The 117,356-nt window shown below is 42.5% G+C and overlaps 1 protein-coding gene and 1 long non-coding RNA gene across 3 annotated transcripts; both read left to right on the top strand.

The window, feature by feature from the left end:
• The first annotated feature begins 19,012 nt into the window (after nt 1-19,012).
• On the top strand, nt 19,013-30,969 carry LOC140471180 (uncharacterized). The gene is made up of 3 exons (XR_011956880.1): nt 19,013-19,523; nt 20,814-20,956; nt 30,348-30,969. It is a non-coding gene; the product is annotated as an uncharacterized lncRNA (long non-coding RNA).
• A 992-nt stretch (nt 30,970-31,961) lies between these two features.
• Nucleotides 31,962-113,885, top strand: LOC140471179 (uncharacterized). Of its 2 annotated transcripts, XM_072567067.1 has the most exons (54): nt 31,962-32,228; nt 35,552-35,764; nt 37,268-37,284; nt 44,402-44,434; nt 45,045-45,077; nt 45,181-45,234; nt 45,521-45,622; nt 48,288-48,365; nt 51,969-52,013; nt 52,185-52,238; nt 52,714-52,767; nt 52,883-52,936; nt 53,802-53,855; nt 54,034-54,087; nt 55,867-55,911; nt 56,136-56,189; nt 56,950-56,994; nt 57,490-57,543; nt 64,881-64,979; nt 65,459-65,503; nt 66,853-66,951; nt 68,383-68,436; nt 70,027-70,134; nt 70,441-70,494; nt 71,989-72,087; nt 75,184-75,237; nt 75,878-75,976; nt 76,187-76,240; nt 78,217-78,270; nt 78,643-78,696; nt 79,407-79,460; nt 80,448-80,492; nt 83,492-83,590; nt 83,683-83,790; nt 84,671-84,724; nt 86,433-86,486; nt 86,734-86,787; nt 88,849-88,902; nt 90,534-90,641; nt 90,751-90,804; nt 93,081-93,134; nt 94,062-94,223; nt 94,535-94,642; nt 102,390-102,497; nt 102,590-102,643; nt 104,630-104,737; nt 104,970-105,023; nt 105,643-105,750; nt 108,854-108,907; nt 109,347-109,454; nt 109,610-109,898; nt 110,309-110,496; nt 111,499-111,741; nt 112,316-113,885. In XM_072567067.1, the coding sequence occupies exons 1-54, from the start codon at nt 32,135-32,137 to the stop codon at nt 112,460-112,462; spliced, it is 4,479 nt and encodes a 1,492-aa protein (XP_072423168.1). In that variant the 5' UTR covers nt 31,962-32,134; the 3' UTR covers nt 112,463-113,885. The 2 variants fall into 2 exon arrangements, with proteins under 2 accessions (XP_072423168.1, XP_072423169.1); XM_072567068.1 differs by lacking the exon at nt 35,552-35,764.
• Nucleotides 113,886-117,356: the final 3,471 nt, after the last annotated feature.

The following is a 117,356-nucleotide window of genomic DNA, read 5'->3' on the forward strand; positions in this document are numbered from 1 at the left end:
GTCCATTATAAAAGATTTAGTAGTGGAGCACTTGGAAGATAATGATAAGATAGGACAGACTCAGTATTGATGTATGATGAGGAAGTTGAGCTTGACAAATCTGCTGGAATATTTTCAGGATGTAATTAGGAGAGTGGATAAAGGGAAGTCAGTGGATATGGTTTCCTTGGATTTTCAGAAAGTTTTCATATAATGTCTTATATAAAAGATTAGCGTGTGAAATTAAAGCACCTGGGGTCGGAGTTCATGTACTGACATGGATACAGAACTGGCTGGCAGACAGGAAACACACAGTAATAATAAGCAGGTAAAAACCCAGAGAACTGAGGATGCTGTAAATCAGAAAGAAAAATAGAGATCGCTGAAAAAGCTCAGTAGGTCTGACAGCACCTGTGAAGAAAAATCATAGTTAACATTTTGGGTTGAATAACCCTTCCTTAGAACTCACAGGTTTTTATCTGAGTGGCAGATAAAGTGGGATACTGCAGGAATCAATGCTTGGGCCCCAGCTAGTCACAATATTTGTTAATGATTTCGATGAAGGAACTAAATATAATATCTCCAGGTCTGCAGATGTCACAAAGATGGGTGAGAGGATGAACTGAGAGGATGATGCAGAGAAGCTTCAGTATGATTTGGGCAAGTTAAGGAAGAGGGCAAATACATGGCAGATGCAGTGCAGTTTGGATAAATTTGAGGTTGTCCACTTTTGTAGCAAAGACAAAGCAGGCAGATTGTTATCTGAATGGTGATAGATTGGGAAACATGGAGGTTCAATGAGATGTTGGTGTCCTTGTACATCAGTCACTGAAAGTAAGCCTGCAGGTGCAGCAGGCGAGAAAGGCAGATGGTATGTTAGCCATCATAGTACAGGAGCAGGGATATCTTCCTGCAGTTGTACAGGGCACTGATAAGACCACACCTGAAGTATTGTATGCAGTTTTGGTTTCATTAGCAGAGGAAAGATGTTTGGGTTATTGAGGAAGTGTAAAGAAAGTCTACCAGACTGATTCCTGGGATGGTGAGGCTGACATATGAAGAGAGACTGGATCAGTTAAGACTAGATTCACTTGAGTTTCGAAGAATCTCATAGAAAACTATAAAATTCTAACAGGAGTGGACAAAGTAAATGCAGGAAGGACGTTCTCGATTACCTGAGAGTCCAGAACCAGAGCTGGCAGTCTTAGGATAAGAGTTCAGCCTTTTAGGACAGAGATGAGAATAAATTTCTTCAGTGGTACACCTGTGGATGTCTTTGCCACAGAAAGTGATTGAGGCCAAAAGACTGAATGTTTTCAAGAAGGAAGGAGGTCTATTTAGAGTCAGAGGGTCATTATACGTTAGGGCTAAAGGGACCAAATGATGTGGGGAGGAAGCAAGAACAGTGGATTGAGTTGGATGATCATATTGAATGGAGGAGCAAGCTCAAAGGGCCAAATGGCCTACTCCTGCTCCTATATTTTATGTCTCTTATTGCCATTCAAATTTTGATGCTGTTCTGGCCCATTGTTACTGTGGAACAAATTTCCTCCATGTGTTACTGTGGCCTTGTTCCTGTAGGGTCCTCATTGGCTTCCTCTCTTCATTATTACTGTGGGACCTTGACAATGTTGCTGCCCATTGTTTCTTCAGAGCACTAGCACTTAACCTGCAACATGTTACTGTGGCGCCTTGGCACTGTTCATGCCCAGTGTTGCCGTGAAGTGTTGGCACTACTCCTGCCCATTTTTACTGTGGAACTTTGAGATTCCATCTGCCCATTGTTACTGTGGGATTTTGTCACTTTTGCTCCTCAGTGTTACTGTGCAGTGTTGGCATTTTTCCTGCCCATTGTTTCTGCAGAGTGCTTGCAGTACTTCTCCACATTATTACCAAGCACCATTGGCACCGTTCCAGCCCAGTATCACTGTGGAATTATGATACTGTTCTGGCCTGCGGTTACTGAGAGCAGTGTCACTTTTCCTCCTCCAGTGCAGTGTTGGCACTGTTGCTGCCCACTGTTACATGGGATGTTTGCAAATGTTCCTGCGCACTGTCACTGCAGAATTTCTACTCAGTTCTGGCCCTGTGTTGCTGGTACTTCACTTGCCCAGTGTTACTGTGGAGTGTTGGCACTATTCCTCCAGTTGTTACTGTGAGACACTTGCACTGTTCCTGCCCAGTGTTTCTGCAGAGTGATCGAAGGATTCCCCCACATTATTAGCGGGGAATGTTGGCACAGTACTTGCCAAAAATATGTGGGATGTTCACAATGTTTCTGACCATTGTCAATAAAGAATTATTCTGGCCCATTGTTTCTGTGGAGCACTCAGACTGATCCTGTCTGCTGTTATAGTTAGGCAATACCATTTTTTGTGCCAGTATTGATTTGATTTGATTAGATTGATTTATTGTGACATGTACCCACGTACAATGAAAAGCTTTGTTTACGAGCAGTACAGGTGGATGATAGTGAGCAAGGATGTACAGTGGCATACAGGTTACACTACACAGGGCAGCACTAGGCAAGATCCACATTAACAAGATCAGCATTATTTGAAGTTAGAGAGTTCATTCATCAGTCTAACAACAGCAGGGAAGAAGCTGTTCCTGAACCTGCTGGTCCGTGTGTTCAAGCTTCTGTATCTTCAGCCTGATAGAAGAGGTTGGAGGAGAGCATTACTGGGTTGGATGGGTGCTTGATGATGTTGGCAGCCTTTCCGTGGCTCCAAGCCGTGTATATGGAGTCCATGGATGGAAGGTTGGCTTCCGTGATGGTCTGGACTGTGCACCCAACCTTCTGTAGTTTCTTCCAGTCCTGGGCAGAACAGTTACTATACCAGGTCGTTATGCACCGGGACAGTATGTTTTCAATGGTACATCTGTAAAAGTTGATGAGGGACTTTGTGGGCATGCTGAATTTCCTGAACCACCTGAGGAAGAAGAGGCATTGTTGTATCTCCTTGACTGTCACACCTACGTGGGAAGTCCAGGACAGGTTGTCGTTTATCATCCCTCCTAGGAACTTGACACTGTCCACCCTCTCAATCTCAGCTTCGTATGTCCTCCTCCGCTCTTTCTGACATCAGTGAGCAGTTCTTTAGTTTTGCCGAGATTGAGAAAGAGATTGTTCTCATTGTACCAGGTCACCAAGCCCTCTCTCTCCTTCCTGTATTCTGACTCATCGTTGTTTAATATCCAGCCTACCACGGTGGTGTTATCAGCAAACTTGGAGATGGCGTTCATTCTGAATTTGACAACACAGTTGTGGGTGTAGAGGGAGTACAGAAGGGGGCTGAGAACACATCCTTGGGGGGGAGGGGAGCTCCAGTATTGAGTGTTATCATGGAGGAGATGCTGTTATCAATCCTCACTGATTTTGGTCTGTGGGTCAGGAAGCTGAGGATCCAGTTACAGAGGGTGGAGCTGAGACCTAGGTCTGAGTTTTAAGGTCAGTCTCGAGGGGATCATGGTGTTGAAGACGGAGCTGTAGTCAATGAACAGGAGTCTGATGTAGGTGTCCTTCTTTTCCAGGTGTTCCAGGAATGAGTATAGGGCAAGGAAAATGGTGTCTGCTGAGGATCTGTTACGTCAGTAGGCAAATTATAGGGGATCGAGGCAGGCTGGGAGACTAGAACTGATGTGGGCCATGACCAGCCTCTCGAAGCACTTCATGATTTTTGGTGGTCAGAGTCACTGGACAGTAGTCAGGAAGGCATGTTGCATGTGCTTTCTTAGGTACTGGGATGATGATGGCCTTCTTGAAGCAGGTGGGGACTTCAGCTTGCAGAGGGAGAGGTTGAAGATGTCAGTGACTACCTCTGCCAGTTGGGCTGTAGAGGATCTAAGTGCACAGCCGGGGACTGTGTCCAGGCCAGTCACTTTCCCTGGGTTGACTCTAGGATGACCAAACTGACGTCAACAGCAATGAGTGTGGGCACAGGTATGTCTGAGGCTGTTGGGGCAGGTGACACCATGCCACTGGCATTCTACTTGAACCGGGTATAAAAAGTGTTGAGTGCGTTAGGGAGGGATGTGTCTTTGTCTGCTATCTTTCTCTGCTTCATTTTGTATCCCGTTATGTTAGTTAGGCCTTGCCACAGGCAATGGGTTTCTGTTTGGTTGGTTTGGGCCTCTAACTCGGTCCAGTACTGCCTCTTGGCATCCCTGATGGCTTTGTGGAGGTCACCTCAGGATTTTCTGTCTCGGTCTGGGTCGTCCGACTTTGAATGCTGCGTGTCTGGTCTTCAGTAAGGTGTGGATTTCCCGGTTCATCCAAGATTTCTGATTGGGGAACACCCGGATTGACCTCTTTGGTACACAGACCTCCATGCATTTGCTAATAAAGTCTGTAATGGTAGTGTCATACTCATCTAGGTTTTCCGCTGACTACTTGAACATGGTCCAGTCCACTGATTCCAAGCAGTCCCAGAGACAGTTTTCCACTGCTTCGGACCATCCATCTTTGTGTGAAGGATCCTCCCGTTTCAGCTTCTGCTTGTAAGGTGGGAGGAGGAACACAGCGCCATAATCTAACTTTCTGACTTCTAAATTAGAAAGCAAATAAGAGTTGTAGTGGGTCATCGTTCCAATGATGACTACCAGGTCTTCATGGAATCCTTAAATGGTGAGTTGTATTCCAAGCACATGGGATTGTATCTTGTTTGAATTCCAAAGTCACCAGTCAATGCAAATAACATCCAGCAAACTCCAAGGAATATGCACTTATTTTTAAAAATCTGGGATTCTTTTCTCAGAACATTGAACAATTCTTTTATTGGATATAAAACTGGAGAGAGTACAACTCAAAAACACTGCTTTCCTGTCCAGCTGCTTCCAAGTGCACAACCTTCTGCCCAGAAACCATGGTCAAAACCAGTTCAGTCTATGGTTTCTGTTTCTTTGTCAACATTACCAGTGGTTGGCTGGCCTGCACCACCCTCCCCTCAATTGGCTTAGTGCTTCCTCACTGCTCGATTGGCACTGCTTCCTCACAGAGCCAGGGACCCGGGCTTGATTCTAGCCTTAGGTGATTGTGTGGAGTTTGCACGTTCTCCCTGTGTCTGCATGAGTTCCTGCCGGGTGCTCCAGTTTCCTCCCACAGTCACAAGATGTGCAGGTTAGGTGAGTTGTCGGAGCTAAATTGCCTCTAGTGTTCAGGGATGTGCAGGCTAGGTGGATTAGCCATGGGAAATATGGGGATAGGGTCTGGGTGAGATGCTTTTCGCAGGGTCACTGTGGTCTTGGGCCAAATAGCCTTTTTCTGCCCTGTAGGGATTCTATGATTCTGTAATTGATGAATGCAGCATTCAACCAGCTGCCAGTCTTTGACCGTAACACATCCTGGTGCCATTCAAAGTGTTCTTGGAATAATAATTAACCTGCGATTATCTTTCCAGACCAGTTCCCACATGTAAACATCAGTTTGTTCGTTCTTGTTTGAAAAAAACATTGCTGTGCAAAGTTTAGTTCTCAACTTAAGCTCTCAGTTCCAAACCAAAAATGAGAAAAATAAAGCAAAAACAGTGATAGATGGTCTTGACACTCCCCCCCCCCCCCCCCAACCCCTCAAGAAAAGATAAATTTCCAGGGTTGTTGAAGCTGGCAACATGCCAACTTTGTACCACCTCCTCAGGCACAGCTGAATACCTAACAGGGTGTGGGGTCAGCTCATCTCCAGCAGTTTGTCCCTTTAAAGGGGAACTGCACTGACTGACAGGAAGCTAGTGAGTCTTCATACAGCAGTTTAGGACAGAGAAAATTGAGCAGCCAAGCGTATACAGGTCAGCATGGTTCACAAGATCTTGCTGGAGGCCATCGTTACATAAGTAGGCAGGGAGAGAGAAGCTATGAATCTCCATTGAGGAAAGGGCAAGGCTATTAAAGAAGATTTGTTGCTATGTTCCTGCTTTATAACTCCCACCTCACCATCTTACTGCAGTATGGCACAAGGTCCAAGCCATAGATCTTGTTACTATATATTTCTTGGTATACATCTTCCCCATTCTTTGCCCTTCCCTTCTGATTTTTCTCCTGAAGGAGTCTAGCCTCCACATGGCACAGAGCATGGTGCCAGCTTTGGCAGCCACTATTTCCAGTGTGGAAGCGGTGGGACACCTCCACAGAAACACTGTGCCAGCATGGAGTGTCTGTGTCAGCTTCTAATGCAGCGCTGATGAGGACCTGCTGTGCCGTGGTCTGAGACCCATGCTTTGCATTCCAACTTAGACGACTGCTCTCATAGATGTGGATCTCAATGACCAAAAGCAGCTTGTGGGTTCTCTCAGCAGATTGAAGATTATGGATTGGTTGCAGCTCCTTGGAGCACATGCTCTATCTCAAAATGGTGGTATTCTGGCCCCCACCACTACCACTCTGCTAGCAGGTCAGCCCACTGTGCTGGCACCCATGCTAAGATGGTTAAAGCCTGACCTCTTTTATTGTATAGTTTGATGCCTCAGTAAGAGTTTAGATTTAAGACAGACTGGTAGAGAAGACAAAGTCAACGACTGTCTTCAGGCACTTCAATAGGTCCATTATACATTGATACTAAATATTGCTGAACACAGTCATCATAGATACCAGGCTCTGATCTTATAGCTTACCTCTTGCCTCTGGTAGCTATCTCCTTCATGTGTTCATATCCATTTGCTCTGAAGACTCTCACTCCAGAATGTAGTGTAGCATGTTCTAAGTCCACCCACACTCTGTTATTTATGCTCAGTGCTGTGCAGATGTGTGACATTATCGCAAGGTTGCTCTGGGGTCCTGAAGCCCTCACACAACATAGCCTTCTGGGCCCTGTGTTGTCTGATGGTGGCCTGCAAGGTGTTTTGCAGTCTACCCCATCAACACCCCAACTGCCTCCACTCTAAGACAAGCTGGGAAGCATAATTCAAAAAATGAGATTTATTCAGCTGGGAGAGCATTAGGACACTGATTCACCCACGCAGTTCCTGAAATGGAACCTTACAATTGAACCGAAGTTCAAGTGAATTATTTGAATATCCTTTTAATTGGCTCTTTTCACTCCTTTATTAGAGTAACTAAACTTCTGCACTAAACATATTAAAATACTTAACCTGCAACCCTTTGCAAACTGGTAGGTGAAGAATGTCGAATATGCCCACATTTTGGCATCTCACACCATGTTCCACTGAACCTGTCAGGCACACTGGGCCAACATGCAATGGTTGACATGGTCCTCAGATGGCTGTCTCATTGCAAAGCTAATGACAACTCATCGATACGAAAAAGCACAATCAGCATCTATTTAGAAACCATTTAACACTAGGGGTTTTGACGAATGTTAGTCCTTTCAGGCAAACAAAGACCATTCATCAAGGAGCTCTTTCTGCTGTTGGTTATATTCTTGTTAGCTGAGCAACACAGCTACCCCTGGTGGCCAAATAATACAATATATGGTATTCACACTAAAAGCGAGTTTACTGTTGCACAGAGGTTGAGATGATTCTACTCTCTCTCATAGCAATTTTTCAAAATACAGGAAAATCAAAGGAGCCGTTCAGAAGCCCTGAATGGAGCCTCTCCAATTCCCCGTTTTAAATGGACTGAAAGTCAAATTAGCTCCGAATGAACTCCCTTAAGGGTATGCACTCCTCCTGGCCCAATGTTCATAGAATCATGGGGATATATAACACAGAAACGACCCTATGGTCCAACCCGTCTGCACCGACCAGATATCCTAAACTGATCTAATCCCATTTGCCAGCATTTCGCTCATATCCCCCTAAACCCTTCCTATTCAAATACCCATGCAGATGCCTTTTAAATGTTGTAGTTGTACTAGCCTCCTTCACTTCCTCTAGTGACTTGTTCCATACACGCACCACCCTCTGCGTGAAAATGTTGCCCCTTAGATCCTTTTTAAATCTTTCCCCAGTAACCTTAAGCCTATGCCCTCTAGTTTTGGACTTCCTTACCCTGAGGTTATTCACCTGATCCATGCTCCTGTGTTGATTTTATAAACTTCTATAAGCCTGTGTCCAGATAGTTGTTTGGTAATACAGAACCCGAGTATTGCTGAAAAAGGATACATTCTGTCAAAGTTCTTCATCTTGCACTCATCAGGATTTTTCACAAGAATACTAAGATGATCTTGTACCTCAAACATTTGAGCAATGGGAGAAGCTAGTTGTTTCACACAGCTACTATGCTGGAGCAATAAGTTTTCCACTACCAGGCTGGCTATCATCAACCAAAAGCAAATCCTGCCCGTTAACACAAATGAGTAATGTGATACCTGAATTTCAGTGCTGATGTGATGCCAGATATGTAGACTATATGTCCCAAAGATTCATGATATATCCTTTTGGCTGTTCGCAACAAGTAAGCTACTGACCGTACCCAATGAGCCAGCACTCCCAAAACTCTCAACACTATATCCAACATTACATGTGATTCAGCAAGTGGGAAACATTTGCTGGATAACTTTGAATGTGTGAGGAATTATGCTGAGGCGTCATTGCCTTAATTACTCAGACCTTTGAGTATAGGAGTTAGGACGTCATGTTAAGGTTGTACATGATGTTGGCAAGGCCTGTTCTGAAATACTGTATATCATTCTGGTCGCCCAGTTATAGGAAGGATATTATTAAATTTGAGAAGGTTCAGAAAAGATTTACCAGGATGTTGCTGGGAATGGAGGGTTCGAAATATAAAAATAGACTGGAAAGGCTGGGATTTGTTTTACTGGAGCGTAGGAGGTTGAGGAGTGAACTTATTGAGGTTTATGAAGCCATGAGGGGCATAGATAAGGTGAATAACAAGGATCCTTTCCCAAGTGGGGGGCAATTCAAAACTAGGGGGTATATTTTTAAGATGAGAAGAGAAAGATTTAAAAAGGACATGAGGGGCAATAGTTTTATGCAGTGAGTAGTTAGTGTGCAGAATGAACTGTCGGAGGAAGTGGTGGATGCAGGTACAATTACAGCGTTGAAAAGACATTTGGATAAGTTCACGAAGAGGCAAGGTTTGGAGGGACGTGGCCCAGGAGCAGGCAGGCCGGAACAGTTTATTTTGGGAGCATGGTCGGCATGGACTGGTTGGACCAAAGGGTCTGTTTCCATTGTCTATGATTCTATGACAATGACAGCTCACAGTTTGTCAAACTGCATGTATTGGAATCTACATGCATTAATAAACAGGCCCAAGTTCTTCACAGAAAAAACATGCACATGCACTGAGTCGGTTTCAATTAAGCTTCGCAGTTAACAGTCAATCATCACTAACTGCTGTTTTCTCCGTGGCAATGCCTTGCCAATCAGAATTCTCTTGCCAAACAATCCGTACTTTCTTCTTATGCAGTATAAATGTTTCCTCCTCGACTTGGTATTCGTGTGAAATGTCCTGATGAGTGCAAGACAGAAAGCTTCAATCAAATGTTTTATTTCAGCACAACTTAAAAGTTCCTGTGTCCATTGTACCCAGGCAATTCGAACTGGGAGATCTATCCCATGGACACGAAAGCCACTGGTTTAAAAAAGAGTCCTGAAGCTAATTAGTCAAAATTTTAAAATTACCTGTACAATCCACAAAGTGAGATTCTTATCACAAAGTGAATTGCTGATGCAGAGAGCCAGTGCAGATACAATGGGCTAAATAGTCTCCTTCAACCATGTTCCAATTCTGTGATTTAATTATTTTCAAGTAATTCCAGACGAGCCCAAACTAAAATGTTGAACTAAGAATGAATTTTGTTAAATATTATATTCCATTCAAATTAGATCTACTGCCATTTTCCATTCACTGACTTGAATTAGACTGGGTGTTTCCATCCCAGTCTAAAATGCTCAAATTTGAGAGTTCGCAGTTACCATAGCTTATTGCAGTTTAATAGTTTTATTTCATTTAGGCTTCAATCATTATTTCTGTAATTGGCACTTTGATTTTGTTTCATCCTTTGTGTTGGGGCAATTCTTTACTTTTTTGCTTTGTCTAGCAATTTTCCCAGGGCTTCTCTCCCCACTCTATCAGCAAAATATTTGGCAAACATTCAGTGAAAGCTTCCATCATAACAAGTCGACAAAATTGGCACGTTCTCACTGCCAAAATTATGATGGTAGAGCAGGAGGAGCAATTCCGAGTGATCTTATTTCAGTGAGGGTCTCCCTCATGAGCTGCGTCTGCAGGTGTCTGGCAACTGGTGAGACCACATCTGGAATACTGTGCACAGTATCAGTCTCCTTTTTTAAAGGATGTTGGAGGCAGTTCAGTGAAGCAATACCAGACTAATACCTGGAATGGGTGGGTTGTCTTATAAGGAAAGGTCGGACAGCCTAGGCTTGTATCCTTTGGAGTTCATATGATTACGGGGCAACTTGATTGAAACATATAAGACCCTGAGGGGACTTAATCAGGTGGATGTGGCTCTTCTGGGAAAATCTAGAATCAGGGGATGCCTATTTTTAGCAGAGATGAGGTGAAATTTCACTTCACAGGGTTGTGAATCTTTGAAATACTTGTCCTGAAAAGCTGGTAGAAGCAGAGTACTTGAATATTTTTAAGGTAGAGGTGTGGTCAGTCTCCATCTCAATTGAAAGATTAAAATTGGAAGTGTTTAAACGACCTGCTTTTTGATTGTGCATTTTGATTCTGTTAAAGTTTCAAAACTACTCTTTGTGTGTGTTTTTATAGCACTGACAGTGTTCGACAGTTTGTCTTTTGCTTTTACAAGAAAGATGTGACGTAAACTGTACATTTTTATTATGTGCATACCATCTGACTCACTGTAATCTGATTCCTTTGTCGTTTTTCTCCTATGAAAGTGTGAAGTTGCAGATTTGTAGAACTCCACCAATTCCTACGCTCTCCCCTTGAAATACTCTGAGGAGGGACAGCATGGATTAGATAAATCTCCCTTGACATTGTCTTCCTGAAACACTTCCAAGACAAGCACAGCACAAGGTTAGACACAATGAAGCTCTCTCTACTCTTCTAAACTGAAAGTAAAGATCTCTGTACTCTTTCAAACTGAAATAAAGCTCCACTTATTCTTTTAAAATGAAAGTAAAGTAGTTAAGGTTCATTGACACAGTACCCATCAAAGATACCAGGACTGGTACAGCACAGACTTAGACACAGAGTAAAGCTCTCTCTCCACTGTCCCTGCAAAACACTCACAGGACAGGTATAGCACGGATTAGATACAAAGTAAAGATCCCTCTACACAGTTCTTATAAAACACTCTGAGGACATGGACAGCACATTGATAGACACAGAGTAAAGCTCCCCCTACACTCTAGGAGAAAGTGAGGACTGCAGATGCTGGAGATCAGAGCTGAAAAATGTGTTGCTGGAAAAGCGCAGCAGGTCAGGCAGCATCAAAGGAACAGGAAAATCAACGTTTCGGGCATAAGCCTGAAGAAGAGCTTATGCCCGAAACGTCGAACCCCTACACTCTCCCCATCAAACGCTTCTCCACCCAACTCCCAAGGCAGGTACAGTGCAGGGTTAGATAAAGAGTTAGATAAACACTTTCAGGACACCACTGGGTTACAACAGAGTAAAGCTACCACTACACTGTCCCCACCAAACACTACCAGAACAATTACAAAACCAAACTAAGCAGAGAGTAAAGCTCTTTCTACACTGTCCCCACCAAACGCTACCAGAACAATTACAACACCAAGCTAAGCACAGAGTAAAGTTCCTTTTATATTGTCCTTATCAAACACTCCGAGTGCAGGTAAAGTGCAGAGCATGATAGAGTAAAGAACCCCTGCAGTCTCCTCAACAAACATTCACAGGACAGGTAAAATATGGGGCTGGAATTGAGTAAACATGTAAATTGAGTAAATTGAGTACCAGCTCGGGGTTTTGTGAACTATCAGGTTCAAACACACTTTGTCGCCCAGAATCCACTTCTGTCTAGTGAAGGTTAACAGGTTCCTGACAGTGTTCCTATGTTTTGGGAGGGGAATGATTCAGGGCTGTTCCCTGTCCAGCCAGCTGTATTCTCTCTGTGTGGAGCTGTTCCTGCGCCTCTTGTGTAAGCAGCTGTCAGGTTTGGCTTTGTGTGGGCTGGGGCTGGACGTGGTCCTTTCGGCATATGCTGACAACATGCCCCTCACGTTCACAGACCCAGCTGCCTTGCAGAGGTTGCACGCATGTCAGGAGGTCGATTCAATCATCAAATCCCTACAATGTGGAAGCAGGCCATTCAGCCTATCAAGTCCAAAATGATCCTCCGAAGAGTATCCCACCCAGACCCACCTATCCCATAGCTAATCCACCTAGCCTGCACATCCCTGGATACTATGGGCACTTTAGCATGGCTCATGCACCTGACCTGCACATCTTTGGATTGTGGGAGGAAACCCACAGAGACATGGGGAGAGTTTGCCAACTCCATACAGGCAGTCGCCCACGGTGGAATCGAACTCAGGTCCCTGACAATGTGAGGCAGTAGTGCTAACCCCTGAACCACCGTGCTGCCTCTGTGGCCTCCCCCATGAGAACCCCTTGCCTAAGGAGCTCTAGTGCTTCTGTGGAGTACCACTGGCCTCCTCTACCTGGGAGTCCATCTTCAGCTAACTGAGGAACCCTGGCCAGCTCATTAGCATGAGTTGGAAATCAAGGTGACCACTCAACTAGCGCACTGGACAGAACTATTCCAAGTGTTGGGCATGAATCAGCTGGCAGATGCCATGTTGTGGTACTGGCTGGTCACTTTGGTTCCTCCCCCAGGATTTATCATGACTATCCAGTAAAAACTTGTCAGGTTTTCTGGGACAAAAGGCAGCCCTGGGTCACTGCTGCTGTTCTGAAACTCTGGCTTGAGGAGGGTGGTCAGGCACTGGTGTGCCTTCACACCCAGAGAGAGACTTTCTGCTTTCAGACCCTGCAGTGATACCGTTATATCGAGCCTCCTCCAAGTGGGGTGCAAGGGCACACCCTGATAGCGTATATCTTCCGTCAGGTGTGCAGTCTCCGATATGACAAGCACTTCCCGTTCACGGACTTGCCCAATCCTCGGCGCTTCTTCCAGGAATCGCTCGTCTTTTACTTGGACCTGATCACAGTCTGGGACACGGTCAGCTCATGCTGGAGCTCTCCCACGACAGGAATGACAGCTCGCCTAAGGGAGCCACTGCTCAGGAATGGGTTCCTCTGTCAACACAGTCTCTGTTGGCTGCTCTGAGGGCTGAGGACCCAGGATGCTGGACGGCGGAGAAGTGGGCTGGGTGACGCTGGCGCAGCTCTGACACTTGGCCCTGACGCCTCATGTCAAATTGAGGTCGCCATTGCATGCAGTGGGCTTCTGGACAAACTGACTCCTGTGACACAGTGTCCCACAAACTGGACCTTCTCGGGGAAATCCTCCCCATGCCCTTTATAAAGGCACAGAAGCGTTTTCTGTGCAGGCTGTTGCGACAAACTTTTCACCTTCACCCACTGCTCAGATATGCCATAGCATGCTGTTTTGCCCTCTGCTGGTGGAGATTCCCAGTGGGAATCTGGGTGGAGACCACAGGGAGACCACAGGGTGGTCCCATGCAATCATAGGTTCAGGAAGTTTACTGGGTGCCAGGCCACGTTTCGTTTTTGTGGCCTGAAGGAAATGTTTTTTCTACATACATAGAATGTTTCCATTTGTAACCTCTTTTAAGTTTTTGGGAAGGGGCTGCCTCTCGAATTTTGGTTGCATTTCAGCCCCACACTCCTGATCTACAGGCACTTGGTGTGGGAAGGGCGGACAAGTCTATGGTCCTTCGCATGACTCTGGACCTGGACTTGGCCAAGATGGCCGTCAATAGGTCCAGCTCATCGATCCTGACTATTTGCCCCACTTTCATGGTTACATCCGCACTCGGGAGTCCTTGGACAGGGAGCACATGGTGCTCATTGGCATGGTCAAGGCCTTTCAAAACTAATGGGCACCACAGGAGCTGGGGTGCATCCTCACCACAAAACTGAGTGAGTTTATGTTTCTTTCTGCAAGGTTCCATTCAACTGTTACTTTGTGTTTTGATACAGTGTCCCAGCAAGGGGTGTTCCACTATTTTTTTGACTTTCCATTTAAAAAGGTAGGAGCACCTTTACTCTGTATCTAACCCTGTGCTGTCCCTGTCCCTGGGAGTGTTTGATGGGGGGACAGTGTAAAGGGACCTTTACTATGTATCTAACCCTGTGCTGTCCCTGTCCCTGGGAGTGTTTGATGGGGGGGGGGGGGGGGGTCAGTGTAGAGAGAGCTTTACTCTGTATCTATCCCTGTGCTGTCCCTGTCCCTGGGAGTGTTTGATAGGGGACAGTGTAAAGGGACCTTTACTATGTATCTAACCCTGTGCTGTCCCTGTCCCTGGGAGTGTTTGATGGGGGGGGGGGGGTCAGTGTAGAGAGAGCTTTACTCTGTATCTAACCCCGTGCTGTCCCTGTCCTGGGAGTGTTTGATGGGGAGACAGTGTAGAGGAAGCTTTACTCTGTATCTAACCCTGTGCTGTCCCTGTCCCTGGGAGTGTTTGATGGGGGACCGTGTAGAGAGAGCTTTACTCTGTATCTAACCCCGTGCCGTCCCTGTCTTGGGAGTGTTTGATGGGGGACAGTGTAGATGGAGCTTTACTCTGTATCTAACCCCGTGCTGTCCCTGTCCCTGTCCCTGGGAGTATTTGATGGGGGACAGTGTAGAAAGAGCTTTACTTTGTATCCAACCCTGTGCCGTCCCTATCCTGGGAGTGTTTGAATGGGACAGTGTAGAGGAGCTTTACTCTGTATCTAACCCTGTGCTGTCCCTGTCCTGGGAGTGTTTGATGAAGGGGACTGTGTAGGAGGGGCTTTACTCTGTATCTAATCCTGTGCTGTCCCTGTCCTGGGAATGTTTGATGGGGACAGTGTAGAGGGAGCTTTACTCTGTATCTAACCCTGTGCTGTCCCTGTCCTGGGAGTGTTTGATGGGGACAGTGTAGAGAGAGCTTTACTCTGTATCTAACCCTGTGCCATCCCTGTCCTGCGAGTGTTTGATGGGGACAGTGTAGAGGGAGCTTTACTCTGCATCTAACCCTGTGCTGTCCCTGTCCTGGGAGTGTTTGATGGGGGAGAGTGTAGAGAGAGCTTTACTCTGTATCTAACCCCATGCTGTCCCTGTCCTGGGAGTGTTTGATGGGGGAGAGTGTAGAGAGAGCTTTACTCTGTATCTAACCCCCTGCTGTCCCTGTCCTGGGAGTGTTTGATGGGGACAGTGTGGAAGGAGCTTTACTCTGTATCTAACCCCATGCTGTCCCTGTCCTGGGAATGTTTGATGGGGGAGAGTGTAGAGAGAGCTTTACTCTGTATCTAACCCCATGCTGTCCCTGTCCTGGGAGTGTTTGATGGGGGACAGTGTGGAAGGAGCTTTACTCTGTATCTATCCCTGTGCCGTTCCTGTCCTGGGAATGTTTGATGGGGACAATGTGGAAGGAGCTTTACTCTGTAAGGGTTTAGAGGGATATGGGCCAAATAAAAGAGTTGCTGTTTTTCGTAATCTGGGGACCTTCTACCTCAATTACTCACACACGAGCTGTCAACCTGCCCAGGGGCCAATCAGAGAGTTGTTGCCCCATCTTGACTTTGAGATCACCTTTCTTCATCTTTTATGTTTTTCTCAAGTGGTGTGGCAAGATTCATGCTAGCCCAGCTGCAGGATTCCAGTTGTCAGGGATTAACCCTTGTTAAATGCCTTATTAACACCATAACTCTTGAAAACAAGCCATGCATCAGGAAAACTCAACAAGGAAACCAAAACAGGTATCTGACCAAATTAGCTTGCTGTTTGCTCTGAACAATCTCTGGTCCCTGCAAACAAACTGCAGCCCAGGGCACAATCAATGGGCATCAGGCAAATGTACCACTCATCCATGGATGTTGGCATCATGACCTTCCTGGTATTTCTCTGATGGACCGGCAGTGCACTCTTGAATCATAGACTTGCACTTTAGGTTGCAACTAGCATTGAAAGGCTCCAATGGGGACAGTTTGCACCCAAGGGCAGGCACCCAGCTCACAAATCGGACCAGGAAGTGGGTCACATTCAGTCCTGTGGTTCCATTGCAGCCAACCCAGGGAATAGGGTTAAAATAGTCAGGGAGATGTAGAGCCTTCAGTCAGGGGTCTGGGCACTTCTTGTCCAGGGCTGTCAGGCCATGTCAGTCAAGGTCATTGGTTCACCCACAGAAACTAAGGGGAATGTTGGAGTGAGGAGCAAATACAACCACCATCATGGGACTGAACCTCAGCAGGTTCCCCTTCAGGAGTAGGGGAAGGAGAATGTGGGCAGAGACACAGTACAGTTGTGAAGGGGACAGCAGGGGCAGCAGGATTTGTAAGAGGGTCATACTGTGAAGCATGACTGGGAAGGTTGTAATGTGGGAGGAGGGGTCATTCACAGTCAGTAGTATTCTGGCTTCAAGGAGGTGACCAGTAAGTGGCCTCACTTGGTTCTTATCACCTCCTATGCTAGGGGCTGGGTGAGCAAATGTAGATGCACGTAGACAGGTTGGGTGCTGACTTGGGGAGATCTAAAGCCTTTGGGGCATCACCAGAAGGGTAATTAGGAAGGCAGTGTGAATGTTCAAGCGCTCATCGACACGTAGAGACAGAGACTCTGCGCCACTAGCTGTGGAGCATTCACTGTCTCCTTCCATCATGCTGGAACTCCAAAATGTACAATGGTGAAGAAAATAGCTGGCACCACACTCAGAAAAGGTGGGGTAAGCAACTCAACCTGTGAGGCAGGAGGCTGCAGCAAACATCAATCATAGGACTTTTAAAGAGAAAGAACATTGGTCACAGACCCATGCAACACACAGCACACAGGCTGCCTAATCCCTGGCCATTCTACACAACTGACCATTTCTGTTTGTTGCATCTGTTTGGCACAGCCACTGCTGAACAAGTCTTTGACAGTGACACCTAACAAAAGTGTCATTGTGACCCAAATCCAAGGGAACCAGTTACATTAATGTTCCTTCAGAACAGCAGGGAAAAGTGTGCAATCTTTCCTTCTGTGGAAGGTGACTTATCCGAAAATACCTGGATGTAACCTACCTGGGTAGGACTCACACCTATTGACTTAGTTTCCCAATCAAACTGTGGAACATTTTCCTTATCTACACTTTCCCAGGATTTGGGCAGGGCTTGCTCACTTCTTTCAGAGGGCAGCTAAGAATCAACCACATTGTTGAGGGCCTTGAGTCACATGGATGTCAGACCAGGTAAGGGCAGCAGATTGTCTTCCCTAGTGGTAGGTTCTCAGTCACTGTTACTGGGATTTGCTCTCAATTCCAGATCTTTATGAATCAAGTTTAAATTCCACCAGATACCACAGTGGGATTTGAATCCAGAGCATCATCCTGGGCCTCTGGGTTAGATTTTGACATTACTACAATGCTGTGAGAATTGGGCTGGGTAGTCATAGAGGAGAGGTAAAACACTTTGCATTGTAACCAGGCCTTAGAGAAATGTGCTGTAGAAATGTTATCTTGCCTACTTTTCATCAGAGTGACCAAGTCTAGATGAAGAAGGTAAGGGGCACTTCACTGTGAAGGGTTCAACGTGAGACTGGGGGCAGGGGAGGGCATAAATGCTGGTGAGCCCTTGAAAGGGTTACCTTGATTATGGTGTGGCCAGTTTGGACCCTACCCCCTGAGCACACCCACAGGAAGCCCCAAAAATGAAAAACCACCCATTGCAACAAGGCCTGAAGAGACAGAAGAAATTCAGCACAAAACTCATTCCAGTGAGGCAGGAGCTGTGATCAAAGAGTCAATTATGGGATGATCCCAGAAAATCTGGGATAGTCGGTGCTCCTGTGAGATGAAAACATGAATTGGAAACACTGACCTTTCTATTCACAAGGCTTGAAATAAACAAGAAATAGAAAATGCAATTGGTCATTCTCAGGAACATCACTAGATATTCAGCTAACTTGGACCAATGGTCTGCTGGATGAAATGGATGACTGGATGCAGCATAAGCGCCAGCACCACATTACAGAGCCAACAGCAAAGGTCTTTGGTTTCAACCTCCCTTCAAGACAGTGAACAAAACTCATCCAAATCCACACAACAGCATGGGCAATGTGGCTACCTGCTCCACAGTGGAAGCTGAGGGATGATCCAAAATGCAATTATGGCAATAATTTCTTCCCCTTGAAATATATCATGTCAACTTTCACTGAGATCTGTTGAGGGAGATACCTCACTGCCCATCTTAATATCTCCTTAAATGAATAGCCACACTACAATAAACTTGTCATCTGAGAATATTTGAGGTATTCTTTCATGACTTTTGGGATTTGCCAGCAAGACCAGTATTTGTTGCCCATTCCTAATCGCCTATCATCTAAGGATTATGAGAGAGTCTGTTGACACCAAATACCCGATGATAAATTTCAACTACACATGCTCACCTCTGATTTTTCTTTCTATATGCACACGTGCAATATAAAGCCAACTTTATTTAAAAAATTAAAAACAAAATCCTATTTTACTTAATTTTTTTTCTTATCTTTTTTTTCATATTTTTAAGAGTTTGTTAAGGCTTCTATCTTTTTTATTTCAATTTATTTCACTGCTACTATGTATACTTCTGTCCACAGAACAGTAGGCTGGGTCTCTGGGTTCCTAGTCCTTCTAGGGAAGGTCCAAGGAGCATAGAGTGCATGCAATAGATATATATCCACTAGGAGTTGGCTTCAACCTGTTTCAGCTTATTTCATGTGGGGAACAGCGCAAGAGTGAGTTAAAATCAGAGCGAGAGAGTCTTTGAAATGATTTATGGCATCATCTATCCTGTATTCATTTTCAAGTGTCTGGTCAGTGCGATAAAATCTCGCAGGCTGCAATAAATTTTCGTCTTTTATTTCTGCTGAAAACATTCCTTGATGGAATTGTTTCTGGGTTGCTTCTGGGCTTGCAGCTGGAATCCTGAATGAAATCTGAGATCACAGTGGAATTTCGGACATTGGAATCCTCATGTTTTAAATTAAACCTACATTACTGCACGTCCAAACTTATTTAAGGTTTTCTTTTAAGTGTGCTAAGATGCCACATCACAGCCGAGAGATACAAACCAACCTGAATAATTCCTCAGCCTGAGTCCTCAAGTCCGGCACTGCGGGGCCGAGGAGTCCATTAGGTGCTACCACAGAGAAAGGAATATGGATTGTGATCAGTGGCCTGCAGTTGATGAAAAAGCGACATCAGTAATGTCCATGGAGTACGCTGCCAACTTTGTGCTGCCAGCTAGCACTCACTGTCAGTGTTTAACAACTGGTACGAAGAGTACCCATAAAAGGAGAAGCATAAATTAAAATGTGAAAAGTTTCTCTGAAAGGAATAATGGAGCAAACTTACAATGTGAAACAGATTATACATGTTTAGTGAAACCAGATATCATTTTAAAAATTATTTTAACAAAGGTGTGTTATGCAGGGCACATGTTTCCTGTGTATTCTTGGCATTTGAGTGATTCCTCAGATGATTCCTTTCTCCTGTGTGACAGTGCACAGTCCAGTAAAGCAGCAGACTTGTGGAGCTCCTGAAACTACAGTAAGTTAACATTTTTTTTAACAGCAGAGCAAAATAGCACACTATAATGTTGACTTTTTAAGAAAGTCTGAACATATGATGGCAGGGATGGTTGTGATTGTTTAAAATGACTTTTGCGATTTTGGTGACACAACTGAAGCATGAACACTATGGCATCAAGACATGCTCGAGATCACTATTAGCTCTCAAAATCCACAATAACAAATGCTGCAGAAAAATGGCAGCAGTTCAAGCAAGCCTGGGAAAATGGCTCTCTTGTGATGGAGCTGAACCAAATTGTGGAACAAATTCTTTACTGTTACTATGATCCCTTTGTAACAAAAGCATAATTCCATTTGCTTTCTATTTGCTTGCTGTATTTGTATGTTAACTTTCTGTGATTCATATACAGGGACACTCAGGTTCCTCTGTGTGTAAACATTTCTCAGTCTTTCATTATTCAAAAATACTTTGTTTTTTTAAAGTTTATTGTGCTTAAATGGATAACTGCAGTCTTTGCCACATTATTATCCAATGGCCATGTACCCAACCTGCCTATATGCAGCCTCTTTGCATCTTCCTCACTGGTTTAGAGTGATTTCTGGGATGACAGGATTGTTATATGAGGAAAGGTTGGCCATATATTCACTGAAGTTTGGAAATCTGGAGTAAGTGGTCATAGTCTCAAGATATGGGGTGGGCCATTTCAAAATGAGATAAGGAGAAAATATTTTCATTCAGAGGGTGGTGTATCTGTGGAACTCTCTAATACATAAGGCGCTAGAGGCCAGGTCATCAAATATACTTAAGAAAGGAGTGGATAGATTTCGAAAGGCTAAAGGTGCTGAGGGTATGGGAAGACAGAGCAGGAGTATAGCGTAGAGATAGAGAATCAGCCATGACTGTTCTGAATGGTGGAACAGGCTTGATGGGTCAAATGGCCTATACCTATTTTCTATATTTCTATTTTTCTGCTTTCCCACACAACTTAGTTTCATCAGCAGACTCAAATATGTTACACTTGGTTTCTTCGTCTAATTTATGAATATAGATCCCAAATGGCTAAGGCCCCTAAGCACTGATCCTTCTGATATTACACTAGTTTCAGCTGGTCAACCTGAAAATGTCCCATTTATTCCGATACAAACCTGAAAAGGAGAATACCTTTTGTCTAGCTGGATTGCATCTACATATTTTAATACAATCTAGGGAAAAGAAAGCAGAGATCTTACTAATCATATTTAATACATTGTTCAAAAATGAAGTGCTAACAGGGGAGTTACAGATAGTTAATTTTGTTTCCATATTTAGGAAGGGCAACAAAATCCAGGAAATTATAGGCCAGTTTAATGCCATTGGCAGGAAAATCATTGAATTCTTACAAAAGGAGACAACAGAGGAACATCTTGATCTGAAGAATATTAGAATGAATTGTCAAGGTGGATTTCAAAAAGGTAAGCCTTCCTTCACTAACCTTACTGAATTTTTTGAGGAACTAACAGAACAGACAATCATGCCACAAGAATTCAATGAGTTCCTTCTGTCTCTGCTTTCTCTGTGTGTGTCTGTGTGCTGATTGCCTTCATCCTCCAGCTCGCTGATCTACTTAAAAACAGTAACTTTGTTTTATCTGTGTTTAATGACACAGTCTATGTATCCTAACTCCCTTCCTGTTGGTATTGCTTCCAGATCAAGGGTAACCAGTTCATATGGATCTTCATTTCTTCTTAACCAAGAAAATTAGAATTAATCCTTCCACAATTGATTCTATTATGGACCAGGCCAGACCCCCTCAAAACATTTTAAGAAGGTAACCCAGACCCTAACTTTTTTTGTTGTTTTAGGCAGAGGTAAGGTGGATATCCCAGGAGTGATGCAACTGCTCAAACCACTCAGTTTTAAACAAAACTGAATTTATTTACAGACTACCAAATAAGACATGAACAAAAGAGAACAGAATACAGAATAACTTAACCTATCTGAAAACCCAACCGACTGTGTCGTAACTTAATGATGCTGTTCCAATTTCCTGCAACATCTCCATAAACACACCCCTTGGCAAAAAAGATAAAATCAAACACAGGTTCCTACAGGAGAGATGTCAGAGAGTGAGAGGGAGAAAGGATCAGCCAGGGATCATTTGTTGAAGCATGGACCTTCTTTCCACTGAGCTGCTTCTCTGTCCCCAGCAGTTTCTAACCCAAACTAGGAAAGTCCCTGAACTGGGAGAACTGACCACTCCTCTTTCATTGTACAACTCTTTTAAAGTAAAATCTAAACACCTTTTCCCTGATTGTTGCCTTGGACAGTATCTGTTAGATCGCTCACCCAGACCTATCGGAACCTCTGCCTTTTACAAGCCCACTTGAAAAAACCAAGGACAACATAACCTTGTGAAAGGAGCAGCATCATCACAATGCAAACACGTAAAAGCCATTTCAAACAATTTAAAACAATGATGTGTTCTACATACAGGTCGTTCTGCTATAACATGCATTTCATTAACACAAATTCACTATAACACGATTGACAAATTGGGAACACCTTCTAAAGCGCAAAGTTTCAAAGCATGTATTAGCTATAACACGATTCCGGCCCCAATAGTTCAAATGGTGCTGCTATTACACAATTTTCTTATAACATGGGGTTGCATGAGAAAGGAACTACCACGTTATAGCAGAATTGACTGTACTTCTTTTTCTTATTGTAATGCTTCTGAATCAACAGTCGCTGCAGGTTAGTTTTAGGATTAATACATAATAGTCAGATAACTTCCTTAAAGTCTGGTGCAAGAACCTTCTTTTTAACTATATATAGCGAAATTGAATCTTGGAATTCAGTGTAAAACTTGAAAATTTGCCAGTGAAACCAAACATGGGTGGGTGGCAAAAAAAGGGGATACAAATTGCCAGCAGCTATCCAGTAGGAGAAAGTGAGGACTGCAGATGCTGGAGATCAGAGTTGAAGAGTGTGGTGTTGGAAAAGCGCAGCCAGTCAGGTAGCATCCAAGGAGCAGGAGAATCGATGTTGCGAGCATAAACCCTTCATTGGAAGGGCTAATGTTCGAAACGTCGATTCTCCTGCTCCTCGGATGCTGCCTGACTAGCTGTGCTTTTCCAACACCACACTCTTCAACTCTGCAGCTATCCAGTGGTAGGCTAGCAGAATGGGCAGATGAGGTTTAATAAGAGAAGTGTGAGCTGATGCATTTTGTTAGAAGGATGGGGAGAGGCAATATAGCTTTAAGGCACCGTTCTAAAGAGTGTGCAGGGACAGCCCATATTGAGGGTGTGGTTAGCAAATCATGTGGGCTTTATAAATAGAGGCATTGAATACAGAAGGAAGTGTTGCTGAACCTTTATCGAACTCTGGTTAGACTCTGGTTAGACTCCCCCCGCCCCAACGAGAGAACTATATCCAGTTCTGGTCACCTCACTTTAGGAAGGAGGTGAGGGTCCTCGAGACAGTGCAGAGAAAATTTACCAGAATGGTTCCAAAATTGGTGTGTTTTTGCTACAAGATTAGGTTAGAGAAACTGGGTGTTGTTTATGCCTTTAGACTAAAGACATTGAGAGGAGACAGATTGACAGGTGTACAAACTGATGACAGGTTTTGATTCATTAGACAAGGAAAAGCTGTTCTCACTTGCTGATGGCAGGAGGACGAGAGCAGATTCTCTGGGAATTGGGCTGAGCAACCCCAGAATAAGTGCAGAGGTGGGCTGGCTGGAATACCTGCCTCAAAACTCTAGCAATGTGGTGAAGTTCTAAACAAAACAAAATAAATCATCCACACATTCCTCATTGTTACACCCCACCAAACATGGTCCACGTTCCCTATCCTGTTTGTTCTTTTGGAAGAATGATTGAACTAACTGCTCAACATTGTATTTCCTCAGCATTCTTGATCTGAATGATGCCAGAATCAACGGTGTATAATTTGTGACTTAGCATCCTGGAAAACATGAGCAACAGGGTTCAGAATATTCCACCCTTTATCTTTTTGTCTTCAAGTATAACCCATTGGTCAAAATGATTTTTCAGAAAGCTAATCTTTGCAGACAAGTCATTTTTAAAAATCTTCTCCTGAAGTGTGTCATAGAGTCTAGAGATGTACAGCATGGAAACAGACCCTTCGGTCCAACCCGTCCATGCCGACCTGATATCCCAACCCAATCTAGTCCCACCTATCAGCACCCAGCCCATATCCCTCCAAACCCTTCCTATTCATATACCCATCCAAATCCCTCTTAAATGTTGCAATTGTACCAGCCTCCACCACTTCCTCTGGCAGCTCATTCCATACACGTACCACCCTCTGTGTGAAAAAGTTGCCCCTTAGGTCTCTTATATCTTTCCCCTCTCACCCTAAACCTATGCCCTCTAGTTCTGGACTCCCCGACCCCAAGGAAAAGACTTTGTCTATTTACCCTATTCATGCCCCTCATGATTTTGTAAACCTCTATAAGGTCACCCCTCAGCCTCCGACGCTCCAGGGAAAACAGCCCCAGCCTGTTCAGCCTCTCCCTATAGCTCAAATCCTCCAACCCTGGCAACATCCTTGTAAATCTTTTCTGAACCCTTTCGGGTTTCACAACATCCTTCCGATAGGAAGGAGACCAGAATTGCCCACAATATTCCAACAGCCGCAACTTGACCTCCCAACTCCTGTACTCAATACTCTGGCCAATAAAGGAAAGCATAACAAATGCCTTTTCACTATCCTATCTACCTGCAACTCCACTTTCAAGGAGCTATGAACCTGCGCTCCAAGGTCTCTTTGTTCAGCAACGCTCCCTAGGACCTTACCATTAAGTGTATAAGTCCTGCTAAGATTTGCTTTCCCAAAATGCAGCACCTTGCATTTATCTAAATTAAACTCCATCTGCCACTTCTCAGCCCATTGGCCCATCTGGTCCAGATCCTGTTGTAATCTGAGGTAACCCTCTTCGCTGTCCACTACACCTCCAATTTTGGTGTCATCTGCAAACTTACTAACTGTACCTCTTAAGCTCACATCCAAATCATTTATGTAAATGACAAAAAGTAGAGGACCCAGCACTGATCCTTGTGGCACTCCACTGGTCACAGGCCTCCAGTCTGGAAAACAACCCTCCACCACCACCCTCTGTCTTCTACCTTTGAGCCAGTTCTGTATCCAAATGGCTAGTTCTCCCTGTATTCCGTGAGATCTAACCTTGCTAATCAGTCTCCCATGGGGAACCTTGCTGAAGTGCATATAGATCACATCTACCGCTCTGCCCTCATCAATCCTCTTTGTTACTTCTTCAAAAACTCAATCAAGTTTGTGGGACATGATTTCCCACACACAAAGCCATGTTGACTATCCCTAATCAGTCCTTGCCTTTCCAAATACATGGATTAGCACTTTTTGTTTTGGACAACCAGAGTACTCCTTTGGAGAGCTGTGATACCCTTGCAGATAGGTTTCCAAGATACCTTAAGGTTGGCTTTTAGGGATCCTTTGGGAAGGTATCCTGTATCCTCTTGGGATGGGATCAAGGATCCTTTTGTGGGGGTGGGATCAGGTCAGGCACCTTTGGGAACAGGTAAAGCCACATCCAGTTCTGAATGGTGGTGGACAATTAAACAACTCACTGGAGGAGGAGGCTCCACAAATAATGGAAGAGCCCAAAATTTCAGCGCAAAAGATAAGGATGAAGCATTCGCAACAACAATCTTCAACAAGAACTGCTGAGTGGATGATCCAACTTGGCTTCCTCCAGTGGTCTCCAACATCACAGATGCCAGTCTTTGCCCAATTTGATTCACTCCATGTGATATCAAGAAATGGTTGGAGATACTGAATACTACAAAGGCTATGGGCCCTGACAACATTCCAGCAATAGTACTGAAGACTTGTGCTCCAGAACTTGCTGCTTCCCTAGCCAATCTGTTCCAGCGCAGTTACAACACTGGTATCTATCCAACAAAATTGAAACTGGTCTGGGCATGTCATGTACATGAAAAGCAGGTCAATTCCAACCCGGCCAATTACTGCCCCATCGGTCTACTCTCAATCATCAGTAAACTGTTCGAAGGTGTCACCAACAGTGCTATCAAGCAGCACCTGCTCAGCAATAACCTGCTCAGTGACGCCCAGTTTGGGTTCCACCAGGGTCACTCAGCTCCTGACCTCATTACAGCCTTGGTTCAAACATGGACAAAAGAGCTGAACTCCAGAGAGGAGGGGAGAGGGACAGCCCTTGACAAAAAGGCTAGATTTGATGGAGTGCAGCATCAAGGAACAGGGGGATTCAGGGGGCAAACTCTCCAGTGGTCAGAGTCATACCTGGTACATAGGAAGATGGTCATAGTTGTTGGACGTCAGTCATCTCAGCTCCAGGACATCTCTGCAGGAGTTCCTCAAGGTAGTGTCCTCGGCCCAAGCTGCTTCATCAATGACTTGCCCTCCAGCACAACGTCAGAAGTTGGGAAGTTCACTGACAATGTTTCCACTAGCGGAAGAATCTCAAACTAGGGATATAATTTCAGGACAAAGGGACACTCATTTAAGACAAAGATGCAAATGAATTTCTTCTCTCTGAGGATAGTAAATGAATGCAAATCTCTACCTCAGAGAGTTGTGGCGACTAGATCACTGAAAGTACTGAAAGATGAGTTTGAGTTTTGAACTATTGGAGTGGATACCTACATGCCTGGAGAATATGAAAAGCTGGCCCCAAAGAAGAGTTGAGGCCTGTGGCAGATCAGCCATGATCTTGCTGGACGGCCTTCTCCTGTTCCAATTTCTTAAGTTCTTATATACTAGAGAGAACAGGTTTTCACTGTTTACCGCATCAAACATCATCTTGAAAAGCTCAATTTCGTCAGCTCTTCCCTTTTTCTGTGCCAAGGAGAGCAGGCCAGATTTTTCTAACCACCTGTCATAATGCTGAGGTCCCTTAGCACTGATTTTTGAGCAAACCTAGTCAAGACTTTCATCATCTTAATTTGCCTCCTGTCAAATGCCTCCCAAAAGTGCAGATTTGCAACATCTACTGCACTACCTTGAGTAACCTTCTGTGTTGCCCCAACAAAGAATTCAATTAAGTGTGACATAATTTTTGTTGAACAAATCCATGCTGATTATGCTCAATTAAGTCATTATTTTCTGAATGAAAGTTTATTTTGTTCCAAATAATGATTTCCAATGACTTTCCTCCCACTGATGTGATGCTTACTGGCATGACATTACCTGGTTTATTCTGCTTGCTTCAATGGTGATATAACATTAGCAATCCTCCTCTCTTCCAGCGTTGCTCTTGATTCCAATGAGGCCTGAAAGGTTGTGACCAGTGCCTCTGTGCTGTCTACCTTTGCTTCTTTACGGAGCCTGGGAAGCATTCCATTCAGACCAGGTGGCATTCCAACGTTCAGTAATAGGCATTTTAGTACACCTTCTGTCTCTATTATTATCTTGTCCAAAACTTGCCCCCCTCTTTTCATGTAAACGTTTTATCATCCACTTCCTTTGTGAAAACTTATGCAAAACATTAATTTAATACCTTTACCACAGCCTCTACCTGAGATTCTAAATAGGTCCAACATTCTCTCCAGTTAACTGCTTGCATTTTCATGTTTGGAAAATGTCAGTGTTATAGAAATGTACAGCACGAAAACAGACCTCTCAGTCCAACATATCCATGCTGACCAAATATCCTAAATTAATCTAGCCCCATTTGCCAGCATTTGGCCCATATCCCTCTAAACCCTTCCAATTCATGTACCCATCCAGATGCCTTTGAAATGTTGTAATTGTAAAGGGCAAAATTTGTTAGGTATTATTGAAAGAAAGAGGTACACGTGAAGCTTTCTATCTTTGACTCAACAGGGCAGAATCACAAGAATGCCAAATCTCAGGGAACAACAATTTGTAGTACCTGAGAAGAAAGTATTGATTGGTTAGCAAGTGGCAAATGTTTTAGGGTTCAGTTTAATGTTGTCTGCTAATCTTTTCTCATACTCTCTCTGCTTCCTCTATTAACTTCTTCAATTCCATCTAACATGTTCAAAATGTTGCTGGTTAGTAACTGAATCTTGCTGCTGGCAAACATCATCAGCCTTCTTTTTCAGTTTTACTTTAAACTTTGTTGCCTGTCTTGCAACAGAAAAATTCTGAACCAATCAAAAAATGTTGCCATGACAATGAACTTATTATAAATCAACAGTATTATGACAAGAAGGGTTACTTTTTGTGACAGTGACAATCATGTTTGCTATATGTGATGAGTTGGTTAAATCATATGGTTGGATGGTCATATGCACAAAATCTCTTCAGGAGCTTTTGCAGGTGGATCGGAAAATCTATTTAATTTTCCACCTTGCTGTCATGTTGGCCCCTCTATCCTCAGTTTGTGTGTTTCAATGAAGTTCAACACAAGCTTAAGGGACAACATCTCATCTTGGACTTAGACTCTACAGCCTTCCAGTCTCAGCACTGAGTTCAAACATTTTGCTGCCTTTTCCTTTCCAGGTTTTACTCATGTTCTCCTTTTGCTTTCAGATGGCAGCCTCCTGGAGAGACATCATTTGTTTCTTGTCCCTTTACCACTCCGTTGGGCTTGGCACCTTCTGTCATTTAATCTCTCCTGCCCTCCATCACAGACCTTCCTTTTGTTTATTTTACCTTCATTTTGAAGTGACTGCATCTTTCACTTTTCACAATTCTAAGCAAGAGTCATATTAGACTCGAGATGTTAATTCTTCCTCTCACGACAAATGGTACCAGATCTTCTGAGCTTCTCCAGCATTTTCGGTTTTGTTTAAAATGTGGGGGCTGAGTTCTAGTAGATGAAATTCAGTCTTTCTGTGATTACAATATCCATTGTATCTCCTTTTGTTTTGAATCTTCCTAAAGGGCCCTGTTTATCAATCAACATTAATTTCTCATAAAGGGTTGTTATTGTCAAAACATTTAAATATATTTTTTCTCATTGCAGGTGTGTTGTGTTGCTTTTTTGTTGCAGTTTCAATCTTTATTATGAACTCGATTAATTATTTGTCAATTCCTCCATTCTAAACTGTAAAGCTTGACCCTAAAAATGTGAGAATTTCTCTCACCCTCACAAACTTTCTCTCACCCTGTCAGTATCTCTGCCTCTCTCTCTCACACAAATTGTCTCTCTATTCCTCTACCTGTCTCTCCTCCCACTCTGCCTTTCTGTATCTGTCACTCTCTCTTCCCTTTATGTCTCTCTCCATCCCTCTGTATCTGTCACTCTCTCTTCCCCTTTATGTCTCTCTCCATCCCTCTGTCTCTGTCACTCTCTCTTCCCCTTTATGTCTCTCCCCATCTCTCTGTCTCTGTCACTCTCTCTTCCATTTTATGTCTCTCTCCATCCCTCTGTCTCTGTCACTCTCTCTTTCCCTTTATCTCTCTCTCCATCTCTCTGTCTCTGTCACTCTCTCTTCCCCTTTATGTCTCTCTCCATCTCTCTGTCTCTGTCACTCTCTCTTTCCCTTTATCTCTCTCTCCATCCCTCTGTCTCTGTCACTCTCTCTTTCCCTTTATCTCTCTCTCCATCTCTCTGTCTCTGTCACTCTCTCTTCCCCTTTATGTCTCTCTCCATCTCTCTGTCTCTGTCACTCTCTCTTTCCCTTTATCTCTCTCTCCATCCCTCTGTATCTGTCACTCTCTCTTTCCCTTTATGTCTCTCCCCATCTCTCTGTCTCTGTCACTCTCTCTTTCCCTTTATGTCTCTCTCCATCCCTCTGTCTCTGTCACTCTCTCTCTTTCCCTTTATGTCTCTCCCCATCTCTCTGTCTCTGTCACTCTCTCTCTTTCCCTTTATGTCTCTCTCCATCCCTCTGTCTCTGTCACTCTCTCTCTTTCCCTTTATGTCTCTCCCCATCTCTCTGTCTCTGTCACTCTCTCTCTTTCCCTTTATGTCTCTCTCCATCCCTCTGTCTCTGTCACTCTCTCTCTTTCCCTTTATGTCTCTCCCCATCTCTCTGTCTCTGTCACTCTCTCTCTTTCCCTTTATCTCTCTCTCCATCTCTCTGTCTCTGTCACTCTCTCTCTTTCCCTTTATGTCTCTCTCCATCCCTCTGTCTCTGTCACTCTCTCTCTTTCCCTTTATGTCTCTCCCCATCTCTCTGTCTCTGTCACTCTCTCTCTTTCCCTTTATGTCTCTCTCCATCCCTCTGTCTCTGTCACTCTCTCTCTTTCCCTTTATGTCTCTCCCCATCTCTCTGTCTCTGTCACTCTCTCTCTTTCCCTTTATCTCTCTCTCCATCTCTCTGTCTCTGTCACTCTCTCTCTTTCCCTTTATGTCTCTCTCCATCCCTCTGTCTCTGTCACTCTCTCTCTTTCCCTTTATGTCTCTCCCCATCTCTCTGTCTCTGTCACTCTCTCTCTTTCCCTTTATCTCTCTCTCCATCTCTCTGTCTCTGTCACTCTCTCTCTTTCCCTTTATCTCTCTCTCCATCTCTCTGTCTCTGTCACTCTCTCTCTTTCCCTTTATGTCTCTCTCCATCCCTCTGTCTCTGTCACTCTCTCTCTTTCCCTTTATGTCTCTCCCCATCTCTCTGTCTCTGTCACTCTCTCTCTTTCCCTTTATCTCTCTCTCCATCTCTCTGTCTCTGTCACTCTCTCTCTTTCCCTTTATGTCTCTCCCCATCTCTCTGTCCCTGTGAATCTTCGTTTTCTTTTTCCTCATTCTGTCTCTATCTCCTTTCCTCATTCTATGTCTGTCTCTCCCCCCCCCCCCCCCCGCCGCTCTCTCATTGTTTTTCGCATCTGTTATTTTCCTTCAATCTCTTTCTCTAGGTCTCCCACTTTCGCTCTGGCCGTTGCATGTAACAACTGCCTCTATTTTGTCAGTGGGACCAATCACGTCAGGACACTGGAACCCTCGGGCGCCCATTGGTTGAAATGCCACCGGCACTGTCCCATCAAGAGGTTGCTTTTCCTGTCTGACTGACAGCTGTCAATCATCCCCACCCAACGGGACAAAACTCCCCAGCATGGAGATAACTGGGGACAGGCTCATGCTCCGGGGGTAAAAAAGACATCCCATTCTCACAGAACCAAACACCCCCACGACATCGGTACCGAGCGAGGGAAAGCTGCCACTCACTCAGACAAAAGCTTGCGGCTAGCATGCGCCTGGCCGGAATAAATTGCAGAGGGCTCCGTTACCCTGAGATTGTGATGGAGTTGAGAAGGGGATTGATTGGCAGGGCCCACGCACTCCACTGCCTTCTGGAGAGAGAAACATGCAGAGGTGAAAAGACCCACAATCTCCATCGAGCAGCGAGTACTTTCTCTCCACAGATGCTGGCAGACCTGCTGAGGTTTCAATGTGTGTGTGAGTGAGTGTGTGACCCCGAGCAGCCCAGGACAGGCTGGTGCTACGGAGCGCCCTGAGCAAGCGGCGGGCAACGCGGAGCTGTCTCCCCCAGGAGACCATGCATCTCCGCGGCTGGCCCGGAGCTGAACAGCACCCCCCCCCCCCCCCCCCTCTCCCAGCACAACCTCTGGAAATGACCCCCCCCCCCCACCTCATCATACCTAGAAAAAAAAGCACACACTGCGCCGGGCGAATGAAGCAGTAAACCCGAACTCTGTCCTGGGGAGGGTTCCTCCAAGTTGGAGCAAGGGAGTCCTTCACACTCAGAGAGCACACTTCCAAGAAATGTCTTTGAATAGCCCCGATTCAGAAACTGGGGCTTTGTGTATGTGGGGGGGGGGGGGTGCACAAAAAGTAATTCTGGCTGTTAAAACCAACTAAAAAAAATAAAGCCGGACATCGTTTAGCTTTTGAACGCGACAAACTTCACAATTTCCGAAGAAACTGCCCCAAGTGTCGCGTTTGCAATCGATTCTGTGAAAGAGGGAGAGAGAGAGAGAACCCCGAGCTGCAACATTAACTCACCACGACAGAATAGAGACATGCAACTTATGAAGCTGAGTGGGACTACTGAATTAATGGTTTGGGTTTGACTCGGACTGTAGTCGCTTGAGAAGACATTCCTGTTCAATATGACAAAGACTTGTGCAGAGAGCCTAGGGAATCGAACCACTTCAGGCGAGAATTCCCCCCCTCCACCAACCCCATCCACGGAAGGTGCAGCATCTCGTTACTTGTGCTAAACTGATACCCTTTTCACGGGGTGCTGGTGGAAGGTCAAACTGACTCCGCAACGTGGCTATCTCGAGGCATTCATATAAACTTGCCCCCTTAACCGCAAGGTGTCTATATTCAAAAGAAAATAAGCACAATCGCAACCTTCAGGCTGAATTTTCTTTCACCGAACTTTGTGAAGAAAAGGGACAGTATTTGGGAAGAGGGTGGGGGGTTGGAGATCTGGCTGGCCAGGAAGGAGGGGCTCTGGTGAATGGGGAGAGCTAGCTGGGGAGGGAGAGGAGGGCGGGTTCCCAGCTTGGCTGGGGGGTGGGCAAAGGGGGTGGAGATCTCCTGGCGGTGGGGATATACGCAGTCACTGTAGGGAGAGCGGACTTAAAACCTGCGGTGCCAGGGCCAGAGAACAGAGCGTTGCTGGATACCTGATTGCCCTTCGCCCGGTCCGAGCTTGACTTTATGACGGCGCCGTAACTGCGGGACTCCTTCTCCACATTAACACATTCTGCATGTCTAATATTTAGACATGTTCAGGCTTCTGGATTCGCGGACATTATTACTGCTTGTTGCAGTGCAAGCACTCCTCGTTGCTGTTGGCAGATGTCAAGACAGAGATATCCGTAAGTCTGATTTTTCTGTTATCATTCTTTCAGAACCTCCACACACACACACAGATACCAACACACCCCCCCCCCTCCCAAAACAGCTGAGTTTGTGAGGTGAACGCTTGCACAGTAACTCCGGGTGCAAACCGAGCCTGGACTTGAGTAGGACTGGAGGCGAGAGGGAGAGAGATTTGCACTGTCTCTGAAATCATCTTCAGGTCAAATTCTTCATGCTCAGTGTTTGCGGGAGTGAAAGTCATGTGTGTGTGTGTGGGAGGGAGGGGGGAATCTGTGTTGGTTTGAAGGCTTCTGAAAGTTTAGAAATTCAATCCACCCCCCCCTCCCTTTGATGGGATGCTGGGGTTTAAGTGGAGAGAAGGGGAGGACTTCTGAAGGAGTAGGATTTACCCAGTTCGATGTCGGGGGGGGGGGGGGCAGGCATATGCAGATTAGTAAATGAGCCTCCCCGACCTAGTAAGGATTTCACCGTCCACATTTTTCCAAATTCACCTCAGGCCATGGAAAGGTTGGGCTTGACCCCAAATTGGTATTCTTGCGAAGCGTCCTGATGGGCTGGGAAGACCAAACCCGTTGGTAAAATATGCTTTTTCAGCAAATTCACTTGGAGCGAATTTCTTCAGCTTCACTACTGGGGGTAAAGGGAGCAGGACGGTACTGCTGTAACCTGAGCAGAAAAAGATACAGGCATTTGGATCTTTGCACGTTCAAGTGTATCAGAGGGAGCTGGGAAAGTAGTTCCTATTGCCCGGGAAGGGGGGGGGGGAGCCTTTGGAGTCAAGCAATTGCTCCTCGCTTGGCACCCATCCTGGTAAGAGCTAGAAAAGCAAGGGGGGGGGGCGGGTGGAGGGAGAGCCTAAACTTTCCCACTGGGATGGCGAGTGAGCAGAGAGAGCATTTGCAAAGGGAGATTGATGGCTGGCTGGAATGGAGGGGACGGGGGGAGGGGATGGTGGCGAGGCACCTCCTCTAGAGAGGCCCAGACGAGGGATCAAACACTCCTGGCTGGCACGGTGCAGAGGGAAGCCGAGACAATCCGAGTCCGCCACTAGGCGCTTGTCAACATTACGCCTGAAGAGCATGGGCGCAAGTTGAATGTTATTGTAAAATTCCGTAGGGTTTACGGTGAAATGTTACGGCTTTATTTTATAGAGAAGTTAGAGTTTTGAAGGGAAGAAACAACCTGAGATAGAGAGAGAGAGAGAATATTCAATCGACTGGTCACAAATTCCACTGGTAAATTGTGCGGTTTCTCTGATGAGTTTCTCTTTTTACCGCATAATTATCCCTGTTAGTCCGATTGGGATATTTAGACTAATCCACCACTTATTATTCATCTTGAAATGTGCTCTGAAACAGTCCCAGCCGAGAGCAACAATACAGAGCCCGCTAACAAGAAAGGACAAGTTTCAGTGTCACTCGATATTGTTTGGTCTCTCTCTCTCTCTCTCTCCTGATTGTCTTTGGTCTTCAAGGGGAGTCTTATCACTCTCTCTTCGATCATCTTACAACCAGTCCACACTCACTAGGCTCCAGACACCAATGTTCCAGCCGCCCCCACCCCCTCACTTGAGGAAGTTTGAAAGCCCTCTCACCAGCACTGAACCGAGTGCAGTGTCTGATTGTGAGATCAAAGACTTGAAATTGGGAGCGTAAATGAAACTGAATTCAAAGAGAAGTGTGTGTATGTTTGGGATTAGCGGGGGGAGGGGGACTTGTTTGTAAATTTGAGCCTGATAGTTCTCTGCAAAACTGCAATTCAGGTGGGTTTGAAAATACATTAAAGTGCCGTTCCACTTTATAAAACCCGTTTGGTTGTGTTGGAAGTACGGTTAGAAAACACTAGCGTCCTGATCAGACCTTTCTCTGCTGAGTCCCACCACACAAAGGAGGACTTCAGTTGGGAAACTGCGAGAGGAAAAGACTTCAAAGCGGTCCCACTGTCAGAATTAGTGTCCACCCCCTTCAAACCGTTCCAAACTGGGACCCAGAGATTCTGACACTGTGAGCTGGTCTTTTACCCCAAGTCAGCATGGATATTCAGAACAAATAAACCTCTCACTGCCTTTCCAGACACGGTGAAAGGGACTTCCAGTTACAGAGAGATAGTTGAAAAATGGTATAGAAATGTCAACAGTTGGAAATAGAGGTTCATTGAAGGTGTCTTCAGAACGCCAGGTTAACTGTGAGTCCTGTCTTTCTGAAATGTTGGAATGCAAGCAGGAGCTAGATGGAAGCAGGTTCTGAATGATGCTTTTGTGTCCTTGCTGTTTGCCCGGAGAGACTGTGTGTGTATGTGGATTGATTGCAATCCCCTTATTATTTGCTTAACCTGGTTCCGACAGTGGGCTGTGAATCAGCCGCTGTGTGTGTGTGTCAATTGAGAATGAGATCTATTCATTCAATCTGAGGGTCTACCGGGCTCACACAGGGCAGGGAGGCTGATCCCAAATCAGCAACTGGGTCCACTCCAGAAGCCAGACAGCCTCTTCCATACTTGTCATTGCAATTCATTACCAAAGACTGGCATGTCTTAAAAATTGTAAGATACGCTTTCGGAAAGGGTCCTCCGTTTAAAACATTTTGCACTGTCAATCCACTTTTAATATTCTTTAACAAACCACTTCTCCAGTTCTGATCACAGCACCGTTTATTAGATTTTTAAGTTTCTACTTTGTAGTCAGGTTTAGTAAATGTAATCCAGTAGTTTTAACAATGGAATTGCAAAGTCTGATTTTTATGGTTGTGATTTTATTGGGTTTTTTTATACGTGGAGTTTCAATGTAATTGGAGTAATACAATAGTGCCATCTGCTGGCAATTGTGTGCGTATACTCCTATTTTATACATTTTTGATTGAAAGTTACAGAATAGCTAATCCAGGGCAAAGAAGTACCTAATAGGCTCATGGATTTTAAATCAGTTGTTCTAGCCATTGATAATCTATTGTGTCTGTTTTCATTTAGAAATTATGAACTTAACATATGAACATTTGGATATTGAATATTATGCATCAGTAAGATAATCGATTGCGAACTATTTGTGTTAAAATGCGTGTAGTAATGTTTTATATATGTGTAAACACATCAATATTTAATCATATTTATAAATTCCTGTGGTGCAACCATATTGTTTTATTGCAATGTGACTAGCCTGAAAAGTGTGGACAAAGAATACATGGTTTTTACATTGAAATCTTTAAATCCAATAGAGATGCAGAGAAACTCGTGAATGTTCTGTCCTGTGTATCAATCTGTTATTCATGACTAAAAGATTTCTTGCCCTCTCTTTCTCTCCTCTCCGCCCGCCCTTCGCTTACAGAGGACCTGAAAGTGAACTGTTTACAAGATGGGCACATGTACAGTGACAAAGATGTGTGGAAACCCGAGCCTTGTAGAATCTGTGTCTGTGATTCTGGGATTATCCTTTGTGACGAGATAATCTGCGAAGATCTTAAAGATTGCCCTAATCCCGAGATTCCTTCTGGAGAATGCTGCCCTGTCTGTCTGAAAGACCATCCTGCTCTCAGCGATCGTAATTTATTTATTTTTTTCCCTATATAAATAAATTACTATATAAAAGGTCCCATTCATGGGCACAACCACAGTGGTCCCCCCGGGAAGGTTTGCCCATCAATGGTTGCTGTGTTTTCAAAGCGAAAGGTGAAATCTGTATTTTTCTTGCACTTTCTCTATTGCTGTCATTTTATTCATTGCTGCAGTCAATTCAAAGATATCCAGATCAGCTTTCGCAAGCTTGCCCTGCTCATTTTAATCCAGTCAGAAATTGACATGCTTGCAATTCATTGGGAATTTTCCTACTCTGTGCATCACATCTGCCGATTATCTAATAAGCAGCAGATCACAAGTGGGTTGCAGGTACCAGCTGAGTTACCACTTTGCAATCCCTGTCTTCATGTCAGAAAGCCGATTGAGGCAAATTTCAAGTGATCACTACTTTGGGTCAGGTTATAAACTCTTTGTTCCACAACTTCTGATCCATCCATTTAAAGCTTCCACCACCAAAAATATAAGTTATTTAGTAACTGACTTCAGCGGATGCATAGTACATTTCTCCTGCTGATCTTGTTTCATTTGACAGGCAAGTTCAATGTAATCTGGTGATTCAGAACATTGAAACAAAAATCTCCAGATATTTCCATTCTCTTGGGAACAGATTGGACTGTAAACACAGTAACATCTGTACATCAACGCTACTTGCAAACGATTGGCCAAATTCCACACAGCCAAACATTTCCATGATACTCTGCTAATTGGGTATCAAGGTAAAAATTTGGAATTTATTTCCCCTCTTTTTCCAATGTGTGCAAATCGGAAAGTTTTGCAGCATTGAGTTCTGCTGCTGCTAGTTGGAATTTCGCACCAGTGAACTGCACTTTTTTGATTTCATGGGCAAACATCTTTGAATCTTTCTTACTGCTGGTGCCAGTGAATAAAAGAGTTAAAAGAGGAGTGTGGGATTTTCTGAAATCGGATTATGCCTTTTTAAAAGAAGTATTCGCTGCAAATGTGTAATGTTTCATATTCAATTCTGCTTATTATCCAGCCAAACCTTAATACCGACTGAGCTATTTTATTTATTTTGCCAAAACAAACGCTGATTTAAGAAGCTTTTCTCAGAAAAGAAAGACACTCTGCTGGAGGAATAATGATTCCTGAATAATTTGCTTTTAACAGGTTGTCATGCTCGCAGTTTTTTGTTTTCATTCCAACATGTGCTTGCTGGTTTTATTGTACTAAATTGTGAGCACTTGACAGATGATTCCCTGCTGATTACAGAGTTATTTGGACCCACATTGCAGCCATAGTTTAGTGCCAGTGCAGGCACATGCCAGGCTCTCTGTGATTGGCATTGCCCCAGTCTGGTGCTGGAAACAAAGGCTGGGATTTTAATTGAGTACCTCAACCCCAATAGGTAGCCCTGTTAGCCTGTGAAAGATGTATCTTAAAATGTTGATAGAGCCCTGATGAAAATCACTGTGTAAACTTTATTCCTTTTTCTTCCCCTCACATACAGGGCAGAGAGGTCCGAAGGTAAGATCTCATTTTCAATGACTTCTGTGTTGACATGTACTGAAATGTAAAGCAGAATCATAGAATCCCTATAGTATGGGAGCAGACCATTCAGCCCATCGAGTCCACACTGACTCTCCTGAGAGCAGCCCACCCAGACCCATCCCCCTACCCTATCCCTGTAAGCCTGCATTTCCCATGACTAACCCACCTAGCCTGCACATCCCTGGATGCTGGGCAATTTAGCACAGCCAATCCACCTAACCTGCATCTCTTTGGACTGCAGGAGGAAACTGGAGCACCTGGAGGAACCCACACAGAGAACGTGCAAACCCCACACAGACAGTCGCCTGAATTGATCCCGGGTCCCTGGCGCTGTGAGGCAGCAGTGCTAACCACTTAACCCCAAAGTGTTCAAGTTATGGAGAGTTAAGGATGGCAGAAGCCCCACTAGATAGAATAACAGCCCCTTTCCTTGGGTCAGGCCTTTGAAAATGTGTAAAGCTGATGATTAAGTCTGTATGATCTTATGAAGAAAGTTCCTATTAGCCACTCCACCATGAAACTTTAGAGATGAAATGATTTTCATATCTTGGTTGTTATGATCCAGATTGATGCCAATTCATTCTCATTATTGGTGATCATACCCAATTCATATTTTCCAGAAGGTTTACAATTTGCAAACAGGAGTTGAGGAACAGGTTTATTCTATCCAGCTGAATGGAGAGATGTGTAGTCAGAATGAATTAAATGTTCAGGTGACTAATGAAATGTTAGCCTGAGGGACTTTGCAGTGCAAAAGACAGACTGTAACATTATCCACAGTCAGTGCACCTGGAACAATCCCAATGTACACCACGTGAAGATTACCTTCGTTCAGTATTGTTCATTTTCAACATTTTCTGAAATCATGAGAAATTTCCGGTTCATGCACAATATAATTCCAAGAAAAATGTCCTAAACTGAGGTGAGACACGGCTTTGAGCAAAGTCCCTGAAAACACCCCAAGGACAATCACTGCCCCTGACTTCAGCACAAAGCACAAAGGTTAAATGCTGGCTAGACAGAGTTCCGTCATATACTTTTCTAGTTGGAGTATTCTTTCTAGCTGACACACCACAAATTCGAATACCATTGATTTACTTGCTCCTCATACCTATCCACACAGTTTTTACTCCATTAAACCTTATTTAATATATCTCCCTCTCCCCTAATCTCCAGTGTATTTAGGCATCCCTTCAGACCCTAATAGAGAACAACAGATTCCCTCTTTTAAATAAATCAATACATACACATTTAAAAAGAACTAAACTTGAATTTCTTTGCACATTGAAATTCCAAGCATTTCAAAACACAATGCTCCCTTTTTAAAATGTTTTCAATAGTTTCTTCACTTAGATAATATCTTCCACCATGGGGTGGACTTACGTTCCCAACCAGTTGTTCCTTACGAAGCCAAGAAAATCTTCAAACTTGCCTTTTCTGCTATTGGTGAATCTGCCCTTCTATCTTGGCCCACTTTTTTTTTCAAAATGTTTACGCCATGAGCCTGGCTTTGGCCTGAGACGTTCCTTCAGGTGACACCTTTTCTGATCCTATCATTGCTGTGGTGGAACTGACTGCCTCCTATCTAGCACCCCTGTGTACACCCTGACTTCTCTCCAGCTTGTTCATTCTTACTGTTTGGCAGGTTTTATGAATTTGTCTTATAGTATGTTCTTGGCCACCACGATTTCCTGATTGCATGGGTTTCTACTCCTGATGGTATTCCTGGTTTCTACTATATGCCATGACCTTGTTAAGTCACCTCTTTACCTTGCCTTCTCTCAAGCTCTGGACTGCTAGTGTTTGACCTCCCCTCCCCCTATTATTATGATTCCTTTCAACGGTTTGTGGTCTCTTTCCAGGAGCGTTTCCAAACTCCGGGCCTAATGTCCTGCCCCTCATCTTGTCCACTCATCCAGCATTTATACTCACAAATGCCTTCCCTGATCTACTTAAAATAGTCACATTTCTCCATTGACTGACTCCTTCTGGGAAATGGTTGACTTCTGTCCTTTGGAACCTGATGGCCTTATATTGACTGTCCAATCTGATCTGTCCATTGTCGCAAACTATCAATGTGACAGTTTAATCCTTGTAACTGTGCAACATTTGGTTCTGAAAAGTACCTGACTCCTCTTTACTTTCTTTAATTCTTTTTAAATCTGCAAATTTATAATAAGCGTTTAGCCACACAGTCCTTCTCCTGTGCTGTATACAGTTATTATTTTTCTGTCTTTGCTGGTAATTTGTCCCCAGGCCTCTCCATTCTTCAAACCCCTCTCTTTCTAATAAACCATATCTCCCTGATTGAAATCGGTTTCTGCTCACCTCTGAAAGTTCACCAAATTCTTTCTGAGATTTTGGTTTTAATAAAAGCATTTGGATGTGCAAGCAATGCAGTCAAATACTCTGAAAAAAGTCGAGTGAATTGTAGCCCTTTGCCCAGCTGGGGGCTCATTACTTATTACCAATAGGACGTTAGGATTCCTACGAGAAACGAACTGATCTGTATTACATCCTCCCACCGTCTACAGCAAATTCTTAGCACGAACAACCCACACTTGTGTGGATGATAATTTACAGTTGGGCTGATCTATCAAAGCTTTAAGGACCATTTTGTCTATTACTGCATGATTCCTTTCACATGCCCCATTGCTAGCAGAGTGTTCTGCTCCTTGCCCATACCTTTTCTGTTTATATTTGCACAATATCTGTTTGCATCATGAACAAACACCTCCCCATTTTCAGTGAGATGTTTGTCTGGGGGTCCAAGTCTGGTCCTGATCTACTTTTCAATTTCTTTATCCACAATAATTTTCTTACCTTTTCTATACATTACTATTAACTCATGAAACCTGGTTTCCAAGTTTTCAAAATTGTTTTTTATATTCCATGTTTTCACGTCTCAGCCACTACTGTACTAAAAGGCTGTGACAGTGTCCCTCAGTACTGCTTACAAGTTTCACATAGCCTTTCCTTTTCATACTCCGTCTGCCTTATTTCTGCGTCCATTGTGAAAGGCTTTAACTTTCTAGAAGGTGGATGGGATAAACTGCCTGTGTAATTTTAAGGTAATTGGCGTTTCGTCTTTATATTTCTACCCCCTGATGTCATCAACATTTCTTTATATTCCTCGGTGGAGCTGCTATGTTCCATTAAAGGAATACAGTAGTGTCCTGATTGTGTGAATTACACATTCACTAATTTTCCAAATATTTCAAATGCTTTGGCATTTTCAATGACCAGTTCCATCTGCACTTCCTTCATTAATAGCTGACTTAAAGATATTAGTGTGTTATCACCCCCAAGCCTTATTCTGGTGGAACTGACAAATTCCTTCACTTGGCTCTAATGCCTAGTACTTGGAGTCTAGGTAGCATTTTGGCCAATCTCTTCCGCACACTGTCGATGTGAATTCACGGTCTAACACTACACATTTAAAAGATGCTGATGCCAACACATTCACCACTGTGCTGAAACTTCTCATGAAGAATACAATGACCTGTCTTTATCCATATCTCGATTTCCTTCATCTGAATCCTCCATCTTATATTTAGTTTAGAATATTATCTTATACTGTTTGGGACAGTTCATGATTTAACATATTTTGAATCATCACCTAAAGCATCAATTGACCACATTGTGGATACTTGTGGGATTCATTTTCTCATTATATGGCACACGTTCTCTACACTTCTTCAGATTTTCAACAGCATTTCTTTCTAATTCCTCTCGATTAAAACCTTTCATTCATACTGCTGTAACCACTATCTAGATAGACTCTCTCATCCACACGTCGACTTTGTGTCCTCTAGTTTATATTGTAACTAATGATCCTATTTATACCATGAACACTGCTGGAGTGGAATGCTTTACAAGGAATTACTTTTGATGCCTCCAACATTTGTTCAAGCAGTGTGTGTTTATTGCAAATCTAACTGTCAAAACTACATTTTTATAAGTTTAATTACTTAAACGCAAACACAGTAGCGATTCCCAGCTGCAGTATCTAATCTTTGAGACAATCTACTGAATTCTGTTCTGCAATCTTCTACACTCTTTCTAAATTTGTCAATATATGGCCATGTTTCATAAGCAGTTAGCAAATCAACTGTTTGATAAAACTTATTCATGCAAGTTAGTCATTTATCCAAATGTTCCTTTGTGTTCAAATCATTAGGTTCTGATTCTTAGACAAAAATCATTTTTACCTCCAATTGTAGTGTTTCTTCTGACCTAAACTGATCTGTCCATTGTTGCAAACTTGTCAATGTGACAGTTTAATCCTTGTAACTGTGCAACATTTGGTTCTGAAAAGTACCTGACTCCTCTTTACTTTCTTTAATTCTTTTTAAATCTGCAAATTTATAATAAGCGTTTAGCCACACAGTCCTTCTCCTGTGCTGTATACAGTTATTATTTTTCTGTCTTTGCCGGTAATTTGTCCCCAGGCCTCTCCATTCTTCAAACCCCTCTCTTTCTAATAAACCATATCTCCCTGATTGAAATCGGTTTCTGCTCGCCTCTGAAAGTTCACCAAATTCTTTCTGAGATTTTGGTTTTAATAAAAGCATTTGGATGTGCAAGCAATGCAGTCAAATACTCTGGAAAAGTCGAGTGAATTGTAGCCCTTTTCCCAGCTGGGGGCTCATTACTTATTACCAATAGGACGTTAGGATTCCTACGAGAAACGAACTGATCTGTATTACATCCTCCCACCATCTACAGCAAATTCTTAGCACAAACAACCCACACTTGTGCGGATGATAATTTACAGTTGGGCTGATCTATCAAAGCTTTAAGGACCATTTTGTCTATTACTGCATGGTTCCTTTCACATGCCCCATTGCTAGCAGAGTGTTCTGCTCCTTGCCCATACCTTTTCTGTTTATATTTGCACAATATCTGTTTGCATCATGAACAAACACCTCCCCATTATCATTGAGATGTTTGTCTGGGGGTCCAAGTCTGGTCCCGATCTACTTTTCAATTTCTTTATCCACAATATTTTCTTATCTTTATTACGCATTATTATTAAGTCATGAAATCCGATTTCCAAATCTACAAATTGTTTTTTACTTTATTCCACGTTTTTACGTCTCAGCCACTACTGTATTAAAATCCCTTGCTAAGGGCAGACTTACTAAAGGCTGTGACAGTGTCCCTCAGTACAGCTTACAAGTTTCACATCTATCACATAGCCTTTCCTTTTCATACTCCGTCTGCCTTATTTCTGCGTCCATTGTGAAAGGCTTTAACTTTCTAGAGGGTGGATGGAATAAACTGCCTGTGTAATTTTAAGGTAATTGACGTTTTGTCTTCTACATTTCTACCACCTGATGTCACCAACATTTCTTTAATTTCTTCATTAGAGATGTTCTTTTCTCATTTTGATTCATTTGTGGGATGTGGGTGTTGCTGACAGGCCAGCATTTAATGCCCTTCCCTAGTTTCTTCTGGAGATAGGGGTGGTGAGCTGCCTGCTTGAACTGCTGCAGTCTATATGCTGCAAATTGTCCCACAGTGCTGTTAGAGAAGGAATGATATGTTCTATTAAAGGAATACAGTCGTGTTCAGATCGTGTGAATTGCAAATTTGCTAATTTTCCAAATACAAAATCTTTAACATTTTCCATGTCCAGTTTTGTTCTCACTTTCTTCACTGATGGCTGACTTAAGGATATTAATATGTTATCATCTCCAAGCCTTATTCTGGTGGAATTTACAAATTCTTTACTTTGTTGTAGTCCCTATTACCCAGAGTCTAGGTAGCATTTTGACCAGTCAATTCTGAGCATTGTAGATGTGCATCCACTGTCTAACACTGTACAATTAAAAGATACTAGCACCAACACATTCATCACTGCACTGAAACTTCTTGTGACCAATATGATCTCGCTTTATCCATATCTCCATCTTCTTCCTCTGAATCTTGCACTTCATGTTTAATGTTAAATGCTCTATTATACCAGTTGGGACAGTTCATGGCTTAACAGTATTTTGAATCATATCTAAAACATCAAATGACCACACTCTCTGCACTCATGGAGTTCAGTCTTTTACTATAACTCAAAGTTTGGGAGAAGATTTGTAGCTCGGGTGCTCGTTGTTGTGGTTCTGTTCGCCGAGCTGGGAATTTGTCTTTTACTATAACTCCTAAATTCTCTTCACTTTTTACAATTTTCAAAAGCATTTCTTTCTCATTTCTCTTGGTTAAAGTTTGTCTTTGATATTGTCTCCTGTGAACTGTGTTTAGCTGGTCTCACCAGCTCATTGGCCCTTTTCCGTTGTCTGGCCAATTTCCCATTTGCACCTTGAATGATTTTCATGGATATTTTTTATTGCTTCCGAAATTTGTCCAAGCAATGTGTGTCTTTCTACAAATTTAACTCCCATCAAAACTAGAAGGCTACATTTGCTACGTTAGCATAGTGTAATAATTTAAATAGCAACACAGACTGAGAAATTCCCAGCTGCAGTCTTGTATACAATCTACTAAATTCCATACTACATTCCTCTATGGAACTATCTTCACTGTATATAGGTTTATCAATATATGTCCACACTTCACAAGTCAACTGTTTGATCATTGTTATTCATGAAAGTTGATCATTTATCCAAACATTCTTCTGTGTTCAAATCATCAGACTCCAATTCTTACAAAAAAGACTTTGTTGCTTATCTTCCTATTGTATAGTAGTAAAAGTGTCATCCTTTGTTTCTTCTGCACATGGTTACCTTATTCTTCCATAGGTCACAAGATTCAACTGGTGAAAACAGGACTGGCTGATCATACCCCAATAGTTTCCAATTTAGCTTTGTCCATCTTTCTGAAACCTTCTCCAAATCATCCTTTGGTTAGCATATTGCATGGTTTTCAATCCTCATCTTGTCAACAGTGAACCTGTGTTATCGATGTGAATTCCACAGGTGAAAGTGCTGGTTAGACAGTCCGATATATAAACTTTGACCGTGTGCTTACATACATACATACTGTTCAGTGCTCATGAGGAAATAAGATTTAAGCTGTTTCACATTGTTTCTACTCACCACATTAAAGACTAATGCTCTTTTCTTCTTTCAAATCAATTTAGGGACAAAAAGGTGAACCAGGGGACATTAAAGATGTAAGTTGCAATTATGCTTTTAACTATAACTGGAAATTCTGTTAACTTCTCTGCTTAAACCTGGGGCCCAGCCTTTCACCTTACCATCAAGGTGAAAAGAATAGGCATGTTCAGGCTGTGGTTGCTTCAGCATTTATCAGATCCCTATATTGACTAAAGTGCTGAAGACATTAAGGTAAAAACAATGACTGCAGATGCTGAAAACCAAATACTGGATTAGTGGTGCTGGAAGAGCACAGCAGTTCAGGCAGCATCCAACGAGCAGCGAAATCGACGTTTCGGGCAAAAGCCCTTCATCAGGAAAAGCCCTGATGAAGGGCTTTTGCCCGAAACGTCGATTTCGCTGCTCGTTGGATGCTGCCTGAACTGCTGTGCTCTTCCAGCACCACTAATCCAGTATATGCTGAAGACATTAAGCTGCTGAAGACTTGGCTCAACATCCTTGGAATAGTTTCAGCTTTGGTATTAAGCACGAATATTGATTTTAAGTATTTGAATGTTTGATTTCTAAGGACCTTATTTACTGTTGAAATACTACTCCCTCAGTCTCAATAAGATTGCAAACATTGAATCCCTGTATATTCATTTACCTTTTCTTTCTTTGTCCCAGGTTGTAGGACCAAGGGGACCTCCAGGCCCACAGGTAAGCACTTCATGTGGAAAGGCTCCATCTTCTACTCTTTGATGATGTTAGCATTTTAGACTGTGTTCTAAACCTCAATTTTTGTGCATTGTTTTTCTGTTAGGGACCATCTGGAGAGCAAGGCTTAAGGGGACCACGTGGAGAGAAGGGTGAAGCTGTGAGTGAACTTAGTACACTTATTTTTCATCGTCTCTGACTCTATGGTTCTGCGCAAGTGTCGTAACTTTAGGCTTTAGCAGGGTGTCTTTAGCAAGATGTGTTTCAGGATTCGAGACTGCAGCAGGAATCAGAAAAACGTGTCTCTAGAACACGCTGCTGAGAGCTGAACTAAGATGATTTGTACGTGTAAAGGTCGCATTTCTCCAACTGGGAGTCGGTCGTGAGAAGTTTGCTGTTTGTTGTGCATGATTTGAACTTTGTCTTCTATTTCATTCTCATTGCAGGGTGCGCCTGGTCCCCGTGGTAGAGATGGGGAACCTGGAACTCCTGGAAACCCTGGCCCACCCGGACCACCTGGATCATCCGGCATGTCTGACTTTGGCGGAGTAAGTATCACTGAACTGACAGGAGCTTCATTTGCTCCTTTCACAATTTATTCTACTTCTCGAGTCTGAATCGTATCCTTTCTTCATATAAGTTTCTATTCTCTCCACTCCATGACTTTTTAAGATGTAGGTGACAGTGATTCCAATAACATGGGCACTGTGCAGTGTGTAACCATCATTAATAGTTAAGCTGTGTCATTCACTGAAGTCATGTATGTACAAACACACATGTATCTGCAAACACACTGAAGGAGAGAAGTTCCTGATCTTTAAAACTTTTTTTTGCGATCAAAACATAACAAGCCAGTGTTGAGTTCTAAGCTCTCAGTCTGAATCTAAGTCAGGAGATGCAGGATTGAATTCAGGCAGGAGCATAATCTTCATCTTGGCTGACACGATTTTTAAAACATTAATCACATCATGGCCATTTTAGTTCAAATTGATGTTGGCCCGATGGCGATGCTACAAGATGGTTGGCAGCCATTCGCCAACGTGTGGATTCTGACTGTAATGTCATTTTAAAATCTGAGATCCAAAAATATCAAAGCTGTCCAAATTCATGCAACAAAAAAAACCTCATAAACAAATCCCCAGCATTTCTACTTGGATTAATGTAAGATGATGATAACACAAAATATCAGAGAGTTTCAACCCAGGTTAGTCAATAGTAAATGTCTCCATGAGTTAGTGTTATCAAATCAATTGGGGAAGGTGTCCATAGGATGCAAAAGTAGATTTGTTATTTTTCTTGGCAAAGTGACTCAGATATATTAGTTCTAGAAATATGAATTACCTTAGCTTGTGACAGCCTTACAATGAGTCAGCAGAAGTTAGCTTCTGGGTTGTGCAGAAAAAATGTCAAACATTTACAGATGACACAAAACTTGGAAGCCTTGTGAACTGTTAAGAGGTAGTTTCCTTCAAGAGGAAAAGGTTAGGAAGGTGCAATGGCACAAAGAGGCAGCAGATGAAAGTTAATGTCGATCTATGTGAAGTGATTCATTTGGGTTGGAAGAATGAGGAGAAACAATATGAAACAAAGATACAGTGCTAATGTGGGTACAGTTACAAGGGGTGGAGGACGCGATTTTGTGGGGAGGTGCCCTTGATGAGCACAGGGTAATCTCCCAAAGATGGTTGACCATGGGCCTTTGCATCCAGAATTGAGTACTCGCAGGGACAGGAAGGCAGTGGGATTCAGAGTAAATTTCCACCTGCCTAGTCAAATTGCCTTTCCACCTCCAAGCTTTCAATCAGCAAGTGCAGCAGACTCCAGCTTTAGTGAGCAAAGCAGTCAGAACTAACTAGTGTATTTTACAGAAAGTCTGTGGAAAAGAAGGGTTGGATGGAGTTCACAACCTGCACCAAAACCCAGAGCAGTCACAGTCTCCCAATTTGTCTTCCATTTTAGTCTTCTTAGCTGCTAAAATTAGTTATGCTGGAATAAGGGGAAGGGAAACATTTGATAACTGCAACAAGAAAGTATCTTTGCATTTGGTACATTTGTTGCTTGTTGTTCTGCTTGTGCTATATCAGTTCCAGCTTAGCTCAGAGCTAAAGAGGCTTCAAATACAGTATCATAAAATTAATAGCAGCCAAGGCAGACTGATTAGAGGCAAGACTTCAATGGCAAGGCAAAAGCTCCTTGTAATTGCCATTTGTAATCCAATAGAACAAACAAACTTCAATGACAGCACATTATCATAGGTTGTTATTTGATCCCACATCAGTGGGGCTAATACCTGCATCTATGCACTGACAACTTAAATAAAAGTCATAGTGATCTTGTAAAGAAAGTTACACTTCAGTTAAGAGGAGATTTGATTGACGTGTTCAAAACAATGAGGCATCTGGACAGCGTAGACACGGAGAAACTGTTTCCATTGGGAGAAGGACTGAGAAATAGAGATCACAAATTTAAGATAGCTGGCAAAAGCTTTTTCACACAGCAAGTGCTTAGGGTCAAGAATACACTGTTTGAATGGAGGAAGCACGTTCAATCAAAGCTTTCAGAAGAGAATTGGATCATTAGCTGAAGAGTGAAAATTTACAGGGAGGCAGGAGAAAGGCAGGGGGGCTGCTCTTGCTAAGAGATGGCATGGACAAATGGCCTCCTTCTGTGTGTCACAACTGTATGGTTTGTAGCAAATTAAAATAACACCTCTCTTTGTTGTGCCAAATAACGTGCCTCAGTCTCCATTTTCTATTTTCCAATTCCAATGGTGAGGTTGTCCATTGTTCCCACTGAATGGGCTTGGCTTACAGTGTAGGTATCTTTAGTCTATCTGTTTGCACATGTTATGACACACCTCTAGAGCAGGTGGGACTTGAGCCCAGGCCTCCTGGTGCAGAGCTAGGGACACGAGCACTGTTCCACACAATGTAGGCCCACATGAAACAACATCAAGACAGTAGGACTGTAAACTTCAACAGAGGGAGAAGACTTGTTCCAATCATCTGAATTTGAAGCCAGGTCCCCCAGAGAATGAAATACAAGAGTGTAACATCATGCAGAACTCCTGATTAGACCAACAGTAATGACTTGAGACTTTGTAATATTATGCATGTGGATGTCGGATATTGTTCTTGCTCGAGTTTCCAGCACAGATGATACATGTTTTGACAGTGAATCATGGTGATTTTAATCTTTGTTGTACTCCAACAGAACTTTGCTTCGCAAATGGCACGAGGGTTTGATGAGAAGGCAGGAGGTGCTCAGATGGGTGTCATGCAAGGACCAATGGTAAGATAGGCTTTTATTTCCCAACAATATTCCAGCCTCTGACACCTTTGATTGCAATGCAATGAACTTGCTTTCATCAAACAATTTAAAAAAGTCATATAATATACATTTTGTGTCTAAATCCTGCTGTAATTCTTTAAGGATATATTGTGTGCAGTGTTAAATTAATCCTAATGAAAACCTTGTGCAATTCCTCACCCTCTATGCCCTTCACATGTAGCCTTCATATTTACTATGAATGCACACATCCTGCCATCGCTACTCCATCATACATAGTCCTCATAAACACAGCCTTCATCATTTATCTGTCCACATATGTTCTTTAGGAGTCTGGAACACGCTGCCAGGGGTGATGGCGGAGGCAGATACAATAGGGGCGTTTGAGGGACATTTAGATAAGCTCATGAATATGAAGAATTGGAGGGACATGGACCAAGGACAGGCAGAAGGGATTCGTTCATTTGGCGTCATGTTTGGCACAACATCATGGGCCAAAGGGCCCGTTCCTGCGCTGTACCATTCTGTGATCTATACCCCAAACAAATTATACCTATTTATAAGCCCCACAACTGACAAAGCTATGCAGATCCAGCCATCAATTATCTTCTCTGTGTCCTCCTCACCCTTGAGGTTTGGGCCATTCTCTCCAGTCACTGTTGAGTAAACTGTAACAGGCTGTCCTATTATACCTGTCTAATCCATTACATTAACCAAATCACATTCTATTGCTTTCAACCTTCTCAGGCTGCAGCAGCCCAACACCTTCCACTATGGTCACTTCTCATTGATAGCCTTATCATTTTTCTTTTGCAGCACGATTAGAGAGCCCCTTTATCACTCCTCCCTGTTTAGCGCGTATAATTCCCATAAGTAGCAAGGAGCTCAAGTGCAGACAGTCCATTTATATTACCAAAGAAACTCCAGTTTTCATACTTGCATGATGCTTTTAGCTACAGAAAACACAAGGATGTGGTGTTTCCTCTTGATTGTGTTGCTTATTGAGCTAAATGTAAAAGAAAAACAAGGAATTTCAAGCACAAATTAATGTGACATGACTCAAAATTCCTCAGTCTTTTATGCTAGTTTAGTAAGCTGCACTAGAGAGATGCACTAGAAGCTGCACCCTTCCATAAAACTAGGCTTTCAGCAATATCCCACTGAGATCACAGGATTGATTTACATTGATATCCCATTGGGATCACAGGATCGGCATTCGGTAACATTCCACAATGAACATGGACTATTGAATTGACCCTATAGTCTTTGGAAGACTAATATAATTTACTCTTAAATCAATTTTTGCTACCAATCTTGATTCTAAATGATCTCTCCTTCTCATTCTTCCTTATTCACTGTCATTTTCAGAACATGGCTCATAATATTGATTTTTTTAATCCCATTCTCAATTTGCCCAGTGGAGATTTGACTACGTCCTTGGTTGGAAATCCTTTTACACAATTAAGTCATTTTCTGTAGACCACTCTCCTATATGTTAGGATATAATCTTTTTTTTAACCTGTCTTTCCTTTGATGTCTTATTTATATCATTTTGTTTGTTTTTAATGTGTATGTTCTTTGCCTCTATGGGCGCCTTTGGTGTTGTAACCAGAGTTCTTTCAAAGTTGTTTCAACATGTTTCTCTCTATACATTCCTTTCAAGCTCTTTGAATCAACACCACAACAATCTCTTTTGTGTGCTGACCGTTTTAAACCATCAGTGTTAATCCTGAACAAAGTTGCTGCTCACTGTCTTGAGTTTTTTCTTGTTGCTTTTATAAGCTGCAGTCTGCCTCAGACATTCCATTTCAAAAGCTTTTCAATCACAATGTAATATTTCCTAATTCTTAGAATTTGCTCTGCTTCATCTTCAGATTTTATTTTCCATCTTTAGAACTGCCCTCGACAGTCTTTGATTCTGTCATATTCTCCTGTCTTCCTGACCCTACTTTAATGTTCACACCATCAATAACCTTGTGGCCTTTTACAACTTTCTGTACAAACTCCATCTCAGGATAACAGTCCAATTCTCACATTAGATTAGATTACTTTCAGTGTGGAAACAGGCCCTTCGGCCCAACAAGTCCACACCGCCCCGCCAAAGCGTAACCCACCCATACCCCTACATCTACCCCTTACCTAACACTACGGGCAATTTAGCATGGCCAATTTACCTGACCTGCACATCTTTGGACTGTGGGAGGAAACCGGAGCACCCGGAGGAAACCCACGCAGACACGGGGAGAACGTGCAAACTCCACACAGTCAGTCGCCTGAGGCGGGAATTGAACCCGGGTATCTGGCGCTGTGAGGCAGCAGTGCTAACCACTGTGCCACCGTGCCCATCTTCATGGTCTGTCATCAGTGCATACAACTGACTTATATTTCTGTTGAATAATTAACTTGCAGTTTCACAATAAAATTCCTGTCAGATAAACAAGGATAATTTTTCAACTTTTCATTACAAGTTTTCAGGACCTAACCATACACACTAACCCAATGTTTTTCCCTTTTCCTGTCTCATATTGCCCAAAACCCTTTCAGGGGAGCAGCTTGGATCTCATGTTCAAACTCTTTAAGTATTCTCACTGGATTTGAGAGACATTAATCTTTTAAAAATGAAACTATTTGTCCATTGAATGATTTGGTCTGTCAAATCACATTCGCATCTTCCACATCCCGTGTTCGAAGCTCCTTCTGTGTCCATCATCAGAATTATTTGTGGAACACATTTTTGCCAGTTCTGCTTCATTTGTCTTCAATGCTGGAAAGTAGATATTCCTCACCACCAGTAACAATCATTGAAGTAGGCTGGATCAAGTAAAAGGGCTAGAATCATGACTACCTATTTCCACACCTCTATATATCCCTCTTTAGAACCAGTTGGACCTATATCCTCTTGATACTAATTTAGAATATCTATACCAATATATACCTGCCTATAACTACTTATACCCACATTCCCTTCAGCACACAAACATCCAAAAATACTTAACTCCTTATGCATGCATGAAGCTTCTTACAAATCCATTCTTAATAACATGAACTTGCAAGTCGAACTTTCATCTCCCTGTCCTTATGTTGATCCTTACGACTAAGTAAATCTAGATGACATTTTCAGCAATCAGTTCCATACACTGTTGAGGTGCCACCTCTATCTAATACGACACAGTTAGATGAATCCATGACTACCAGAATAAAGCTTCCAGTGATTCATATTATTCCTGCAGACTGCTGATTATCATAGTTTACTGCCTTCAGTTCTCTGCTTCATGTGCCACTTCACGAACCTTTCTGTTTCACTTTGGACAGTTCGTCGCATAATAACATTTAGACTCACATCTGAAACACCTGTAAATGGTTCCCCAGGTACCCATGGAGGTCCTCCATCTGCACACACTTGATCTTATTTTATACAACAAACATCATACATCATACATATTGAACCTCTGATCCAACTTATAACTAGCATCATGTCTATGGGTACCTCACGTCCAAATCAATATGCCATCACCCATCCCAAAGTACTGCGGTGTGCATAAGAAATCATGTGTTGATCATTACAGGTCCATACCACCTCTCACTGGCTCTCTTTTCTATTTCCAGGGCCCCATGGGACCCAGAGGACCCCCAGGACCCACAGGCGCTCCCGTAAGTATTGACTGCTTGACCCTCTTTATTGTGGTTAATATTTAAGGATTAAATCTAATGAGTATAGCACAGAACTGACTGAAAAGAGTTACGTATAAGAGAAAAGAATTTCCTGTAACATGAGGTACTAAGTCCTGAGAGTTGTCAATAATGGCTTTGTTCTCTTGACAGGGCCCTCAAGGGTTCCAAGGATCTCCTGGAGAACCTGGCGAATCTGGTGCTGCTGTAAGTACCCAGCACGGCATGACTAAACCCGTTTCATCCGGACTCTTCAGAAAAGCCCAGTCGTAATTCAAAACCTGTTTCACTAACACAGGTAAAACTGGATCCTAACAGTGAATCTGAGATTCTCAACTCCAGATTCTACAGAAAGGACAATAACCCAGTATATTCTTGATTGTGGTATAGGTTTGAAAATGTAAGTGCTGTAATATACTAAAAGAAGGTAGTGGGATTAGGATTGAAGTACTGACAGCAGTTAGGAACAAACAATTGATAGCACCTGAACAGGTATAATGGGGAAGTTGTATTTGCTATCCCTTTCTGTGGCTATTCACTGAACTTGGGGGCCATCACTCACCAGAGTGTTTGACGGCTTTTATTTGGGCAAGGATAGGGGAAAGGGTAATGTCTCTTCCTGGTCCTGGACTCAATGGACCTTTGTGATTCTCTGTTATAAATGATCATTTCTCTGTTGCAGGGTCCCATGGGTCCTCGTGGTCCTCCTGGACCTGCTGGTAAACCTGGTTCTGATGTAAGTTCTCTTTAGTGACTGACAACCTTTTAATTCTCATGGTTTTAAACTTGATTTAGACAATGCTGCATGGTAACACAGGTAGGGCTAACAGGTGATTCTATCTATCCCACAGGGCGAGGCTGGAAAATCCGGAAAACCCGGTGAACGCGGACCCCCAGGGCCACAGGTACAGCAATGTCCAAGTTGAAGTAACACAATCATCTCTGGATTAAACATTCCTAACTGAAATTGGCATTATGCTAGCTCACAGGCATATCTGCCTGTATGGTCAGTATTTTACTCCCAAAGTAGAACACAGTGAATAAACATCCAGATGCTTAAAAGAAAACAAGAAAAATAGAAAACATGAAAGAGGAATGATACATAAGGACAGAAAGACATGACATTCCGTTGAGCTACGGCCAATCCAACCCTGTAGATTAGAAATTAGCAAGTAACTTCAGTTTTCTAAAGAAGACTTTCGAATGGGTCTAATTCTGGAATTAGCACAGTCTCCAAGGATGTGAAGACTGAGCTGAGTCAGGTTTCTAACACCGCTCTCCAATAATCCAGGTGAAGATTTCTATTCCACACGTGGCCTCTGTCTCACAAGCCAATGCCTTCACAATAATTACAAATCAGAGTTGGAGCACTTACACTATGAATGAATACTGACCAGTATTACAAAATTCACACAAGTAGTCTCTCAGCAGCTTCAGAACAGTTTTTACATGAAAGCATCATTAACTACAAGTCACTACATGTTGCATTGCACGAAATGCCCAGCAATCAGTATAGGCCTGAGCAATTCTGTTATGACAAATCAGCACATGTCGAATGTTTTGCTGCAAAAAAACTATAACTTTATGGCATAAACGCAGATTATTTTTTTTCTCATTTTGTACTAAATAAAAAACAAAACTGCATCTTGGCCCTGTGCAGAAGTGAAAGAAGCATTCAGTGCCTTTATGAAATAGAATGGTTATCCTGATAATTGATGATAATTTTGCTGAATTTATACCTCAGTCACCTTTTCTCCTTTATTTTCCCAGGGTGCTCGTGGTTTCCCAGGAACCCCAGGTCTTCCAGGTGTCAAAGGTCACAGGGTCAGTATCAGACTAGTTTGGATATCTGAGGCTAAACTGTGACACATAAAGCTGATGTTAACAAATATTCAATGTTAAACAGCAAAGGCCATTCTTCAGGGCCGTATGATTTACTACCTATGTTGAATTAAATAAAAGTGATTTTAACCTGATTCATTGTTTTGTTTTTACTTCACAGGGTTACCCAGGTCTTGATGGTGCTAAAGGTGAAGCTGGTGCTGTAGGTGCAAAGGTACAGAAAATAATTTAATACTTCATTGGAGTGTAACTGTGTAGTCAAGCCCAGGACTTTTGAAATTTCTGTTTATTGGGGGTCTTCACTGAACAAATGCAGTTTGAGATAGGAGGTGTCCAGAAATGTACCAGGTTGGAAAATAGAACGTAGAGAAATATTGGAGCTCAGGCCAGGCTTATCTAGAGATTTTACAGTTTGTGTGAAAAATAAATCAGTCTGGAATAGTACTATGTTGAAATATCCCAATCTGGGATAAACCTGTTATACTTTAGTCTGGGATAGACCTATGCAAAAATGTCTGTGAGGGATATTCCTCCATTGAAACATTCAGTCTAAATTGTTCTGGCCCATATTTAAGTCTGTGTTTAAAATTGACACCGGCAAATAACGTGGGTCTGAGCTTTCTTCCTTGAAGCTGCTTGTTTTCGAGTAATTCCCAAAGCAGTACATAGAGGAAATGATAGTGAGGTGTTCTGCTGAATTCACACCCCCAAGGATGAGATCTTAACTTCTTTTCCTACCCTCCCCCCCAACTCACTCCTCCACAATGGATGTGAGTTGCCATCCCTGCTATAAATGACAGTGAGGAGGTGAGGCTGAGCACCTTAGAGAGTTTCAGTTCCCATCCATTGTTAATGCACCAATAACAAGGCTGGTAATTGTGGAGATTGTAATGGAACAGGAGGACGCTGTTGTATTGTAGCACAGATCTTAGAAAGGGACTACACCTTAGCAACATAACCCAACGTATAAACTCTGACTATACATGGAAGTGTGCGATTTCATATCATTTACATTATTAGCTGTTAATAAACTTCTAGATATCTGTTTCGATATGAACCTGATGTTGTAAGTTCTGTGAATTAACATATAGAAAACACAATCACATTTGAGGCAAGAGGAGGGCAAGGATGTATATTTGGTCACCTCTTTAAAGCAGCCATCCTCAGTGTCTAGTTCAGTATCACAAGGGCTCACTCCAAACAATCTACCAGTGCACCTTGCTGCATATTACAGGCCCCTTGCCCAATTCAGCAGTGGACTCAGCATTCTTTGTGCAGCACCATAACATTTTCCTCCTGGACTTCCAGAAGAGCTCAAGTAGCTTTTAGAATGCTCCAGAATAACGAACTGATGGAAGTTTACGACATGGGGCTCTGTTCTTGCATAAATCTTGCTGATTTAATCTGTAGCCCCAAGCCATAAGTAAAGATCATTGTTTAAAATTGGCATATTTTTTGGAATTTGTCCAACAGAAAATAAATTTCCTTTCAATGGATTAATTAAAAGAGAATGAGGCTGAGAATGCACGAGACTGAGGAATCTCCATCCCTGAATATTCGCAGCTATCTCAGATAAAGTATAAAACACTCAGCATGAGGTTTTGAAAGTCTTTCGAGGCAGATGCCACACCTTGACCTTTAAGGTCAATACATAAGGGTGGGGTTAACATATATTGGTATTGGCGTGTCCCAAGCAACAACAGGAGAGGGGTTTCATAACAAAAAGGAAGATGAGAAAACTTGGACAATCTTGTCTTTAGTAGTTGTTACAGGGGTTCGTCTGGGGATTGAGGTTGTTTCACATTGAAATGGCAGTTGAGAAGAAGTCAGAAATCACAAAGGAAGCAGTTGAAAATGTTAAACTTAAGATCAGATATTCACTTGATCATGGAGGGATTATCATTAATGGCTGTTGCTGACCTTTCTATTCTTTAGCTGCACTTTGGCCACTGACCATTCTCAAAATGATAACTCCTCTGCTTTCTCCAAACAGGGTGAAGCAGGTGCTGCTGGAGAGAATGGAGCTCCTGGCCCTATGGTGAGTAGGAATTTCCCATATAGCTGCAAGCATTGGTCCTCATAAAGTGACAAAAGCATACTGTCATTCCTTATTGTTATAATTATAATTGTATTGATTCAAAATTTTGATTGTCATGTTGGAACATTTTATATATTGCATCAAATTTAAACAGCATCTGTTGTTATGATAACCATCATCATGTATTTGTGAGACTCAGAGGGGTTGCTATCTTTCCTTTGCAGGGTCCACGTGGTCTGCCTGGTGAGAGAGGTCGTCCTGGGGCTCCTGGTTCAGCTGTAAGTAAATCCCAACCTTCAAACTACTTTCATATAAATGGCAAGCATCGACATCAAATGTACACAGCAAGCTGATATCATCCAATAGGTGGCATTCATTTCACATTCACACAGAATCTCAGATTTAAATTGGCTTAGAAACTTTGGGCTGAGTCTTATGTTCTCTTGACTGTGTCCAAATTGCATGGAGTTTTCTGGAAGGTTTCTCACTGCAAGGCTTACTGAGAATCTCACCATGCCACCTGTGAAAAGCATAAACAATGGAGTGAGATGCTGCCAGTGTTGAGGTGGGTCTTCTTGCCTGATTCTGCCTCACATCTCGCCATAGCACATGTTACTTGGACCCCTGTAAGAATTTGCCCCACATTTTAAAACCAGGACAGATGAAGTTTAAATGGGCCAAAAGAAAAGTCACGAAAGTCAGAATAAGGCAAAAGTTCTTTGAGAGAACTGACAGAGGTGCAATGGGATAGATAGGAAAGGGGAGTCTATTGAATTCAACAGAAAGATCTTTCAAAGAGCTAGCATAGGAATGATGGGCTGAATAGGCCTCCTTCAGTGCTCTACAATTCGACTAATACAGTAGATTATCTCTCTCCTCATTACTGCTGGTTCAGATTCTTACTGCATCTATTGCACAATGACACAGTCACATTTTGTGCTTATTTTACGGTTAAGTTGTTCTTCAAAGCAATCAGACAATGCTAGTTTGCATGAAAACTGAGATGTCACACTGATACCCTGCCCATTTATTTCACAGGGTGCCCGTGGTAACGATGGTCTGCCTGGTCCAGCCGGTCCTCCAGTAAGTATCTCTAGTTAAATATAGGTTTTGCACACATTGCCAGGTGTGGAAATCCCGTCTGGTTCAACCAAAAAAGTACATCTCCTGTTTTGTACTCACTCACAACTGCATTCAAATTATAATCTGGTTAGTTCTCACTATATTTGCTTATTTTGCAATGACAATATTTAACACTGTTAAATCAAATTATTTAGTTAATTGTTAATTTTGCTTGTCATAATATAGTTTGAAATATTTATTGATGCTTTATCCAGCTCAGATAATAAGGCATTGTGGTTCAAAATGCAGAGATTAAAGCAAAGAGTTTTAATATGTTCTCCTCACAGACTTTTGTCTATGGGAGTACTATACACCACTGGTCTTTTGGCTTGCAAAAGATAGAAATATTTTTTCTCTGTTGTTTCTTAACATTGGCTAATTCTTTTCAGATGTTGGCTTTATCTTCTATTTCACAGTGTTGATTAAATCTCTGCCATGTCTTTTCTTCCCCCCCAGGGTCCAGTTGGTCCTGCTGGTGCTCCCGGTTTCCCAGGTGCTCCAGGCGCGAAGGTGAGTGAAGGCTGTTAGTGGTAATTGCTAAAGCTGTTCTGGACTGTTAACAGCCTGAATGAGCAGCAGTGTGATGGCATTCCTCTCCGGGTCTGCTCTGAATGTGAAGAGATGTAGAGGCCCCTTCCTACCCCGCACCCACCCTCTCCTGTGAAGTCCAGGGGAGAGAGAGAGAAAGAAAGAGACTTGGCGGGATAACAAGCAGGGCAGGAATCCCAACTTCTGAAAGCCACAAGCTGATTAAATAAAGCAAGCCTTTGAGCCTGGAGTTCACTGAGAAATGTACACAGCGAATTGAGGCCACAGGCAACATTCTTTCATCAGTCCATGAAGTGCAGCAGGAGCACCGAGTGAGAGATACCGATGAACAACTGGTATTCATTTATATTCCACCTGCAATATAAGCATTGAGGTTGCTTAACTAGACCTCATTCATTGTTTGAACCCCCATGCTGTTTGAAGGACATACTCATAAAATACTTTCAAAATGTTGTTTTTCTGAAAGAATGATCAAACTGTCAGTTTTGAAACCGAAAAGGTGAATTAGTTTACTGGGTAGCTTGGCCATTATCCTTTTAACCTGAATCAGGAGAATCATAGTGGGGGCTGGTAGGCCCTTTACCACAATATTATCTCACAGTTTGTGTTTTGTTTAGTTCAAACATAATCCCTGTCCTTGCCATTTTTATTTCGGTCTTGTCTCTTTAATTAAAAATACATCTTCTGATATCTTAATTGAAACAGAAATTATTTAAAATGTCATTTGATCTGAATAGAAATGCATCCTATGCATAAAGGTTAACGTAACAATTTTGGTTCATATAGCACCTTTAAAGTAATAAACCATTCTAAAGTGCTTGACAGGAAGGATATAAAGCAAACAGAATATGATACAAAGTCACACAGGAGGTATTTTGTTAAATGAATGCTAAAATGTCGGAGAACAGCCTTGAGTGTGTTGAAATAGCCGAGTCTAGAGAGAACAAGGGCATGAATGAGAGGTTCAGCAGTGGAGAAGCTGAGATAGGGACAAAGTCAGGAGATATTTTGAGGGAGCTGGGTGATGGCGCAAATATGTGGTTAGAAACTCATATGTCAGATGTTGACTCCAAGGTTGCAGTTGGCTTGGGACTGTTCATAGAATGATAGAATCCCTAGAGTGTGAAGCAGGCCATTTGGTCCATCAAGTCTGTACTGACCCCACCCTCCCTCCAAAAAGCATCCCACGCAGATCCACCCCTCTATACCCATATCCACCAGAGGGCAGCACGGTGGCTCAATGGTTAGCGCTGTTGCCTCACAGCGCCAGGGACCCTGGTTTGGTTCCCACCTCGGGTGACTGTCTGTGTGGAGTTTGCACCCGTCTCTGCATGGGTTTCCTCCGGGTTCTCCAGATTCCTCCCACAATCCAAAGATGTGTAGGTTTGGTGAATTGGCCATGCTGAATTGCCCGTAGTGTTCAGGGATGTGTAGGTTAGGTGCATTAGTCAGGGGTAAATGTAGAGTAATAGGGGAATGCGTCTGGGTGGGTTAATCTTTGAAGGGTCAGTGTGGACTTGTTGGGCCAAAGCAGTCTGTTTCCACACTGAAGGGATTCTATGATTCTATAGCCAACCCACCCATCCCTGGACACTTAACATGGCCAATCCACCTAAACTGTGGGAGGAATCCGGAACACCCGGAAGAAACCCACACAGCCAGTTGCTTAAAGCTAGAATTGAGCCCAGGTCCCTGATGCTGTGAGGCAGCAGTGCTAACCACTGAATCATCATGTCACCCCTGTTGCCAGGGAGAGGCACGAAGTCTGTAGCTAAGAAACAAAATTCAAATAAAACACGGACTACTCATGGAAAGCTCTTCTGTAAAAAATGTGTTGGTTCTGATTTTTGAAGCCCAAGTCAGATTATAGTGGTGTAGCGATAATGAACAGACAATTTGATTTGATATCTAACTTTTTTTATGTAAGGAAGCATAAAAAGTGTGTTAATTTTGGCTTAAAGCTCCTCATTCTTAGTGTATTCATCGAGAAACTGACAGTTTTCTAAAGGGTCATGTAGTGTTCTGGTGAGCTGGATAACATGAAACCAAGACCAGAAAACCAGCAGCAGATAGCTCCCCCAGACATGAAGAATAATACTGCAAAGGGAACCGGATCTCTCTCTCTCTCTCTCCCTCCCTCCCCACCGACCCCCCCCCCCCATCCTCCCCACCTTACATTATAATGGAGTTAAAAAGCTGCCTGAGTGCATTCTGTCACATGTCTCACCATAATATGCTACATGCTGCTGAGACAGATTTTACATGTCTGGGAAAGTTATTAAAAGCAGGCATCAGACACGAGACAAAAACAGACAAGCGAGAGGAAAGTGAAAAATAGAGGAAATGCAGCAAGTCCACAGATAAAAGCTGAGCTGAAAAGAGAAATTCTATAGTGTAAAATGAACCTGAATTTACATATCTTTAAGATCCATTGTTTCAACCTAATTGTTAAAATTGGTCCCATTGTCTCATTTCAATTGTACTGTCAGACTAACATTGCTAATTTACCACAGTGAGCACACTCAGATATCACTTCCTGGTGATCCAAAAGTCCCAAATATAACATTGCTCACAAGTCAAGCCCATCACTGCTGTTTACTTCAGCTCCCACTGAACAACTGGGTTCAAAGTTTGCTATTGTATTAGTAGATTTTTCTGTCTTCGTAGATAAACATCTTGCATCATCCAACCCCATTAAATGATTCATCATATTTGATTGTTAGCCAATGTTCCTCCCTCAACTAATAATAATGATAAAATCAGTTTACTCGGTTGTTCATCTCATTGCTATTTTCTGTAAGACATTGCTAGGACAGAATGGCACTACACTTCAAAAGTGATTTCCTTGTGCTTCTGATAGTGTGATAGGCTGCTGTATAAATGCAATGTCTTTTTTTAACTTTTGGTCTTGTGAGTCTGGGTTATGATGTATTTATTGCCTGGCCCCGAGTTGCTCTGATGGCATTAAGAGTTAACTTCAGTGGGGGACTGCAGTCCCAAATAGGCCAGTCTGGGCAGGTTCCATTCCCTGAAGAACATCAGTGAAAAAATTGGATTGTGGTGACAATCTAGCAGCTTTGTGGTCATTGTTTTCTGATGCCAGCACACTGATTATCCAAAATGTTTTTAATTCCGCAATTTGCCAAAGTGGAATTTGAACCTATGACCTTTGAGTCAGTGTCCTTAACCATAACCTGAATAGCTTTCTCTAATATTGTTTTGGATACATTTGGGAAAAACTCAGATTCATCTTTTGTCTGTGGCTCAGAGGTACACTTCCAACACAATTAGCTGTGACCCTTGATCTGAATTCAAAAATTAAGTTGAAAAGTTCCTTTTTATCTGGAGCTACTTCATAGTAAATGATCCAGAATTGCAGCACAGATTAAAGAAGAGAGTTTGTCCAGTAAGGCAGGCTGAGTCTGAATATTCTTCATTTAAATTCAGTATTCTCGTGCTGCCCAAGAGCAAAGTTGATCCAGGAATATATTTGATTCAATAATCTTGCTTAAATGTAACTAGTAAGAGATTCAGAAATGTCTTGAATACTGCTTTGTTCAGACTTGATGCAGGTGTTTGTGTTTTTTTTCCTTAACTAAAGCTTGGCTAGTGCATCTCTGGCTCTGTAATTTGTTAGCTATACCCCACCTAATTCATTGTGGGTCATTCTTAGCACACTGAATCATATCACATGATCACAGAGTAGGCAGTATTGCCCCTAAAAAGATGCAAAGACCATCACAAAGGTAATTTTGAGTATCGGGAATTTACCTTACCAGAAAATGTAAAGGAAGTTGGGATTTTTGGGGGCAGGTAATTAACTGGAGGATAGCCAATTTCAGTTGGCTGAGAACAGATCTGCCCTGGATAAAATAGAATCAAAAGACTGGCAGGCCATAATTGTAACTGAACAATGGGCTGCCTTTAAAGAGAAGATAGATCGGGTGTAGTCAAGGTACATTCCCACAAGTGAGAAGGCTGGGGCAACAAGAGCCAGGACTACAAAAGGATATATGTCCATTTGGTAGCAAAAGTGCAAATCTGTGAAAAGTTCAATGGGAAGAGAAATAAGAGGCAAAGATAGAATATGTGAAGAGACTGGCAGCTAATATAAAAGGAAATCCAGAAGTCTTTAATAGGGATATAAATAGTAAAAGGGTTCATAAAGGAAGAGGTGGAGTCAATTAACATCTACACATGGAGGTAGAAGGCAGGGCTAAGGTATTAAATGAGAACTTTGCAGACACTGGATGGGTAATATGTTGATAAAGAGGAGCTATTGGAAAATCTGACTGAATGTAATATTGATAAATCATCAGGACTGGATGGGATATATCCATAGATAGTGAGGGGGCGTAAGGGTGGAAATTGCCGAGACACTGGCCACAATCTTCCAATCCAACTCAAACTCAGGGTAGTGCCTGAAGGCTGGAGAATTGCAAATGATACACCCTCATTCAAAAGGAGAGGTAGAAAGATAAGCCCAGCAGCTGCAATCCCAAGAGTGTAACCTGAGAGGTGGAAAAGCTTTAAGAAACAACAGTCCAGGGCAAAATTAACAGTTACTTGCACGTGTGTGGATGCATTGATTTGTTGAAAAAAATCACATTTGCCAAACTTGAGTGACTTTTTCAAGGAGGTAACAGACAGAGTTGATGAAGGAATACAATCTCTGTGGACTTCCAGAAGAGATTTGATAAACAAACCTAGAATCCATGGAATAAACAACAGTGGCAGGACAGTAAAAAGCATCTGAGTGGCATGAAACATAGAGCAGGAGGAAATAGTTTTTTTTTCAAATTAGGAGGAAGATACACTGAGAATTTCTCAAGGATCGGTATTTGGACCCTTGCTTTTCTTGATCTATATTAATATAGATGTATAGGACACAATGTTAAGATTGTGACAGAGACAGGTTGATACATTTTCCTGTGTCTGCCCATTGTAACACAGAGAAGTGTGATATGATTCATTTGGTCAGGAAAACCGCAAAGAGTCAATAGAAAGTAAAGGGCATAATTCTAAGAAGCATGCAAGAGCAGAGGGTTGTGGGTGTATATGTGTACCAGTAGTTAAGGCTGATAGGACGGTTGAGAAATTAGATGACAAATGGGATCTGGACTTGATGAATTGAGACACAGCATGCAAAAGCAAGGAATTTATGATAAATCTGTTGTAAACACTAGGTCATCCTGAATTGGGTTCTGGAGATCTGAAATAAAAACTGTGAATGCTGGAGAAACTCAATAGGGTTGGCAGCATCTGTGTGTAGAGAGAGAGAGAGAGAGCAGTTAATGTTTTGACTCCACTATGACTCTTCTTTGGAATTGAGTTCTGAGAAGATTGGGAAGAGATTTGACAGAGATATTCATAGTCATCAGGACTCTGCCCAAAATGGAGAGAGAGAGTGAAAAAGTGTTCCTGTTGATGGGAGAGCTAAGACCCAGAGGACACCAGTCTAAACTGAATGGCAAAAGAAGCGGAGGTTATATGAAGTGAAGCTTTTCTTACGAAGGGATTGGTCAGGATGTCCAATGCGCTGCTGGAGAGTGTGGTGAAGGCAACGTGAATCAAGTTCTCTTTAAAATTTAAATAAACGGTTGAAGAGAACAGTTGCAGGTCTACAGGGAAAGTCAGAGTGGAGCTTGTGGGTTGCTCTTCTGGAGAGCTGGCACAAACATGGCAGGCTGAATGACCTCCTTCTGTGTTGTAACCATTCTATAATTCTACGAAAAGAGGAGACATTGGGATGACCTAAGTTAAGTTTTCAAAATTATCAAAACAAATTGCTAAACTTAGTCCAGGAATTTTATTCAGATATCAAAGTTGAGATAACAAGGACATTCAATCATTTCAGCCAAAGGGTAATTGAATTGTGAAAGAAAGCTTCCAGGGACATGCATTGACAATGCCACTGAGTCCAACAGGCACCACCTTTTCCAGGGCACTTAGAAATGGGCAACAAATATTGACCTTGCCAGTTACACTCACATCCTGTGAACAAATGGGAATAACTATATCGATAGAAGTACACTTTATGAACATCACTTGGCATAACCATACCTAACTCATCACGCATACTCCATACAAATATGACTATCCATAATCATGCCCAATCACAGGAGGCATCTAAGCCCAAAACTAGTCGGCATTTGCACCCAAATACCTGGATGTACCTCATGCCAATGCCACTGGGCACAGACATGTCCAAATCACTGGAAACATTGGATACCAATACATCTGAACATAGCCAAATCAAAATTACTAGACATTCTCAAACCAACATCACTGAATATTGCAATACCTATGGTTATGGTCATGTCACAGTTCATGCTCCCTTGCCCCGGTCAAAACCTGTGCTTGTATCACTAGGTATGGGTCATAAATGTATAATTAAAAAGTCTTTAGCTAGATCAATTGACATGACTTGCACCCATTCACTGGTGGTACTCCATATCCTATTCACTGGACATGTCCCTTCCAATGCCATTGGCCAAGACCTTGCTCTTCTAACTGGGCAAGGCTTGTTATAATCAACCAGGAGAAAGTGAGGAACTTCTCCCCACCTTCATCTACCTATTGCACTCTCAGCTACCTTCCCCCCAGCTCCCCCTCCTCCCCTTCCCATTTATCTCTCAGCCCCCCCAGTCCACAAGCCTCATTCCTGATGAAGGGGTCATGCCAGAAACATTGAATATTCTGCTCCTCGGATGCTGCCTGACATGCTGTGCTTTTGCAGCACCACACTCAAGACTTGTTGTAACCATAGATATAGTCATGGTTCTTAAGAGCATCAATGGAAGTGGCCTATACTATGGCATGTAGCCATGCCATGAGTCATACCCACTCCTTTATCACCAAGTACAGTTCATATCCATACCATTAGACATCCTTTGTCCATATTACTGATTGTGTATCACTAAGGATACCGCGATGCTTTGGGCTTACTGATTTGGGACATTATCATACTTAAGGGTGTTGTAAATCTATTGTATTTAATTTATGCTACTTCATTGGCTCTGGATGTCATCCATTGAACCTTAATGAGTGGTGCTGCTCATCATTGCACCTAACCCATAACCTAAGGATTTTCCCTTTGTCATGAAGACTGGAGAAACAACTGCTTCATTTTCCAAAGCAGCTTTCATGATGCAAAGTTCAACAATCCTTTCAAATTGTTGAAGCAGCCAACCAGCTATAACATGCAACCAGATTGGTCAATACAATTTATTAAATTGATCATATCTTTGGATTGTGCACACTGTCCTAATGCCTGTTTCCTTTCTCATTCCACCCAGGGAGAAGCTGGTCCAACTGGTGCTCGTGGTCCTGAGGGCGCTCAGGGTTCAAGAGGCGAGTCAGGAAGCCCCGGATCCCCAGGCCCTGCTGGAGCTCCTGTAAGTTACTGAATCCATCGCCAGACTTGCATTTTGTAATTTTTCACCAAGGGACAGTCCTCACATAACTTTACAGGCTGCTGCTAAACGCAGACTGAATAACAAGTAGCCATCCTTCATGTGTTGTATGTCTTCAGGCTATGTGACTGTCGTAGTTTGATCATGCACTCACACTGAGTGGCTCGACTTTTCCCAGTGTGGCCTAGAGGTACTCAGCCCAGGTGTAGCTGTCTACATTCCTGAGTACATTTGTTCTGTATTTACATCCAATTACATCTGTCAATTTCTGATCCTAAATATTGTGAATGCAGATCAACGAAATATAGAATTCAAATCATGAATGCGCAACTATATTCTTCAATTAAGCACATAAGCATTATTTTTAAGAAATGTTTTAGAAATATAAACATTATTTGTGCCTTACTATTTTGATATTGATGCATGATATTGACTTATGTGTCTTCTGTCTCTTCTGACAGGGTAACCCTGGTACTGACGGTATTCCTGGAGCCAAAGGTTCTGCTGTAAGTATAACTTAAATATAAACTTGGTGTTAGCACTTACTAAAATTATCTATGAACTGTCAAGATAGGTTTGAATTTTCTCATCTGACACCCATTTAATTGTAAGTGATTTTAAAATGCTGGAGAATTCTAGACCCATGATACTTATTATAAGGATGGCAATTATGTTATGATTTACAACAGTAGGCAGGTGTTGGTGTAGGGGTGAGGGGTTTTGTAAGATGCACCATCTGCCCTACCTGCCACCTAGCTGCCCACCCTGACCTCTCTCCTAATTTACTGGGCCGGCGAGGTGTTGAGTGGCTTGCCCCCACCTTGAGGCTCTTAAGGGCTTATGTCCCATAGCTTTCCCCTACTGCTATTTTGCCCATGGCAAGTGGAGATCACACCAAGTGGGCAGCTTGGCATCTTTAATTGTGTAGGCCTGATATTGGGTAAGTTGGGGGAGTGCAGTAGGCATGGTGTCTGTGCCCACTGGAGGCATTCCCTCCCTCCATTCCCCAAGGTTATACCAATTTCCTACCCCTCCAACCTTGAACCCTCAACCCGTGTCCTCTGAAACAGGGCCCGATCAGCCAAGACTCACCGAAGCCAAGCTATCTCTTCACTTTGGCCTCCATTTAATTTTCCTCTTGGGGACTGACTATAGTTCCAACAGTGGCCACTGCTGGCACTTGGCATTGCCAGGACTACAGAGCAGCCTAGCTTCTGATTGTCTGGTAGCTGTCCAGCTCTCTAAGGCAGGGCATACTCCCCTGCTGGATGCCTTGCCCTTAGCCAATTCACAGCCATCAAACACTAAAAGCTACTCAGTAAGTTTGGGACTGATCCTCTATCTTAAAGCTTCTTTCCCACACTATCCTTATCTCCTTTCACTCACTCAGCACTGCAAAAAATCTATTGAACTCTCCCTTAAATATACTTAATGGCTGAGAATCCAGAGAGGCTGAGAATTTCAAAGATTTGCAAGATTTTAAGTCTCAAAACCGCAGAACCCTTTACTATCCTCAGTGTTCCCATTGTTACATTGTCAGTGATTTTTTAAAACCAAAACTAGCCATCACCCAGCCACTTGAATCCTTTCTGGTTCATTTCTATTCCTTGGACCCTTGCTTGCCAACCTAAACCATTGGCCTTGGTTCATCCACTAGATGTGTAGATAATGCACTTTAACCAAACCAGTATAATGCCTGTATGGTATTGTTCACCATCTTAGAGTAAGGGAACATGAGTATGAAGCCTATATTTGTTATTTATTTCACTTAAAAGTTACAGTTGTCAAGGCCTGGTACCTTCCTACTCATCCCCAATCTATCGGTTAATGCTAATTTCTTTCCTTCTTCTCCTAGGGCGCTCCTGGCATTGCTGGTGCACCCGGTTTCCCTGGTCCACGTGGTCCTCCAGGTCCACAAGGTGCTACCGGCCCTCTTGGTCCTAAAGGTCAACAAGTAAGTAAAAATATTCAGCATTCAAGAATATAATTTCGTTTTGAAATCTCCTCAGTTGGAAACCTCTGGAACGTCCATTACTTTCAGTGGAGTGTTGTGGTCAATTTTAACAGATAAATATAAATCAAGCTATGACAGTTTTCATAATGTCAACCTATAAATAATGCCAACCTTCACCACACAAATTTACATCAAACTGCACCAGGCCATAATCACACCAACATTTTCACATCTTCCACACCAAATGGTGACAAACCAGTCCTGACATTGACTGTTAACCAGAAGTATTGATGGTCACTAACAGGAAAGCACTGACCATTTTTATCACAACCTAGTCCTGGACATATATAAGTGCAGACAACATCAGCTGTGGCTAAGGCTTAGAATTCTCAGAGCTGGGAGACACATTAAACAATGCTATTGCCAAGTTTGCCTGATGACTGTAAGACAATGTGCTCACAACTGAGTACCAATGCAAATGTCTCCACACATTCCACTTTCATAATACCAGCGCTAAGTGGAACTGAACATTACCTTGAATGGTGAGAGACTGAAGCCCGAGCCTGGCCACTTGCCCGGTTTATCTCGGCATCACCCGTGACACATCCTTCACGTATAGATAGCACCTCCTCAACATTGCACTCCAACATATCAAGGGGCTAATTGCAACAGACAAGCTCCTAGAGGAGGCTAACCTCCAACCCTTATCCAGTGACCATCTCACCTCGCCAGCAGTATGCCTTCCCTTATTTCACCTCATATAGATTAATCCACCAACGCTAAGGAGTAACAGCTGAGGATCCATGGCAGGAGGTTTAGCTGGAGAAAATATCCCAACAGATATCACTCTGTCATCATAGGCCCCACTGCCTCTCCACCCAATTTTGATCTCCCAGAGCAACAGTGATCCTTTTTAAACTGTTGCCAGATTGGCCAAGGCCTCTGTGCTGCATTATAGAGTAATAGAGCAGAGGCCTAATTAGAGTGAAGCATGAACGAATACACTTTTGTGTTATGTGATATATTTGTGTGATACTTTTGCTTAATCCCCTTAAGTTATGTATAACCGTTAGTACTTCAACCAGATGCTACAGAGCTTAGAATGCTGTCTTCAAACAGCAAAATACTTTTGACACAACCAAGTTTAGAAGGATTGTATGTAGAATATTTCTCCTTGGTGTTTCTGATTCCAGTGGACAGTGAAAATTTCTCAGTCAGCAATGTACTGTATTAAACAAACGGTGGCAACAGTGGGAAAGGCAGCAACCCTGAATGTTCGGTTTTCATCCTTTAACTGGACAGGCCTTGAATGGAGTCTCAGAACTAGATGGAGCAGCAAGTCTGCCAAAGGCTACTGTTTATGAGCACCACTGGTCTAGATTATGCTATCAATCCCCAATGTCTAACGCTAACAATTGTTTTGTCTCACAGGGTGAGCCTGGTGTACCAGGATTCAAGGGAGAAGCAGGCCCAAAAGGAGAACTTGTAAGTATTAAGAAAGATGTGTCTTTTACTTCAGCGTTAAAAGTATAGGTAATTCTGTTGATTCAAATAATCATAAATACTGCCCAAGATACCAGGGCAGACAACTTAAAAATGAAGAAAATGAGCAAGTATATCTGGAAATCAGGCAGAACGTTTGTGTTCAAAGGATAATCAAATGATTAGATAATGACATTGATGCATGACTGAAGAGATAAATAGCTGTATGTCCAAAAAGCGAAATGGTTGCTGAATATGGTGACATTAAGTAGGTATCAGGAATAGATGGCTTGTTGGGCCGAATGGTTTTCTACTTCTGAAACAAACTGCCTATTTTTGTACATGACTTAAACCTTAAATGGATCTGTTCCCAGGAGGACCAGTTCCTCCACAGAACACACTAGATGGCCTCCTTCTTTAGAGACCGCAATTTCCCTTCCCACGTGGTTAAAGATGCCCTCCAACGCATCTCGTCTACATCCCGCACCTCCGCCCTCAGACCCCACCCCTCCAACCGTAACAAGGACAGAACGCTCCTGGTGCTCACCTTCCACCCTATCAACCTTCGCATAAACCATCATCCGCCGACATTTCCGCCACCTCCAAAAAGACCCCACCACCAGGGATATATTTCCCTCCCCACCCATTTCCGCCTTCCGCAAAGACCGTTCCCTCCGTGACTACCTGGTCAGGTCCACGCCCCCCTACAATCCACCCTCTCATCCCGGCACTTTCCCCTGCCACCGCAGGAACTGTAAAACCTGTGCCCACACCTCCTCCCTCACCTCTATCCAAGGCCCTAAAGGAGCCTTCCACATCCATCAAAGTTTTACCTGCACATCCACTAATATCATTTATTGTATCCATTGCTCCCGATGCGGTCTCCTCTACATTGGGGAGACTGGGCGCCTCCTAGCAGAGCGCTTTAGGGAACATCTCTGGGAAACCCGCACCAATCAACCACAACGCCCCGTGGCCCAACATTTCAACTCCCCCTCCCACTCTGCCGAGGACATGGAGTTCCTGGACCTCCTTCACCGCCGCTCCCTCACCACCAGACGCCTGGAGGAAGAACGCCTCATCTTCCGCCTCGGAACACTTCAACCCCAGGGCATCAATGTGGACTTCAACAGCTTCCTCATTTCCCCTTCCCCCAGCTCAGTAACTGTCCCCATGACTTGTCCGGACTTGTCCGACCTGCCTATCTCCTTTTCCACCTATCCACTCCACCCTCTCCTCCCTGACCTATCACCTTCATCTCCTCCCCCACTCACCCATTGTACTCTATGCTACTTTCTCCCCACCCCCACCCTCCTCTAGCTTATCTCTCCACGCTTCAGGCTCATTGCCTTTATTCCTGATGAAGGGCTTTTGCCCGAAACGTCGATTTTGAAGCTCCTTGGATGCTGCCTGAACTGCTGTGCTCTTCCAGCACCACTAATCCAGAATCTGTTTTCCAGCATCTGCAGTCATTGTTTTTACCTTGTTAAACCTTAAATGTTTTAGATTATGTTTTAAATCCGCTTTATTGTTTTTAATTTCTTTGTGAATGTAATTAGAAAATGCTCACCCTTTTCCTGATGCTTCCTTTAGGGTCCTGCTGGTCCTCAAGGTGCTCCTGGCCCGGCTGGTGAAGAAGGCAAGAGAGGCCCTCGTGGTGAGCCAGGGGCTGCTGGTCCGAATGGTCCTCCTGGCGAGAGAGTGAGTTTCCTCCAATCACAGTCTGCTTCTTAGGAGGTGCACATTAGCTCCGCCAATGACTAGAAGAGAACAAAAGATGAATGTTTTGCTTTTGTGTCAGATTTTAAACAAAGATTCTAAAGAAAAATAACGCAACTTTGATGACTAGATGGAGAACTTTTGTCTTCGATAGTGTGACTTGGATGAAGATGATGTTGTCATACGGGCTCTCTGTTGTATTTATGTGTTCTATCTCAGTTGTGACAACTTGTTTTATTAATATTTCATTGTGGCCTCTAACCTCAGTTCTTTTCTTTCCATTGCTAGGGTGCTCCTGGTAACCGTGGTTTCCCAGGTCAGGATGGTCTTGCTGGTCCTAAGGTAGGTACCATAGTTCAGCAAGTGATACTGTTTAAAGGCAGAATTGCATTTTGTTTGCATTTTTTTAAAAAATCAATTAATTAATTATTTTTAAAAGAGCGCTTAGAATTCAGACTGATTGGATCCCTGGCCCTAAGCTTCCTGATTAGTTAGTTCTCTGATAATGTTAGTGTTTATTGGACAACTGAAAATCAACAACCTGTCAGCAAATGCTGGAAATTTAATTTTGCTGGAGCTAAATCTGTACTGATTTATAATGTGTGTGAGGCACCATTTTAAAAGATAATAAGAATTACTTTAAATGGGATAAATCTTATCCAGAAGAGCAATTAAAGTGTATGATAATATCAATCTTGCAAATAGTTAAAAAAACACAAAGCATTCAACTTAAACTTTCAGGAAATGGGATACTTAGGTTGAGAGAAAATACCATTTTTTGGTGCTATTCTATCAATCCCCTGCTATAACTTTGACAGGAAATGAGCAGAGTTGCCAGCGGTAGGGCTATACCCTGGTAGAGAATCCCTAGGTTGAGCCCACTTGAATAACACTCCTTGAACCACCTCCAACATTCACTCCTTCCACCACCGATGCTCAGTCAAACAGGATGTACTATCTCCAAGATGCACTGCAGGCATTCACTTCGGCTCATGACTCACTTCCATCTAGAAGGACAAGGGCAGCAGATATATGGGTACACCACAACCTACAACTTCCTCTCTAAGCCCCTCACCATCCTGACTTGGAAATAAATCGCCATTCCTTCAGTGTCACTGGGACAGAATCCTGGAATTCCCTCCCTCAGGACATTGTGGGTCAACCCACAGCACATGGACTGCAGCGATTCAAGATGGCAGCTCACCCCCACCTTCTCAAGGGGGCAAATATGGACGGGGCAATAAATGACCAGTGACCCCACATTCCATGGGCAAACAAGAAAAAGTCACAAGTGATAATTACTAGTTGGCTTTAAGTGTTTCTCTGATTGAGATTTTATGTCAAAAGGCAAAAAACTGGAAAGATGATTGCCAGAGTGCAGAGCACTACTGAAGCTGAAAGAGTTCGGAGAGGTAACTAGGTTAAGAGAGAAGTTCGAGTCAAATGACACCAAATCAGGAGTTTTAAAGCCAAAAGGTTGTTGAAGGAAGGGAAGATTTTAAAAGGACAAAGCGGTTTCAATCTCTGGGAGCGAATGAGTTAGGATAGAAGGCAGTAAACTTGAAGTTAATTTCAGCACAGTGGGGATGAGCAGTAGTTTATATGATTATATACTTGGAGCTGATTAGGATAAGAGCGAGGAGTAATGGCTTTTGTTCTGAAGAGCGATGATCAGATGGAACAAGACAAGAAAGGCTGCAACATGGAGAGGGAGAGTTTGGAGACCAGAGGAAGAGGAGGATTGTTTATTAGAAGAAAAACTTCCTGTGTCTTATCCAATTGATCATTTCAAATGTTAACAACAAACTAATCATTTCTTTTTGGCTTCCATCACAGGGTGCCCCTGGTGAGCGTGGTGCTCCTGGTGTTCATGGTCCTAAAGGTGCTAATGGAGATCCCGGTCGCCCTGGTGAACCTGGTCTGCCAGGCGCAAGAGTAAGCACGATTTTTTCAAAAACAATCTCTGTTTATTCAAAGTATACGTACTGCTCCAGATACCTTCTACTCTGTTAATCAGAATGTTCTGAGGAAGCATTTGCCACATTCAAGACATAACATAACATTTACTCATTTGTTTAAAACCTCTTCTTCAAACATACAGTAAAAACTGAATCACATAACCATCAAATAACTATTTTGTAAGCAGAGTAGAGCCTGTCACCTCAAGGGCCTAGGTGTGGTACAGGAATGGAGCTGTGTGTCCAAATCAGGTTCCTGAGCTAAGAAATGTTTAGTTCCACAATGTTTCATATTCCTCAACTTGGTTATTACCTGATGAGGCATTCATGCTGAGTCTGTGGAGCTAACGGTGTGGAAATCTGCCATCCTTGCCTGGGCAGGCCGAAGTGTGACACCAACCTATAGAAATGTGAATTGGCTTTTACCTGCCCTCCACACCACAAATGCTGGCCTAGGTGGTGATGCCCACATCCCATGAATTAATATAAAAACAAATGAGTCTTCTGGAAGACAACTGCCCTGTCTGCTGTGCCTCTCACACCCTTACAGATTGCACATTAACAATCTCTTCCATCCCATTGCTTTGCTGAAATCAAGCAATCTCCATTGAACTGTGATGATACCAGCCAATATTACCTGCCCACATGGAAGTCTAAAGTTGGAATCCTGTGTAAAGAGCTACTGTTAATATGGTACCTATCCTGCACTCAGATTATTCTAAAGCACTTGAGCAGATTGCGTAAATCAGCTGGTGGTAAAGTCCACTTGCTGTCTAGATTCTGCAATTGTCCCACCTCCAAAAAGCATTACACCTCATTTTGTCACTGAATAGCAAGAGAAGCAGGATGCTTCATTTCAGCTCTGGTGAAGGCATTCAGTTTCTAATCAAAGGACCCAACACCAGGCAGGGGAAGCCCGGGTGTAGTACCAGGGATAGCCAGCACCTCCCCAAAGGCGCTGCTGAGTACAGAAGAGTTGCTGGCCTCTGGTTTGGGCCCTTGAACCCAGAGGAAGTTCTGCCACTGGTCTATCAAGTGACTGCACTGCACAAGGCATTGTGGGACTGCCCAAAATGAGAGAGTGTGGGCAAGGAATCACAGCGGTTCTTTAGCCAGTGGCCAAGATCCCCATCTCCTCCACAAGAATCAACTCATGGCTTGCACTAAAGAGAATCATTTATACATGGTAATTGTAGCCAATATGTGCAGAACCACTGTGTTTGCTTCATTGATTTAGACAATTGCAGAATCCTTATGTTCTACAGTAGAAGACAAGCTGCAGCATCAGATAGAAAGCGTAACTTGAGGCATTGCACAAGGATTGATTTAGTTAAAACAAAAAATAAAGAACTACAGGTGCTGAAAATCTGAAAGAAAAATAGAAATTGCTGGAGAAACTCAGCAGGTCTGGCAGCATCTGTGCAGAGAAAGCAGTCACCGTTTGGATCTAGCGACGCTTCTTCAGATTGACTTGGTTCAATTTGGTTCAGTTCATTCAACTTTTCTTGGGTAATCACCATCCTTATAGAATGTTGAAACCTTTTGATGTTTCCAAACCCAGTGGACATTTGCAATAAAAGAGGAACGCTGCACCATTCAAAACATGAAAGTCTTGTAAATATGCTCTTGTATGTTGTGGTTCTGTTCGCCGAGCTGGGAATTTGTGTTGCAAACGTTTCGTTCCCTGTCTAGGTGACATCCTCCAGTTGTAGCAACCAGAAGCGGCAGAGACAAGCCACTATAAATGGCGGAGGAAAGATCACAGAAGCGCTTCACAGGAGGCTCCCAAGCACTGAGGATGTCACCTAGACAGGGGACAAAACGTCTGCAACACAAATTCCCAGCTCGGCGAACAGAACCACAACAATGAGCACCCGAGCTACAAATCTTCTCCCAAACTTTGCATGCTTTTGTATCCCAGACAGTCAAGAAAGGTTCTGTCTAAGTCAAAAATTAAACCAAATATTGTAGGTCAAAACTAAGCAACTGCAGCTGAGGACCCCTGTTTATTCACAGGACATAGGTGTTGCTGGTTAGGTCCAGCATCTATTGCCCATTCATCATTGGACACAGGACAACTAAGAATTAGCCACATTTTTGTAGGTCTGGAAGTCACATGTAGGCTAGACAAGGAAAGGTTGGCAGATTCCCTTCCCTAAAGGATTTTAGTGAACCAGATGAACATTTGCAACAATAGACAATGGTTACATTGTAACCATTAGGGAAACAATTTATTGAAGCCAGTATCTCCATTTTCTATGTCGGGTATTTGTTTTTATTCCTTTACGGATGAGGGCATCACTGGCCAGGCCAGCATCTATTGCCCATCCCTAATTGCCCAGAGGGCAATTAAGAGTCAACCACACTGCTGTGGGTTTGGAATCACATGTAGGCCAGACAAGGTAAGGATGGCAGTTTCCTTCTGTTAAGGACATTAGTGACCCAGGTGGATTTTTACAACAATTGACAATAATTCTAGATATTTATTGAATTCAAATTCCACCATCTGCTGTGGCGGGATTCAAACCCAGGTCTCCAGAACATTCCCTGGGTCTCTGGATTAACGGTCCAGCAATAAAACCGCTAGGCCATTGTCTCCCCGTATTCACAGAATATTAGCCTGAAGCTATGGATTTGAGTCTAGTGATTATCACCATGACGCCATCACCTTCCCTTTAGATAGAGCATACCAAATTAAATAGCAATCTCTAATGAGGTCTATTTGATGGACTGTGCAAATCAAAATTCCAAATCAACTGGATGAGTGAAATTTTCATTATGTAGAGTCCTGGAAAACTGTTGAAAGACATTTAATAGCCCCTAGTTTTTACTGTTGCTGAGTGTACTCCCTTTAAAACAAATAGATCAGTAAACTATTAAAACCAGAACCTCACCTCTATCACCTAACCCCAAAGGGAACTTTGGAAAAGTGTCAAAGGCGATAATCACTTCTTAAGCAGTTATCAGTGATTAATGATTACATTAAAGGCAAAAAGCTCCTTATGGTGAATGAAGAATGTGGATGTTCTTAACTTGCAGATTTTTGACTCATTTCATTTTGTTTCTTGTTCAGGGTCTTACAGGTCGTCCTGGAGATGCTGGTCCCCAAGGCAAAGTTGGAGCTACTGTAAGTTGAGCCAAAGGTTTCCTGTTTTTACTGTCCTTTTTTTGAATCTGTCCTGGTAGTGCCAGGCTACAGGGACCAGGCTATCTCCAGAAAGAGGTGGGGGTAAGAAAATGATTGGCCAAGTCACCCTGATTAAATCATAGTCTGTTCTGTGCACATCAACGCACTGACTGTGCTACTCCCTCAACTAAAGGAAGAGATCTGACAATGGAGATTATGCTGCCCTCAGAGGCAGGGGGCATGGGATGGAAAAGGATTCAGATCATCCCACTGGGTGCTTGATATGGGTGCCAAGTCATTCAAACCATCTCATTCACCAAGGCGGAGACAAGTGTGAGCGCCAAGACATCCAGCCTGGTCCATTCTCCTTGTAAAGGAGAGCATGATTGCCAAAGGATTGAGACCATTTTCCTGGGTAAAGGAGTCAGACCTATTCACACTCCTTGGTAGTGAAGGATACAAGTAATGTGCAGTCACCAAGAAAATCTTCTCGGATGAAACCAAATTCAAAGAATGGTTTCTCTCCTTCTCTCAGGAACCCTTTTTGTTTTTATGATCCAATGGATATTTAACCTTAATAAAAATGAACTACTGTACAGAGATGCTGAGTAAAATTCACGGTTGGCTGTTTTGTGTGTAGGGTGCCCCTGGTGAAGATGGCCGCCCTGGCCCACCTGGTCCACAGGGTGCTCGGGGACAGCCTGGCGTGATGGGTTTCCCAGGACCAAAGGGTGCGACTGTAAGTAAACCATGTATTTTACTCTGATTTCCTCGTGTGTTCTTCTGCAGTACAGGTGATACTGTACTTGCAGCTTTCTGCATGTGTTGTACTATGCTCCGGTCACAGCATTGCTCAAATACACTCACGAATAATTTTAATGGATTTTCCTTGTGACAATAAGGCAAAACTATTTGACCCAACATTAAATATTTTCTTTCTGTTGACTAGGGTGAGGCTGGCAAGGCTGGTGAGAAGGGTCTCATGGGCGCTCCTGGGTTGAGGGTAAGTAACATGATCTTTTTCTGAATAACTGTAATTTAATAATTGGTAGCTATTGTTTAAAAGATCTGTGTTATACCATAGTCAGCATTGATGTACTCCTCAACTGGCCTAAAGCAGCTCGATATGAGATGTTCATCATATAATGTTTTGTTGTATCTGATACAAGATATTGAACACAATTGGGAATGGCAAGACACACTGTTCATTGCAAAGGACCACCCACAATGGGTTCTAAGGGGCTTGGTGATTAATAGATAGACTGAGTTAATCTATACTTATTATTGCAATCTGCTTTTCGTAGATAATTAAGTAGAATGAGGCTATGTGGAAGTACAGTAAAGGCAATTAAATGTCACAAGGGGACATAGGGAGTAGGAGGAGGCCACTCAGCCTTTCAAACCTACTCTGCCATTCAACTAGATCAATGACCGAAACTCCAATCCTCTTGGTAGAGAGTTCCAAAGTGAGATGCTATTACATGAGGAAACTATGACTGAGTAGCAGTGGGATATCAAAATGTTAAATAGTTCACCACTCATGAAATTATAATACAGTTTGGTGCAGGATGAACAAATAAAGTAGGAGAATGAAATGCCACCATTTAGTATAGTTCTTATACAGCAGATTATCTTGTAGATGTGAAATAATCTACAAGTTCAAAATGAATGATTGGGCATTCCTAGCTAGGTCTGGAATCAGTCTGGGGAGCATGGGCTGGAAAATTGGCACCAGACTGCCAAAGCAATTATTTCTGGTCTACTCTGTCTTTCAGAGCATTGCCCTGCTGAGAATGCAGGATCAGTAAACGTCTAACAGAACCTCATTATAAAATCATCTTCTGACTTTGGTTCCATCTCCTATAGTGTCATAGGACAAACCCAAATGTAATGGTTTCATTGGTCCTAATAAGCATGGAGGTGCAAAACCCTTATTGACAGTGCAATATGATATAAGTAGTTCACATACATTGTAAGGTATGTATGAACAATATCAAATAACCCAATAAAGCAAAATGCTTCATGCTGCTGTCTATCTATATTACTCCACGTACACTGCAGTATATGACAATCTTAAGTGCTCTACATTTAATGTAGTATATTATACACATTGCAAGTGTTCCACATTATATATAGTACTGTACAAGTACATTGTTAGCATTCCACATTATTGTTCATAATAAGGAAAGTACAAGAGACCTAAATTGTGCACATTGCAATCTGTACACTATAAATTCTTGTGACTGTTTGAAATTTAGCATTTTTGTGTCTGCACTGATAAATGCAAGATGACAAGTTTCAGCAACATGTTGGTGTTTTCATCAATGCAAGTCCACCACATTATATATAACACAATATGCCTATATATGAAAAATACTGTCCATTGTTTACAGTGCAATATATGGACATCATGAGAACATCCAGAATATAATCTAGAATCTAATAACACAGAGGATAGTACTTAGTATTACAATATGATTTGATACAGCATGGAGCAACACAATGCATAGCTTAATGTAAAATATGTGACATACATTGCATACACAGGAAAGAACATTACAGAATACCAGAGAATGTGCAGTATATGTTAAATTACAATATAGGAATATACAGATATGCCCAGCATGGTATTATATGACATATGCATAGCAATATATACACAGTATGTGATGGCACAGTTTATAATATGTGGATGGTATGGTATTGTATAAAGTGATGCACAATATGTATGGTACACTATAATACCACATGAGTATTCCATAGTAATGATATAGTAATAGAATATTATAGTGACAGGATAGTTTAATATGGTAAGTCACAGTATACTGTACGACCAGTGACTGAGTTGGAATGGCTATTGCGTAAGTGCAGCCCCCACAGGATTAACAGAGAACAGCAAAATCTATTTGTCTGTTAAGATATTACAACTTTGATTCCATTATTCTACACTGAACACCAACTCTCTTTTCTCCTCCATAGGGTCTGCCTGGCAAAGATGGCGAAACAGGTGCTCAAGGTCCTCCTGGTCCATCAGTGAGTTTGAATATCTTGGATGATCTAACATTTAATTTTTACTTTGTCAGATCAGACTGTTAAATTAGAACTGTTTAATACATTTTAAGAATGTTTATTATCTTTATTGTCATTTCCATGTCCCTTCATATTGACAATACTCCAATTAATGTCAGATTTTAATCTAATTTGTAACACTTTATTAATATCTATTTAAATAACATGATGGATGAGTCAAAGACATTTTGAATTGTTACAAGAACTCAGTGGATCTCTCACATTGTGCTGTTTTCATCAGCACACTTCAAAATGACCTTCGATGCTGACCTGAAAAATATGGTGCATTAACAGCTGAGATGTTTAACCACCTTTGACACTGCTGCTGTTTTACAGGGTCTTGCCGGTGAGAGAGGTGAACAAGGTCCTCCTGGTCCTCCTGGCTTCCAGGTTTGTGAGACAAAATCTTTACAATCTTACTAAAACAAGCATCAGTAATGCAGACTGACTTTGTTTTAAAATTTTGGTGCATTATTAGTAAACTGGTTCATTTAGCTCGGGGTTACCATAGAACACTGCAGCACAGAAACAGGCCCTTCAGCCCACCATGTCTGTGCTGACCATAATGCCATTCTCAACTAATCCCATCTGCTTTCTCATGGTCTGTATCCCCCCATGTCACTGCAAGTGTACCTCATCTTTAAGGGGGTTAGTCTTTAAGGACTCCATGTGTTTATATAATGTTACGACTGTCAGATAAAGTATGGGTCTGTAATATTTAGTTGGTTTGCTATAATGACTGCTTCATAACTTGGAATGTGTTTTACTGTTTTAGATAAATTAATCTGCAGAGTTAAACAATCCCCAATGAGCAACTGACTATTAGATCATCATCATTAACATGACAGGGATCATTCCTGTTACTTTTAAATTCTAAATCTTTGCATATTAAAGCAGCTTACTTCTGTTACACACCTAAAGCATTTGATGCTTGATATTGTGCTAAAATACTAGAGTTGTCACCCACTTATAAACCTATTGAATTTATTCAACAAAGCCTCTAGTTAACATCAATCTACTCCACACAGATCCTGTTGCTTCTTGTTCTCGAGTTCCATGTTTCATTTTGTGTTAATCACATTGTTTCGCTGCTATTGCAGGGTCTGCCAGGTCCTCCAGGTCCTCCAGGTGAAGGTGGCAAGCCAGGTGACCAGGTAAGTAATTCATTAATCACAGGCAACATGTCCTTTCCTGCTAAAGCTGTTCAGTTTTCAACACTTCATATTAAATTAAAGTCACATGTATCTGACACAATGGCAAGACCTGCAGGGTCGGACACCAGTATGGTATGAAAGAACAGTCAAAGTAAAACAACCCGAGTATTATGACATGTCCAAACATGTCTATGTTTTAGACAGAGAAATATTTTTGAAATGCAGTACCTATTATGTAGGGTCTGATTGGGGGCACCAAATTTGGCCTTTATTGACAGACTACAGGAAGAAAGGAAGTCTGGAGTGAGGTGAGGTGTTCCACAGTTTGGGGTCTAAAACAGATGTACATTTGACCTTATACACAGTCTAATTGACAATCAGTTTGACACCTTTCCTTTTCAAGGGAAGAGAAAATCAGCCGAGCAATAAAACAGGTTGTCAAGTCTGATCATCTGTTTTTCAATCCACTGTAAAAGTTTAAAGGATCGTAAATTAATCAAAGTAAGAGACTGAATAGTTACAATACAGGGAGGAGGAGGAGAGTGAGCAATGACATGTTTGGAGATTATAAGGAACAGCAAAAGAATATTCAGAGGGACAATTCCCAGTCTCAATAAAATAGAGGTAATAAAGTTTTGAATAGTGCACGAGCATTAGAAGCCAGGGAGAAACAGATAAGTTACTTCTTGTATCCTGTTCTGGAGTGGAATAGAGCTATTTATTAGAGCTTCCACATGTAGTGTCTGTGGCGAGAGAGAAATTTAACTTGCTGTAAGCTAATTGCATTGGTCCTTATCTTAGGGGAACTGTACTGGTGATGAACAAAGAGCTGCAAAAGGAATACAGTGGAAATAGTGCTGGATAGACTTACACACGCTGCTGTAGTGTGGAAATGGCTGGATTTCTCCACTTCTCTATGCAATGTCATGTCTGTACAATCTTTCACTGACTGCCATCACTCACTGGTGCTTTCTTCTTCTCGAACAGGGTGTTCCAGGTGAGGCTGGTGCTGCAGGCCCGACAGGTCCACGAGTAAGTAATCAGATAAACGGAGTATAAATCCAAACTTGTTCATGAATAACAAAAGTTTTCCATTGATATTTCAACCACCTTTCAGATTGCTAGTATTTACTTTGAACACCATACAGTCACACAGCCATAAATGATACAGACACATATGCCTATAAAATAACAGATAACTATCCTGTCAGGTCCCCCTGAAATGTAACAGACACTAATAGGAGAACAGATTCCATACTGTTGCAGGCAAATATCCTGTTATGTAGCCCTATCCAGTTACAGACTTCTGTCATTTTTACAAACTTCTTATCACTATTGTATGACACATCATTATCATACACACTGTATACATCCCCTTGCTGTTGCATATCTCTCTTGTTATAAAACCTTCAGAATTTCCATACCCTCTGCTGTTCTATATCTCTGTTAATATTCAACCTTCAGAATTTCTGTATCCCCCTGCTGTTCCATATCCCACTGCCTATTATATAACCCTCAGAATTTCCAAATTCCTCTGCTGTTTCATGTCCCTCTGCTGATACATAACCATCAGATTTCCATATTCCTCTGCTGTCACATAAACCTTGGCATTTCTATATCCTGCTGCTGTTCCATATGTTTTTGCTGTTAGACACCCCTATAATTTAGTATTTATATCACTTTTGTACAGTTACACATCCCTATGTTACAGATCCCTATATGTTATATATAGAAATGCCTATATGATCAGAGATTCCCTATCATGTTACACATGACTATTTTTATACAAAGTGTAATTCATTTGTGTGTGCTGAATTCACACATTTTGCAGGCAAAAGGAATTTGTCAGTACATTGCAGCTTTTTCACTGAGGAAGGACCTGTGGAGACTGCCAGGTCCTGCTGCATTCCGCATGGCAATGCCCTGATTAATCAAATCAACCTGCTTGGTCTGTAGTTGAATCAGCTAACTTGGATTAACAGTTAACACTTCCTGCTATATCTCCATGCTGAGCATGGTCCAACCTATTTAGTATCCTGTTCTCATGTTATTCCCTTCCTAAGTTTGGTATCTTGTGACCCAGTTCTGATGAGTGCAGCATTAAAAGCTTTGACTTTGTGTCACTCTTTAGCAATGTTCAGTTATGTGTCCCTTTCTGCAATCCCTACTCTGTTACATACCCCCATAATGTTCCAGACACTGAAGTTGTTGCAAACCCTGATGCTGTTGCAGTTCCCTACACCATTACAGACCCCTGTCGTATTATGGCTGATCATGCAGTCTCAGTATCCCACTCCTGCTTTCTCTCCATACCTCTTGACCTCTTTAGTGACAAAGGTCATGTCCAGTTCCCTCTTGAACATATCTAACAAACTGGCCCCAACAGCTTTCTGTGAGAAAGAATTCCATGGGTTCCCAACTCTCTGAGTGAAGGAATTCTTCCTCACTCCAGTCCTGAATGGCTTACCCCTTATTCTTAGACTGTGATCCCTAGTTCTGGACTTTCCCAACATTGGGAACATTCTTCCTGCATCTAGCCTGTCCAGTCCCATCAAGATTTTATGTGTTTCTATGAGACCCCCACTCAGTTTTCTACATCCCAGAGAGTACAAGCCCAGTCTATCCAGTCTTTCCTCATCTGTCAGTCCTGCCATCCCAGGAATCAGTCTGGACTGATTCCTGGACTCCCTCAATAGCAAAAATGCTATCATTCTATTATACTATTGCAGCCCTCTGTACATCGACATTTTAATGTACTGCTGCCAGGCCTATATCTCTACATATCACTTTACAGTAACGCACTCTAAGCTGTTACCCTTCCAATTCTGTCAAATATTATTATCCCATTAGCAATTCCATCCCCCATCCATACATTTACGTAGCAGTATAGTCGTACACATCCCAATCCACAGCCATGCTGTTACAAAACTCTTAGTATTTCCTACAGAAGTAAAACATCGCCAATAGTGGACCTCTGAAATGAAAAACACAGAAATTGCTCAGCAGGTCTGGCAGTATCTGTGAGAGGAACAGAGGTCACATTTCAGGTTGATGATCTTTCATCAGAACCCAAGTCTCCAAGCAGATAAGCGATAAAACTGTAGACACTTGGAGTAAGCTGTTTGGCCCTTTCAGGCGAAAGTGAGGACTGCAGATGCTGGAGATCAGAGTCGAGAGTGTGGTGCTGGAAAAGCACAGCAGGTCAGGCAGCATCTGAGGAGCAGGAAAATTGAAGTTTTGGGCAAAAGCCCTTCATCAGGAAACCGGCATTTGGTTTTCCGGCATTCGGCCCTTTCAGGCTGCTCTACCATTCAATCTGATCAGGCTGATCCTCTATCTCAATACCATATTCCTGCTTTCTCCCCCTACCCTGTCATTGCTTTAACGCCGAAACATTTATCTTTCTGTTTCCTGAATGGTGCCATGGCCTCTACACCTTTCTATGGTAGAAAATTCCACAGGTTCACGATCTTTTGAGTGAAGAAATCTTTCTTCGTCTCAGTATTACATGGCCTAACATGTATCCTGGGGCTGTGTCCCCTGGTTCTAGACTCCTCTCCCCAACTAGGGGAAACATCCTCACCTACATTTGATCTGTCCAGCCCTGTTAGAATTTTAAACGTTTCAATCAGGTCCCCTCTCATCCTTCTAAACTCCAGTGAATACAGATCCAATCAAACCAATCTCTTCTCATGGGGCAGTACTGCCAGCCCCAGTGACAGCCTAGTGAAACTTCACTGCACTTCCTCTCTGGCAAGTATATCCTGTCTTAGGTAGGGAGTTCAAACACTGAATGACATATTCTCAACCAGCCCCACTTATATACCAATATAGACATTGCCCTTATTCTATTGGACACGCTATCTTATTACACTTGCATTAATTTTGCAAAGACAGAATGTAATGTAACCTATTATCCATATACACTTTATATCCGCTTTATCTGCTGATGTGCCTATGTAAATATCCCAGTGATACTGCAATGACAGGGGTTTTGATCCCACAAGTGACATGGATCTCATTATCCTCAGGGTGAACGAGGTTTCCCAGGTGAACGCGGATCTCCAGGCTCTCAGGGACTCCAGGGTCCACGTGGTCTCCCAGGTACTCCTGGTGCTGATGGTCCTAAGGTAGGATTCTCCCTTTACTCGTACAAATGTGACCCTTGTGTAAGCGTTGTGTAACATGTATCTCTGACGTGAGCCTTTGCTTCATTTTGCAGGGTGCAGCTGGCGCTCCCGGCCCCAATGGTGCTCAAGGTCCTCCCGGTCTCCAGGGTATGCCAGGCGAGAGAGGTGCCGCTGGAATTCCCGGTCCAAAAGGCGACAGAGTAAGGTTTCTCTCTTGTCCCTTCCCATTTTTAAATTCTAGCCAATTGTAGAAGATTAATAATCCACAAGGATGTCTTGTGGCACAGTGGTAGCATCTGGGATCAAATCCCACCTTTGGACTTGAGGGCCATTGAAGCTGCGTCATAACGCAGCCCAAACAGGTTGATGATCAATCTGTAAATCCTACTGATAAACCGATGGCAGGCAGTAAGAGCAGGAGAGTTTCCTGGTCAGCCTGAACCATGTGGGAACTGCAGCGTAACAACCTCTCCACGTTATAGGCCTGCACACACAGGTTCCTGCCATGGGCAAGCACCATCCTTCCTCTGAGGGGTTACCACAAACACACAACAGTCACCATTTACTGTGAGCAAGCTTCTCAGATTTAGCACTATCTGCAATTGTCACTGTTAGTACAGTTTTTATTATTTTAGGCTTGAGCTACCCCATCTTTTCTGCAGGAAAGATAAAATTCTCAGGTAAGCTGGCTGAGGGTTCCATGATTAAGGAAAGAGCTAACCAAACCTGTGGCTAAGCATTTAGAAGGTGCTGCCTAAGAAGTCTTGGTGAATTAAGAAGGCAACAAGTAGTTAAGGTTGATGAGCTATTAAGCTCAGCATGTTTTGGATCTAATGGCCTTTTCCTATATCTAAGGTTACTTCCATTTTTGATCCCTTGTTGAACATAAGTCGTGTATGAAAGAGGATAGATCAAAATTCTTCTCTAATTCACAGAAAAATTAAGAGAATAAATTAATCATCCACGTGATGTCATTTGTGTCAGGTTTTGAGGAGAGATTAGTAATCAAGCAACTGACATGTCTTAGATTCTCTGGAAGATACAGGAGTAATTTTTCTCCCCTTCTCATTTATCTCTTAGGGTGATAATGGTGAGAAAGGACCTGAGGGCGCTCCTGGCAAAGATGGCGGACGAGTAAGTGAAATGCTGCCCACTCGGGCTTTCCATAATCAAGTTTCCGATTTGTCTGTTTACACATGGGCTGCTAATAGGAGTTAGTTAGTTAGATCTAATCTAAACATGCCGCAGACATTGTAAGTTCAGGAGCATTTAACCTGTATTTACATCCTGGATCTGATTGTGCTGATGTGCAAAATCATGCGAGGACTCTGGAAGAAGTAGCCCACAAGTTGATAATCCATCGATGTAGGTACCTACCTGTCTACATATAATAACAAATTTGCAACGAGTGTGTCGTCACACTGTCCAGTTTAATACATGCAAAGTCTGTGTTACACTTGCATCTAATTAGCTATCGTCAATAGTTTACGTCACAATTCATCACAGGTGAACACAAAGTTTCAGACAATAAAATAGTATTTTACAACTGTCAATATATAGAGAAACAATTACTCCCTAATAGATGCCCAGTTATTGACTGACACACATGCACATTTGCTCAATTAAAATCCCTTGCTTCGAGTGAAGCAATAGAACTGTGTTGCTATGACTATGTAGAGCCTTGGTGAGACCACACTTTGAGTATTTTATACGTTTTTGGTCTCCATAACCCACCGAAAAATATACTTGCCAAGGAGGGAGTGCAATGGAAGTTCACTAAATGGATTTCTGGTATGGTGGGATTGCCCTGTGAGGGAAGATTCAATGGATTGAGCCTGTATTCTCTGGAATTTAGAAGGACAAGAGGCAATTTCATTGAAAATTATAACATAACTCCAGCGGGTGGATGCAGTATGAATATTTTCCCCTGGGCTGGAGAGGATCGAGAACCAGGGACACAGTCTCAGAATAAGGGAGAAGCCATTTGGGATGGAAATGAGGAGGCATTCCTTCATTCAGAGTATACTGAATCTTTGGAATTCTGTAGTGCAGATGGCTGGTCTTTAGCTGGTGTCTTATAGATGGTTGTAGGGCTTGGGGTGGGGAGGGGAGTGGGGGGGAGAATAGGTGGAAATCACCATTGTGCTTCAGCCCAATCTCTACACATGGACATTTCCCAGTGGGTAATGATCAGGAGCAGAAACCCTGCATAATCTCACCAATCCCACAACCCAAAGTTACTGATGCCACTTGTAATGCCCTTTCTTTCCAAAGAGTGGGAATGGACGTTGTTCCTCGTGGGTGAGCGTCAAGCTAACAGTTGAGGTGACAGAATGCCTTCAGATATTCAAGGCTGTAATGGCACAGCTGGATGGAATACCTCCACTGTTGTAACTGACATTACAAAGCAAATAGCAAACAAAAGGAATTTCTTGCCACCATGTTTGTTGCAGTGAGATATCACTGCAGTTTTAGACTACTTACAGTGTGGAAACAGGTCCTTCGGCCCAACAACTCCACACCGACCCGCCGAAGCGTAACCCACCCAGACCCATTCCCCTACATTTACCCTTTCACCTAACTTGTCCATCTGTTATGTATATCTCTGAAATGGGTGGTAAAATACTCCTTTTTAACATTTCTCAGAAATCAGATTCTGATTATTGTAAAGTTGGCTGCATTTGAATACCTTTCTTTTCTGGGCTCTCCAGTAACAGTACCATTGACTTAGTGATGCTCCTGTAAGCAATGCAGCCAGTGACAGTGCACATGTGAGTCAATGCCCACTGCAGCCTCAACTTGAGATCGTATCTGACATGAGGTCTTTCTCTTTCTATTCTAGGGTTTAACTGGTCCAATTGGTCCCCCTGGCCCAGCTGGTCCCAACGGAGAGAAGGTAAAGACGATGATGAGGTTTACATTTGTGTAAAATCTAGAGAACTTTTTGGATAATTGATAAAAATGAAAGCATATTAACAACTAGATTAGTCTGATTGGTACAGGAGGTAGTCACATGCTGCTGCATCTCATTTTAAGAAATAAATATATTTGGTGAAATGTTTTGGAGATTAAAATCTCAGCAGTTCCTCACTGTAGCTGGTCCATGTATCTTAGTAACTCCTTTTCTCTTGTGTCTCCTTTAGGGTGAAGCAGGTCCTCGTGGGCCGACAGGTGCTGCTGGAGCTCGCGGTGCCCCTGTAAGTGGGATCAGTTGAATTCCTGAGTTTCTGTTAAAACTAGAGGAAAATGCAAATCCAAGCCTAGCTATAGGTTTACCAGAACTCAATCTGAGCAGTTAAGATGGTCAAACATAACTTGTTGAGCATCTACTCGCTCTGATAAAGTTCCGTGCTGCAGGTTGAACATTAATAGTTCGTGAGTTGGTGACAAGGGAGCCAGATGCTTCTGGTTCGAAGTCGACCTGGATTGGGACAAATAGCCTGGATTGATTTCGATGAGCTGATCCGGGAGATTGAATAAAGTGGTGCAACTTGACAGCTCACTCTCAGGTTGACCAGAGCAAGACTGCAATGTTATTGGATCCCACTTGAACTGGGGCAACTGGAGTAGTGGAAATTCTATAACAATCTGCCCTTTGGATTCAAAAGTCTATGCGTGTTGTTGTATTGCCAACTCAATACAGGAACTTGTATTACAGCAACATCTAATGAACCCCCAGGGAGAAATTGACACCAGTAGTTTGTTTCAGTAGAGTCCAGCCAGTATCTGAGACATTCCAGACATGGCCATTGTGAATGTTTTTGTAGCTATTGACATATATTCTTTAACATTATTGTTTATAATTTCTCAGAAATGGAATACATTATGCTTCAGATTACATCAACAATCTATAAAAAAGCTTAGGGCCTTCATTCCTGATGAAGGGCTTTTGCCCGAAACATTGATTTTACTGCTCCTCAGATGCTCACTGTGCTTTCCAGCACCACTCTAATCTAGACTCTGATTTCCAGCATCTGCAGTCCTCACTTTTGCCTATAAAAACGCTTAGCTATGTACTCACTTGTAATTATCAGTGCAGTTATAATGCCTATGTAAACCTGTCATGTTGTAATTACACCCTTCCTTCCACTGTGACACAAACTCTGGTGAACATATTTAATCAAAGCATGACCAAGAAGCATAAACTGTTTCCCTGGCAATTATAGACAGCAGAATTTATGTCAAGAATATATGTCTTTAAAACATGAGCTAACTGCCATTTCCTTCACCTGTTGAAGACTCCTGTAATGCACAATGCCACAGGAGACTGACTAGTTTACAATGAAATTTGTTTAGTAGTAACTACAGGGTATTTCAACCTGGGTTTACCTAGTTGTCTCATCTGTGATGCTATTTGGGATTTCTCAGTTCTTGCAGGTGTGAAAATGTCAGTTACTCAATTCAATTGATGCAAGTAGAAACCGGCCTCATAGAAAATCTGGAGGTATATGTGCATCAATCAATGAAGGGGGCAGGGCAGGTTGAGAAAGTGATAAATAAGGGAGGAGCAAATCACTGCTGAAGCTGGAATCTACTGAAAACAGTAAGGGAAATGGGATCCTGAGCTTTTAAACAGAGGCACAGAATACAAAAGCAAGCACGTTATTGCGAACCTTCATAAACATTGCTCCAGCCTTCATGGTGGCCAGTTCCAGTATCGCACTTTAGGAATAGTGGAAGGCTTGAGAGAAAGTGAAGAAAGATTCATGAGAATGGTTTGAGAGGTGAGGAATTTCAGTTATGAAGATAAATTGGAGAAGCTGGGACAAAGGGTTTGAGGGGATTTGATATGAGGTGTTCAAAATCGTGAGGGATCTGGACAGAGTAGATCAGGAGAAATTGTTTTCATTGGTAGAAGGATTGAGAGCAAGAGTGCACAGATTGAAGGTGGTTGACAAAAGAAGCAATAGCGACACAAGAAAAAAACATTCTTATGCCGTGAGTGGCTAGCTTCCAGAATGTGCTGCCTGAGCGGGTGGTGGAAGCTGGTTCAATTAAGGCTTTCAGAAGATTCATCGGAAGTGAGATAACTTGCAGGACTGTGGTAGAAGGACGGAGAAGTGGGGCATGCTGCATAGCTCTTGCAGAAGGGATGCATGGACATGACCAGCCAACTGGCCTCCTTGTGTGCTGTACTTTTTATTTGGTGGAACATGAGGAATAACGCTTTGATATGTGACATCCCCACCCCAACATTGTCAGTTTATTCAGTGCTGCCACTGATGTCTGTGTGTAACCTTGCTATCTTTGTGTTTCAGGGTGAGCGTGGTGAGACAGGTCCTCCTGGCCCTGCTGGCTTTGCTGGTCCTCCTGTAAGTATTGACTTCAGAAAGTAACAGTCACAGTAACTTCAAGATGCACATAAGCTAGTTAAGTTCTCCACAGCAAAGATGAATGGTTCTACGTAACAGGACTTTCTTTGCACAAGTTAATCCAAGCATTGTTCTATTCAAACTAGTGGCCGCAGATCCAGTCAACAAGCTCCCCTCAAAAACCACCAATCCCATTGTCTCATCAGTGCTCCTCTGCCACTGGGAGATATAAGCCTACCTCAACAGCCAGCTGTTAGATCGAGGTGGTGGTGTAATGGTTATGTTGCTGCGTTAGCATTCCAGAGTGACAGGCTAATGTTCTGGGAGCATGGGTTTGAATCCCATTACAGCAGATAGTGAAGTTTGAATTTGATTTTTTTTGGAATTAAAATCTAATAGTGACCACATAATCATTATCATAAATACCCATCTGATTCACTAAAGTCCTTTAAGGGAAGAAAATCCGCCATCCTTACCTACATGTGACTCCAGACTCACAGCAATGTGGTTGACTCTTAACTGTCCTCTGAAGTGGCTGAGCAAGCCACTCAGTTCAAAGGCAACTCAAGATGGGCAAATGCTTGAAATGCTGGCCTTGTCAGTGACACCCACATCTCATGAAGGAATGAGCAGCTGAAGGGTAGACTTACTTGTCGAAGATCTCCTGCAGCCTGGATGCCTCCCATCCAGATCCTCTTTCAGGATCAGTCCCCTGGCTGTTGAAGAGTAGATTCTCAATGCAGGAAGGTGAATCTTTGATGATGCATTTATTTTTTATTTCTTCCTAGTGACTAGAGATGGTGGGTCTGCCAAAGTCTTTGCTCTGACTGATAAAGAATCCAATATTTTCTGCCTCATGGGATCATCCACCTCCTACAGCCCCTAGGATGATGGAAGTCCAATCACCCTCTCGGATCCCTGCCTTGCCTGTTGAGGATCATGATCACCCTGATGTCCAGGTCTCAATCCAGGGTCCCTATGGGTGATGAGGGTCAGGAACTACCCCAATAGGTGACTAGGTCTCCCTCTGGGCTTCATGCTCTGGTTGGTGACAACATTATCCTTCTGGGAACCCTCACCTAGCCAATAAGTGATAGTCTTCTACCCCAACCACCATGCCAGTTAATGGAGACAAGATCTCTCTCTCTCTCTCTCTCTAAGGTTTAATTTCCTGGCTCATGCAGGAGAAAACTCCTTCTGAAACTAGGGGGTCACTGTTAAAATTCTTTCTCACAGAGGGTCAAGAGTCTTTGGGGTGAAAACAGAGTCCTTGGATATTTTTAAGCCAGAGGAAGATAGATTCTTGATAAGCAAGAGAGTGAAAGGTTATCTGGGTTTAGGAGGGAATGCAAAGGAATCAAATCAACCATGATCTTGTTGAGTGGTGGAGCAGGCTGCAGGAGCTGAATGGCCTATTCCTCCTAGTCTGTCTGTATGTATGTCATCGCTGCCCTCACTGGTGGAGGCCAGTTCTTGTCTTGGTCAACTGTCTTGGCTGATGAAGGCAAGATCTTGTCCTAGTCTGCTGCTTGTTGTCTTTTGATGTTTGCTAAGGTTGCATTTTCCCAGTGGTAGGACTCTACAGTGTACTGAATGCTGACAAGAACACTCCTGCACCTCCTTTCCTCTAGGGTTCAGATGGTCAAGCTGGTCCCAAGGGCGAACCTGGTGAGGCTGGACAAAAAGGTGATGCTGGTGCTCCTGGTCCTCAAGGTCCATCAGGTGCTCCCGGTCCACAGGTAAGACACAAATACATGATGACTAGTTCTGTAAAAGCAGTGGATTTCAATAACAGAGACATTATGTTGACATAGATTCACAGGGAAATCCCTTTCTCTCTCTTTTCAGGGTCCAACAGGTGTTACTGGGCCGAAAGGAGCTCGTGGTGCCCAGGGTCCCCCTGTGAGTATGGCTTATTCATCTAAAGTTTTGAAACAAAATGTTCCCCTTGATAGCTAACATGCTTTAAGACTGTTGCATTAAGCTCAGGTGAGGAATTCTCGTCCTCTGTTTGCAAGTGTTTTTCAGACATTAGCTTAAAAGTGACTGCCTTGTCCTGAAAACATGTGCAGCTTATTTGATATCCAAACATTAGTCCAGAGTTTGTTATGTACAGGGATCCCTTCATCACCCAATTGGATTCTGCAGATGGGATCCAGAAGCCAGCCTTGCTGGAGTCAGAAACTGGTTGCTCTCTGCTAGGGATGGTTAGGAACCTGGCACTGGGAGTCAGAAGCCAGTTAGATTCTAGCATCCTGCATTGGGGTCTGCTGGGAACATAATCTAGTAGCCCCTCCACTAATTGAGAGGTGAAAATCTGGAGTTTGGGATCCAGAGTCTAAAAGCCTGAATCCAGGAGCTTTCAACCAAAGAAGCCAGGAGCCAAGAGCTGACAACTGGAATCTGGGAACAAGTAGCTGGAAATGCTGAAAAACAGGATCTAACTTTGGAATTTAGAACAAAGGAGCTCCTGGAACATGAGCGAATGTGACCAGTTGCAAGTTGGAGGCTGCTGAAACAGTCGAGAATCAGAAACAAGGCTCTTCAACTTCTAAAAACCTTTAGCTAGTTATTGGTTTTGCCTCTTTAAACATAGTTGTCCAATAGCATTTACCAATAGTGCAGAGCAGCTCTGTGTGTGGAGCTGCGTAACTTAAATATGTTGAAATGGTATTTGGACTCTCAGCACCCACATTGAAGTGCACCACATTCAGTCTAAAATTTTGCCCTTTTCCCATTATTTTAATGTTCACCAGGTTATTCTAAATGACAGAAGACATTTTCGAACTGTTTCTGACATCAATCGGTGACAGATTTCATGAAAATCCAGTTTGCATTGCATTCAGTATTCTCACTAACTCTGCCTGCTTTCCATCTCCCACTTAGAGCCCCGTGGACACTCCTCCTCCCTCCACACATTACTGACTATCCACCCATTTAATCCCCCTCCCACAACCCCATATAAACACATCCCCCATCGCTGACCCTCCACACCCATTTAATCCCCTCGCACAGCCCCATATAAACACACACTCCATCACTGACCCTCCCCACCCATTTAATCCCCCTCCCACAGCCCCATATAAACACATCCCCCATCACTGACCCTCCCCACCCATTTAATCCCCCTCCCACAGCCCCATATAAACACATCCCCCATCACTGACCCTCCCCACCCATTTAATCCCCCTCCCACAGCCCCATATAAACACATACCCCATCACTGACCCTCCCCACCCATTTAATCCCCTCCCTTAGCCCTATATAAACACACACCCCATCACTGACCCTCCCCACCCATTTAATCCTCCTCCCAACGGCCCCATATAAAAACATCCCCTATCACTGACCCTCCCCACCCATTTAATCCCCCTCCCACAGACCCATATAAACACATCCCCATCACTGACCCTATCCACCCATTTAATCCCCCTCCCACAGCCCCATATAAACACATCACCCATTACTGACCCTATCCACCCATTTAATCCCCCTCCCACAGCCCCATATAAACACATCCCCTATCACTGACCCTCCCCACCCATTTAATCCCCCTCCCACACCCCTGTATAAACACATCCCCCATCACTGACCCTCCCCACCCATTTAATCCCCCTCCCACAGCCCCATATAAACACACACCCCATCACTGACCCTCCCCACCCATTTAATCCCCCTCCCACAGCCCCTTATAAACACATCCCCCATCACTGACCCTCCCCACCCATTTAATCCCCCTCCCACAGCCCTATGTACTCTCCCCCTATCTTTGGCTTTGCTCAATCATGAAATCCCAAATTAGAACCCATGTACCCTCTGAATACTGTGGGTGCTATTGCATGCATCTAAGGTCATCCCCTCTCCTGACCCACATCACAGTGGAGTATCATGTTAATAATCTCAGTCCTTGCCAATCCGATTGATTTAATACTCATCATTCAGATTTGTACAGGGGAAGAGTTGAGTGCAAAGCACTGTTTGGACATAAAGAGGAACTACAGTGCAGTGTTAAAAGGGGGAATTGTGATTATTAGATGAAATCGATAGAGAGGGAGACAGGATCACTATTAAAATGACAATGTGCACAGTGTACTATGAAACAGTGTTTAATGATACTGCAACTCTGCCTTGACATAAATTCAAGTGATTTCTCATCTTCAATCTTTTCTTCTTTTCAGGGTGCAACTGGTTTTCCTGGTGCTGCTGGTAGGGTTGGTCCACCTGGTCCTAATGTAAGTAACATTAGGTTTGATTATGACCTCTCTCTGTTTTGTAGCTCTCGGTAAAAATTATCCTTGGGAAGCAGGAAAAAGATCTGGTGTTTTTTGCAAATAGTGTACTACAATAAGCATGAGTGCTCTGGGTTAAGAAGTGGCAGAAACCAACCAGGGTTCCTCTTCCTACTCACTATGTAATATTCCCAGCTAGAAAATAAAGGATTAGGCTTGGCTCTGACACTTCCTTAGGTTGAAACAACTTGACTAACTGTCTCTGCTCAGACAGAAACAATAGGTACCTCTGTGTGTGTGCACTGGACCCATGTACATTATTACAATCCAGTAAAACATGCTGCAAGATGCAACATCTTCTGAAGTTGAGGCAGAAACTAATCTAATTGGCCGTTTACCCTCTCCAGAGGTCCAAGTAACAATTCTAACACATAGAATAGCTGCTGATTTCAGGCAAAATGGCAGGAGCCATTGCACAGCCCTGATGGATAACGAAAATTGGTAAATCATTGAGGAGTGTGCCTTGTGTGTGCAGTGCAACAGCACCCTGACTTTGAAGGTAGTAATGCAGACCTTTCACAGGCCAGTGAATGCAAAGAGATCAGTGTTCAGGTTGAGTTGTTGTGCTGTGAGCATTCTGACAGATAATTGGCAAGAATTGGGAATTGGGAAGTGGGCTGTTGGAATATGAATAAAAGAGATCCCATTATGGTTACAATTTAAATCCAGAAAATGAATGAAAATGAAATGTTCCAGATGACCATTTTAAAATAGTGTTCTATCGAGCAATTTAGGGAATTCTAACTGTCAGCCAGTGTGAAGAGCCAGTATGTATCATTATGGAGTTTATTAAAGTCCCAGTTGCTTTTATTCATCCCACTAGTACGTTTCTTTAGTTTTGTGTAGTAATGGCTGCTTCTTTTGCGACAGGGTAACCCAGGCCCAGTGGGTCCTCCTGGTGCTCCTGGTAAAGATGGTCCTAAAGGCCTACGTGGTGATCCTGGTCAGGCTGGACGTGCTGGTGACCCTGGTCTTCAAGGGCCAGCTGGTGCTCCTGGGGAGAAAGGTGAACCCGGTGAAGACGGTCCTCCTGTAAGTATAGAATAAGAGAAAGTCAACATAAAACAGCAGTGTTTCCATTGTTTAAAAATGGATGCAGGGGATGTGGGCATCACTGGCTGGGCCAGTATTTATTGCTCATCCCTCATTGTGCCTTGAGAAGACGATGGGGAGTTGCCCTTCTTGAACTGCTTCAGTCCACGTGTGGTGTAGGTGCACCCACAGTGCTGTTGTTGTTTGTGGTCGGTTTGAGAACAGTCTTCTTGGTTGATTTTGTTTCGCTGCTTTCTGTTACTTTACAATGTGCAGTTCGTGCTCCTAAGTGTTATTTCATTCCCTGGTAGGGTCCCGATGGTCCTGCTGGTCCACAAGGTTTGGCTGGTCAACGTGGTATTGTAGGTCTTCCTGGTCAGCGTGGAGAAAGAGGTTTCCCTGGTCTCCCTGGTCCTTCTGTAAGTATAGCATGACATTACATAAAACTGACTCCTTGCATTTAAAGTGTAATTAGTCCCAACATCACCTTACTGAGAGAAGTGATTGACTCTGCATTGGGTCATGTTGTGCTCTCAGTAATGGCAAAACTAATCAGACTCAACAATGACCATACACGTAAGATCCAGAGAGTTATTGACTCAGTAGAATCCATTAATAGCAGTTAGCAAAAATGAGTTAATTATAGAAGTCAAATGGAACATGCAAAATGACTTGAATAATATTAAAACAGAACGAAATGATATGCAGTACAAAGCAGTCCTGTCATAGATACAACACTGAGATCTGCTCTGTCAAATATAATGTACTGACATCTGCCCTGTAATACAGAGTAGTTTGTAGCATATACAGTACAAAATAAAAACAGTCCTGCAATGATTATGGAAGTGAGCATTCCTATATATGTGCAATAGAGAGAATGGGTGGTGATCAGTCCTGACTATACACAGGATAAAAAACAAACTATGGTATAAATACAATACAGAAACCAGCACTGTAATATTGCAGGAGAGAGACTAGCCTAATATCAAGAGTGTTAAGACAAATAGCGGCTAGCTCTTTAATATATACAGAAGAAACCAACTGTACATAGAATAGAGACCAGTCACTTAAAATGTACAATTTAAGAATTTTAATGAAGGCATTAGATATTAATCCAATGTGTACAGCTTGGAGACCAACTTGCATAGTATCGACTCCAGCTTAATTACTATAGGACAGATACCAGGACGATAGTAAACACAGTATACAGAAACGTATCTAAAATGTAATTAAACCTGGAAAATAAAGAGGCCAATCCGCAATGTAAAAATTTAGAAACAAAGCCAATAATACAGAAAGTCCAATACAGACTTGTAATATACAGGTACTGGCCCTGCAGTATTAAATAATAGAGATTAAACAAATATTGAAAGTATATCTGTCAACCTTGTGATTCTCTATACAGAATAGGGAGCAGTCCATAATATTGACAGTATATATTTATAGAAATAATACTTCTATATTACAGGTAGTCTGTGGACTCTCACAAGTAATTTCTGCAATGTAGGGACCAATCCTGCAACCATGTAATATATGTAGCAAAGGAAACAGAACTATAATATACACAATATGGAGAAAAGCCCTTTAAACAGGGTAGTAACTTGCATATAATTATGAGAATGGGTAAGAAGCCTCTAATGAGTTATACATACAAATACAATATAAATATCACCCAGTAATGCATGCAATGTGTTCAATAGGCTGTAATGCATAGTAATTAATATAAAGAACAGATTTGTAATCTAAATTCATCATCATGCTATCAAAGACTATTCCTGTAATATGTATGACATAGGGAGCAGCCCTGTAATATGGTCAACATAGAGACCAGTTCCATGGTATATAGTATTTAAAAACAGTCCTGTCATGCATTTAGTGTAAAAGCAACCCTCAAATCTATACAAAATGGGAACAGCGCTTGCATATGGATAGTATAGAAACCAGCATCATACTTTTATTTGGAGAACAGAATTCAATCTGAAGCAGTATGCTGAAATTTAAAATAAGAGATTAGAGAATGCATGCAACAGAAAACAGCCCTACATTATAGTGTAGAACAAGATAGTACAATGACCATCCCTACATTTTATACAGGTAGGTCATGTTGAATTTACAGGATCATGACTCGCCCTATAAGATATATAGTGCAGAGATGAGCCTTGTAGAATCTCCAATCGAGAGAGTGATGCTAACGATTGTGCATTATAGAATCTGGTTCCAGATAGAATGTACAGTGTAGAGACCAGTCTTTTAGTCGCTATGGAACAGAGACTGGCCCTATAAACTATATAGAACAGAGGCCAGCCCTGTAGAATGTATAGAAACCATACCTATAGATTGTACAGTAGGTACAATCATACCAGCTAATAGAATGCAGAGAGTCCAGCTCCGTAGAATGGAGAGTATAGACAACAGCCCTGTAGAATATGCACTATAGAGACAAATTGCATGGACAGTACAGTATAGATATTGGCCCTATAAAATGTAGAGAATGTACTGGCCCCATGAAATGTATAGTACAGAGACTGGCCCTATGGAATATACAGTATAGGAACTCCACAGTATTTGGTCCAGCCATTGAGAATGTCATGGTATTGGGTTCAGTCCTGTAAAATGTACAGAACAGAGATTAGCTGTGTAGAACATACAGTATGGGATTCAAATCTGTATGTTGTATAGTACAGATACAGGCCACGTAGAATGTACAGGATAGAGACCAACTGTGTCAAATGTATGGTATAGGGCTCATATCTGTAGAATGTACAGTATAGAATGGCCTGATTAGAATATATGATATGTGATCTGGCCTTTTAGAATGTACAGTGTAAGCCCTGCAGAAAGGTGCCATTGAATGTGTAGGATAGAGGCAGATCCCATAGAATACACATAACATTAAATGGCCCTGTACAATGTACATTATGCACCCAGCCCCACAGAATGTATAACATTCTGTCCATCCTTGTAGGGTATAACACTGGTTACAGACTTGTAGAATATACAATACAGAGATCAACCCTATGGAATATACATCACAAATCCTATCCTGTAGAATGTACAATGGAAGGTAAATAAAATGTACACATTGTCCAGCTCTGCATGTTACATGGACCAGCTGGCAGAAAGTACAGGTTAGAGACCAGACCTATAAAATGTAGAGTTTAGAAACCAATAGATTTTGTAGTATAGAGATTAACCCGACACAGCTTACAAAATAGGGAAACATTCTGTAGAATGTACACAATAGAGACAATCTCAATGGAACATATGTTACAGAGACCGGCCCTGTAGAATGTACAGTGTAGAGACTCACACTTTACAATACAATGTAGAGAGACCAGCCCTATTGGATTTAAAGTATTGAAAATAACTCCATACAATACATAGTTTAGAGGGCAGCCGTAAAGAATGCACAGTTTTAGAGATCAGCCCTACAGAATGTACAGTACAGAGACTGAACCCATGAGCTGTATAGTGTAGAGATATACAACATGGAGGCCAGTTTTATGGAATACACAGTAGTAGGATCAGCCCTGTAGACCATACAACATGGTGACCAGCCCTGTTGAATGCACAGTATAGGGATTGGCCCTATAGGCTATAACATACAGAGACCAGCCCTAAAGAATACATAGTACAGAGATTAACCCGATAGCATATACAGTGCAGAGACTGACCCTATAAATTATATAATATAGGCACCAACCCTGGAGACTATATAATATAAGATCAAGTCTGTAGCATGTTCCATTATGCCCTGTGCAGTGAACCATATTGTCTGCTGGATCACTGTGTAATTTTCATATGGTGTGGTGGATCGCAACTTGCTGTGGAACACACTGAATACTGCTTCTGAATGCATACTGGATCACACTTGAGTACTGGAGCATGTTGAGTCTTATTGTTTCACTGAGCACTGTACCTAACTTATTGAAATAGTAATTATGTTGTGTATTAGATCATGTTGAGTACTGGGTCATGGTGGTTATAAAATCACAATACGTGGGAGCTTAACATTTTCAAGATAATGACCAAGACTCAAACTCTGAAAACTGTTGTGAACTGTTTTGTGTACATTGACATTTATTCTGTTAGACCATGTGGTGAATGTTTCATAAAACTAGGTTCTTCACACCATCAGCCAGCAGACACTGGTCAGGGGCTATAATTAAGAGCACCTTAAAGTCTAGCAATCACTGTTTTTGCACAAATTAAGGTTTAATTGGGCCATGAAGCACAAGTTGGCTGAACTTCTTTTCAATGCGAGATAACATGCGCTATAATGATCGCAAAATGCAGCATCCAATAAAAGCAAAGCATTGATAATCATTGCCAGCACACTTTTGTTTTTATAGAAAAGAAAAAGGTTTGTATACTGCCTTACCATGTCCCACAGAAACATCTCAAGCGCTTAAAAAGCAATGGTTTACTTTCGGAGTGCTATGATATTGGCAACTGCAGCAGCTAATTAGCAGACAGCAAATTGGGTGAATGGTGAGTTAATCTGTTTTTGGTGGTGTAGGTTCAGCGCTAAAGCAGCCGCTTAAAGCATTGAAATTGCGCGTGTCAGCCCAGTGCAGCTATTTTCACAGCAATCCTCTGCGGACAATGGACTGTACCAGGCACAGGAAGTACCATTTTGACAACCAGGCGCTAAAGGCTTTAATAAAAGGACTGGGCGAACATTTACCTGCACAGAGGGCCACTCCTCAGACACCTGATTCAGCAGGTATGGAAAGATATCGTGGAGCACGTAAACGCTGTCTCCAAGATCTCAGCAAGTGGCCAGCAGATCTGAAGAATTCGGCTAAGGTAAGTCAATAATATTAATATGCACCTGCCATAAATGGACATGCAAGAAAGTCAACCCTGGCAACCTTCTCATCCTTTTGTGCTTCTCTATGAAAACTGGCATGAGGAGGTGAACCAGTGCAGCACTGCCAAGAGATACAAAGGCAATGAATGGGGGCATATATGTTTAAGACACATGTAGTTCTGAAGTGCTTCTGCAAATTTGTGTGTACTGCAAAAATTCCAAAAGGGGATTTAGACAATGACTGTTTAGAAGTGAACAGAACAGGGTTAACCCAGTTAATGAGAATATCTGGTATGTCACAGAAACTGTACAACTGCATGACATTGTCAGTGCTCTGTGTACATTCAATCTACCAATACTGTTCTTCTACTTGCAGGACAAGATGGCCTTCAATCAGCGAGAGCAGTGCTGCACTGGACCCAGCCAATACAAGTCCCCTACCCTGTCCAAGAACGCCACTTTGGAAATATTACGCGGGGAGAGTATAGAGGGAGTGGGGGACGACAAAGCTGCAAGCTTCAAACGAGTTCATGGCTAGTACTTTAATGTTCATGTTATACCATTTTGTCCTGTTGAATGACTGTCATTCAGATACATGCTCAAGCTAAGTAACACCACAGAATGACACATTATCTTCTCTTTTCACAGAAATGGAGTGGAGCAAGAAGCAGTGTCTGTGAGAAAGGCAACTGTTCATAGCACTGTGCATCACAATCACTCTCTGTCAAACGTCAAGAACAGCTACACAACTCTTTGGATGTAGGTGGTGAGGTTCAGGAAGGGTTGCAGGGTAAGTCACAACTCACGGGTGAAGAGGAGCAAGTGATGTTGGCTGTAGCAGACCAGGCATTTGCTGAGCAAAAGTCCAGCATGGTGAACCGTGTGGGATCTGCTGACCAGCAGAAATTGCTGTCTGAGCAGATCATCCAGCTGAGCCAGGAGTGTGCTTGGAACATTCACTGCAAGACCTTGAAAGGATTGTGGAGGAGTACGCTACCTCGATCTGTGCAGGCATGAGCATGTGGTTGTCTGCACTGCAGTTGTCCACACAGTGTTTGGTAATTGGAGTGGCATCTGCAGGGAATTTCCAGAGTTCAAGTCATTGGTGTAGTGCGGACATTTCTCATGAATGTTCACATGGCTACTATAGAAACCTTTGACTCCAGTCTGGAGGATGCTCTTTTTTGCTAACTTCAGCACACTTGGAGACTGGATGCAGACAACATTTTGAGTAAGGATTCACAGACCTTCCAGATGCCCAAAGTGTAATTGCAGGACTGCCCAGTGGAGGGGAGACAGTTAATGAGCAGATATTGGCTCGAATGATCCAGGCCATTAACTATCCCGATACAAGTGGCAGTAGGTGTGCCTGAAACTAAACAGGTGCAGGCAGCAAGACCCTCCAGAGTCATGATGACCAGTTTGCAGAGCGACTGCAGTCCTTACGATATGGAAGTCTTGTACACGACAGTTCCACCAACTTGACAGTGGGACCGAGCAGTCAGACAACATGCTGTATCCTTCCGAGGGAATCGCTGAGGAGAAGACAGGTTCAGCCAGGCACTCTGTACTACATCAAACCACAGGTACAAAGCTGACTACATTCACTGAACACCTAATGCTTGGAATAAAAACACTGGATTTGATTTTTACATTGGTCTGAGTGTTTCTTTACTGGGTCAGTGTCATTTGATTGTGATGAAGGCGTTATGTAAATATCTGTAGTTTTTGTTAATTTCAGTCAGAATTTTACAATGTCCTCCATTAAGGTTTGAGGATCTGCAGAAGGAAGTGCAATTGCAGCTGGCTTAGGGATGTGTCGTTTCTGCACATGGACAGCAACAGTACTTACTGGAAGACACCTTTAAACTGAAGGCCGTATCCCAACTTTCCCTGCAAAAGCAGCTTCTATGTTCACACTCTCCAGCTTTTGTTTTGCCATGTCTTTGCCGTTCTGTTCCTCCTTGTTGGTAAGATATCTTTGCAAACTAAAAGCAAAAACAAAATTGCACGCACTCCTCTCACATTGTTCCTGGTGTTACATTGTTAATAAAGTTGCTTCTAAACTACAGTCATCTTTGGAAATGTTGTTATCTTGGCAAACATGGCAGGCACCTTTCAGCACATGGAGACCGCACAAGCGGTGAATGAGATGCGTGACCAGTTAATCTGTTGTTTGAGACATATAAGTAATGGCAAGGATGCCAGGAGCATTCCCTCCTTTACTTTGAGTGGTTCTATGGACCTTTTGCATCTGCCTGAATAGTTCAGCAGTTCTTCAGTACAGCATTGAGGTGTTCACCTTGACCATGTGCTCAAGAGTAATGCTGGAACTCAAGCTGTGGATTTCATGAATGGAATGCCATCAATTGAGACAAACTGACATAGCAAAAGTTAATGTCATTTATGAGAACCTGGGATGGCTGTATGGTAAGGTATGGCCAAATCAGTGGAGATACCTGCTTTAAGATCCCAATGGTATGTTCTGTAATGAACTGGACCCTCATTACACCCACGGTCCAGCTGTGGTTATTACATGGATAGCTTAAACCCAGTTTGAAGAGTGCTCTGGGTCTCTCAGGAGCCATCTGCCCTCTTCAAGTAAAGCTGGCATATACACAACTGCTTTGAAGTCAAGCCATGAAGAGCATTCTCAGGGAGTCTATTGTTACTCTCTGCTGAGAGGTGGGTTGCCACACTGATGGAAAAACTTCCCTTTGTGTTCATGTCGGCCACAGTCCTGTGGACAGGGGCTGCCAACTGCGAGCCCTGGAGAGAGTGAAACCCAGCAGCCAGGTCCGATTCTGATGCCTGGTCACACAATGCTGCTGCTGCTGCTGGTTTGTGGTTCGTGCCATGGCTTGCTGGAAGCAGGAGAATAATACATCTGTCACTTCCTGTGGCCTAGTCTACCCCTGGGAGCACCTGAACAAAGAAATATCAAAACATCTTCGACACTTTGGTCACTGGCAATGCCATACAAATGCATCTAGATGTTGGCATTGAATTGCCGATGGCAGTGCTCTATCATGGCCTCCGAATTTACTCTTGGCTTCCTGTGCCAACTATTCACAGGTCATTGTGCCTGGGTTGGTAGCCCAAAGTGTCGAGAAGCAGTGCAACACCACTGTTCTCCTCCTGGGCAACCTTGCATCGGGTCACTTAGATTCGTGCTGCTCCTGCTCAACGAATGGATTAAGAGTGCACTGCACAGGCCACACTCCTGAAGTGACCAACACCTGGAGCAGGGGTATTAACATTGATGCCAACAGTCATTTCCAATTTTAAGATATTTGAAAAAAAACCGCCAAACATATTTTGATATGTAACCGCTATTTTGCTTTTCCCTCTAGGGTGAGCCTGGCAAACAGGGAGCTCCTGGTTCTGCTGGTGACCGAGGCCCCCCTGGCCCTGTTGGTCCACCTGGTCTCACTGGTCCTTCTGGAGAGCCTGGACGTGAGGTATGTCGGTCTTCTGTGCTGTGATTCTGTAAATGTGTTATCTTTGTCTTGTGTTCCTCTGTCACTTCTGACTGCCTTGCATCTCTTTACAGGGCAACCCTGGTGCTGATGGTCCTCCTGGTCGTGATGGTGCATCTGGTATGAAGGTAAGATTTGGACATTAATTTTGAAGAAAATTAGTGACTGAGTTTTCCAAAGACATAAATATAAAAATACTCACCAATCATTTTTCTCTGAGGATCAGGAAATGAGTTACAAAAATAAAACTCCCTCTGGCCCAATAACCCGCTTGAATCCCAACACTAGAAGACCACCCAGTCACAGCTGCGACAGTTTGAACTGTGAACCCATATTAAATGGGAACTTAATTTGCATTGGCCTCTGTTTCAATTGTCACTCTTAATGACTGAGATGAGTTCATATTTAAGGCCAGGTGGCTGAAAGGAAGAGCAATCCAGGGATATGGGAACAGGACAGGGGGCTGGAATTTAGATTAGCAACGACATGGAGGTTAAACACCAAGACAAACTGGTTAGGCCAAATACCTTGTTTTCATGTTGTAATGTAACCCGATGAAGCTATCTGAGCTCCTACGATAGAGGACTCTTGCACTTTACCGAAAATCAACTTGTAACTCTAAATCAGTCTGGAGTGGGTTTGAACAAAGGCCCGGGTAAAAAGGAGAAGTATTAAACCACTGCACTCAGAAGTGAAACACCTAAACATCCAAATAGTGAACATTAGTTACCATTCCGCTTCAAGTTTGTCTCCTCCAATAAAAGCGCATGCAGAACTCCTCACCGTTTTCTGAAAATGAGGGAATTTGAGAGATTGAATGTTACTCTCCGGGTCCATTGCAATTAAAAGCTGTCCAAATAGATAATTAGCTAGTCTCCATAACAAATTAAGTGAAAAACTGAAGAATATAATAGCTTAACTGTAGCAGCTAAATAACTAACTGTAACAGACTTGCTCTTTGTTAGGGTTTCAGTTAACATGGTTGAAATTATTTGGAAGAACAATGTTGAACTTCTTTCATTTTTTTTTAACTGTGTTCCAGTTCACTCAGTTGGACTGTAATATGTGGTGAGTTCACTTTTGTAAATGTGTACATCTAATGCCAATGACAGACACAAGGAAAGGATCACTTACAGAAAATGTTTGTTTCTGGGCAATGCCACCAGTGGCGAGCTGAGGGAGAGAATTCCATTCATCTGACATAGGACCAGTGCTGTGTGGAGAGAGGAGTGGGTCCATCTGCCACTATCAGGAAAAAAACAAAAGAGACTTCTTGTACTGTACCTCAAAAACTTTGCCAGACAGACAGGGATCCAGTTATTACAAGTTCCAGAGAAAGACAGCCAGTGTCAAGCAGGAACAGGGGTCACAAAACACAGGATCATTCACAATTGGCTCCCTGAATTGTGAAGCTGATGTAACAACTCTGTGTCACACTTGTCTGCGAGGGACTACCAGTGGAGATTATAGTGTGTCATGCTATGGTCAATGATTTAAAGAAACCCTTTAAAATATTTCCGGTATTGAAAACTTACAGATTATATTTTTACTCAGTCTTGGAATATGGGCATCACTGTCTGAGCAAGCATTTATTGTCTGTCCTTGATAGCTGGACTATGAGAGAACCAGAGGGGCTTCTCTGACATGGCTGCCATTAGTCAAGCCTTATATTCCAGATCAAATTTCACCACCTGCCATGGTGGGACTCAAACCCAGGTCCCCAGAACATTAGTGGGGGGTCTCTGGATTATTAGGTCAATGACATGACTGCTCCACCATTGTGTTGCCAGCCCTTAGAGTGCCAGAACTGGAGAGGTTTGTCACATTGAAGGAAATCATTCGGCCCATTGTGTTGCTATCAACAATCCAAAACCAATTTCACTTTCTCCCAATTCTCATATAGTTTGCTGCTTGAAATATTCATCCACTTCTTCCTGGGATCTCTGGTCTAATCATTGCGTATTGTAAAGCAGTTCATGCCATGATCAAGCCTGAAAATAATGTTGCGAAATATCAATTCTCCACTGAAAAGATTTCAGCTTCAAACCTGACAATTATTGTTCTTTGAAAGATCATTGAGTGGCTGATGATAGCTTTCTCCTTCTCCTTAACAGGGTGACCGAGGTCAGACTGGTCCTGCTGGTGCCCCTGGTGCTCCTGGTGCCCCTGGCGCTCCCGGTCCTGTCGGCCCAACTGGCAAACAAGGAAACAGAGGGGAGCCTGTACGTATGCGGGACATTGCTATTATTTAATTTGCAGTCGCTTGCAAACAATGAACAAATAATATTAGCCAAGTGTGTCAGACAGATTTTATCTAGTCACTTGTTAAATTCTTTAGTTAGTTTTATCATGTTTTTAACTAAAGGATCTAACACAGAGTAATTTTGGTGACTAGCAATGTTTCTACTGGTTTGTGTTTTATTATTGATTTAATAAAGTTATTCTCCTTTGTAGGGTGCTCAAGGTCCAATGGGTCCTTCTGGTCCTGCTGGTGCCCGTGGTATGCCTGTAAGTAAGCTTAAATCATGTGATATTTTGAAACAGTATCTTATGGACTTTCTTTCAACTAATTCGACAGAGCAAGGGAAGTTGAAAAAAATTAGGTTAACTGTTATAGAAAAGAGCAATTTGTTTCATTAATAATTACAACCTTCACAGAGACAGTGCAAATAGACCAAATGGCCTCCTTCTGTATTACAGCCATTCTGTGATCATATGAAACCAGTGAGGGAATGCTCCACAGTGCAGGCCTGCCCCTGGGGTAATTCTCCAGCAGTGGGAACAGATACAGAGTAGTTACCCTTGATTAGAGGTGGCTAATCAATTTAAATATTTCAGAACTCTATTGGAGTCTTACCCAGAACTGTCAGCATCAGGAATATAATCTGAAAATCTGATCACAATTCTATTGAAGCACATAGGCCTTTAAATGAAACTGCAATACAGTTTATTTTAATGGCAATGGAATTTCAACGAAACATGTGAAATGCATCCGATACTGTCATGTAGTTGCATCTGTTTCTGTAAAGGTTGACACTTCTTATTTTAACCCAAAATGTGAATCGCGTTCCAGATCAGCAAGACTTGACAAATGTGCTTTAACCTCTTGTATTAATATTCTCTTCAGGGTCCTCAAGGTCCTCGTGGTGACAAGGGTGAAGCTGGTGAGGCAGGTGAAAGAGGGCAGAAAGGTCACAGAGGCTTCACTGGTCTGCAGGGTCTACCTGGTCCTCCTGTGAGTATTTTGAAAACAATTCAGGACATTGTATTGTCAACCAATTGGAACCGATTACTTTCACTTTGTAAGGGCTCATATAAAATCTGACACTCTATTTTGTAAGGACACAAGAATATACATTCATACTGTGGCACGGTGGCTATGTTAGCACTGCTGCCTCACAGCACCGTTGCTTCACAGAACCAGGGACCCGGGTTTGATTCCAGCCTCGGGCAACTGTCTGTGTGGAGTTTGCACATTCTCCCCATCTCTGTGTGGGTTTCCTCTGGGTGAGCCGGTTTCCTCCCACAATCCAAAGATGTTAAGGTTAGGTGAATTAGCCATGCTAAATTGCCCCATAGTGTTCAGTAATGTGTAGGCTGGGTGGATTAACCATGGGAAATATAGGGTTACAGGGGATAGTGGGGTGGGTCTGAGAAGGATGCTCTTCAGAGGGTTGGTGTGAACTCAATGGGCCAAATGGCCTGTATCCACACTGTCAGGATTCTATGATCTCATCACATGCTTAAGGACATTCTAAAACACTTTACACTGAAATATTTGTGATTCCGTTTAAATTAGGCAGCAAAATTGTACTCAGCAAGATCGAATGAATGAAAGAATAACTATCAAATCCAGTTTTGGTGATCTACTTGAGATTAGAACACCAGGAGAATTGAATTACATGTCTTTCAGTCATGCTGTAGGGTTTCACCTTCCAGCACAACAGGCAGGAGAGGTCTCATTCATTCCTGGTACCACAGGACCCTCTCACTGCAGCAATAACACAGTATCCACAATCCAGACTACAAAATACATGTAAAAGTACATATTGCTACAACAACCGAGACTGTTAACACACTACCGCTACCTCATGATATAATACTAACCTAATAGGGACTAACACTGCCTGCACTATGCTTTACATCACATCAATAACATTGAGACTATTGTGTATTTTTGATCCATCGTTATAGCAACTGTTTTTGTGCTGTTTCTGAAAGAGCTTGGCAATCCACTTTTTTGTGGTTCCAACAAGATCAGTCAAACTGCCCAGCTTCGGTACATTGAGAGAGGAGTGTTTTATTGGTCACGTGACAGACTGGAGTCAGAGCTCAATGCTGCGATGAGGAGATGCTGTGTTAGCCACTGTGCTCACAATTCCACTGGGAGATACTAGGCTGTTCCAACTGGTCTTTTCTAGTTAATTGAAGAATATACTGATATACTCTGGGCTCAGATGGCCTGTTAGTGATACCAAAGGAAAACCTACACCCACCAAATATACACTGGATCCAAATAACAACAACAACTTGTATTTGTATAGCATCTTTAATATAATGAAATCCTCCAAAGCACTTAGACATTCCGTAGTGTTAATGAAAGTGAAGGTTAATGATAATGCATGCCTGAATAACTGTGGCTGCTCTGGTTACAGTTAAGGCTGGAAGTAAGCAGTCGGGTGCAGCAGGCAATAAGAAGGCAAACTTCATAGCAAGAGGATTCAAGTACAGGAACTTTACTTAACTTTATACAGGGCATTGGTGAGAACAGAGCTAGAATATTGTGTGCAGTTTTCTCTCCTTATCTGAGGATGTTATTGGTATAAAGGGAATGCAGCAAAGGTTCATCAAGTTGATTCCTGGGATGGCAGGACTAACATATGAGGAGAAATTGAATCAGTTGAGATTGTATTCACTGGAGTGTAGAATGAGAGGAAATCTCTTAGAACCCTATCGAATTCTAACAAGAGGGGACAGGTTAGATACAGGACCGTGGGAAAGTGCAGAACTCTGAGTCATAGTTTAAAGATAAAAGATTAACCTTTTAGGACTGAGATGAAGAGAAATTTCTTCACTCACAGAGTGGTGAGCCTGTGGAATTCACCACTGTGGAAAATGGTTAAAACATCAAGAAGGAAGCAGATATAGCTCTTGTGGCTAATGGGATCATGGGATATGGAAGGGATGGGGAGATTAGGGTATTGAGCTTGATGATCAGCCATGGTCATAATGAATGGCGGGGCAGGGTCAAGGGGCCAAATGGCCTACTCTTGTTCCAATCTTCAATGTTCCAGTGTTTAAGGGGTGTTAAACCACTGGGTTTTGTCCAATTTAAGAAACACTTTATTCCAGTTTTAGAGGTAAAATGATTTGAGGTCTCAGAATTTATTTGCATTTTGTCATACAACTTTGTCTCTTGTTAAGATAGCACAAGGCTTTCAGGAACAGGGATGATTATTAAGGTCAAGAATCTCAAATTGTTTTTGAATAACCCATACCAACTTGTCTTGTCAGTACATATTCCTCAGTCCCACTTCGCTGCTAGCATCAGATTGATTTGTACACCCAGCTCCATGGCGAGTATGTTGGCTGCCTTTGTGAGGGGGCCCTTCCAATGTCTGTTGCAGTGAGACCAAACAACACTGTCTCACCTGGTCAAAACTAGCAGGCAGTTCTGGGTGTGCCCAGCAGTCACTTCACCAGAAAAACTAAAAGGCATTGGAAAATCAGATAATTAGCAGGCATGGTTAATTTTGCAAAATTAACATTTTAAACAATTTTTGAAAATGTAGTTTTGAGCAATGATATTTGAAAAGTTTGATAAATCATGGCAAAAGTCATAGATTTTACCTTTAATATGATTTAAGAGGTTCATGTTAAATATTCAATCCATTTTTAAGGTCCTCCTCATTTAAGTATTTGCAGATTGAGAACAGTCCCTTATGCTTGGAAAGAGTGGTGTACGTTAGTAACAAATTAATGTTGTTTCCATCCTTGCTGTTTGAAGTAGTGAGCACCACATTAGGATTAGTTAAATGCATGCTTGTGTGCTCTGGACGTTGCAGAGTTGGTCAGCATTCAGGGGCAACAACTGCTAATGCATAGCAAAGTTGAATCGTCTCTTGATCTTATCGGTTTCTTGGCCTGCTCCTTACTCCCAGTGTAAACTTTCAATCAGAGAAAAGGGGTGGATTCTGCTCACTGCCACCTGGACTATGAGAGTTTCTGTCCTAACCAGGAAGAACTTTGGAATTGTGGATCTTATATTCATCATTGTATGTAGTTCATTCTATTGTTTCACATTCAGTGCAACTATAACATTCCTGTTTCTTTTCAAGGGTCCTGCTGGCGATCAAGGTGCTGTTGGTGCTGCTGGTCCTGCTGGTCCTCGTGTAAGTATTGGCTTCAGTTTTACTGGGTTTGCTTTAGAAAAAAAAAAGCATCTCCAGAATTCTGCATAAAGACTGACCAAAATGCACAATGCCATATCATCAGTATTCAAATATCCATTTAATAATGATATCCTCCAAATACCACCATTACAAACCTTACACCGAAGATTAATTCCACAAAATAAATGCTTCCCCAAAACATGCAACTCCTTTCAACATTCAAAGATGAGCTTATATTGAACTTATTCACAATTTGTTGTGAATTGCAGCCTAATACTTTCATCTGGAATTACAATGAAGAGTCATGGGTGCAGAATCCAATCAGTTATTTTTTTTTCAATTGTTTATTTGCATTCTGTGACTTAAAGCGAACAAAGGATCAACAATAGCACACTGTGAATGTCTGGTTTCTAACAGCATTTGCTGCTCTCCATTGCAGGGTCCTCCTGGTCCCGTTGGACCATCTGGTAAGGATGGTGCAAATGGTCTGACTGGTCCCATTGGTCCACCTGGCCCACGGGGGCGTTCTGGTGAAACTGGCCCTGCTGTGAGTATCTTCAGCTTTCTTCTTGTCACTTCCTCACTGTTGAAACTCTCGAAGTCGTTTCTCTAGTTTATTGGTTCCCATGACTAGTGAGCTTATCGCCTCCCTCACATTATTGTGTCACAGGTGTTAATGTTACTCTGAATATTTCCCAACAGGGTCCTCCTGGTAATGCTGGTCCTCCTGGTCCCCCTGGTCCTCCAGGCCCTGGTATCGATATGTCTGCCTTTGCTGGTCTGTCACAACCTGAGAAAGCTCCTGACCCACTCCGATACTTCCGGGCTGACCAGGCTGCTCCATTCCTGCGCCAACATGATGCTGAGGTTGATGCCACTCTGAAATCCCTCAACAATCAAATTGAAAATATCCGCAGCCCAGAAGGAAGCAAGAAGAACCCAGCCCGTACCTGCCGAGACCTGAAACTTTGTCATTCAGACTGGAAGAGTGGTAGGTAGACAAGAGGATCCAAAATTAAACCAGTAGAATTGCCTAAAATGGAGCACTCGCTGTAAATTTAGTGTCATGTTTAGAATTCTGTATTTGTTTCAGCTGCACCTTTGCAGCCACCTTGGTGGCTCTAGCAAGCCACAATACTTTAGCAAAATTTAGCACCTCAATATTTCAAATGTCTGATCTTCTTCATATTGCAGTATAAGCTCTCTGAATTAATTTCATTGAAACAAAGATAGATACTTTTAAATTGTTTCTGAGGTCTTATTCCAGATGGACATTAATCAGTAAAAAGATTCACATTCTATATCCGTGTTTTAACTGAATTGCATGCTTTGTGGATGGAAGTATCGAGCATGGAATGGTGTGAAATGTCAACCATTTCTGAGTTTGTGAATGTGTTGCAGGTGATTACTGGATCGATCCTAACCAGGGCTGCACACTCGATGCCATCAAGGTCTTCTGTAACATGGAAACTGGTGAGACCTGTGTCTATCCCAACCCAACAAGCATTCCACGCAAGAACTGGTGGACAAGCAAGGGAAAAGACAAGAAGCATGTATGGTTTGGCGAGACTATGAATGGTGGTTTCCATGTAAGTACCTGAATACTGTAATTCTTGTGTGGAGGTTAACAATAAAAAAGTGACTAATGCTGAGTATGTATCATCCATCGAGTTAGTGAGAACTCTCCCTCACACCAAAAGGAAATCCTGTCTGCCCAAGTGACCTACTTCAGCACTTTTACAGTAGAATGTTCAATGCTATAGAAATAAGAGACCAGTCACATCAAAAAACACCTCTATTTGACAGATGCTGTCTACCTGCAGTGTCACTATATTCTTTTTATCTTTGCTAAATTCAACCAATGGCTGAGTCAGTTTATCTGTTGAGTATTTTAGCAGTACAGATCAAACAGCCACCAGATCCAATGGCCAATTCTGCTGAGTGAGCTGGTCTCAATTGGGCACTACAGCCATCTTTACACTCTTCAGTTAGAGAGGGATTTGCATCCCAATGAGAGGCCTGCTAAACCTTCAGGAAAAGAACAGAGAAAACAAATAACCCACAGTGTTGTCTCTTGAACCTATTGACACTGTCAATTACAGTTTGAATAAAGCAGTTTCTTCTGGATTCTAATTTCCCAAATTTTGACTCCTTTCCTTTAGGATTTAAACCCTGCCCAAGTGGCTTTGGCAAGTTTGTTGAATGTCCATCTCGTTCATCCTGAACAGAAGTGGCAGCTTCACACTTTGAAACCCAGTGTTCATCCAAGTAACCTTTCCCATTAGGACCAACTGCTGTTCTTCTCCCTCCATTACATTAACAGCTTTAGATTTTCACATTTCCCTCTACGATGCAATACAGTTTGTCTGAGGTAGTCTTAGTGATTCTCTCCTGATGATGAGTAAGAACGCCATTTGATTTTTCTCCCTGTTTAAATGTAGGCTGGACAAAGGGTAATTGTTGTCGCTCATTGGCTCGAGATCAGCAGATTGCAGATTTAACTTGAAACCTTCCTGTTCCTTCATATCCAGGCTGCTGGGAAGTGCTTGTGAGACTTTTCAGCGAGTCTTTCTTTCTGTCTTCTCTTACAGTTCAGCTATGGCGATAGTAGTTTGACAGCCAACACTGCTGCCATCCAGATGACTTTCCTGCGTCTACTGTCTACTGAAGCCTCCCAGAACATCACCTATCACTGTAAGAACAGCATTGCCTACATGGACAGAGCTTCTGGTAATCTGAAGAAGGCCCTCCTGTTGCAAGGCTCAAATGACATTGAAATCAGAGCAGAAGGAAACAGCAGGTTCACATACACTGTCTTGGAAGATGGTTGCACGGTACGTTTTGGAGATTTTTTTCTGATTAAAGTTAATAAGAACATAAAATCTGACTGTGCAGCACGAAAGACAAATTTGTTTGCCTTGGATTGTGAAGCATGCAACTTTAGTTTGAATGTTTATGGAAGAAGGAAATTGACAAGACAGTTAACTTGAGTATTAGAACACTGCATTCTCATTCTGAGGCACTGAATTAAACCCAGGGGCTACCTGAACACAATAAGTGTCTTGGGGAAAACTGTGGACATCTTGGAAAGGTAACAGGAATGGACTACCACCTGACATTTAACATTGGCACGGGTAACAGAGCGTGTAAAGAAACTGAGCATTGCAAAGGTCAGGCTTATCAGCTAACACAACATAAAGGTGACTGGACCTCTGAGAATCCTTCTTTTATGGCTTCTGAAGAAACACTAGGACAAAAAAAACAATAAATAAGATGGAGGAAATAATTTTCAGTGACATTTTCAAACCAACTTAAAAGTTGTTGCATAAAAGTTAACTCATTACTGAAGAATATCTGTTTAATTTATACTGTCAAAAACTGAAAATATCTTTCTTCTACTTTTTTCAGAAACATACTGGCAAGTGGGGCAAGACAGTCATTGAATACAGATCACAGAAAACAACCCGTTTGCCCATTGTGGATGTTGCACCTTTGGATATTGGTGGTTCAGATCAAGAATTTGGTGTTGACATTGGCGCAGTCTGCTTCTTGTAAAATACTAAGGACCTCAGTACTTTCCAATCACTTCTAGGACTTCTGCACTGAATGGCTGATCCAATCCATCACTCCATTCATCCACACGCTTACATTTTGGACTTCATGGCCTAGCTGGACAGACTGTGAAAACGGTTAATTTATTTATTGTTTTCCTGTAAGATCGTCATGTCAGGTGGAAGTGTTACTGATATCTGTTGAAGGCCCTCCCCTGGATTATACCAGCGCAGGTCTTACTAAAATTCATACCGTACCAGTCTGTAATAAAGGTTACTAGCAGGAGACTGTAAAATATAAAAAAATGGTGCTATGTTGTAAAACCAGTCTGTAACATGGAGAACAATTGATATAAAAAATGTGGAAAGTACAAGTTGATCTGGGCTTTATTTTTTTTTTGCAGACTTTGAGAGACTCGAACTGCTCCAGTATCTAACTTTGCCTGCCCTCTTTTTCTATCAAGATGAAGGAAGTTTGGAACAACCAATCTAGAACTTCCCCAGTTTAAGCTACCTCACACTAATGATCTTAAAGGGACTAAACACACAGTAGCAGGGACAGAAGCTAGAAAAAAAAAGTCCTGATGATCATTCTTATTTCCAATTCAATTTAGAACAAAAAAAGGTGCTCCCATTTTTTTTGGCTTCTGGTGTCTCCTTCTGTGGCAGTTTAGTGAACTAGAGGGATCCAGTCAAGATTTGATGGTGCTGACTAAAAACAATTCTGAAGCTGCCATTTGTGTTGTTACAGAACTGTAACACCAACTTAACATCCAGTCATTTTTATAAAGAACAAAAATCAGTATTGCAGCAAAAAAAAAATTCTATGTGGATGATGTGTGGTCTGATCTTCAAACAAACCTGGTGAAAACCATTCACAGAATTTTTTTCCCTAATGTTTTCCAAAGTTAGGCATGTGGATAAAAATTAATCTTATTTTTTCTCCTACAACCTATTTTTCTCCCTAATTTCATGCATTTCTTGCTTTCATGCAACCTTTTTCTTGTAACTAGAGGGGGAAAAAAAAGAAAGAGGTAGACTTTTCGGGGGTGGGGGGGGGGTGGTGTAAAACAAACCAAGGATATGTACTATTTTGTATATGTAAAATAGTTCAAATGTTTTTAAATAATTTTGCAATACTGGTTTTAAGCATGGTAGACTAGAACATTCCCATCACAACACTAATGAACTTGTTCCATGTGAAAGGATTCTGTCACTTTGTACTTTTTTTTTCCCTCAACCCACTACCCCTCCTCTGCAGCAATAAAGATAGAAAGCTTTTCTATTAACAAAAACACATTTGTTTTGAATTTTTTTATTTGTATTAAGACCATCCTATGATGTATCTTTATTGAATGTTTATCTAGTCTGGGATATTTCATGACAGAAAATGAAAACACAAATAAAACTTAACTAAAAAAACCAAAGTACCCAGCATGGTTTCAGCTGTTTTTTGATCTGACAGGTTATTCAGTGGCTTGCATTCAGAGCTTATCAGTAGGACAGAGTCTAAGGGTGACAATAACTTTTTTTTCCCCTCCCCGCTTTCCTTATGTTAGTGAATGATGGCAGCCACCTCTCCTGATCAAGCCCCGAGTCGTCATTCTCGCTATGTCAACTAAGGAATATAGTCAAGTAGACTGCATGCTCAAAACGGCACTACAGACTTAAGCCAGAGCAGGAAGCCTAACTGATTTTGCCCCCTCCCTATTCCAGCCCACTAACACAAATTGTAGGACCAAATGCCATACCAGCTGCAATCAGATAACTCAGAAAAGACCAGACAGACTAGCCACTAGGTTACAGAAAAAAGTTCCTAAAGGCATACAGTTTAATATAGTAACAAAGAGAGGCAATTGAGAGCAGGTGCAACATAGGTGGGTGCAAAATCAAAGTTTACTCTTCGTGAAACCCGTACTAGGAGAAATGTAATACCATCACTCCACCCTATCCTGTGGAGTTTCAGTCTGACATCTGCAGTGACTGAATTGAGTGCAGAACAAATTACAAACTATTTATAAATGATTCTACTAAAATCCACTATTCCCCACAATTGAATTATGCAGAGGAATGAAAGTCTTTTGCAGAAACCGGAATAATGTTAATGTAACTCTCCAGTAATAATTAGTAGTACACTGTATCCAATTTTGTTCGGTAACAAATCCCTTGATAAAGTTGTAATACTCAAAAGGTTTCAGGTCCTGTCTTGTACCGAAGTCATTGTATGTGGCCCACATTTTGCCATCTTGCTTCCGCTAGAGTGGTCCTTTTGCATTGAAGTGCAGTCCTAACACAGGAAATGATTTTTTTTTGAAAACTAGAACCTGATGCTGACTAGTTATGGGGAAAAGAGTGAGTATGATGGGAGTAGGGAACAGTAAAATCATTCCCTTAAAGTACCAGCTAACGTAACAGACATGTAATGATAACTATTAATTTAATAAAAGATTACGGTTTTGGAACTAATAGCTTCCAAAATTGTATGCTAGACACATAAAATCAGTACTGCTTTCAGTTAATAAGCTTGGAGGCTGGGGGTTAGTGAGAAATTTTGGGAAATATGAAAGCTTGTAAGTGAATTGTGTAAGTAATAAGTGCCAAATGACTTTATGCATCCCTGGTATATCATACACAAACCTCTGCTCAAGTTGGTTTATGATCACAACATAATCAGTTTCTTGCCACTTGGTACTGGTATTTTGTTTCCCATTAGCATGCACGTACTCTCAGCCCACCTCCATTATCTAGATATTCAACCTATTGCAGTCACAATAACTCAAAAGGGATGCTTTTAAGACATTGAACAGGATACAGCCTAATTTTCTTTTACTAAATTAGATATGCAGAAAGATTAGATTCCCTACAGTGTGGAAACAGGCCCTTTGGCCCAACAAGTCCACATTGACCCTCCGAAGAGTAATCCATCCAGACCCAATTCACCTGACCTGCACATCTTTGGACTGTGGGAGGAAACCAGAGCACCTGGAGGAAACCCACGCAGACACGGGGGGAACGTGCAAACTCCAGAGCCAGACAGTCGCCTGAGGCTGGAATCAAACCTGGGAGCCTGCCGCTGTGAGGCAGCAGTGCTAGCCACCGTACTGCCCTTGAGCCCAATGCTTCGAGCAGCGTATGCAATAAAAGGTAAAATGTTTGGTACTCCAAAGCACCCTCCCTGGTGATGAGGCATTTACAATGCATGGTAGGAGCTAACTGAACAGGGCAATACCTCTGCTGTGCAGTGGATCAAAGTGGAAATAAAAAGGAGGTGGTGGACATAAGCAGCTGAGATCAGGAGCAGTCTCCTATGACCAGAACAGATAGTCTCCAAATCTGCTTCTGCATTGGTCATCCTGCCAAGGCTTTCCTACAATCTGGATTCCCACATGTAGATTGGAAGAGTCTCCTAACTGAAGATGTTTTTGTCTTAATTCACTCATAGGAAGTGGGCAACACTGGTCAGCTCACCACCACCTTCTCACACTTAATGACTCTGCTGTCAGGGAGGGGTGGTGGGGGATGGTCCTGGATTGAAATCCCATAGCAGTGAAGGAAAAGCCATATATTTTCAAGTCAATGGTCTTGGAGGGGAACTTGCAGTTGGTGGTGGTGATGGCAATGTTCCCACACACCTACAACCCACATCCCTTTAAATGGAAGTTGCAGATTTGGACATTGTTGCAGCACATCTTATCACCAGCACATACAGACGGCAGTGTGATGTTAGTGGAGCTTCTAAGACATTGAATGAGGTTCCACTGAAGAGGCCGCTTTGTCCTGGATCATGGCAAACTAAAGTATTAGTGGATCTGAACTTATCTGGAGTGCATTCCATCAAACCATTCACTTGCACTTTGTAGAATTACTTGCCAACAGGCTCCCAGCCTCTGGCTTGCAGGTGTAACCAGAGTATTTATATGGCTGAGACCATTTGACCCATTGTGCCTCCACTAGATTAACTGGGCATCATTAGCTTGTGCAAAGCTCCTGCTGTTTCTCTGTACCTTTACACATTGCTATTATCAAAATAACCATCTAATGCCTCCACATTTCTAGGCAGTACATTCCAGACCACAATTACTCACCATACAAAAAAGTTTTGCTTCACAGCACCCTGGTTTCTTCTAGACATCACTAAACTTCTTCCTGCTCCTTGTTCCTCTACAGTTTCTCCCTATTTACTCTATCCAGTACATTCAGGATTTTGAATACGTCTAATCAGATCATCTGTTAACTACTGCTAGAATGTGGGAACTCAGTGATGCAAAGACCATTGAAGGTCAAGTAGAGATGGTCATTTCCTGACACTTGGTTGGTCTGAATAGCACTTGTCCCTTGTCTTGAGCATGCCTGGATGTTTTGTATTGCTTGCTGGATCCTGGTAGAGCTCTCAGATCAGCAACATGTAGCACCCTTTAACACCATAGGAAGTTACCAGTGAAACAGTTGCTACATCAGTTTTAATTTTCTGAAACTCAAATTTTCCTTTACATTAGGAAAATAACTATTCAAAAAAGAGAGAGAGGGAAGGGAGGCAGAAAGCAGGAAATTACTGACCAGTTAGCTTAACAGTCGTTTCAGGGAAAATAGTAGAAACTAATCACTATAGACATAACGGATTACCTTGAACTTAAGTCTCCTGTTTTGTGAAAGAGAAATCATGCTCAATTAATTTAGTGAGGCTTTTTCTAGAGCATGCCCTGTGGATAAAGGACATTGTGTACTTTATTAACTGCTCTCAGCACCAGTCTTGCCATCCTCAATGATCTATGCACATATACACCCAGATCCCTCTGTTCCTGCACCCCCTATTTTATATCATCTTTCAATATTTTCCCAGCCAAAGTGCATTACATCACTTCTCTGCTGAATGTCACCTGCCACCTACCCCAATTTGC

Source organism: Chiloscyllium punctatum, chromosome X (assembly GCF_047496795.1).
Source record: "Chiloscyllium punctatum isolate Juve2018m chromosome X, sChiPun1.3, whole genome shotgun sequence".
NCBI classification, from domain to species: Eukaryota; Metazoa; Chordata; class Chondrichthyes; order Orectolobiformes; family Hemiscylliidae; genus Chiloscyllium; species Chiloscyllium punctatum.

Bases quoted from the DNA above. Each gene is read 5' to 3' on its own strand.
- LOC140471179 (XM_072567067.1), top strand. From the start codon at position 32,135: ATGTTCAGGCTTCTGGATTCGCGGACATTATTACTGCTTGTTGCAGTG. The intron at 65,504-66,852 runs GTAAGTATAACT...TTCTTCTCCTAG, and splicing joins CTGGAGCCAAAGGTTCTGCT to GGCGCTCCTGGCATTGCTGG. The intron at 94,643-102,389 runs GTAAGTATAGCA...TTTTCCCTCTAG, and splicing joins CTGGTCTCCCTGGTCCTTCT to GGTGAGCCTGGCAAACAGGG.